Raw genomic sequence first — 141,456 nt, forward strand, 5'->3', positions numbered from 1 at the left:
ACCCCGGTGATGAAGTGGGATTTTCTGAATGTTTTGTATTCATATTGTGAATACCTCAGTTTCCCCTATTTGTTACACGATTATCTAGGTCAGAGGTCCCAACCTGTGGGGTGCACCCCTCAGTTGGCCTGGGGGAACATTCCCCAGGATGCAACTGGGGCCTAGGCCAGCCCCCACAGGGAGAAAGGAGAGGGGGGGAGGACCACTCTCCTCCGCTCCTGGCAGACTGCAAAGAGTCCCAGGCAGACTGCAAAGCGCTACAAAAGGATCTCACAAAACTGGGTGACTGGGCAACAAAATGGCAGATGAAATTTAATGTTGATAAATGCAAAGTAATGCACATTGGAAAACATAATCCCACTATACATATCAAATGATGGGGTCTAAATTAGGTGTTACCACTCAAGAAAGAGATCTTGGAGTCAGTGTGGATAGTTCTCTGAAATCATCCACTCAATGTGCAGCGACAGTCAAAAAAGCAAACAGAATGTTGGGGATCATTAAGAAAGGGATAGATAATAAGACAGAAAATATCATATTGCCTCTATAAATCCATGGTATGCCCACATCTTGAATACTGTGTGCAAATGTGGTCACCCCATCTCAAAAAAGAGATATTAGACTTGGAAAAGGTTCAGAAACAGGCAACAAAAATGATTAGGGGTATGGAACGGCTGCCATATGAGGAGAGATTAATAAAACTGGGACTTTTCAGCTTGAAAAAGAGACGACTAAGGGGGGATTTAGTTGGTGTTGGTCCTGCTTTGAGCAACGGGTTGGACTAGATGACCTCCTGAGGTCTCTTCCAACCCTAATCTTCTGTGCTTCTATGATTCTATGATATGATAGAGGTCTATAAAGTCATGACTGGTGTGGAGAAAGTAAATAAAGAAGTGTTATTTACTCCTTCTCATAACACAAAAACTAGGGGCCACCAAATGAAATTAATAGGCAGCAGGTTTAAAACAAACAAAAGGAAGGTTTTTTTTCATGCAACGCACAGTCAACCTGTGGAACTCCTTGCCAGGGGATGTTGTGAGGGCCAAGACTATAGCGGGGTTCAAAAAAGAACTAGATAAGTTCACGGAGGATAGGTCCATCAATGGCTATTAGCCAGGATGGGCAGGGATGGTGTCCCTAGCCTCTGATTGCCAGAAGCTGGGAATGGGCGACAGGGGATGGATCACTGGATGATGCCCTGTTCTGTTAATTCCCTCTGGGGCACCTGGCACTGGCCACTGTCGGAAGACAGGGCACTGGGCGAGATGGACCTTTGGTCTAACCCAGTCCAGCCGTTCTTATGTTCTGTGAGGATGTAAGCAACCATGTTTCTCCGGTGTACATGATGAAGAAGCAATGACTCCACTGCCCTTGCTGGTTTCTATCATAGAGGGCGAAGCAGAAGGGTAAGAGGCAGGGATGATGCAGAATTAAGAGGGCAACAGACAGCCATCTCATAGCAGGCCCTCTAGATTCACACCAACAATTACCTGCCTTTTCCTGTGTGAAACCCACAGCTGAGGTTCCCATGCTACAAAGCTGCTGCTGACCCTCCCCCAGCTCTCCTGCTGACCTGGAATGCATGAAAGAAAGGACAAGGTCATGCATCCCAACCACAGTTTAGGGGGTCCTCTCAATGCAATCCATTTATGGTTCTAAAAACATGCTTCAAAAAGCTGTTATTGTGTGGCCTAAAAATAGAGTCTAATGTTTGAGGGTTTGAGTCCATGGTAGTTCTGCTTCCTTAGTTTTCACTTTGGCTGAAAACCCTGGGGCAAAGGTTCTGGCTCCGGAGGGCGGGGAAAGCAAAGACTGGCATGTGAGTCCTAGATAGTCCCACTCTAGCCTCTGGGCTTCCGAGCTTGCCAAAGAAAGTGGGTGGATGCCTGGGCTGGAGTGTAGAGCAGTCCCCCTCCTCCTAATCTGTGCCTGCCCCTGTGCTTCAGGGGGCTGGTTAAATAGCACCTTTGGAGCCCTGGTATTTCTCTGCTTTTTGACAGCTGGGGAAAAGCTGCTTGGTGAAAAATCTCCTCCCTCCCCACCAGAATGAGCACCTTGAGTGGGAACGGTAAGAGCCCCCACCTGAGCGTTGGCCCTGCTTTCCTACAACATTCTGATGCTGGCCACAGAACGCCAGGAGACACCCCACATGCTGGTCTGCGGTTGGCCTGCAGTAGGTGTTTGAAGTGTGTTGTATCCTTGGGGGCAACAGTTTTAGAAAGAAATCACTTGAGACACAGAGAGCTGTAAACCAGGAAAGCAGCCATTTATTGCCACACGCTGAACTAACCGAAAACCAGCCAGAACCGGCTGGCCTAGCCCCTAATCATCTAACTCAGTTGCCATAGCAACAACAAGATTCTATTACCACGACCACCTTAATGAGAACATCCCTTAAATAAAGCAAACATTAAACTAGAGAAGGAGGATAGACTGCCTCCGTTCCCAGCTAAACCCTGGGGATTATTTTGCCCTGTAACCGTGGGTTCGCCCTAGCTAAAGATCCAGCCATTGAGGAGGTCTTCTGTCTCTAAGTGGATTACGGTGAACTTCTGGTGGTGTTTCACCCGAAAGTACCTTGGGCGCAGGCCTGACAATGGGCTCAGATTTTGTAGTGCGAACGGGTGAGAATGTGGTATCAGCTCGTTCCAGCCAGGGTTGTATCTCTGCCACAGGCAGTAATGGAGGAGAACAGTCAGGAACAGGTGATTCTTGATTCGGTGTCTCGCCGGAAGTGGTGAAGTCAGACAACTCAACTGAAGATGTGTCCTGAGGACTGGTATGACCTGGCAACAGCTGATCTACATGTCGCCACCAGGTGAGGTCCTCTGCAGTCTGGACAGTGTAGGAAACAGGTCCTGTTTGAGCGATGATCGTGGCAGGGACCCATTTAGCTCCGAAGTATAATTCCGAGCCAAAACCGGCTGTCCCGAGCTTAAGGTTCGGTCTTTTGCTCTGGGTGCATGCCTGATGACTTGATCTTGCTGCTGAAATTGCACAATTTGTCGGGGTTCAGAAGGTTTCAGCAGATCAAAGCAAGCACGCAGCTGTCGTCCCATCATTAGAAAGGCCAGGGATGCCTTGATCGTAGCATGAGGAGTGTTTCTGTAGGAAAGCAAGAAGGTGTCCAGATGCTTTTGAATGGATAATTGTTCCCTTGCTGATTTCAAAGCTTGTTTCACTGTCTGCACAAACCATTCACCTAATCCATTGGTGGATGGATAATATGGCGCTGAAGTAATGTGGTGTATCCCATTTGCCTTCATAAAATTTCGAAACTCCTGAGAGATGAACTGTGGTCCATTGTCGCTCACAAGTTGTTCTGGCAGATCAAAATGACTAAAGAGTCCCCGTAGTTTTTGGATAGTACTCTCTGCAGTAGTGGACTGCATTACAGAGACTTCTGGCCATTTAGAATGGGCGTCTACCACTACCAAAAACAAGCTTCCTTCAAATGGACCAGCGAAGTCAACGTGAATACGTTGCCACGGGTTTTCAGGCCAGTCCCATGGGTGTAGGGGTGCCCACTGGGGTGCATTATTCACACCCTGACATGACATACAAGCTCTTGCCTTCTCTTCAATAGCACTGTCCCATCCAGGCCACCAAAAATAGCTTCGTGCAATTTCCTTCATGCGCACTATTCCACAGTGACCGGAATGTAGCTCTTCTAACATCTGTGATCTCAGTGGTGGTGGGATAATGACACGTCTCTCCCACAACAAACAACCAGACTGGATTGATAACTCCGTCCTCCTGGACATGTAGGTAACAAGGTCAGATGAGACCAGAGAGGTTCATCAAGATGTTCCATATATCACCAGGTCCATAACTTGGGAGAATACTGGGTCAACATGAGTTGCCTTCTTTACCTGAGTAGCAGTGATGGGTGTGTTCTCTACCTGTTCAAAGTAAAAAATTTCCTTTTGGGCAATATCTTGACATTTGACTGGCAAAGGCAGCCTTGAGAGACCATCCGCATTGCCGTGCAGAGTGGATTTCCAATATATGATTTCATATGTGTGCGCTGAAAGTAACAATGCCCAACATTGCATACAACTAGCAGCTAATGGGGGAATGCCTATGTGGGCTCCAAAAATTGAAATCAGAGGTCGATGGTCTTTGAGAAATGTAAACTTCCGTCCGAACAGGTACTAATGAAACTTCCAAATTCCAAAAACGATTCCCAACGCCTCATGTTCGATTTGGCCATAGTTAGTTTCTGCTTTGCTTAAACTGCGTGAAGCAAAAGCAATAGGTCTTTCTTCTCCCGAAGGCATAATGTGTGACATGACTGCTCCCACTCCATAAGGGGTGGCATCGCAGGCCAACTGTAGGGGTAAGGATGGATTAAAGTGCGTCAGAACGTCAGAATTTAGCAATGCACCCTTAGCTTTGTTAAATGCAACATCACAGGCTTCAGTCCACTTTCAGGCTTTGTTCTGCCCAAGGAGTCTGTGGAGTGGTTTTAGCAGTGTGACTAACTGCGAGATGAACTTTCCATAATAGTTCAATAGTCCTAGCCTTAACTTTTTCAGGGGCCTTACAAAGACCCATAGCATCAATGATATGTCCCAAATATTCAACAGAGGCTGGAAGAATTCATACTTGTCTCTGCGGACTTGTAGGCCATACTCTTCCAGTCTTTGTAGGGTAGCCTCTAAATTCTTTAAGTGATCCTCCTCATTCCTTCCAGTGACCAGGATGTTGTCCAGATAGCACTGGACTCCTGACAAGCCACACAAGATCTGGTCCATAGCCCTCTGGAACAGGGCGGGAGCAGACGTTATTCCGAAGGGTAGGCGACAGTATCGATAAAGCCCCTTATGAGTCACAATAGTCAACAGCTCTTGGGACTTTTCATCGACATGCATCTGTAAATACGCTTGACTCAGATCAATCTTACTGAACTTTTGTCCCCCAGCTAGGCCCACAAAGAGGTCATCGATGTGGGGAAGCGGGTATTGCTCTGCACACAACACCAGGTTGACATGACTTTAAAATCACCGCAAATCCGGAGGGAGCCATCTTTCTTCACTATTGGAACGATAGGAGTGGCCCATGGGCTATGGGTAACTGGTATTAGGACTCCATTGATGATCAGGCACTCCAGGTCCACTTCAACCTTCAGCCTGATGGCATATGGCACAGTTTGGGCTTTCAGATATTTTGGTGGACTATCAGGTTTAATGTTCAGTGTCACAGTGATTCCCTTCATACTTCCCAGATCCTCTCCAAAAACAGCCGTATGTTTCCTTAGTACAGTGGTGAGACCAGTTTCTTCTTTAGTCACTTGGTGCACTTCTGCCCAGTTCAGCCGGATCTTCCCAAGCCAAGACCTACCCATTAAGGCTGGGTAATTACCTCTCACCATAAACAGTGGCAATTTAGCAGCCTGTCCATTGAGCTCCACCTTAACATCAGTAGTGCCCAACATGGGCACAGCTTCTCCCGTATACGTCTTCAGAACAGTTTTTGTTGCCTTAAGCAGAAGATGCTGTAGCTTTTCTTTATACACAGTCTTGGAGACCAGTGAGACAGCTGCACCGGTGTCCAGTTCCATGCGTATAGGTTTGCCATCCAACAACGGGGTTCCCCAGTATTCATGTGAGCCCACTGCCAAAGACAAAATGTGCAGCGGCACTTCCTCTTGCGATGAGGTGTCACCTTGGTCATCCTGGGTTTGCTCCTAGGGTATGCAGGGTTCCCCTTTTGGTCGGCCAGACCAGACCTCTTTTTCTTTTGTTTACAGGCACACTCAATGTGTCCCTTTTTGCCACAGTGTCGACACACCCGGTCCTTACACCAGCATTCTGATGCCTGGTGACCTGGCTTACCACAGCGGTTACATTCCTGACTCCCCACAGTTTTGTGGGTAGGTTCTTGTGACACCTTATGCACCCTAGGGGATGCACCAATGGATTGTGCCTCCTTTGTAGCCAGTTCCATGGAGACTGCAATATCAACGGCCTTCTGTAAGGTAAGCTGAGCCTCTGTCAATAGGCGCTTCCATACAGCTTCACTGTACAGGCCACACACTAACCTGTCACGCAGGGCATCATTTAACATCTCCTTAAATTCACAGTGTTCTGCAAGCTTTCTCAAAGTTGCTACAAATTGTACAACTGTTTCATCCTCTTTTTGGTCACTTTTGTGGAACCTATATCTTTCAGCAATTACCAGTGGTTTTGGGGGAAAATGGGACCCCAGGATTTCCACAATGTCACTGTAAGATTTGGTCTCAGGCTTAACAGGGTGTAGTAAGCTGCATGGCAGGGAGTAGGTCTTAGGCCCTACAACACTTAAGAATATTGGCACCTTCTTCTTTTCCGCCATGTCATTTGCCATAACAAAAAGCTCAAAACGCTCGGTATACACATGCCATTGCACTAGAGTCTCCTCAAAGGGTTCCAGCGGCTCCGTAAGCATAGCCATGGTTTTAATTTCAGTTTGCACCATCAGTGCAAACAAGCCAGTTCTCACCCCCTTCCAGCAGCAAAAAAGGAGTTTTAGTTTTTTTTGTTTGGGGGGGGGGGTTGTACCTTGACTTCTACTTTCTTCTGGTGCTGGGGCAGCACAGGAATCCCATCCTCATTGCCACGTGTTGTATCCTTGGGGGCAGCAGGTTTAGGAAGAAATCACTGGAGACCAGAGAGCTGTAAACCTTAAAGGCATCCAATTATTGCCACACACTGAACTAACCAAAAACCAGCTAGGCTATCCCCTAATAATCTAACTCAGTTGCCATAGCAACAACAAGACTCTATTACCATGACAACCAAATACACAACACTCCACTCTCTCAGTATTTGTCTGTAACCAGCCCTGGGTGTTGTGACAAGGGAGAGGAAGACAAGGAAAGTTTTGATGAGCCTAGGCAGCCGTGTGAGCTGATGGCTTTGTCTAACCAGTTGGGGAAGGCAAAGTTAGTGGAAGATGAGCGTCCCTATACCTTCCCTGTTACCTGTGTGGAGGACTGTGATAGTGAAGGAAATGTGCCTGTGTCTGTCAGGGATAATGACTTGCCTATGGTAGGGTTACCATATTTCCTCATTAAAAAAAGAGGACACTTCACGGGGCCCTGGCCCCGCCCCCGGTCCAACTCCGCCTCTTCCCCGCCCCAACTCTGCCCCTTTCCCAAAGTCCCCGCCCCAACTCCGCCCCCTCCCCTGAGTGCCCCACATTCCCCCTCCTCCCTCTCAGCCGCGAAACAGCTGCCCGAGCGCTACCGGCTTCACGGTTTGCCAGGCAGCCCCCAGACCCTGCCCCCGGCCGGGCACTTCCCCAGTGCAGCCGGAGCCCGGGAGGGGAAGCGCCCAGCCGGGGACGCAGGGTCTGGAGGTCTGGGGACTGCCCGGCAAACCATGAAGCCGGTAGCGCTCGGGCAGCTCGGCTCTTCAGCTACACAGAGCTGAGGTGTCTGGGGGGAGCAGCAGCAGCCGCCGTGGGGGAATCCGCCTGCAGCTCGCAGCCTGCGGGAGCCACAAGGTAAGCAGGGGACTGGGGCAGGGATGCCAGCAAAGCTATTTTCCTGGACATGTTCTGCTTTTTGGCAATTCCCCCCGGACGGGGATTTGAGGACCAAAAAGCCGGACATGTCCAGGAAAAACCGGACATATGGTAACCCTACCTAACTGCCCCCCAGGACTCCACCCCCTACCTAAGCCTCCCTGCTCCTTGTCCCCTGACTGCCCCATCCTGAGACCCCCCCCATCCTAACTGGCCACCTAGAATCCTATCCCCTACCTGTCCCCTGACTGCCCCAACCCTTATCCACACCCCCACCCCCAGACAGACACCAGGGACTCCCACTCCCCATCCAACCACTCCCCACCCCCTGACAGCCCCCCCAGAACTCCTGACCCATCTAAACCCCTCTGCTCCCTGTCCCCTGACTGCTCCGATCCCTCTCCCCACTCCTGCCCCCTGACAGCCCCCCACAGAACTCCTGACCCATCTAAACCCCTCTGCTCCCTGTCCCCCAACTGCCCCCTCCTGGGATCCCTCCTGGGACCCCTGCTCCTAACTGCCCTCCAGAACCCCACCCCATACCTAAGCCTCCCTGTGCCTTGTCCCCTAACTGCTTCCTCCTGAGACCCCCCACCCTAACTGCCCCCCTAGGACCCTACCCCGTACCTGTACCCTGACTGCTCAAAACCTTACACCCCCAACCCCCAGATGCCCCCCCAAACTCCCAACCCATCCAACCCTCCCCCTGCTCCCTGTCTCTTGACTGCCCCCTCCAGAACCATCCTGCCCCTTCTCCGACCCCTGGCCCCCTTACCGTGCCGCTCAGAACAGCGTGTCGGGCTCCACGTGCAGCCCAACACGCTGCCGCGCTCCCCCGCGGAGCGCATAGCCCGGTTCCTGCCCTCGCAGAGTGCTGCGAAGCGGCGCGCTGGGCAGGGGGAGGCACTCCAGACTGCCGGAGGCCCGATGCGAACAGCCGGCCGGCTGCGAATGCAGGGGGGAGGAGGGAGAGAGAGGAGGGCAATGATCTCAGCTGCAGGGGAGAGGAGGGGGAAGCGGAGGAGGGGCAAGTGGCACCATCCGGCCGGCTGTCCTGTCAGCTGCGCGCACTCTGTATGGGGGGGGAAATCCGGACATTTACAAATCCCCCCCGGACGCTATTTTTAACTGAAAAAAGCCGGACATGTCCAGGGGAATCCGGACGAATGGTAACCCTAGCCTATGGAGGAAGCTACCTCGGTCTCCAAGCAGTTGTCTGTGAACAGCCCTGTGTGCTGGGACAAGGGAAATGAGACCCCAAGCTGTGTGTCTGTTAAAGGGGAAGGTTTCTCCAGCTTTTCTTTGTCTGTGGAGCAGACAGAAGGGGCCTTTCAGCCTGTGATGGTTGAGGGTAGTGCAGTTGTCTCAGAGTTGGTTCTGGATTCAACTAACACCCAGAAAGGGAATGGTTCTAAATTCTGTCTGCTAGGGAGAGTGACACTGTAACTAGGTTGGATCCAGTTAGTGTCCTAACAAAATCCCAGAGACCAAATGACTGGGACTGTTGCTTTGCCTGTTGCGAGTGTGTTGCTGGGAAAGGTAATTTGATTGTGTTGCTCACTGACAGTGTGGAAACTTGTAACCAGAAGGAAATGATTCCTGAACTTGTGTGTGTGTTGAGACTGACAACTTGTATATTGCCTAGTCAAGGCACTGAGAGAATTTCTCTCCTGTGTGGAGGAGTCTCTGATGTTCAGTGTGGTGTTAGCTCCAACTGAAGCATTTTCCAGGCTAAGGACATCTGAGAGGCTCTTCCCCTGTATGGACTTGCTGATGCTTGATGCCATGTGAGCACCAAATGAAGGTACCCCTTCAAGCTCTTTCTTGTGTGAATTATCTGATGGGGAATAATGTGTGAGCTCAGACTGAATCTTTTCCTGCAAGTTATTGAAGCTTTTCTTGCATTCCAAGTGTTTATGGGTTCTCTCTCTTGTGTGGGTTGTCTGATGTGAAGCAAGGTTTGATTGTCAATGAAACTATTCATAGATACAGTACCATGTGGATTCTAAAATGTTTAGGACGGTATGAGCCGGAACTGAAGCTTTTCCCATCATACAAGCATTTATGGGGTCTCTCTCGTGTGGATTGTCTGATGTATATTAAGATTTGAACTTTCATGTGTTGTCAGATGCTACCGGGGTGGTGCTTCTGCTTTCTCCTGTTGATATCACTCGGCTGCGTGCGTGTGTTCCCTCTGTGTGCTGCCCCAGCTCTGCGCAGATAGCTGACCCAGCAAACCCGACGAGAACCCCCAATGACCACAGAGTCTAGTAAGGTACAAAGGCACCTCGGCCAGGTTTATTGCGACCCTGACACAATTTCAGTTCCCCGTAGATTACTTAGTCTACCGGGCATACTGCTAGAAAGTGCCGCTCGGCAATGGACTCAGCTTAGTCAGTGGCGGGACTTTCCACTGCCCCCTCCGCTGGACCAAGACACCACCCCAGGGATACATTTTTATACACAGGTACAAACAAGTTACACATCACTCCTGACGTATTGAGGTGCAACCCCTTCACGTAGCAAGGTGCAACCTCCCTACGTGGTAAGGTGCCGCCTCGCACCTTTTACCTGTTGGTTCGATCAAAACAACTCTATCCATCATTTTACCCTTTTGCCCCTGTCATTGGGATGGGTTGGCCTGTTCCATGTTATCTGTGGAATGTTCCGGTATAGTGTGTCTTGGTACCATGTTTATACTGTAACTATGCTAAGTGGATATATATTTATGCAACATCAGCCCTTTCCTTGCCAGCTTCTGTGAGCAGGGCCTGCCTCTTGCTCACAGCTTAACTTTGCTTTATGTTAGCAAAGTCTTGACCATTACTTTAGTTCAGGCCCCAGGCCTCATACTGAGCCTTTATCAGGGCCTTCACTTACTACATCATGGAGGCTTTCCCACAGTGCAGGGTGGGCAGAAAAGTTTTGCTACACTGCAACATCGTCAAAGGGCCACAGCGGCCACATTTCAGGTCGGAATCTGGGATAAGGTTGGTTTGACTCAGGTATACATGCTGCAGGGTGGACACCAGAGCCCCAGATTTGAGCCTACGTTAGAAATATCTTAATGTAAAGTTAAGAAACAGTGTAGATGCTCAAGCCCAGGGTTCTCCAACCTGGGCCACCTGACTCCAGATCCAAAAACCCTGGGCTTACATTGCATTGTAGACAATCCCAGAGTGACATAGATGCATATCCTCATTAGTGTTCGATGACACAACCAGTTCAGGAGAAAAAAGATTCCATGACTATCTTCAAAAATCACATCTGGAAAATGAAAGGGAAATCAACAAGGAAACATTTTTATAAGCTTTATTTACATTAAGTAAATGACAGGCTTAAAGGGAACTGGGAGGGAACTTTCATAACCAGACCATGTGGTAAAAACACCCAAAATTTTGAAGTATTGTTCTGAAAGGCATTAAAGTGGAAATATTGCAAATGAACACTGGGGAGGAATTAATGAGCAGAGGTGAAAATGGGCTGGTGCGGGCCGGTATAGTGTACCGGTGAGAACTGGCTGCCGGTACCGGCCCGCACACGGCCGATGTTAAAGCACTGCTGCTTTTGCTCCCCCGCATCGGCTGCCTGGCCATGAAGGGCTGGCTGGGGGAGTCTGATCCCCAGCCCTGCCCCTTCCACCCAAGGTCCCGCCCCTTCCGATGGCCAGAGCCACCCCCCCACCTTGCCCAGGAGGGACCCGGGGTACCAGTAAGTCCCTCTGCTTATTTTCACCCCGTTAATGAGTTACAGTCATACATTCAGAAAGATTTTATAGATCTCCCTCTCGTGTTTTCTTCCCTTCTCCCTTTTATTTTATTTCATCCAGTTTTGCACATCATTTTAGCTAACGCTTGTTTTCCATCCATTTATTTCTCTGTCTGCCCCTAAATCTCTTTTATTCCCTATCACAGATCATTCCAACTCAGGTTCCCAGTTCTCTCCCTGATCTTATCCCTTCCTCTCCCTTTGCCCCAAGCTTCTCCAGTTTCAGGATTGTTTTCTTTCATTCTTTTCACATTAGTTCCCTACCCCTCTCGCCTTGCCCCAGGTTTCTCTATTTATTTTTGTTTTACTTAATTTGCCCCTCCCCTTTGATTTCTTCTCTCCCTTCTGATTAAACCTGCTCTGTAACTGCCTCTCCCCTCCCTGCAGCCAGCTCACCTTCATCCAAATGACATCTCCTCCCATGTCCCTCCCCCCACCACAGCATCCTGTCCCCTGGGGCCTGGAGGGCACACTTGACAGTTCCTGGGACTGGGTCTCTATCTCCCAGGCTCCCTGCTGGGGCAGAGTATTCACCTTCTCCCCAAACCTCCCAAATCATAATTAATTTGGTGTCCTTGTCACCCCCACATCTGCCTGTCCCCCAGTCCCCCTAGTAGTTACAGCCCCAACCCCCACATCACTTCTGTCCCTGACCCTCCAACAGTTCTCATCCTGCAGCCCCCACATGTGCCCCTCAGGGCCCCTATGCTCCTCCTGCAACTCCAGGAGTTATTCACACACACCCCTTCCCATCCCTGGGGCTGCAGGGAGGGCGGGGGGGGGGGAGCGTCATAGAGATTAGATATTGGGGTTGGGTAGACAGGTGTCCTCCAAGGTCATAAAGATGGGCCAGAGGCTAGGTAAATGAGACACCTCCAGTATCCTAGAGACTAGGATGACTGTGATTAGAGACACCCATTTTTTCATGCCCATTGGACTATTCTCACCATGTCTCAGTAGCAGTGTCTGCGCCACAATTCCCAGAGTCCTCCTGTGCCATAGAGGACAGTGACACACAGGCGGCAAAAGCCTGGGGTCGATGAGACTGGAGGAGGTGGAGAAGCCACCCCCTGTTTTCCACACTCTGACAGGTCAGACACCTATCAGGGCCTCCAGGGTCATAGCGGTTGCATGGCAGAAAGCCTGAAGGAAGACAGGAAACTTTCAATGTCACAAAGACAAGGGGGTGTGAGACTAGAGAGGTTGAGTTCAGGGTCTCCAGGGCGATATCCCCCCCATGTCTCAGCAACACTGTCTGAGCCGGGATCCTGTCCAGACCCAGAACCAGGGACGGATTCGCTGCCCGGTGAAAGAGGCTGGCGGGAAAGTGAAGATCGGGGCCTCGTTATCAGCATCAAAAAAAGCCACCTGCCCCCATTCACAGTCCAGAGAAATCCGGATCCTTCTGGGGACCCGGCTCAGGGGCAGGGGGGTCTCAGGGAAGGTGAGAGCCTGGAACTGACGCCCCCACAGCTGCACAGCCCAGATCCCCCCCTCAGGGTTATGACTGATCCAGCCTTTCCTCCTCACAGACTCTCTGGCCACCCCCACAGCCCAGCGTTTCCCATCCCCCACCTCCACCTCCCAGCAATGTCTCCCCGAGGTGAATCCCTCACAGCCCAGCACACAGAGCTCAGTGTCAAATCGCTCAGGATCATCGGGCAGGTACCGCGGGGTGTGTCCCCAGCTCACACTTTTCTGATCCTCAGACACGACGAGCTGGGGATGAGCCGTGTCTGGATCCAGAGTCACCGTCACTGGGGAGAGAGAATCAGAGCGTTAGGGGCAGAGCTCGGCCCGGGGGGGCGGGGGGGCTGGGGGCATTTCTCACACTCCCCAGCAGCCCTGGTCTGCCTGGGACAGGCCTGGATCCCAGGGCGCTGCCTCTGTCCTGGGCACCTGACACTGAGCAGAGACGTCACTGCAGCTCTCAGCCTGGGTAATGGGACCCCCTGTTGCACGTTCGCATTCAGTTACAGAGGCTGCAGGTCCCTGCTCCCCAGCTGGCGTAGCTCAGATGGCAAAGAGTCTGGAGGGGAAAAGGGTCCCAGAGATGAGAGCACCTGGTCTCTGATTTACAGCGCCAGCCTGGGGAGCGGCTTCTCTGCCCCGAGTGCCCTGGCAGCTCCTCCCCCGGCTGCTGGGACCTGCTGTGGGGGCTGCAGAAACTGCCTCTCTCCCCCTTCCTGCTGGAGCGGCTCCCCGGAGGGTTAGAGAGGAGGAACCTGACGTTGCGCAGAGGGGCGTGAGAGGGGGGAGGCACCAGATATGAACCCGGGGGAAGCAGTTCACTGAGCCCAGCCTCCTGTCCCTGGCCTGGGAGAAGAGGAGGGGACAGGGCATTGGGGCAGAACCACTCCAGCCCAGAGAGTGGTCAATGGGGGGTGGCCTTGGGAAGAGAGAAGGGAGGAGGTGGCAGCGTCAGAGGAACACTGCATCTCTAGCGGAGGAAGAACTGGGGAGCTCAGCCTGCCCAGCAGAAGAGAAAGGAGGGATGCTGGTGAAGAGCCATGGGAGAGAGTCCCTTGCTCAGGGAAAAGCAGAGGGGCACATGGACGGGTATGGAAACACCAGGGCATTTGAGTGGCGCTCGGGGCGAGTGTGTCTGGTCATGGACTCAGTGCAAAGGCTGGTGGCAGGATTGTTTGTGTGACTTCAGCGCGGGATCGCCACCACATTTCAAGTTTGTATTTTTATTTCTTGGGGGTGGGGGAGTGTCACATTGGGTGTTGGTTTGGTTTGGTTTGTGTCTTTAGCTACTCATTTATAAAAGTGTTTTCATGCATTTTTTTCTCTGAAGTGAAAGTTAACCTCTCCTGAAATCTCTCACCTGCTCTGTATGAGCCTAGAGATTTCCCTCTTTTTATCTGAATTTCAGAGCACAATCCATGAAGCAGTGAGTCGCTCCAGTGGGAGAGCCCAGCCCTGACCTAAGCAAAGGTTGGATGTTGGAGAAGAGCTATGGGGGAGACCCCCTCTGCCAGGGTAAAGGAGAGGGGTGTATCTGTCCTAAGGGGAGAGTGCTTTCTCCACATTCCTCTTAATTTAATATTGAAAAGGCCTATGAATATCTATGAAAACCCCAGGGTCAGAGTTAAGGGTGTTTGGATGTTGGTCAGTATCTGTTTCTATTCACCGGTGTGGGCATGAACTGAGCACTAAGGTTGGTGTAAGGACTGTTTGTGTGACTTTAGCTTGGGATTTCCTTAGCAGTTAATGTTTGGTTGGTTTGGCTGGAAACTTTAGCTTCAAATTAATGGAAATGTTTTCATGGGAATTTTCTTCTTTTTTAAAGATAACCTGCACCTGCAATCTTACCCTGTCTGTGTGCGCCTGTCTCCGGTTCAGATAGCAGAGTGTCTGGAGATGGAAAGGATAAAAGAGGTGAGATTTCATGCTGTCATATTTATAACATCCCCATTCTTATCTGACATAATTATGTCTTAATAATGAGAGAGAAACAGAGACACACCCATCTCTTTAATAATAACTAATCTGAAACCTTCCGTTTCAGGGGTCAGCAGCCTTTGGCACACAGCCCGTCGGGTTAACTGGCGGGCGGGCTGCGAGAGAGTTTGTTTACATTGAGTGTCCACGGGCACAGCCCCCTGCAGCTCCCAGCTGCTGTGGATTACACACAAGAGGCTCCTGTTCTGGAGGGACTCACCAGGATTTACGCCTTCCCTTTTGGCCCACACCAGCTGCCGTAGGGGGCCAGAGCACAGTGATGGGCTGGGTCCACATTTCAAAAGTGGCCTGAAACGTTGGGTTCTAAACTGCTCTCGAGCCCTGTGCTCGAGTTGTGTAGTTGGGAGAGAGAAACTGAGGTACCCCAAATTTTCCTATATTTTTACCTGAATGATTTTGCCAAAGCTCTCTAAATGAATCAGCGTGAGACATCCTGGGGCCCTGCTACATCTGCTCAATTTGACGACTTTCCATTTTTTATTAAATAGATACATAACCTAATTATTAACCAATTGGCCAGAGTCCAACTCCTCCCACAGTCTCAGAGACACACCATGATTTCCCTCCCAGAGCCCAACTCTCACTACCTTTGAATTCCCTCAGTGTCTCCATTAAAACAATATTTTCTTGGGAGAAATCACTGAGTCTCTTCTCTAGCTCCGGAGAAATCTCCACTGGCTGCTGGAATTTCCTCGCCTCACACCTGGGGAGAGAGAATTTCATTGTTACATTCCAGTCACTAACTCGCCATCATTCCTGGATAGAGGAAGTCGCTGCTCTATAGGGCCTGTGGCACAGACCATGGCCGTGCCACCATCCCCCAAAAGCCCAATTCATGTTCTTCCACTCTGGCCTAGACAGAGCAGATCTGAGGATAAAAGAGGAGTCGAGTTTCCAGGGCGAATTCTCTCCTTGGCCTCCATGTACCAACACTGGTCTGCTCCATGTTTCTTGTGTGCATCATGCTATGAGATCTTTCTTTCAGGTAGTAAACTGAGACCTCGGCTGCACCCAAACCAGCTCATTCCACACAGGTCTCTAAACAGACTTCCAGTGGAAAAGACTCGTGATCCCTGCTGAGCAGGGTTTGATTATTACCAGTACGCCAGGGATGAAAGGCCCGTATTGCATCCAGGGGCAGCTCTATGGTTTTTGCCGCCCCAAGCACAGCAGTCAGGCAGCCTTCAGCGGCATGCCTGCGGGAGGTCCGCCGGTCCCGTGCCTTCGGCGTCCCGACCGCCGAATTGCCGCCGACGCCGCAGGACCGGTGGACCTCCCACAGGCATGCCGCTGAAGGCAGCCTGACTGCCGCCTTCACAGCGACAGGCAGGGCGCCCCCCGCGGCTTGCCGCCCCAGGCACGCGCTTGGGGCGCTGGTTGCATCTCCAGAACCCTGAGGCAGCCAGTCCCCCAGCGTGTCACATCTCCAGGAAGTACTTTAGGTCAGTCTTTCCCACTGAATAGATATTCCAGAGTCTTCTATAAAAGGCTGAGACCCTCAGGATTAAGTTGATCAGAGAAATTTGTATCCAAAAAGTGACCCTGCCCCATACATTTTGCTGTAGAGCCCCGTGGAGATGTGCTGTTAATGTTCTCTCCAAGCTCTTTCACAGCATCGTGAAGTACAGGGGGAGTGAGAAAGAGCCACATACCTGCTCAAGGTGCTTCTGAAGTCCTAGAGAGGAAAGAGACAGAAAAACCACCTTAGTCTCACTTGCCATGATGCCTCCCACTGGGGATCCCAGGAAAGGGATTTTGCAAATATGAGGAAAAGCAGCTTGGCCCGGGGCCCAGGTCATGGGTCTGCTGACTCAATGTCACCTTTATATCTATGAGTGACACTGAGATCTCCAACTGCTGGACCCCAGTGCCCATGATTCAGGAGCTGTCCTGTCCCTGTGATGGGATCTGGGATGTTTCTAACTCAGTCTCACCTGCAGGAATTCACTCGCTGGCTTCTGATACTTCCCCTCCAGCTCACTGATCAGCTCACTGAGACGGGAAATCTCCTCAGAGAGTTTGCTGGCATTGTCATTCTGTATCTTTACAACCTTTCTGTCCAGCTTCTCCAGCTGGGCCAGCAGGAGTCGCTCTTGTTCCTCCAGGAACTGCCGCAGTTGCTGAAATTCAGACATAATCTTCTGCCTCTCGGCTTGTGTCTGGATCTATTAAAAAAAATGGCAGGCCAGGGACATAGAATCTAGGGTCCTTTCATGGAGTGCCAAGTATGCAGGAGACACAATTTCTTTGCAAGCTCTAAGATGTCTGACACTTGACTTTACCCCGTGGTTAACAGGGAGAGAATTTCCTAACACATTCCCACTAGGGTGACCAGATAGCAAGTGTGAAAAATTGGGACGGGGGTGGGGGGTAATTGGAGCCTATACAAGACAAAGCCCCAAATATCAGGACTGTCCATATAAAATCAGGACATCTGTTCACCCTAATTCTCACCGGCCCGAATATCTTTCAATGGGAAGTTTCTATGACTAACATGGGCAGGGCACTGTGTTATCAGAGGTCTATGTTAATCCAGACCCAGAGCAGAGGAGGCAGGACTCAGCACTACATTGACAGAGATGCCAAGGGAGAAAAAAAGAATCGAACAATTAAACAAGGCAAGAAATGCCTACAGACTCAGGCAGATAGTGCAGCCCGAGATATAGGTCAATTCACCTTGGGAGGAGTTTTGTGAAAGCTGCAAGGGCTAGAAATGAACTGGAATGGAAGTTTAGATTCTGCAGAATATGATGTTGTCCTGATCCAGCCAGAGGATTTCGCAGGGCCAGTGTATGTGTGTGCAAACATGAAGCTAACCTAGCAATCCCTGGTCATGGAGAAACACACACAAGTCCACTTTCTCCAAGGCCACAGAGGAATCTGTTTCACAACACCTCCCACTGCAAGTCTCTGCAGGTTAATAACACTGGGCACCTACCAGATATTCCTGGGTTTTCCCCTCTCCAGTCACTTGAAATCCCAGCAGCTTTTCTCTCTCTTCCCGCAGAGTCGATAAATGGGCCTGAATCTTTTCCTGGAGAAACAGAAATGATTTGAGTGAGTTTATTTTGAGGGTTCAGAGTGTGTATGTGGAGAGGGGTTTCTTCCATCGCAACCCAAGACTCTGTAGGTGACTGTCAGCTCTACAGGGTCCATGACATCAGGAACCACAAGGAAATCAAACCTCATTAACAGAGACTAGGACTGTTTTATATTCAGACAGTTTAGACTCATTTGTCCTCTTTCTCCATTGAGTAAAACCAGCAGGAAACTGGAGTCACATGGTGGTGAATCAATAAACCTACACTTGACAAGTTTTCGCTAACACCTTTGGCTGGTGCTTGGCCACATACACAATAACACCATTCAGACTGCAACCCAGTCTGATCCCAATGGTATCTGCGCTGTCTGGGGCCCGCCCCTTCTGTGTTTGGATTCAAGGTGCTGGGGGTCCGCACAGCGTTTGGCTCAGTGACCTCCCCTACTGCTGGTCGGCCTCTGAGTATTACCCCTCATGGAGCAATATGGGAATTCAGAATCCCAGTGGGAAACCTCGGCCTTGAAATGGCCACACTTCATCACGAGCAGGTACTGTCGGGGAGGCAACATGGCCCAGTGGTTGGAGCTTTGGCCTAGGCCTTAGAAGAACCAGTTTCTGTTCCCAGCCTCTCATTTCCTGGGCACGTCAAAGCCCCTCTCTACGGTTCAATTTTCCCCTCCCAACCTTTGTGTCTCTTGTCTATTTAGACCAGGGGTTGGCAACCTTTCAGGAGTGGTGTGCCGAGTCTTCATTTATTCACTCTCATTTAAAGATCTGCGTGCCAGTCATACATTTTAACGTTTTTAGAAGGTCTCTTTCTATAAGTTTATAATATATAACGAAACTTTTGTTGTATGTAAAGTAAATAAGGTTTATAAAATGTTTAAGAAGCTTCATTAAAATTAAATTAAAATGCAGAGCCTCCTGGACCTGTGGCCAGGACCCGGACAGTGTGAGTGCCACTGAAAATCAGCTCGCGTGCCATAGGTTGCCTACTCCTGATTTAGACTGTAAACTCCTCAGGACAGGGATTGTCTCTGTGTTTTGCGGGGGCCCTGCAGAATCCAGGTCAGATCTCATCTGGGATTTGTAGTGGTTACTGGGATGCAAATATTAATAATTATAGTAATGATAATAATAAAAAAATGTAGTAATAGCAACAGCGCGCAACTCCCCCTTCTCCAGCCTGAGGGCAGCACTCTCACATAGTTCAGCCTAACAGAAGTATTGGGAGCATAAGCTTTCGTGGGTAAGAACCTCACTTCTTCAGATGCAAGTAATGGAAATCTCCAGAGGCAGGTATATATCAGTGTGGAGATAACGAGGTTAGTTCAATCAGGGAGGGTGAGGTGCTCTGCTAGCAGTTGAGGTGTGAACACCAAGGGAGGAGAAACTGTTTCTGTAGTTGGATAGCCATTCACAGTCTTTGTTTAATCCTGATCTGATGGTGTCAAATTTGCAAATGAACTGGAGCTCAGCAGTTTCTCTTTGGAGTCTGGTCCTGAAGTTTTTTTGCTGTAAGATGGCTACCTTTACATCTGCTATTGTGTGGCCAGGGGAGGTTGAAGTGTTCTCCTACAGGTTTTTGTATATTGCCATTCCTGATATCTGACTTGTGTCCATTTATCCTCTTGCGTAGTGACTGTCCAGTTTGGCCAATGTACATAGCAGAGGGGCATTGCTGGCATATGATGGCATTTAAATTTATGGAGATATCCCATCTCCTAGAACTGGAAGGGACCTTGAAAGGTCATCGAGTCCAGCCCCCTGCCTTCACTAGCAGGACCAAGTACTGATTTTTGCCCCAGATCCCTAAGTGGCCCCCTCAAGGATTGAACTCACAACCCTGGGTTTAGCAGGCCAATGCTCAAACCACTGAGCTATCCCTCCCCCCGGCATATATAACATTGGTGGACATGCAGGTGAATGAACCGGTGATGTTGTAGCTGATCTGGTTAGGTCCTGTGATGGTGTTGTTGGTGTAGATATGTGGACAGAGTTGGCATCAAGGTTTGTTGCATGGGTTGGTTCCTGAGTTAGAGTTGTTATGGTGCGGTGCGTGGTTGCTGGTGAGAATATGCTTAAGGTTGGCGGGTTGTCTGTGGGCGAGGACTGGCCTGCCTCCCAAGGTCTGTGAAAGTGAGGGATCATTGTTCAGGATGGGTTGTAGATCACTGATGATGCGTTGGAGAAGTTTAAGCTGAGGACTGTAGGTGATGGCCAGTGGTCGAGTTCTGTTGGTTTCTTTTTTGGGCCTGTCTTGTAGCGGGAGGCTTCTGGGTACACGTCTGGCTCTGTTGATTTGTTTCTTTATTTCCTTGTGTGGGTATCATAGTTTTGAGAGTGCTTGGTGAAGATCTTGTAGGTGTTGGTCTCTGTCTGAGGGGTTGGAGCAGATGTGGTTGTACCTCAGTGCTTGGCTGTAGACGATGTATCGTGTGGTGTGTCCGGGGAGGAAGCTGGAGGCATGAAGGTAGGCGTAGCGGTCGGTGGATTTTCGGTATAGGGTGGTGTTAACGTGGCCATCGCTTATTTGTACTGTGGTGTCTAGGAAGTGGACCTCCCGTGTAGATTGGTCCAAGCTGTGCTGTGTCATCATCAGGGATACTGTTCCTGACAGCTTGTATTCCATCTGTGTGTGGGATGTTTGTGTAGAGAGCCTCTACATCCATGGTGGCTAGGATGGTGTTTTCTGGGAGGTCACCAATGCATTGTAGTTTTCTCAGGAAATCAGTGGTGTCACGGAGACAGCTGGGAGTGCTGGTGGCGTAGGGTCTGAGTAGGGAGTCCACATATCCAGACAGTCCCTCAGTGAGAGTGCCAATGCCCGAGATGATGGGGGTCCAGGATTTCCAGGTTTGTGGATCTTGGGTAGTAGATTGAATAACCCCGGTCGGGGCTCTAAGGGTATGTTGATTTGTTCCTGTGTTAGTGTAGGGAGTGTCCTGAGTAGATGGTGCAGTTTCCTAGTGTATTCCTCAGTGGGATCTGAGGAAAGTGGCCTGTAGAATTTGGTATTGGAGAGTTGTCTGGCAGCCTCCTTCTGGTAGTCAGATCTGTTCATCATGACAACAGCACCTCCTTTATCAGCCTCTTTGATGATAATGTCAGGGTGGTTTCTGAGGCTGTGGATGGCATTGAGTTCTGCACGACTTAGGTTATGAGGCAAGCGATGTTGTTTTTCCACAATTTCTACCTGTGCACGTCGGCGGAAGCATTCTATGTATAGGTCCAGCTTCCACCCCGGTCACACCACACGATCCATCATCTACAGCCAAGCGCTGAGGTACAACCGCATCTGCTCCAACCCCTCAGACAGAGACCAACACCTACAAGATCTTCACCAAGCATTCTCAAAACTATGATACCCACACAAGGAAATAAAGAAACAAATCAACAGAACCAGACGTGTACCCAGAAGCCTCCTGCTACAAGACAGGCCCAAAAAAGAAACCAACAGAACTCGACCACTGGCCATCACCTACAGTCCTCAGCTTAAACTTCTCCAACGCATCATCAGTGATCTACAACCCATCCTGAACAATGATCTCTCACTTTCACAGATCTTGGGAGGCAGGCCAGTCCTCGCCCACAGACAACCCGCCAACCTTAAGCATATTCTCACCAGCAACCACGCACCGCACCATAACAACTCTAACTCAGGAACCAACCCATGCAACCAACCTCGATGCCAACTCTGCCCACATATCTACACCAACAACACCATCACAGGACCTAACCAGATCAGCTACAACATCACTGGCTCATTCACCTGCACGTCCACCAATGTTATATATGCCATCATGTGCCAGCAATGCCCCTCTGCTATGTACATTGGCCAAACTGGACAGTCACTACGCAAGAGGATGAATGGACACAAGTCAGATATCAGGAATGGCAATATACAAAAACCTGTAGGAGAACACTTCAACCTCCCTGGCCACACAATAGCAGATGTAAAGGTAGCCATCTTACAGCAAAAAAACTTCAGGACCGGACTCCAAAGAGAAACTGCTGAGCTCCAGTTCATTTGCAAATTTGACACCATCAGATCAGGATTAAACAAAGACTGTGAATGGCTATCCAACTACAGAAGCAGTTTCTCCTCCCTTGGTGTTCACACCTCAACTGCTAGCAGAGCACCTCACTCTCCCTGATTGAACTAACCTTGTTATCTCCATACTGATTTATACCTGCCTCTGGAGATTTCCATTACTTGCATCTGAAGAAGTGTGGTTCTTACCCACGAAAGCTTATGCTCCCAATACTTCTGTTAGCCTTAAAGGTGCCACAGGACCCTCTGTTGCTTTTTACAGATTCAGACTAACACAGCTACCCCTCTGATAGTTCAGCCTGCAGCTCTTGTGATTTAAACCTCACTGATCACTTAGCAGCTTCAGTTGGGCTGTAAGATCCCTGATGACGTATCTCACTAGTGGGAACTAGATTTGAAATGGCTTCAGCTGCCTAGAGAAATGTTTCCCACATCGCTCATCTTTAAAGTGTTCATTTTCACCTCATTAGCCACCTTGCCCTGTACATATCTTTTCATATCATTTTTCATACAGTGAAGGCTTTACAGAGCCTAATGATGCAGTTACATCCACAGCTGTAGGAGGGAGAAATTAAGGGTGTCCCGATGGGTGAGTTATTGACAAAGTTAACCTGTAATTAACATTCAGTTAGAATGAATCAGATAGGACAGTGATTCCCTACCTTGCACACCTGTGCAGCCTCCTCTATGGGAATGACTGTGTGAGCTCGGTGAGCCCGGGATCTGTCACACACCACGCAGATGGGAGTTTGATCCTCCTCGCAGAACAGCTTGAGAGGCTCCTGGTGCTCCCCACACATCCTCTCCCTTCCTGCTCCCTTTGCTGCCTGGAAACTCAGCCCTTTGGCTATTTCTAGGACAGTTGCCAGCTGCCTGTTGGGCCTGAGGTTTCTCTGCTGAACTGTTTCTCTGCACTGGGGGCAGGTGAAATTCGTATTGGATCCTTCCCAGCACTGGGTGATGCAGACTCGGCAGAAGCTGTGCCCACAGCCTATAACCACTGGGTCTTTAAAAAGCTCCCGACAGATGGGACAAGCAGCTTCATTCTGGAGACTTTCCAAGGGGCTCTCTGCAGCCATGGCTCCCTCTGGGCAGTGTAACTGGGTGAGTTTCACTTTCCTGAGCTCAGTGGAAGTGATCCCTCCTACAATAATAACTGGGCGTTTCCCTTCCTGGCACCGACTCCTGCTGCTCGCTCAGCTGGAACCAGCCCCCTGGCAACATTCCAGCCCTGGAGGCTTTTGTGGAAAATGCGCTAATAAGGTTCTGGTCCTGCAGTCAGCCCTCTCTGACTCTTACATTCACAAGCTAAAAAGTTGGTTAAAACAGGAATCAGTGTTCAAAAGGCCTGTTTGCCATTTACACCAAGGCTGCTGGGATTCAGTGTCAAGGGGCCCGGTGTCACCAACTCTCATGATTTTATCACGAGTCTAGGCTATTTAGGGTTGCTTTAACCCCCAGCTCCTGGAAGCATGTGACTACCTGAGACTCTTGCCTGTCAGTTTCTAAAATAAGGAAGTTTCTAGCCCTTATGGCTGAAGCGAAAATGTTGAAATTGTTCCCCAAGCTTCAGATTTATGAGATTTAAAACATAAATCTCAGTGGTTTGAGCATGGGCCGGCTAAACCCAGGATTGTGAGTTCAATCCTTGAGAGGGCCATTTAGGGATCTGGGGCAAAAATCTGTCTGGGGATTGGCCCTGCTTTGAGCAGGGGGGTGGACTAGACGACCTCTTGAGGTCCCTTCCAACCCTGATATTCTATGAAAACAAACAAAACCTACATTTTCCTTTATTCGACTGACATTTTAGTTTTGTTTTTTAGCTTTTGGGTGTCACTCTGGTTTCATTCTCAAGATTTTCTGCTAGACTAGATTATTTTTTAGTGAAAACTGCTCTTCTCATCCAAGCACAGCACGCTGAGAGCTGGGGCTGTTAGAAAAGAATGGAAAGAATTGGGCTAAAATGGTAAGAGCCGGGGACAACGCCAATGTGAGATGTTTGCTGATGTGGAAAGGGCTGCACTGCTGACTATCCAAGGTAGGTAGAAAGCCTCTGTCCTCATAGTATCTGAGCACTTCCTTCCCAACACCTGTATGAGGCAGAGAAGGGCTGTTATCCCCTTTTTTATACAGATGAGGACAGTGAGGCACAGAGTGAATAAGGATTTGCTTAAAGTCCACAGAAAAAGTTTACCAGAGCAAGGAATAGAACCTGGGTTTGCGCTCTTCTCTCACTACCACCTTAACTCCCCCACCCTGACAGTCATCACACTGTCCCTCACAACAATCATTAGGCCAGACATATGCACACTGGGGTAGAAATAGTGGACAAGAATTGATTACATGAAGTAAAAAAACTTCTGATTTTTCAGGCCTGTTCTAAAATACGCAGGATATCTCTGAATGCACAGTCACTGCCTCTACTCAGCAATCTGGAGAATTGATCTGAAATCAACACTAGGAAATTCAACAGAGACAAGTGCAACCTATAACACTTTGGAAGGAAAAATCAAACACACCTTTGTCTGCGTGGGAGCCCCTCGCCTGGAATTAGGTGCTTAGGTCATTTAAAACACTCGACCAGGATGTGGGAGTCCAGGGTTCAAATCCCCCCCCAAAGTTCCCGGTAAACTGCACGGCTCTATCTTTAGCACCACGCAGGCGGTGGTCAGGGAGGGCCTCCCCCTCTCAGTGGGGGCCTCCCCTGGCTCCCTCCTGCGCCGCTTCCCCCCACCCTGCCCTTCCCCAGCCTTACCTGGTGCCAGCCTGGCCCTGCCACGAGGGTGGGCCTGATATTACCGCCAGGGTCGTCCCTAGGGGGAGTGCGGCCCTAGGGCAAACCCCTCCTCCGCCCCAGGCCCCACCCCACCCCTGAGTGACGCCGGGAGCCCGCAGAGCACGACCGGTAGCGCTGCTGCTGTCCCCAGCTGTGCCACCATGGTCCTGCGCTGGGGCCTGGAGCTGGCAGCAGCGTTGCCACACACCGTCCATGTGCAGAAGGAATTTTTTAATGTGCAGCAATATACAGGTGATGTGTCACATCTCACCTCCACATTGGTGCACACAACAAAATTCATTCCGCACATGGACATAAAAAATTAGAGGAAACACTGCTCCTGACTTTCAACCTACTTGAGCCATCTTGAATTCCATACATTGACTGATCAGAATAAATCGCAGATCGAGGGACGTGATCATTCCCCTCTATTCGGGACTGGTGAGGCCACATCTGGACTACTGTGTCTAGTTTTGGGTCTCACACTACAAGAAGGATGTGGAAAAATTGGAAAGAGTCCAGCGGAGGGCAACAAAAATGATTAGGGGGCTGGAGCACATGACTTATGAGGAGAAGCTGAAGGAACTGGGATTGTTTAGTCTGCAGAAGAGAAGAATGAGGGTGGGGGATTTGATAGCTGCTTTCAACTACCTGAAAGGGGGTTCCAAAGAGGATGGATCTAGACTGTTCTCAGTGATACCTGATGACTGAACAAGAAGTAATGGTCTCAAGTTGCAGTGGGGGAGGTTTAGGTTGGATATTAGGAAAAACTTTTTCACTAGGAGGGTGGTGAAGCACTGGAATGGGTTACCTAGGGAGGTGGTGGAATCTCCTTCCTTAGAGGTTTTTAAGGTCAGGCTTGACAAAGCCCTGGCTGGGATGATTTAGTTGGGGTTGGTCCTGCTTTGAGCAGAAGGTTGGACTAGATACCTCCTGAGGTCCCTTCCAACCCTGATATTCTATGATTCGAAGTGCTCTCAAGTGAGCTACAGACCAACAGTGGTTCATAGTAATTATTCAGCAAGTATTTTAGAAGACCTAGAACATTAGAGGAAATCATGACCTGCTAAGAGACAATTAATGGAGAGAAGCAGCAAGATTAATCCCATACATTGGATTGGTTGTGACTTATTTGCCTGATTTGAAAAGAGACCAAAAGGACCTGAGTCTCCTCGCTGGCGATAGCCCCCTGCTCGGCCAATCGGCACTGAGACTCTGAGGGGCGGGAGGCTGAGAGGTCTCACCAGATGTCCCAAAGGACGGCCCAGGTCACCATCAGAGGGGATCACTCTCAGATCCAGCCCCACCTCTTTGTGAGGACCTCCCGCAATGAGAGCAACACCCCCACCCCATCCACACTCCACACACACCCCTTCTTGGTAGAGGGAGGGAAGCCGGGAAAAGGGGGAAAAGAAGCAAGAGAAGAGGAGAAAGGAGGGAGGAAAGAGGAAAAGGGAAACCAAAAAGGATAAATCCCAATGTCCCCAGGGATTCCAAGCATCAAAGTCCTAGTAGGAAATCAAATTTGGCCACCTTAAGCCAGTGTTTTCTGGGCCTAGAATGCTGCCTGCACCAGGGGGATCAGTCTGAACAGGTTCCGAACCTCTCTGAGCCTCTTACCTTGTAAAAGGGAAGTTTGTGCCAGAAAACAATCAGTGGTAGGAAAGGAGAAAACTCCACAGAGGTTCCTCCTCATGCTCACATCCATGAATCCTAATTCTCTCTCAGTCCTCGAGGAGAGACCTTGTGAAGGAGACTTGTGGCAGCAAAGCCGGGGGTGTCTGAGAGACTGGCCTGGCCCTGCACCTCTGTCCTGCCCGGCTGATATCAGGGTCTCTCTGTGAGGTCACCCCCTCCCCACCATCTTTGCCCAATAGGCCGAGTTCCTGCAACAGGCCTTTGTGATGTCAGTGCCACCCCCACCCCTCCCCTCAAAGCTGATGTCCTGCCCCTGGCCAGCCTCGTTGGGTGTTTGAGTTGTTTCCCCTCGATCACCACACTCAATGACTGTTGAGTCTGGGGATGGAGCTGGCTACACAATAAAACATCAGTTTTTCATAAATTAGTAGACAAGGCCAGAAGGGACCATTAGAGCATCTAATCTGACTGCATATCCCAGCCTCCTATGTATCACAATAGCTGCTTTTTGACTAAAGCACCTTCCTGAAAAGCATCTTGTCTTCACTGGAAGACATCAAGAGATGGAGAATCCATCACTTCTCTTGGCAGCTTGTTCCAAGGATGAATCGCCCTCCCTCTTACAAATCTCTGCCTTGTTCTGATGAGAATTTTTCTGATTTCTGCTTCCAGACGTGGTTCTTGCTCTGCCTGTCTTTGCAACACCAAAGAGCCCTTTAAATACTTGGTGTTTTCTCTCGGCGAAGGCACTTGTACATGGCAATCAGCTCACCGCTCAATCTTTTTTAAAAACTAAACAGACTGAGCTTTTCAATGCCTCCTTACAAGACATCTTCTCCAGCCCTCAAATATGGCTCTGTTCTGCACCCTCTCCAGTATTTTTAATGTTATTTTTGAAATCAGTCTCATCACTGCTGAATCACCTCCCTTTCCATCCTCTGTTTATCTATCCATGGATGGTGTCACTGACTCCCAGGACTTGTGCTCTCTCTCAGCCCCGTACAGTTCAGGCGAGGTCAGGGCCGGCTCCAGGCACCAGCCCACCAAGCATGTGCTTGGGGCGGCATCTGGAGGGGGGCGGCGCGGCGCTCCGGCCTGAGAGCGGGGCCGCCCGCGGCGCTCTGGCCGCCGGGATGAGGGGAGCCGCGGTGGGCTCGCCGCCCTCCTCCCGGCGCTCCGGCCACCAGCCCCTCCCCTGCCGCGCTCCCTGTGGGGGCGGTGGGAGGCTTTTTTGCCTGGGGCGGCAAAAAAGCCAGAGCCGGCCCTGGGCGAGGTCACCGCTGGTCCTCTGTAACAACAAACTACTTCTCCCACCAGTGCCACCTCGTTAAACAAACAACACCCAGGGAAACTGAGTCCCACACACTGCATGCAAACCACTGAACAAACAAGAAAATCCCCGCATCATCACAGCTGGCGTTAGCCCTGTTCACCACAGAATCGCACTGGGAGCTCATGTTGAGTGGCTTGCCCAGTACGACACCTAAATCCTTGACAGAGTGTCTGCTTCCCTGAGTACAGTTCCCCACTCTGTGGCCTACCTGCTTTGTTGCTAGCACATGGAGTCCTGCTACCCCCTCCCAGTGCGCCAAGAGGGGACCCGGTGCCTGGAGCCGCTGTGGTTGTGTGAGAGCGTCAGGCTGAGAGACCAAAGGGCACCTTCAATCTGGAACAGAGAGGTCTGGCCTGCAGGTGCAATCGCCCTTGGTTTGGGGCAGTTTTCTGGCAACCCTGCGCAGAAGGGGCTGTGGCTGGCAGCAGCTTGAAGCTCTTCCCCGCGCTGCGCTAGGCACTGTTTGAATAAATGAAACGTACGTGTTACATACAGCCTCTTGGTGCTCGATCAGAAGTTCTCTGTTTGCAGGGTCGGTCCCAGGAGATTAGAGAGATAAAGTGGGGGAGGGGATCTCTTTTATTGTCCAACTTCTGCTGGGGAGAGACAAGCCTTCGAGCTCCACAGAGCTGGTCCTCAGGCCCTTGTCTCTCTCCCCAACAGAAGTTGGTCCAATAAACGATCTGACCTCCCCTGCCTTGACTCTCGGTGTTTTCTGCTCACACGGGCGTGGCTGGGAAGGGCCACAGGGCTCAGCAGGCTCAGGGAGTAACATCAGCACCACTGAAGGTAGGAGTGGTCTGTCCAGCTGCCCCCTCCTCCCTCAGTGTCCGTCTGTGCAGGGAGGTCTGGCAGCCCCTCCTCAGCCACAGTCCGTGTGTGCCCAGCACAGGCTCCCCTGGGCAGGGCCAGTCAGTCTGTGTGTGTCACAGCAGCCCCCTGCTCACTCCCCCATGGAGCCCAGATCGGGGTGAGCTGGGCCTCTGGTTTGTTTGATCCCTGAAGGGGTTTCTGGGCACTAACTGGGACCCCAAGTTTCTCCTCACTTGAGGAAATCCCTGTGAAACTCACCCTTTCCGTGTGTCTTTTTCACGCCCTCTGCCAGAGACGGTCCCCATTCTTGCTCCAGTTCAGCTGGCAGCATGTCTAGCTGGAGGGCAGAGGGAGAGAGCTGAAATTTCAGGCTGTCGTGTTTATGGCGGGATTGCGGCTATTAATTGACAGAACCTGATAATTCTATGGAACAAACGGGAAAAGGACAGAGATACAGAGTCAGGCAGTGAAATGGAGAAAATACAGGAAGAATTTCTACCAAGGGCGAAGTGTAATTAAACAGAACTGAGAATATTCTCTGCACACCTTGTCTAACTCTGGGCCTGATTCTCTTCCATACTGATGACCTTTCCCTGTCTCTGGCCATGTCTGGAGGGCTTTGTGCCCCTGTAGAGCCCCGTCACACTGCCCCGAAGGTAAAGGTGTTATGTAGCCTCAGCCCAAACAAGAATCAGGTCCTGTGTCACTTTCATCCTGGGTTTCAGATGAGTGACCCCTAGAAGTTGGGGGCCCATCAGCGCCTAGACCATGGACCTGCCAGAGAGGCCCCGCCCTTGGGCATCCTCTCCCCCCGAGGTCCCGCCCACCCACTGTTCACTCCCCTCCGCTCCTTCCCCCTAGGCCCCCCCTACCTGCCCCTCACTCCTCTCTGTCTCTTCCCCCAAGACTCCACTCACTCGCTGCTTGCTCCTCTCCGCCCCTTTCCCCTAAGGGGGACTACCAGGGGGCCATGGGGCCAGGCATCCATCACTTTTTCCTGCCTTAGGTGAGCAGGGGGCGGGGGGGTCCTTTACCACTTGTCTAGTGAAAACAGATTGCTGGGCAGATAGGTTTGATTTGAGTTGATTAATTTTCTTCTTTCTCAACTCAGATTTAAGTGGATGGCTAATGTCAAAAGAGCCATGATTAGTTTGGAAATGGCGCTCGACATTATGTTTTTTTGGCACCGCAACAGCACCCCCGCACAATAAGCAAACACATTTCCCTTTATTTTCAATAAAACAATAGGATTCTTCCCACTCTGCATTGAAATAATACGTACATTGTCTTTTATTTGAACCATTCATTTTGGGCAAAATGTTAAAAAAATAATAAAGCGGAAAGCACAAGCAAACAGCAGTATCAGTGCAGCGGAAGAATACTCACAACAGGGCCGGCTGCAGGCACCAGCGGAGCAAGCACGTGCCTGGGGCAGCACATGCTACGGGGCGGCATTCCGGCCATTCTTAGGGCGGCAGAGTCTGAGTGGGTTTTTGTTTGTTTTTGGGCAGCGCGGAGAGAAGCCGGAGAGAAGCCGCAAGGACAGAGAACAGCCTGCAGCCCCGGAGTTCTCTGTCCCCGGCACGTGCGGGGCTGCGGCTTCTCTCCCCTGCTGGGCACTAGGCGGGTGCACATCAATGTCCCGTCGGGTGCCATGGCGCCCGCGGGCACCGCATTGGGGACCCCTGATTTACCACTTTCTCTGGCCTTAGAGGCTTGCTTCCCTTGCAGCTGTGATGGCCCCCAATTCTCTGAAGCTTCACTTCCAGGGCTTGAAAGATGACAATGGGCCCACGGAGGGGTGACCCGCCCCACATCCCGAGCGTTTTCCCCCCTGCATGGGCGGCCTTGTGGGGGATGCTCAGCCTCCCCTGGCCTCTCATACCGACTGCCGCGTTCAGCTCCTTCTGCACCCAGGGTAGGGCTGCGCCGGGGGCGTGGTAGAGGCTTTGCCTGGGACCTCAGGGACACATCATGAGGCTCCCTCCCAGGCATCATTATGAAAGGAGCAGAACAGGAATTACTTGGGGTGGGGAGTGTATTGACCGTGTCTCATGGGTCTGTAGAGATGTACTGCACCAGTGAGCAAGTGTGCCTAAAACACAGGCCTCGCTGTGAGCAGGATTTGAACCTGCACGGGGAAACCCTATTGGATTTCAAGTCCAACACCTTAACCACTCGGCCATCACAGCTGTGAGTGAAGTGACCCCCCCCCCAAGGTAAATAATCACAACGTCCAGGCTTGATGTCATCTGAAATACAGAATTCAAACAGCAAACCTGGCTCCCAAAGCACCTGGGGGAATTTGGGGTTCTCGTTGCTTAGCCATGTGGTTAAGCATCAAACCAACATCCTCCTGTGGGGTCTGTAATTGTTGCTCTCTCCACGGTAAAGACAGGGAAATGAAGGCACGGGGAGGTTAACTGACCTGACCAAGGTCAGACAGTGAGGTAGAATCCAGCTCTGCCCCCCACCAGCTCCCTGCTCTATCCTCCAATATACTGACTTTCTCGCTGTATTAAACTATTTTTATTGGACTCTTTTCTCTATTTATAAACAGGACTAAACCATGACTGGACTGTCCGACAGGAGAATGGGACATGGCTCCCTTCATCTGGACCCTGGATTTCTCATTACTCCTGAGAAACTTCTTAGTGGGAAAATGAACCACATTCAAATGATTAGATTATGACCCGTTTGTCGTCTTTGTTGCCTTGGGAAATCCCCCGAGCCCTTTCCCCTGAGTCAGGATTGATAATTTATTGGTCACTCTGATTTGTTTCACTTTTATGTTAGCATCTGTTGCAACTAAACGGTCAGAGCCCATCACTTCCAAAAGTCCCAGACGTGTGTCTCAGTTTCCCCACCTAGCTCCCTTCTCAGTACCTTTGATTTTCCTCAGAGTCTCCTTCAGAGCACTGGTTTGTTGGCACCAATAACCAAGTCTGATTTCCAGGCCAGGAGACGTGTCCTCCACCTGCTGGAACTTTCCTTTTTCACATCTAGAAAGAAACAGTTTTTTCCCCATTAATCATCATATTTTACTATGAATTTCTTGCCAGTGAGAAATGCTGAATTGAGGGGCCTGGAGAATGAATCTCTGTGTATCCAGCCACAGAATAGCTGCAGCCCCAGCAATGCTTCCCCGAGGTGTCCCATCAATGTGCTTCAGCCCTGATTTACTGAGACCAGCTCTGGGAACAGGACGGGAGCTCAGTCCCCATGGGCAATTCACTCCTCAGCCTCCATGCTTTGACCAGTAGATTCCAATGTTCCTGCTGGTCTGTGTTCTGTGGACATCTGCCCACCTGCCCCTGGACCGAGATCAACTTCCTTCGCACCAGCTCATTCCTCACCGGTCTCTGAATGGTCACCACGTCACACAGACATTTGTTCACTCCTGCCCTGGGCAGAAGAGAACCCAGTGCCCTGGAGGTGACAGGCCCGTCCTGTGTCCCCAGTCAGGGGCATCGTCCCTGCCCGAAGGCGGTGGCTGCTCTGGGGAGCTTACAGTGGCACCGATGCAGCTGCCCTGCTGTTAACTCTCTAGCGTGGCTGCTGGAAGCTGACGGCAGAGAGCTCCCCACCCCCAACGAGAGCCGTAGCCATGTGGGCAGGAGAAGCTCTCCCAGCGACATAGCATTGTCCACACCGGCGCTTAGGTCAGTGTAACTTGTGTCACTCGGGAGGTGGTTTATTCACACCACTGAGCGACATACGTTCTACCGACACAAGGGGGCGTAGACGCAGCCTGAGCAGAGAAGCGATTAAGAAAACATATTTAGTTTTGTAGGAAATGCAGGAACCCCAGGTTTGTAATAAACCAAAGGAGATTCCGACCCCATGCGTCACCTTCCCCACTTTGCAGTTGTGCCCTGGGAGAGTTGTTTTGTCTCAGCCTGTGGCCAGACTAATGACAGGAGCCAGGCACCTGTCTATGGTGCTTCTGACATCCTAGAGGGGAGAAAGGAGAAAAGATGCTCAGTTCCCCATGCCACTCACACAGGGGGAGGGAACTTTTGTGGTAAATGAAATAGTCTCAAGGCTCCAAAGGAGTCAAAGGTGTTAACGTGACCCTGTCACTGTCCAACACAGAACGGGTGATACAAGGCTTGCGGTAGATAGAGACTTCAGCCTGCTTAGTCCCATGGCAAACACACCTCTAAAATCCCTGTTAGTGTTTTACTAAAATACAGAGAAAGAAAGAGAAAGAGTTAAAGCAATGGAAATGTAAAGTATTCCGTAAGACTTTCCTTTTAACAGCATCCCTTGTGCCCGTTCTCTTTAGCGGGAGACAGTTTTTAGAAGGAAAGTTCCTTATGTGACAGTCTCTTGGATGGTTTTTAAGATGGTAGCAGCTGTCCTTCTGGGGAAATGGAAGAGATTAGCTGAGATGGGCTGCAGCTGTCATTGTTGTGGTGTTTCTTGTTAAAGTTCAATCCCGTTTCCCAGGTGGCAAGATAAGACACACACACACAAACGGGGAAAGAAAAGAACAGCAAAGAGAAGATGCAGCTTCTGGCTCTGGTATTGAGTTTCTCTCACTGCCAGAGAAACACAGGCCTAGCACAAGGCCTTGCCAGCCACTCAGAGACCACCCTCGGGCTGCTTGGGGCATGGCATTTAGCTGTCTTTCTGGTCACAGGTTTGCAGCAGTGTTGCAAAATATGCAGTCTTGGCCAGCTAAGTCAGATTTTGATTGAATAGAAGCAGAAGGAGAGGGATAGAAAAAGAAAAATAGGTCAGGAAGGAAATAGACAGGCTGGAAGTGGAGGTGTGTTACTTAAGTCTGGCTACACTAGAAAATTAGGTCGGCATAACTACATCATTCAAGGGTGAAATCCACACCCCTGAGCAGCCTAGTTGAGCCAACAGAAGTCCCTGCCCCCTCCCGGAGACAGTGCTAGGTCAAAGAAAGAATTCTTCCATCACCCAGCTATCACCTGTCGGAGATGGCATCCCGTTAGCATGGGGGTGTCTACATGGACCCACCACAGCTGTGACGCAGTAGTGTTTTAAGTGTAGACAAGCCCTTAGTCACATACCATAACTGCAAAGTTCTTGGATCAGGCTTGTAGCAGTGATGGAATAAACTGTTGGCTTATTAAGTCTCTGGTTGTTTCTGAATCATTGGCAGGTCCTCAGTCCTTTGGTTAGATGCTCCCATTAGTATGAGGTCCTAGTCAAGTGGTTGAGCAGGAAAGAGGCCAAATGGAGATGTGTCTGGGGCCTTTTATAGCTTCTGCCATGCGCACGGAAACCACCATTGTTTCAAACAAAGCCCTCAGCAGAGAGAGTGGAAAATTACAGGTAACGAGATGGTGTTTGGAGTCACATGGGCAAGTCCCACGTCCATGCAGGATTTCACTTAGTCACAGCAGAAGCATGACCTAGACTCCAGGTGGAACGTTCACAGGCAAGTCCATTGAGAGCAGATAGGCGAGTGACGTATCTAACTGAACTATAACCATTTTTGCAACGACTGTCATATAGTTGCAACAAATCGTGTACAAAGATAGTGAAGTGAGGTGTCTATGAAAAGGTTGTAATTTGCTGGTTATGCTTATGCTGTCTGTACGTGTGTATCATTCTTGTATTTGAAGTTATGAATATTGGCTATGTACTTGTATTTCACTGTTTGCTTGTGAGTAGCACCAGTGAAGTATTTGGCCAGCTTATTGAGAAAGGGCTAAACTTCTCACTTCAGAGAAAAAAATGCATGAAAACACTTTTATAAACGAGTAGCTAAAGACACAAACCAAACCAACACCCAATGTGACACTCCCCCACCCCCAAGAAATAAAAATACAAACTTGAAATGTGGTGGCGATCCCGCGCTGAAGTCACACAAACAATCCTGCCACCAGCCTTTGCACTGAGTCCATGACCAGACACACTCGCCCCGAGCGACACTCAAATGCTCTGGTGTTTCCATACCCATCCATGTGCCCTCTGCTTTTCCCTGAGCGAGGGGCTCTCTCCCCTGGCTCTTCACCAGCATCCCTCCTTTCTCTTCTGCTGGGCAGGCTGAGCTCCCCAGTTCTTCCTCCGCTAGAGATGCAGTGTTCCTCTGACGCTGCCACCTCCTCCCTTCTCTCTTCCCAAGGCCACCCCCCATTGACCACTCTCTGGGCTGGAGTGATTCTGCCCCAATGCTCTGTCCCCTCCTCTTCTCCCAGGCCAGGGACAGGAGGCTGGGCTCAGTGTACTGCTTCCCCCGGGTTCATATCTGGTGCCTCCCTCCTCTCACGCCCCTCTGCGCAACGTCAGGTTCCTCCTCTCTAACCCTCCGGGGAGCCGCTCCAGCAGGAAGGGGGAGAGAGGCAGTTTCTGCAGCCCCCACAGCAGGTCCCAGCAGCCGGGGGAGGAGCTGCCAGGGCACTCGGGGCAGAGAAGCCGCTCCCCAGGCTGGCGCTGTAAATCAGAGACCAGGTGCTCTCATCTCTGGGACCCTTTTCCCCTCCAGACTCTTTGCCATCTGAGCTACGCCAGCTGGGGAGCAGGAACCTGCAGCCTCTGTATCTGAATGCGAACGTCCAACAGGGGGTCCCATTACCCAGGCTGAGAGCTGCAGTGACGTCTCTGCTCAGTGTCAGGTGCCCAGGACAGAGGCAGCGCCCTGGGATCCAGGCCTGTCCCAGGCAGACCAGGGCTGCTGGGGAGTGTGAGAAATGCCCCCAGCCCCCCCCGGGCCGAGCTCTGCCCCTAACGCTCTGATTCTCTCTCCCCAGTGACGGTGACTCTGGATCCAGACACGGCTCATCCCCAGCTCGTCGTGTCTGAGGATCAGAAAAGTGTGAGCTGGGGACACACCCCGCGGTACCTGCCCGATGATCCTGAGCGATTTGACACTGAGCTCTGTGTGCTGGGCTGTGAGGGATTCACCTCGGGGAGACATTGCTGGGAGGTGGAGGTGGGGGATGGGAAACGCTGGGCTGTGGGGGTGGCCAGAGAGTCTGTGAGGAGGAAAGGCTGGATCAGTCATAACCCTGAGGGGGGGATCTGGGCTGTGCAGCGGTGGGGGAGTCAGTTCCAGGCTCTCACCTTCCCTGAGACCCCCCTGCCCCTGAGCCGGGTCCCCAGAAGGATCCGGATTTCTCTGGACTGTGAATGGGGGCAGGTGGCTTTTTTTGATGCTGATAACGAGGCCCCGATCTTCACTTTCTCGCCAGCCTCTTTCACCGGGCAGCGAATCCGTCCCTGGTTCTGGGTCTGGACAGGATCCCGGCTCAGACAGTGTTGCTGAGACTTGGGGGGGATATCGCCCTGGAGACCCTGAACTCAACCTCTCTAGTCTCACACCCCCTTGTCTTTGTGACATTGAAAGTTTCCTGTCTTCCTTCAGGCTTTCTGCCATGCAACCGCTATGACCCTGGAGGCCCTGATAGGTGTCTGACCTGTCAGAGTGTGGAAAACAGGGGGTGGCTTCTCCACCTCCTCCAGTCTCATCAACCCCAGGCTTTTGCCGCCTGTGTGTCACTGTCCTCTATGGCACAGGAGGACTCTGGGAATTGTGGCGCAGACACTGCTACTGAGACATGGTGAGAATAGTCCAATGGGCATGAAAAAATGGGTGTCTCTAATCACAGTCATCCTAGTCTCTAGGATACTGGAGGTGTCTCATTTACCTAGACTCTGGCCCATCTTTATGACCTTGGAGGACACCTGTCTACCCAACCCCAATATCTAATCTCTATGACGCTCCCCCCCCCCGCCCTCCCTGCAGCCCCAGGGATGGGAAGGGGTGTGTGTGAATAACTCCTGGAGTTGCAGGAGGAGCATAGGGGCCCTGAGGGGCACATGTGGGGGCTGCAGGATGAGAACTGTTGGAGGGTCAGGGACAGAAGTGATGTGGGGTTGGGGCTGTAACTACTAGGGGGACTGGGGGACAGGCAGATGTGGGGGTGACAAGGACACCAAATTAATTGTGATTTGGGAGGTTTGGGGAGAAGGTGAATACTCTTCCCCAGCAGGGAGCCTGGGAGATAGAGACCCAGTCCCAGGAACTGTCAAGTGTGACCTCCAGGCCCCAGGGGACGGGATGCTGTGGTGGGGGGAGGGACATGGGAGGAGATGTCATTTGGATGAAGGTGAGCTGGCTGCAGGGAGGGGAGAGGCAGTTACAGAGCAGGTTTAATCAGAAGGGAGAGAAGAAATCAAAGGGGGGGTGGGAATAAAGTAAAACAAAAGTAAATAGAGAAACCTGGGGCAAGGCGAGAGGGGTAGGGAACTAATGTGAAAAGAATGAAAGAAAACAATCCTGAAACCGGAGAATCTTGGGGCAAAGGGAGAGGAAGGGATAAGATCAGGGAGAGAACTGGGAACCTGAGTTGGAATAATCTGTGATAGGGAATAAAAGAGATTTAGGAGCAGACAGAGAAATAAATGGATGGAAAACAAGTGTTAGCTAAAATGATGTGCAAAACTGGATGAAATAAAATAAAAGGGAGAAGGGAAGAAAACACGAGAGGGAGATCTATAAAATCTTTCTGAATGTATGACTGTAACTCGTTAACGGGGTGAAAATAAGCAGAGGGACTTACTGGTACCCCGGGTCCCTCCTGGGCAAGGTGGGGGGTGGCTCTGGCCATCGGAAGGGGCGGGGCCTCGGGTGGAAGGGGCAGGGCTGGGGATCAGACTCCCCCAGCCAGCCCTTCATGGCCAGGCAGCCGATGCGGGGGAGCAAAAGCAGCAGTGCTTTAACATCGGCCGTGTGCGGGCCGGTACCGGCAGCCAGTTCTCACTGGTACACTGTACCAGCCCGCACCAGCCCATTTTCACCTCTGCTCATTAATTCCACCCCAATGTTCATTTGCAATATTTCCACTTTAATGCCTTTCAGAACAATACTTCAAATTTTTGGATGTTTTTACCACATGGTCTGGTTATGAAAGTTCAATCCCAGTTCCCTTTAAGCCTGTCATTTACTTAATGTAAATAAAGCTTATAAAAATGTTTCCTTGTTGATTTCCCTTTCATTTTCCAGATGTGATTTTTGAAGATAGCCATGGAATTTTTTTCCCCCCTGAACTGGTTGTGTCACTGAACACTGATGAGGATATGCATCTATGTCACTCTGGGATTGTCTACAATGCAATGTAAGCCCAGGGTTATTGGGTCTGGAGTCAGCTGGCCCATGTTGGAGAACCCTGGGCCTGAGCATCTACACTGTTTCTTAACTTTACATTAAGATATTTCTAAGGCTACGTCTACACTACGGGGGGGGGAAGGGATCGGCGGGTAGAAATCGATCTCTCGGGGATCGATTTATTGTGTCTCGTTGGGACGCGACAATCGATCCCGGAATCGACGCGTGTACTCCACCAGCCCAGGTAGGAGTAAGCGCCGTCGACGGGGGAGCCCCGGCGGTCGATTTGCCACCGTCTTTACAGCAGGGTAAGTCGGATCAGATACGTCAAATTCAGCTACGCTATTCCCGTAGCTGAATTTGCATATCTGAAATCGATCCCCCCCCCCCCCCCCCGTAGTGTAGACGTAGCCTAACATAGGCTGGTGCTCTGACATCCACACTGCAGCATGTAGACCTGAGTCAAACCAACCTTATCCCAGATTCCCTAACACCTGCCTGAACTGTGGCCACTATAGCCCTTTGACCATGTTGCAGTGTAGCAAAACTTTTCTGTCCACCCTGCTTGTTACAGGAAGTTTGACCAGCCCGCCAGCACAGACTATCGAGGAATGAGTTTGGTCTGTGTGTGCCCAGCAACTAGAGCCAGCAACATGGAGATGGCACCTTTTGAAGAAGTCCTCTTGCTTGCGCTTTCACTCTGCATCACAAAAGGGACAGAGCTTCCTTGAAGTGCTGGTGGACATTTCAGAGGAATTTTCTGACCCACCAAAGATACCTGATGGACTGTATGATGGAGCAGGAGGAGGAGTACCCTGGCATGAAGACTCACACTGGCATATGCTGCTCAGTATAACTGGCATAGCTGCTGGTATTCCCTAGGTAGACTGGCATAGGGCCACAAGCACAGACTGGTGAGATCACATCATCCTGCAGACCTGGGATGCCCAGCAGACAGTCCAGAGTTTATGCAGGAAAAAAAGGTACCGCTCCCTTAAAAAACAAACAGTTTGAAAGAAACAGAGAGAAAAGAAAATAACAAGCAGAAATAACAGCATTTAAAATACAAGCTATATTTACAGTCAGGAAATGTGAGAATTACAAACAATTCAATGATAGTGTAATAATCAGAACACAGAGAAGAGAGTGTCCAAAATCTGTGAGAATAGTTTAAGGCCCCAAAATAGCTTTTTTCATGAACAAAGGGATTGATTTAATAAAACATAATCACTTTCCATAACATTTAACAGTTTTATTCCCTCTCTCTTGACTTTTCTTATCCCCTTTCCCTTTCTTTCACTCTCCATTTCCTTCCAGCATCTCCCTCCCCAGAAAAACCTCATGTTCCCCTTTCCAATCTTCAGCTTCTCCTCTCCCTACCATAGGCGCCGACTTCTACTGGCGCCGGTGGGTGCTCGACCCCCCTCAGCCCGGCCTCACCCCTGCCCCGCCCCCTACTCCTCCCATTCCAACTCCTTCCCCAAATCCCCACCCCTGCCCCGCCTCTTCCCCGCCTCCTGGAGCTTGCTACAGCTGTTTGGTAGCGAGAAGTGCTGGGAGGCAGGTGGAGGAGTGGGGACGCGGCACGCTCAGAGGAGGAGGAGGAGGAGGTGGGGCGGGGGATTAGGGGAGCTTGGCTGCCGGCGGGTGCAGAGCACCCACTAATTTTTCCCTGTGGGTGCTCAAGTCCTGCAGCACCCACAGAGTCGGTGCCTATGCGCCCTACAACCCCCCATGTCCTCCGTCTCCCCCATCGCCCTCTCTAGAACCATAGCAGTGTGATTTAAACCATCTGAGCTGTCCCCAGGACAACAACTAGTTCAGGACATTTCTGGTCCACAACCAGAGTGAACCCCAGTGGGGTTCCACCTCCCCATCTCCAGGACTCAAGGGCAGATTTGGAGCAGGACTCCAATCCCCACCCAGAAGAAGGGAAGGATTGTCTCCCCAGTGAAAGGCGCTGACAGGAAAGTAAAGATCAGGGTCTCATTACCAGTATCATAAAATGCCACCCACTCCGCTTCATAGTCCAGATAAACCCCAATCTTCTTAGGTCTCTCACTCAGGGGCATGGGAGTTTCAGGGGAGGTGAGAGCCCGGTATTGATCCCCACATCGCTCGACAGCCCAGATCCCCTGCTCAGGGTTAAATCTGATCCCTCCCTTCCTCCTCATAGACTCTCTGGCGACACCCAGAGCCCAAAATCCCCCGTCTCCCACCTCCACCTCCCAGTAATGTCTCCCCGAGGTGAACCTCTCACAGCCCAGCAGACAGAAAGAATGGAATCTCTCTGGATTGTCCGGCACCTCCTGCCGCGCAATTCCACGCCTCACGCTTTTCCGATCCTCAGACACGATGAGTTGGGCATTTGCTGTGTTTGGATCCAGGGTCACATTCGCTGCAGTGGAAAGAGAGAATCATGATGCTAAAGGCAGAGCCAGAGGTGCAGGAATGCGGGAGTGGCCCTCCCACTCCCCACGGGCCTGGCCCCCTGCCCCTTCTCCTCCCCCCAAAGGCCCGCCTCCTGGCCAGGCCAGAAGCTGGAGCCTGACCTGGGGAACCTGTGCAGCTGTGGGGAGTCGTGGACCCTCCACCTGCCTGGGGTGCGGGGGCCTGAGAGCAGCCCCAGGCCCATGTCCCTGTCCCCCAGATGACCCCCCCATCCAGGGCTGATGGAGGGTCCGTGGCTCTCCACAGCAGCTGCCCGGGTGTCTCTTACTATAGCCTGGTTGCAGCTCTTTGGCCCCCGAGGCCCTGTCCCCAGGCCAGGCTGGACGCTGGATCTGGGTAAGAGCCTTGCGGGCAGCTGTGGGGAGCTGCAGACCCTCCCCTGCCTTGGTGGGACCCAGGGGATGGGGACATGGGCCAGGGCTGCACTCGCCCCTCCCCCATCCCAGGCAGACTGGGTTCCAGCTTCTGGCTTGGCCAAGGGGGTGGGGCCTCTGGAGGACGAAAAGGGGCAGGGGCAGGGCCATGGAGCGGGGTGGGGGCCTCCCCACCTCCTCCCCACCCCAGTTTTAGGAAGAAGAATCCAAGCTCATCTCTGGGGGAAGGTTTGATCTGCCCTAGCTCCTTCCTCCAGGATTTACCCAGCTCTGAATGGGGAGGCGCTCCAAGATCTCTGCCGAGTGCAGGGCAGAGTCACAAACCCGAGCAGGAACAGGTCAGTGACAACAGTGAAAGGTCATCTGAGCCAGGTCTGAGATGCAGCATCTTTCCTCTCCTGCAGACGACTCTCCCCAGAGAGGGACCCAGAGACCCAGGAATGCTGGGAGCCCCAGCAGATTTTATTCCCATTTCTTTTTCATGAACAGAACCCCTGCTGTGCTCCTCCTTCCTAATATTTAAAGTCAGATCACACCATAACATGATTTGATATACCCCTAATTTAAGTTCCATGGGGAATAATCAAGGCCAGATAGAAAGGGATATCAGCCAAGAGGCATCTCTCCAGAGTGAGGCGAGCCACAAAAAAAGGGAATTAGGACAGCCTGAAGAAGCAGAAAGATATTTTAGCACAAAGAGTGGTTAAAGTAGAATGAAACACAATGGGCCGCTCTCACAACTAGAGTTGGTGATATTGTTAGGCCAAAACTTTTGTTGGTGAAAAATGCAGATTCAACAACACAAACATTTTCCAAATCCATGTCAATTTTGCCAAATTGTTTGTTTAAGACAAATAAAAATATTCAAAAAAAATCAGACTATTTTGTTTTGACATTTTAAAAATGAAACATTTTGATTTTTTTGGTTGGGAACAATTTTTCATTTCAAAATTTCCCTTAATTTTATTTTTTAAAAAGCAAAAAAGTTTATAAATGCTCAAAATAAAACATTTTGTTTAAATCTTTTTTTTTAACTTTCTAAAAATTTTCATTTCTGGTCTGACTCAAAACAAATTTGTCTTCATTTTTTTGAAACTGCCAATGAACTGAAATATCAATTTTTCACCCAGGTCTCCTCATGACATTATCTAAGGAGGAAGGAGAAGATCATCTTCTGTTTTCAGCAGAGGAGAGGAAACTTCTCTCCTATCCACCACGCCCCACACACTCTCTCTCCTTTAACCATCCATGCACGTTACTCCAGTTCTCATTTGATGTAAGTCACCACAGTGAAGTGCCAAAGTAGACAAAGCTCACTTCAAAGGTAAAAAGTTGGGGATGCAGCTGTCCTTTGGCTACCCTACATTGCAGTGGCACCTTTCTATGCTCAGCTGCTCTGGGGTCATCTCAGCTGGGAGTTACTTGACTCTTCAAATGCATGGGTTGAATTTGCAAGCCATGTTCCCCTAACAATCATGTTCTGATTATTGTTAGTGATATTCCTGTGTATGCGGTTTGGAGGGAAAGCAGGGCTTATAATGGACGCTCACTTGCAACCTCAACTACAGAGGACATACGTGGCCCACTGCTGATTCAGGTGTCTCCAGCTTGGCATCCAGGTGGAATGAAGAAGGATTGAGACGGTGGTATCACTTTTTCCATTTGAAATTAAATGTAGGCAATCTCCCATCCCAAAGCTAGATCTGACTGAGAATTCTCACCTTGTGTGGGGTCCTGGCATGGCAAAGGATAAGGCCAATGCCCCATTTCAGTGTCATTATAGATAATGCTTGTTGTGCATGAGTCAGAATTTCATGGCTGTCATGAAATCTATGCAGCTATCAAAGTTTTTCATGGGATCAATGTGGACCAGTGAGACTCACTCTATAGCTAAGGCCCCAGCTGGGTTTCCTTTAATAGCCCATTTTTGCCATGGTTACAATCCTTATATTAGCTTCAAAATTGGCCGATGAGGTCTGGCTCTTAATATTCTATAAATAAAGCTAAAAACAAACAATCAACAAAACAGCAGTGAGCAGGACACCCCTATCTGAAGACCAGTGTCCCGCACCAAAATGTAGGGGATTAAAGCTTACATTTGAAAGTCGTTAACATGGTTCATTGTCTTTGGCAATCTAAGCACTAAAACTGGGGGAATCGTTTTTTCCTGAAAAATGTAGATTTGGATTGACTGAAAGATTTCACAAATTTGTGTAAAATTCAGAGAATTCTTTTGGTAGGGAAAAAAACTCTGAAAAAGTTGAAGCACTTCTTTTTCACATTTTTGAAACAAAACAGTTTGACTTTTTGATTCAAAAAGATTTTTCTTTTTGAAATTTGCTTCAATTTTATTTTAAAAGATGTTTTTAAACTTTATAAATTAATCAACCATTTCATTTCTGGTCAGAAGATGTGTTTCATTCAACCTGATTTTTTTCAACTTTTCAGTTTGCCAAATTTCTTAAAAAAAAATCATTTTTGAGCCACCCTGAAATGATTTTTTCATTTTATTTACAGTAGAACCTCAGAGTTACGAACACCCCAGGAAGGGAGGTTTTTCGTAACTCTGAAATGTTCGTAACTCTGAAAAAATGTAATGGTTGTCCTTTCAAAAGTTTACAACTGAACATTGACTTAATACAGCTTTGAAACTTTACTATGCAGAAGAAAAATGCTGCTTTCCCTTTTTTTAGTAGTTTACATTTAACACTGCACTGTACTGTATTCGTTTTTTTATTTAATTTTATTTTATTGCCTGATTGTGTACTTCCAGTTCCAAATGAGGTGTGTGGTTGACTTGTCAGTTCATAACTCTGGTGTTTGTAACTCTGAGGTTCTCCTGTATTTATTTGTTTTCAGTAGAGCCACAAACGGAAGAATTGGCTATTCAGACACCTCCACTAAGCACATCAAATGACTGCTATAGAATCAAACGTTAACAAAAAATGACAAAGTAGTCTTTTCCCCTGAAGACAAAGCTCTCAGTAGAGCCTGATCACTAGGATAAAAAAGAACAATAAAAAAGGACAGACAATTCCTATCAAATCATACATCAGGAATAAGGAGGTCTGTGTGGGGAAGGGGATGTGTTCAGTGCTTAAATTTGTGCGAGGGCATGCCAGCGTTGAGCCCCAGCATCTCTAGGCTTGGCAGTTTGTAGCCCTGGTACCTCTGGGGTTGCTTCATCAATTATGAATGTAAAAAAACTGCTTGAGCCCCGGAACCTCTTTCATTACACATGAAGCACTGGATGTATATCAGAGCAGACCCATAGAGCAGCAGGTGAAACCTGTGTGGGAAGTTTTGTGCATCTTTGTCTTCTCCCAGAACTGTGCAAATAACTGATTTTTAGGTTTACACCAAAAATGAATTTTAAAAAAATAATTTTGGGTCAACCAAAAATCTTAAAATGTGTTTGTTTTGGGTTGAATGACATATATTGTTTGACCCAGTATCCTGTTTTCTGACAATTCCAGGTGCCCCAGAAGGAATGAACAGAACGTGCAATCATCAAGTGATCCATCCCCTGTCGTCCATTCTCAGCTTCTGGCAAAAAATAAACTAATCAATTTGCCCAATGTCACACAGGAGAATTATCTGAACTGAGGCCTTCCGAATTCTAGGCTAACACCCTAGCCACTGGGCTGTCCTTCCCCTATGAATGTGCAAAGAATAACATCAGGACAGCATCCCATTCAAGTACTACCTGAGCATGTATTATCCAGAAAAATATTAATTCACTCCTCTCCGTATTCCCAAAGGAAGATTCCCCAGCTTTACAGGTCACTTGGGGGAACAACCTTCACCATTCACACTTCAACCAGAGAAACTATTGCATTATTTCCTATTTGGGTTGTTTTAAGCTATTTCTACGAAGAAAGGGAGCAAGGATCTCTCAAGGAAGTGAAATTTGGACATTAACTAAATACAAACTTTACTTACTTGGACAAACTAGGGCTTTTCTCCATTCTGAAACCAAGCAAATCAAATAAAGTGAGCACTCATGTGAATAAGTTCATTGTTAAGCTGAATCTGATTAATAAAAAAGGATGCATTACTGAAAAAGAAGGTGGAAAAAAGCTTACCAAGTTCTCTTTGAAGTCCACCTAAATAATAATAATAGTAATAATAATTAAAACATCAGAAATAAAGACATTATGGAAGAGCTTTTCTCCCAAGATTAAATTAAGCCCAACCCCTTCATCAAAACCACCTCATGCCAAGACTTTTTAATCAGTCTTTGGGAAATGATTCCCTTCCAAACCATGGATAAGGCACCTCTGAAATCTTCCAGTATCAATTATTCTAGCCCTAAGTGGGGTTAAAGGCCACATCCTATACACAACCACTACACAGGGTGGGACGGGGTTGTAGGCAGTGAATTTATGTAATGTGATGATCACTGTAGACAAACTCCTTACCGACAGATAGTGTTAAATTGTTGTCTTGTATGTTAACTAGATTGTTGTATCTGATCTGGGACTCTAGTACAAAGTCAAGGCCTGTGTGTGTGTGTGCTGGAGTTGGTACTTGCAGTGTTCCAATACAGGTCTGTGATTCCATAAGGAAGTACTACAATACTCCAGACTAGAGCTTGTCAAAACTCAGAACGTATGTCACACTGTTTCATTAGGTGGCTGAGAATCTGGACCAGCATATATATTCAATATCCTCAGTTTTAATCACTATCTCACAATCTCTCTTGGTGACAAATCATTTGTTGTGTGTATGAATTCAGCCTGCAGTTCCTGTCTGGGGAGAAAAGTAGATGGACAATGTCATGAGAAGATGCAATCCATACAGAAATGAGAAAATATAACTTACTCATTTTTTCATTCAGTTCACCTTAAATAGAAAGAAAAGGAAAAGGCAATTAAAAATTCTCTTAGCATGTATGGAAATGTAAAGATCACTTTTCAGTATAGTCATTCAGCTCACGTACATAGGCCTTGATTTAGTTCGGTGGAAGTAATCACATACTTAAAGTTAACCATATGCAAGTGTGATGGCCACCACCTTGGCTGATGACCAGGGATTTAACTGGGGATCTCCAGAGCTAAAAAAAAAGACCAAATTGCTGTAGATTTAGCAAGGATCTGTAGCAGACTCATATTGTATGTAGAGCAGTACGCAGGCAAGCCTGTAACACATTCACCAGTGGGCTGTATAATGCAGAAGGATCATGGCTATTCATTACTGTTAATGTGTACCTTCCCGGTGGTATTCTAAAGGCCTGAATCTACACTGCAATCAGTGGGACTGAATTCAACAGTTCACTTGCATGGCTCCAAACTCAGGACCAGGAGCTAAGATTACAGGTCAAAAATGCATTATAAACACCCAATCTGACCAACACTCAGGCACATGAATAAAGTTACTCATGCATGTAAATATTTGCAGGCTTGGACTCATAGGCACTGGTGATACAAAGAGTGATGTTCGTACGTAATGTTAAGCATGTGAGTACTCCCACTGACTTCAACAAGACCACCTGTGTGCTGAAAATGAAGCATAAGTTTAAGAATGTGTCGGCTCAGGGCTCCAATATAATTTTTTAAACATTTACAGTTTTGCAGAGCCAGGTGTCTTTAGGTCTGATTATTAATTGTTAGAGCTGGTGGGGAAATAGTTTGTGTTTGTGGGGGGAGGGCATATGACAATTTGGTTGACATTTCCCTCCCCTCACCCCCATTTTGGTCATTGGAAATAAAAATAATGATGATGAAAAATCAAAATTCAGAATACTTTGATTACTATTCCTCAGGGCCCATCTCCCTTTGATTGCACTGGGAGTGGTGTGCATGCAAGAAATGAAAGGTCAGAGCTTAACATTATTATCGAACTCTGGTTTTTTATTCTGACATACCATTTTATAGACAATGATTTATTACAAAGACCCCAATCCTGCAAATGACTGAGCTGCTGCGCCCTCTGAATTGTGGCCAAAGTTCATGCATTTGATTTTCAAATTGACAATATTCCTTTAATTAAAAACAACAACAATTTAACTGTGTACAACTTCAATTGAGAGGTTAGACTGGGAGAAAAATTGAACTTACTAATATTTTCAAGATGTGCCCCTAAAATAAAGCAAACAGAAATAAATACAAACTATTTAAGAGTTTTTTCAATGAACAAAGATTTAAATATTTTTTCTCCATTTTATATTGATTCTTAGTTCTATATAATCATTAATTACATTTCTATCTATATTGTGGATTTTCTGGTTGCAAGTGAAAATAAAAATTCAAAGGTTTACAGTTTTGAACTGTGTCTAGAACTGGGGCCCAGTTCTGCTTCTGTGAGTCTGAGGTGTGCAAAGATTGCAAGAGTGAGCCCTAAAATGGTAACCGCTAACACCCTTGAACAGTTAATATTCATTCGGTTCTATAACTCAGTCTTTAGTCTTTCTACTTTCCTTATCCTTAATATGGATTGGTTTAACTTTCTTCTAAAATGGCACATCTCTCCATTATATCCTTTCCCCTCCTTCTGTCTCCAGTGTTGCCTCTCTCTCTTCCAAGCTGTCGCCACTTCTGCCACCACTGAGAACAGTCGAGCTCCATCCTCTTTGGACCCCCCCTTCAGGTAGTTGAAGGCTATCAAATCCCCCCTCACTCTTCTCTTCTGCAGACTAACTAAGCCCAGTTCCCTCAGCCTCTCCTCATAAGTCATGTGCTCCAGCCCCCTAATAATTTTTCTTGCCCTTCGCTGGACTCTTTCCAATTTGTCCACATCCTTTCTATAGTGGGGCGGGGCAAAACTGGACACAGTACTCCAAATAACAATATCATAGCATCTGGAGGCGAATGCTGATATGGCTGAGGTAGGGGAGACATTTATGATGCAATCTAGAGCCTTCATGTCATGTGAGTTATTCAAAAGAGCCAGGAAGCAGCTGATGTCTTCCCCAGCCTGGGCAAGTCCCTAGCAGGATTTGAACAAGCATGGCCAGCTTCTGCACAACCAGGCTGCAGCCCACCGCAATGGGGCCATGCAACAAATAAGGAGCGGGTGTGGCTAGAAAGCACTGCCTGCTGGTAACATCTGGCTGGTGGACAAGACTTATAGGAGCTGCAGCCAGGTGGTATGGATTCGAATAGCCCATAGGCTGCTGTAATCTAAAGCTGGGTGAATAATAGGGTTTTCAGATCTCAGCAATTCCAAATAATTGGCGGGAAGGGGTGCATTACAGGTTGAACCACAAAGATTTTTTATTTAGTTACTTTCAGTGAAAAAAAAGGTCAGTAAAAAATTAGTTCCAGGTTGACCAAGATATTTTGTTTGATCTGAAAGGAAATGTCTTGTTCTGATTTCAAGCATTTTCTTAAAAAAATAAAATAAAGGAATTTTCAAAACAAAAAGTCACTTTGAATCAAAAATTCAATGTTTCATTTTGAAAATGTGAAAACAAAACATTTCAATTCCTTCAGATTTTTTACACCCAAACAATTTGGCAAATTCAGCATGAATTCTGAAAACATTTTAATGTCACTGAATTTCCTTTTTTTCCCTAAAAAACTAAAATTGGTTGAAAAATTCCACCCCTCGACTCTACTCTACAGTAAGACTGGGGTCTGTGTAGAACTGGCCAGAGAGCCATTATTGATTCCTCTCCAACTTCTCTGCCCAGGCGCTGCTCCAGCATTCTGAGTCAGTACCCTGACTTCTAGTCACTTAAACATTTTCTCACATTGCCTCTTTACATCAAATCATTCACTGTATGTCTAATCTAAAGCTGCAGGAACTTTGAGGGTAGAAAAATAAAATTATGTTATAATGGAAAGTAACACCTTCCAAAAAAACTTTCCACTGGGGGAAATATAACTTACTAATTTCTTCATGGAGTTCACCTAAAAAGAGAGAGAAAGAAATCCACATAAATAATTAGAAGCTTGTAATATTTTATCCGAGTGCATCCAGATTTAGGCCTGATCCTGGAAACACTTATTCAGAATCATGTGTAGTAGTCCCACTGAATTGCGTAAAGTTACTTATTGGCTTAAGCCTTTGCAATATCTGGGTTCAATTGCTATTACATGGGATTTTTCTTTCCTGACTAAAACTTCATGTAGGATGTTTCATTAGAAGAAAAATAGAACTTACTGATATTGTCAAGGTGTTTCCCTAAAATAAAACAAAAACAAATACAAATTATATCATTAATTTATATTTTCATTTAAATTATTTAAGAACTTTCAGTGAATAAAAATTTCAAGGATTTTTTTTTCATTTTTACATGAATTCCCAGTATCAAGATCATCAGTACTAACATTTTCTTTCATGTTGCATTACCCTTATGGATTCACTACACATACAGATCAATCCTTTCAAAGGTTTACAGCTCTGAATTATTTGTAGGATTCAGGCCAATCCTGCTTCACAGACCCTAATCTCCTGTTGGCTTCACTGGCAATCGAGAGTGCAAAGACTGCAGGATCAAATCCTAAAATGCTAATAGTTTGTTGATATGACTTGAGCCTTCAATATTTATTTGCTTCTCTAGCTAGGGAGGTTGTGAAATCTCTATCACTGGAGGTTTTTAAGAACAGGTCAGACAAGCACCTTCAGGGATGGTCTAGGTAAATGCTTCACCCACATGTACCAAGGCAGGATGGGGAGAAGTGGCAGGACTAGAAGACCTCTTGAGGTCCCTTCCAGTTCTGCATTTCTACAATTCTCTGGGTCTTTAATAAAAAGTTCTGCGGCTTTTACTATAAAGATTAAGGGTAGTATTTTCCTAGCTCTGTTCCCACTGAAGTTAGTGGGAGTTTCACCATTGACTTCAGTAAGAGCAAATTTAAGCCAGTCCTGCGTGCTTTTGATAATGCCACTCTAATAGGTTTAGACTGTCTCTTGTATGCCACAACTCTATTACATTATGGCCCCAATTCAGGAAAGCACTTAAGCATGTGTTTCAAGATTAAAGTTAAACACTTGCGTAGGTGCTATGCTGAATTGGAACAATAAAACAGCATCAGAGTTTCTATTGGAAACCTTTATTCTGATCCTTTTCATGTTTCTCCCATTGCCTTTTGGTGACCTTAGTGCATAGTGAACCTTGGGAGGGAGGGGGACTGCACTCGAGAATAGAGTTAAAATTCTTAATATGAGAGGACTATTTACAAAAGGGAATACGAGGAAAAAGCTAACTTACCAATTTCTGCCTGCAATCTCCCTAAGGAAAGAAGAAAAAGCAAAACAGATACAAAGAAGTATAATGCCCTGCTCCTGTCCAGGTGCCTACAGATATGAAAGACAGTTTTGTTTATAAGCACAAAATTATTCATTCTTATTAAACCTCTACCCCGATCTAACACGACCCGATATAACACGAATTCGGATATAACGCGGTAAAGCCGTGCTCCGGGGCAGCGGGGCTGCGCACTCCGGCGGCTCAAAGCAAGTTCGATATAACGCAGTTTCATCTATAATGCGGTAAGATTTTTTGGCTCCCGAGGACAGCATTAGATCAAGGTAGAGATGTATTGTATATGTTTCCCAGTATGCACCCTAGATTACATGTCAGAAATGTGTTAGATGTGCCCAATTTTGCAAATCTTTATGCACGGGAAGAGCATTATTCACATGTGTAATCCTGTGTGGGGTTGAGTTCTTAAAATTATTTTAAAAGCATTACTATTTTGATGGGTAAAATATGTTTTTGTCTACTCACGTGTGATTTTTTCCCATTTTTTTGTGCATCCCAAACTCCTATTAACTACTCTGGGAGTTCTTCACGTGGAAGGAATGAAAAACTAGGCCTTAAAATCACTAATACTTTACTAACAATTTGAGGCTCTGGCTTGTTTTTCTACTTTTCTGGTTAACAGAATTACAGCTGTCACCAGCTGTGTAGCTCAGTGAATAGTTGATTTTTCTGTTCAGAGGCCAAACTGAACATTTCCCCCCCAACTTTTGTTGTTTCAGTTTGTTTTTTTCCTTCACAAAATGAAAAATAATAAAAAAAAAAGTTTGGTTGAAAAAAATGTTTTGAATACCAATTTGAATTGCTATTTTGAAACAAAATATTGATTCAAATTGACACTTTTGAAATGAAATATTGATTTGAATTCACATTTTTGAAACAAACCATTTTACCATTTCTGAATTCTTAAGTGTTTTCAGTTGAAATTATTCAGTGAATTCAACACAAATTTGCAAATAGTTTCAGTGCCCTGAAAACGTATTTCAGTGAATTTACAATCCCCCCCCCCCCCCAAAACAAAACAAAACAAAACAAAAACAAAAAAAACCCAGCCAAGCTGTACACCTTATGGCGAAGATTACAACTTGGGCAACACATTCTAGCATTTTTAAAACAATAATTAATAATGATGTGGCTGAGGCAGGGGACTGGATTTTCTGCTACTTTGTGGGCCCTTTTGATGTCTAGACTAAAAAGCAATTGGATGTCCCAAGCTGAAGGCTTCCCTGGTGTGACGGAGTCCCTAGCAGGCCCAGTGCTGGTGTACTCAACTTCTGAACCAGCCCCTCAGCAGTCTCTAGGGGAGAAGTTGTACCGGGGCTGGAAAATGACCAGAATGACACAGACTATACCTATTCTGGGTCTGCAGGGCTGGTCCCAGAGTCAGGGAGCCATAACCGGTTCTTTTATGTCCTCCTCTGGCCACAGCAAAATAAGAGCCAGCACGTCTATTAGTGATTTATTATTTGCATTGGGTAGTTCAGAGGAACTCCAGTCCTGGGTCAAGACCCCATTGTGCTAGGTGCTGTACAAACACAGAAGAGTTGATCTGAGCTTGGATATTCCAAGCAGCTTAAGTGTGTAAAGGACACTTGTTTCATTGACATTCAGTGGAAAGTGGGTGCCTAATTGCCTTAGGCGCTTTTGAAAATCCCAGACTTTAAATTTATTCACAAAGCCTGGGGTGTCACGTCATTTCCCTACAGGTAAATGAATCCTACAGTACTTACTAGGGCATTGTCTACACTACGCAGCTTTTAGCGACATGACTGTCGACAAAGCCCTGTTGCTAAAAGTCGGGCAGCGTCGCCACTGTTTGTTGGCTCTTTTGCTAACAAAATACTTCCACCACCAATGAGCAGCGTTCACTCTGTTGGCAGCAGAGCGCTCCTGCCAACAACGTGCTGTTCACACTGGCACTTGTAATGGCAAAACTTTTGTCTTTCGGGGGGGAAGGGGATTAACATCTCTGAATGACAAAAGTTTTGTCGTTCAATTGCCAGTGTAGACACAGCCTAGGATGCAACTCCATACAAACTATTGCATTAGAGGAGGTTATAACTTACTAATTTCTTCTTGGAGTTCACCTTGAAAAAAAAGGGAAAGAAATAGATAAGTAAATGAAAGACTATCAAGAGCTTTGTTTCATTGCATATGGACCTCAAGGTCAGCTTTCATTATAAGCACTCTAATTAATCTACTTTGACCCCAATCCCGAATGGGCAGTTTAGTGTAACCCCGCTGAGCACCACTGACTTCAACGGGACAACACCTTGAGAAGAAAGCTCAGTATGTGCATAAGTGTCTGTAGCCTGGGCACCAGAATTACTGTTGATTTCCCGGGGACAATGCACAGCAGTGAAGATAGGTGTCTGCAGGATCAGGGCCTCTGGTCATATTTTCTTTGTAGAACAGTAAGAGCAGATCTACACCACAGACACTGGTTGGCATAGCTATGTCAGCCAGGAGTGTGGGGAGGCAGAGGCGCCAACTTCCCGAGTTCCCTGGGTTGCTCGACCCCTGCTCTGCCCCAGGCTCCACCCCCCCAAATCCCCACTCCTGCCCTGCCTCGTCCCACCCCCACTCCACCCCATCACGTCTCTTCCCACACCATTCCGCCCCCTCCTCCTGCCTCTTCCAGTCCCTGCTCCACCCCACGCCCCAGCACCTCCTGCATGCCACTGAACAGCTGATTGCAGCAAGTGGGAGGCACTGGGGGCAGGGGGCGGGGCTGATCGGCAGAACTGCCGTTTTTTTCCACGGGTGCTCCAGCGGTAAATGACTCCCACATTTGGGGAGGTTAAGCCAGAGTGCTGGAAGCTCCCTAGAAGTGGGAGGGGCCTGGACTGTGGCCACGACCCCTACCCCATCTGAGGCCAGCCTTGCTCAGCCTCCTCCCCCGAGACCCTGCCTATACTCCACCCCCACTCCACCCCAGGCCCTGCTCCTGCTCGGCCCCCTCCCCCAAGAGGCCCCATCACCCACACCTCTCCACTCGAGGGGCCCTGCCACCCGTGCCGCTCTGCCCCCTCACCCAAGGGCCCCCGTCCTGTCACCAGTGCCTCTCTGCCTCTCCGGGGGTGAAGAGTCACAAGAAGGTGGCAGGGGGGAATCAGGAGAAACGGGTGCAGAAGTATGGGGGTGCAGGGGAAGGGACAGAGAAGCATGAGAGGCAGGTAGGGGGTGCAGGGGAAGGGGTGGAGAAGTGTGAGTGGTGGGTGGAGGGGCCATGGGGTAAGAGGCAAGGCAGGAAGAGGAGCAGTGTGGGTAGTGGTGTCATGGGGGAATGCAGAATGCAGGAGGGGGATGTCAGGGTGGAGTGTGGGCAGGGACATGGGCCGAGCACCCTTTCAGGGGCAATGCTCAAAAGGCAGCAAGCCAGCGGGGCAGCTCCAAAGGGGGGTGCCCTGCATCCTGTTTGGGAATAGCCTCCCTTGGCCTATTATATCCACTGCCCTTGTGGGGAGGTGTGATCCCTGACTGACATGGCTGTGCTGTGGAGATCCAGTTATAATGGCAAAACGGTGCTATTACCAGTATCGCTTGTGGGGGTGGCTTTACTATATCAGTACAAAGCGCAGCTTTGTTGGCACAAGCACCATCTGCACTAGGAATGCTTTCCCACTACAATATACTGGTATTCCTATACCAGTAAAGTGCTCCTGCTGTAGACGCAGCCTTAGAATGCAGGTGAAAAGTGCATTATGGTTTCCTTGGCCTGAAAACACTTAGGCATGTAAGGAAAAATTCTCATGAACACAAGTGTCTGAAGGATGGGAGCATTACTTGCAAAGGTTTACAGTTTGGAATGGTGCAATATGTTTAGGCCTGATCACTAATTATTACTAGAGAGGCAGTGTGGCCTAGCAGACACAGCACTGGAACTCAGGTGACATGAGTTCTAATCATGGTTCTGCCACTGGCCTGCTGGGAGACCTGGGCATGTTAGTTGTCCCTTCTCTGCCTCAGTTTCATGATCATGAACTCTAAAGTGCTTTGCGATCTACTGATGAAATCTCTTCACATAAGAGCTAGGTATTATAACTGCTCACTAGTCCTTTGTAAACCTTCATTCTTTGGGAACCTCCTACTCCCTTCAGTTTCATTGGGAGTAGGAGCTATACAGGAATAAGTGAAAGGTCAGTCCTTAAAAGTATTTTAAAATCCCGATTGCATTATGACTTCCCATAACATAGCATGGGGATTACTGTTAAGAAGTTATTGACATTACCTGTGGTTTTCCAGTTGACCTTGTCCCTTAAATTAAAAACTTAGCGGCGCACAACTTCACATATGAGGTGATATTGGGGGAAGGGAATGAAACTTACTGATATTTTCAAGAAGTTTCCCTAAAATAAAACAAATGGATAAATACATTATTTAAGAGTTTTTTCACTGAAAAGAGATATTAAGGAGTTTTTCATTTTATTTTGATTTACAGTTCAAGAAAACCATTAATCAAATTAGAACTTCCACCACTGCAACAAACTACCAAGGGAAGTGATGGATTCTCCATCTCTTGATGTCTTCAGACCAAGACAGGATGTCTTTCTGAAAGATCTGCCGAACACAGAGCATTGGACTCAATACCGGGGTAACTGGATGAAATATTCTGGCTTGTGTTATGCAGGAGGTCAGACTAGATGATCTGATGGTCCCTTCCAGCCTTAAATCTATGAATGAATTACATTTGGATTCATGATACAAGGCGGGTGAGTTAATATCTTTTATTGGATCAACCTCTGTTGGGGAGAGAGACAAGATTTTGAGCCACCCAGACCTCTTCTTCAGGTCTAGGAAAGGTACTCTGAGCTCATAGCTAAAGGCAAGGTGGAACAGATTAGTTAGCATATAGTGTAAGGGACAATTCAAGGTAGTGTCCCATTAACACCTGCAGTCACAGGACAGAAAGAAGGAATTAGTGAGTTACGCATTGTTGTAATAAGCCAAAATCCAGTGTCTCTGTGCAGTCCATGATTTTTAGTATCTAGCAGAGTTATGAAAGTCTTTTGAAAGTATTGTGCAGGTTTAGCTATAGAGTGATTGTTTTGTGAAAAGTGTTCACCCACAGGTGATAGGGTGTTTTTGTCTTTTATCAGTTTTCTGAGAGTTCATCTGAGGGCTTGTCTACACTACACAGCTTTTAGCGTGTCACTAAAAGTCTGGCACTGCGAATGCTGTTTGTCGGCATTTTTGCCAACAAAATACTTCCACCCCCTATGAGTGTCTTTTGGGGGGTGGAGGGGGCTTTTTAAAGCACCTGTGTAGTGTAGACAAAGCCTGAGAACTAGTGATTGTCTGGCTTCACCCACAAAGGGCACAGCTGCAGTAGAGTTCACAGCAGCGCAGCTGCACCGACCCCCACTGTAAGCTCTCTAATGTAGCTGTTGTAAGATGACCGGAGAGACCTCTCCCTTCAGCTTAACTCCACCAGTCCCCGCAAGCAGCAGAATCTATGTTGGCAGGAGAAGCTCTCCCGCTAACGTAGCACTGACTGGCCACACCAGCGCTTATGTCAGTGTAATGTATGTTGCCAACATAAGTTGTAGTGTAGACATAGACATAGCTGATGGGGCATTTAGTGCACATGTTGTTGTGATAGGCCTGTGTAGGATTCATGGATCTTGAAAGTGTTGTGGGGGATTGATCATTGTAGTAATGGAGATATGGCTGCAGGTTTTGCATCTGCTCTGGCAGGGTCTGGTGCTGTTTTGACTTGGGGTGTCCTGGTCTGTGTGGAGCTTTGTTCTGATGATGAGCTTGGAGAGACTGGGGAGGTTGTCTGAAGGACAGAAGAGGGGTTTAGGAAAGATTTCTTTCAGGATGAGGTCCCTCTTCAGTATGGGTTGTAGTTGTTTGATACCCCATCTGGGTTCCAGTGTGGGGTGGTAGGTGTCAACTAGGGTTCTTGTGGATTCACTACGATTAGCTATCAAACAAATGAATACTTTCAGACATTTACCGTTCTGAATGACCTGTAGGATTCACACCAAATCTGCTTTTTCACATACCCTAACCTCCTGTTGGCTTCACTAGCAGTGTACAGTGTGCAAGGACTGCAGGATCAGCTCCTACAATGCTAATCCCGTAGTTGGCTAACATGACTTGAGCCTTTAATATTTATTTGGTTCTGTACCTGAATCGTTAGCTGTTCTTCTGTCTTTACTATAAAGATTATGAGTAGAGTTACTCTCACTCTGCTCCCGCTGAAGTTAGTCAATGGTGAAACTCCCATTCAATAAGAGCAAAGCAATGGTGCTTTTGAAAATAAAAGTAGGACAGGTTTAGATTTTTTTTTCTTGAATGTCACGGGTCTATATTATATCAATGGTGTCAATTCAGAAAAGCATTTAAGCACATGCTTGGGTCTAAGCACATCAGAGTCAATTGGGATACACATGTACTTAACTTCAAAGTATATCGGTGCTTTTTTGAATCAGATGATATCAGTATTTAATATTCATTTGATTCTGTAACTGAATCTTTATCCATTCTGCTCTCATTCCATAAAGATTAATAAGCTTAGCTTTGCGCTTCTGTTGACTTATTGTTGGATAAAGACACCAATCCAGAAGCTCTAATTTTAACTATTATAAAAACCTGACACCATAGAAGCAATGAAAAAGAACATTCAACAGGAAAGGAAGCCAACATGGGCAGCCAGCAGCTACAAAAAGCTCTTTCCACCCCCATCATCCTGGGGACACACCCTCTTTGTAACAGGCCAGACTGCCCCTTTAAGGGCCAGAGGGGCCGGGGATCAGACAGCCCTATTCCTTGGAGAAGCCCAATAGGCAGGGCCTGGGAATTATCAGACCCACTGAGCAGCATCAAATGACTGGGTCTGATGACCAGCTAGAGAATATTGATGAAGGCCCCAGCTCCATTAGGGAGCCTGGGACCAGGAGAATACTGCCCTGTAACTACGCTCTAGACATCAGGCAGGGCAGCAGAGGATTCCGACAGGGTGGAGGCACCCACATGACAGATTTACATCAAGACCAGACAGCCATGGTTGATGGGTCATTAAGGAGAATCAACTCTTCCAGTGGGCATCTCCAGAGGATGCTGCAGAGAGCATATGCACAATGGAGGCCCAGTGACTCAGCGGGGCACGTAAGACATGTGATCCCTGACTCCATGTTTGTGCCAGTAACTTTCCATGCATACAGGTTGAGGGTATAAAAGTGGAGACGGTGACATAATTTCTTTGCCTCTTTCCTGTTCCACATTTCTGGACAACAATTTCTAACAAAGAAGAGCTTTGAACAATGGACTGAGGACCCCAGTATTTGGGATGAACCAGAGACTTATTGTAAGCTAGCAGATTTAACATCACTGCTATTATCCTGACCTACAGACGCTGAAACCAACTGCAATGTATCTGATTCATTTTAATCTCAACTCTCTTCCCTTTCAAAACTATTAATAAACCTTTATTTTTAGTTGCTAAAGGACTAGCTATTAATGTGATTTTGGGGTAAGATCTGGAAGAACCTAATATATGTGATTTCTGGTTATAATCATGCATCACAGAAGTCTGGTTTGTCTGGGTGGTGCATGAGAGGCTAGAGGGCCTGAAGGGGACTGTGTGTGGCTTCATAAAAACTAGTATAGTAATTTGGAAGCACCCATTTGTTACTGGCTTGGTATATTCTTTTCACCATCAATTGGGGGCACATGCCCTGTTTTCTGGAAGTCTGACCTGAGACTGGAGCTCTTGCTGCATCCCATATCAGGCAGTATGACACAAACTATTGCAGACCAAGGAAGGGGGGCAAGTTCCAGAGCTCTCACAGAGAAGGCTCTGCCGGTTGCCTTCTTCCCAATCCTATAGGTGTTTAAATTCCCTAGGCACCCAAGCTTCTGCCTTTGGGCATGCACACAACTGCCTAAGTCCTGGTGGCACAGAGATGCTCAGTTCCTTAGTTCAGACCTAAGGCTTGGGGAGATATTCTGGCTAGGCATTCCCCTGTCTAGCCTGTGGGGCCTGATCCAGTAGGCATGCCCAGATCACACATTACGCACAAAAAAGTTATGAGCCACCAGATCAGGAAGTGTGAGTGAAATTGAGAAAGTGAGTGTGTGTGCATCTGTCCCAGTTGCTAGGGCACTCACCTAGGGTGTGGGAGACCCAAGTTCAAGTCCCTGCTCCTAATCAGGCAGAACAGGGATTTGAAAACAGCTCTCCCACCACCCAGGTGACGGCTTTAACCATTGAGCTCCAAGTGGCTGAAGAAGGTTGAAAGGGAAGAGGGCTGCTGACCAGAAGAGTTGGAGGGAATTTATACCTCCTGCAGCCCCAGAGAAGCCCTCTTTCACCTGGACTGGGCTGGCAGCACCCACCCAATTGGAAAAAAGACAGGGTTTCTTTGTGACGTGATGTGAGCATTATGGATATAGTGAGGTGGGGGGCTCTCTCTCACTGTCTAGAGTTAGGAATTGCAATACTTAAATCTCTTTTAGGACCTAGCCTGTGGTGAGTAGATTAAAACACATCAAAAGGATACAAATGTGCACAGAAGATTATACTAAGAAGAATGTAACTTACGTTTTTCAGCCTGGATCTTCCCTAAGGAAAGAAGATAGATAAAGCAGAGTAGAAAAGAAAGATCACAACACTGAGCTTCTGTTTGAGTGCAAACCGAGTGAAAGGACAGTTTTTATTCTAAGCATTTTAATAATTTACATGGCTATTATGCTTGGCAGAATTCCATTTTTTTAAATCTTGATGGATAATGTTTATTTTAAGCTTTTTATATTTATCTGTCTGAATTCCTACAGTCAAAGGAAATTGGGGTGGGAGTGGTGTCAGACAATAATTTGAGGACACTAGACATGAGATTGAGAAAGGTAAATCTTTATAACCATTAAAACCCAAATTCTCAACCTTGCATGTCCAAATATACAAAGTAAAGACCCTTAAATTAAACCCTAAGTTCTCAAGCAGCATTTTTATTACTTTGCCTACCTGTAAACTTCTATTATCTGTGGAAATCTTATCCACATTTACCACCACTACCAATACAAACCTCATCCTTCCAGCGCAATTATCTCTTTATTAGTAGCCACTTATGATAGTTACACTTTCCCAGTGATTATTTGTCAATGTGCTTTAGATGGATGGCCAATCCTGAAAATATATATGGGAGTGAAGTTACTCATCTGCTTGAGGGCTGACCTATACACAATTGTAGAACTGGATGGGAAACAGTTTTCTTGCCCCTCAAAACGTCTCAAGAACTACGGACTTGTTCAGCAGATTGTGTTTCATGAGACCACTCCCAAATATATTTGAGCAGACTGTATGTCAGTTATTATTCAAAAGCAGCTGGCTAACGCCCCTCCCCCCTTACTGTATTCTTATCATTAAAACTATGAATAACTTAAAAAAAAAGTATTTTCAAGAGCTGAACTTTTCTTCCCAGCTTAAATCAAGACAAAAAGTCCAAAAAAAAAAATCCTCTGAACTTCCACAAACTGAAAAACAAAACTTTATTTCAGTTCATGTCAATCAATGTTCTGTTTCAATAATTTCACCATGACCTGCTGACTCCTGTTAAAAATACAACAGGCTTTGTCTTCATCAGGGATTTTACCTCTGGTTAGCTAACACATATAAGTACCAATGTTAGCTTCTTGTTTTCCTAGTGAAAATGCGCCCTTAGGCATCTCAGAAAATCTCACTCTGGCAACACTGATCCAGCAAGTGTTTATGCACATGCGTAAGTGCACACGTAAGAGTTTGCAGGACAGGGGCATAAGGTATTTAAATGTGTCCTGACTGCAGAGATGCTGACCACATAGCTCAATGGGAGTCTGTCTGGGCGATGGGTGAACATGGAGGCATTTCTCTCTCTATGGATTTAGGTGTCTAACTTCAGGCTGCTATGGGTGCTTCTACATTACACACTCTTCACAGAAGCATGCAGCGTACAAGCACTGCGTGCCCCCCTCGCATGGGGACAAATAGCTGTGTAGATGGTGAGCACTTCTTAAGTGCATAGAGTACAAACATGCCTGAACCCGAGGGCTATGCACTCTACACAGCTCTACACACCCAAACAGTTCTTTCCCCACCTACACTGCTGTTTTTAGCACTGTAGTGTCCTGCTGTCACCCTGCTTCTGGAGCCTTTCCTCACTGCCTCCCCCCTTGCCAGAGCCTTTCACTGACTCATACCACATTGTAGTGTGGGCACTGCCTGCTTTTCACTATGGCCTTGTCTACACTACCATGGTAAATTGACCTAAGTTACGCTACTCCAGCTACATGAATAGCATAGCTGGAGTCCATGTAGCTTAGGTTGACTTACTGAGGTGTCTGCACCGCCCTGCGTCGACGGGAGACGCTCTCCCATCGACTTACATTAATCTTCTCGTTCTGGTGGAGTACTGGAGTCGACCGTAGAACAAATCTGCAGTTGATTTAGTGGGTCTTCACCCGCTAAATCGAGCCCCACTGCATTGACTGCAGCAGCGTCGATCCCTGGTAACTGCAGATATGGCCTACATTTCACTTCAAGTGGTGTGAAGTCTAGACAGCCTATATGTGATTCATCAATCTTTATTTGCTCTGTCCCATCTCTACCCTGTGGCATTGGGATTGTGGTGATAAGGATTTGGTAGGGCTATCGGGCTACATTTTCAGAAAGTGTATCCCCTCTACAAATCAAGCCAGTCCAGGGGATTTCAAGTTTGGCACCCAAAAACTAAGGTATCCAAAGTTACTACTTGTAGTCACATTTGAAAATGTAGGGCAACATTTCCGTTCACTTTAGGCCATGAAATTAGGTCTGCCTGGACTCGCAAACATTTCATTATTTTAAAACAATTATATGAAATAATTAAATTAAAACACTATCAGACACACACAGGTATGATGTAGTGAAAAAGAGGGAATAACTTACCAATTTTTGCATGAAGGTTTCCTAAAACAAAACAAACCAGTGTACGTGAGTATAGATTACTTAGGCTCTTGGGTTTCAGTAAATACATATCTAAAGAAAAGTCTCCATAGCCTCATGATATAGTTTCATTCTGTTTTTATGCTATTAAACATTCTTAATGATTCCACTGTGTCTGTAAAATGGCATAAAGAAGCTACAATAATAGAATAAGAACATTTTACACACATTTTGCATTCACTTTCAGCATCAAGGCAAATCCAATCCGGTGTAAGTCATGTAGTAACCTTGAACATTGAGAATGCTTCATAAATCATTCTAGAGAAAGATGTGCGAGCCTCAAAGAATGAAAACAAATTAATCTCTGGATAACATGATGTGCATTTAGAGCCAGATATTTAAAGGTATTTAGATACCAAACTCCCATTGATTTTCATGGGATTCAGGCACCTAAATACTTCCAAATATCTGACCCTTAGTCTTTCTTTCATAATAACTGCATCGTCTCAGCAGTTCTTCATCTGTTTAACACCTCTTGAACTCCAAAAGGGTTCAGTTTCCTCTTCCTATCTTTGCATTACACCAGTTTACTGATGCAGAAATCAGGGCTGAAAAGTGTATCTATACACAAACTCTACTTATAGTGACTTATAACTTTCTCAAGTTGTCTTTTGTCATGAACTATCTCATGCTTAGTATCCGCCCCCACACAATATTGTGGTTGTAGAAAGTTCAGTGAATACTCCTTCAAATATTTTGTTTTCTATTACGATTTTTTTCACAAAAATAGGTATTTAATCAGTCAAATAGCCCTTGTGTATAATACATCACACACATGGTGTATCAGCATTACCAACTCCAAATTTTCAAATAGCCTGACTCAGGCCTCTACTCATGGGATTGGATTAAAAGTGAGATTTAAATAAATGATGTGTTCTTATTCATCTTCTGGTGTTTGAGCTGCTAGTAACCATGTTAATCTGGGAGGCTGAAGAACCCCTATCGTTAGAGGTTTTTAAAAAATGGTTAGACAAACACGTCAGGGATGCTCTTATTTAATTCTACCACAGAGTGGAGGGATGAACTAGGTGACGTCTCAAAGTCCCTTCCAGTCTTACATTTCTATCATTCTATGGCTTTGACCTTGTCTCCTCAACCATAACTGTTGGTATCAGACTTTTTTTTTTTTTTAAAGGTTGAGATTCTCTCACAAACAAATTTTTCCAATTGCTGCAGCTTTGAGTGGGGGAAATGAGCAAGAGACTTATTCAAAAATAGCGAGAACTGGCAACCCCGTTAGTGTGGTTTTCAGTGATCACTCAGGCCCAGATGCACAATGAGATTTACGTGCCTGAAAGCCCCTCATCCCCCTGGCCATTTTGTGTGGCGTTGGGCCTACTCTGCCTTTGTATTTGCAAGAAACGGCTCAGGTGCCTGAGTGCAGGAGAGGGGATCATAGAGAGACACCTCTCTCCAGCTCAAATTGAGGTGCCAAACTCAGCGATGGGGCAGGACTCAGGCCACACCCCTCTCCTTGGCATCTGCCATTGGCTGGTTTAGATGGCTCCCTGCCTGGCGTTCTGGCTTTTGTGGCTCCCATTCTTAGGTGCCTCTCTCTCCCCAGTCATTGAATAGGGAGCCTAACTCGGGCTTTGTGGATCACAGTGCTGTGCTAGTGATTTCCTGGGTGCCAGAACATTAGCCATTGTGATGCTCAGCATTTTAACACTTCCGCCTATTTGTGAATCCAGGCCTTAGAATCATAGACTCAGAGAATCTCAGGGTTGGAAGGGACCTCAGGAGGTATCTAGTCCAACCCCCTGCTCAAAGCAGGACCAATTCCCAACTAAATCATCCCAGCCAGGGCTTTGTCAAGCCTGGCCTTAAAAACCTCTAAGTAAGGAGATTCCACCACCTCCCTAGGTAACGCATTCCAGTGCTTCACCACCCTCCTAGTCAAAAAGTTTTTTCCTAATATTCAACCTAAACCTCCCCCACTGCAACTTCAGAGCATTATTCCTTGTTCTGTCATCTGGTACCACTGAGAACAGTCTAGTTCCATCCTCTTTGGAACCCCCCTTCAGGCAGTTGAAGGCTGCTATCAAATCCCCCCTCATTTTTCTCTTCTGGAGACTAAACAATCCCAGTTCCCTCAGCCTCTCCTCATAAGTCATGTGCTCCAGCCCCCTAATCATTTTTGTTGCCCTCCGCTGGACTCTTTCCAATTTTTCCACATCCTTCTTGTAGTGTGGGGCCCAAAACTGGACACAGTACTCCAGATGAGGCCTCACCAGTGTCAAATAGAGGGGAACGATCACGTTCCTCGATCTGCTGGCAATGCCCCTACTTATACAGCCCAAAATGCCATTAGCCTTCTTGGCAACAAGGGCACACTGTCGACTCATATCCAGCTTCTCGTCCCCTAGGTCCTTTTCTGCAGAACTGCTGCCTTAGTGCCTCAGGAGAGCAAGAGGGAGGATGGGAGGAATTACAATGTTCAAAATTTGTTCTCCAGTCTGTTCCTGGGGCAGGACCCTTTGTCAGAGCAAACGATAGAGTTACAATCTGTCCTGAATCCTGTAAATCACCAGTAACACTGAGCTATGCAGGGTTCTATGTTAAGTAAACTGTGAAGCATCAGGTATTCTGAGAGCCAGCCAGGAACTGGCAGAGGGGTATGGAAAGGTGAACAAATTGTACTAGAGGCTCTCTTTGGAGGGGAAGGAGGAGGATTTGGGCTAATTTGGACAACAAACGAAGATTGTCCATGTCATTATTAGGGCCAGACCTCAAACAAATTAGTGGCACAATTGACTAATCAATTTCCATGCACAGCTACTGCGATAGCACATGCATAACTGCGCAGACTGTGTTTATCAGGATAACCACATGTTCATATTAAACGCATAACGCTGCACCATGCTTATAGCCCTGATTCTGCAAAACACTTCAGCACATGCTTAATTGTGTGTGTAATCACATCTCTATTCAGCTGAGCCTGGTCCGAGATCATTATTATTTTCCCGTCTCCTTTCCTCATCTGCCTTTACCTCTTAACTTGAAGAGAAAAGCAGCAACGCCTATCAAAACAAAGGAAATAACCAGGAGCACGTACAGAGCCACCATCCAGGGAGACACCCTTGGGAAAAAAGGATCTGAAAAACAAAACCCCAGAGAGGTGTGGTAGTTTTGGAAAATAAAATACTTGTATCTCAGAAAAATACGTCCCAGCAAGATTTATGAGATAAGGGTGTAAATGCTCTTGTTTGAGCAACAAAAAATGCCAGAAACTGATTTTAAACACAGTTTCAGCTACATAATTTTGACAGAGTAGGGAGGGATGAAAGTGCATCAAACAAAGGGAAGCGAGGATCCCATATTTCTAACGTGGAAACCAGCCAGAAGAAAGAGTGGGGGAGGGGAATATGAAAGTGTCACAAAGCAGAATTGAAGGGGGGGGGGTGTTTGTTTGTTTCTCAACATACTTTTAAAATAATCCCTGCATATGGAGAAAAAAATCAACACTCACTGAAGTAATAGCTAAACTTAGGCCATGTACAAGTTAATGATCAGAATGCAATGGCGACTGTAATCATGTGAAACACAGAATACACACATATTAATTTAAAAAAATATTAAAGACAGCAAAGAAATGAATGGAATAGGAGCTATTTCTGTATCCATCGGCCAAACCCAGGTTCCAACTTTGAGGAGAGTGGAAGAAGGGGAGCTGTAGCTTCTTTCATTTCTCCATTAAAGTATTGGTTTAATTAACACACATAGGAAGAGAACTGATATTGGGCTTATCAAATTCACCAACTGCCCCCCCACAATTTTTTAAACTTAAAGTCAATGAAGTTGATAACATTAAAGTTCACACCGATAATTAGACCTGTACAAGTGACAGATTTTTCAGTTTGCTATCAGTTCTGAAAAAATAATAATTTTGGGTCAATCTGAAAATGATTTACAAAAATTCTGATGCGCCAACAAGTAAAAATTTATTTTAATTTTGAATTTTTTTCTTTAAATTGTTGCAATTTTTAAAAATAAAATTGGAGGCAATTCAAAAATGAGTCATTTCAACTTGAAAAATCAAAATATGTTTAAAAAATGTCAAAAAATGGTCTCTTGGGGGTATTTTTTAGATGAACAGTTGAGTGAAACTGATGGGTTTTTGTTTGGGTTTTTTTGGTACTGAATCTGCATTTTTGCTTGGAAAAAAAGTTTCAGACAAAAAAACGCACCCCAACTCCATATGTAACTCCAAAAAGTATATTGAAGTTAGGGTCAGTTTTTCACTTTGGGTTTGATCCTGCCAGGCATGAAGCAGTACGACGCTGAATAGTATGTAAGTCTAACCCCATTGACTTCCTGGACCCAGTTAACCTCTTTGTTTTGTATAAAGAATCCAACCTTAATTACAGTCTTAGCAACATGAGCAAATATTGAGGGTTGAAATAAGTGCCCAGGTTAGGTGTTCAGTGTGTTACATGTCTGTGGAGTGCGCAAGTAGTTCTCAACAGGAATTTGCATAATAACGGGGGGAGATCCATGTGTTGTGTCCAGTGTGTTTATTTATCCGTTGCAGGCAGAAATTCTTTGCAACAATGTCTGTCACTGTCAATAGAATTATGATCCATGAACATAACTTGTGTTTCTTTCTGTCCCTTCCACCCTCTGTGTATGGGCTGGAGACCTACTCTATCATTGGCAGTCACTCTACCAATTTAGGTCAGAGTTCCTCACCATCCAGATACAGACAACATATTGATATGTAACCAATCCACTCTGCACTAGCTGAATGGGCGGCAGATTTCTGTGCACCTCATTCAGTGAACAAGATGCAATGGTTGGAAGTTGAAAGTAGACAAATTCAGACTAGAAATGAGAGACACATTTTTAACAGCGAGGATTATTAACCATTGGCACAATTTAGCAAGGGTGGAGGGTGGATTCTGTATCACTGGAAATCAAGATTGGATGGCTCCCCCCCCCAAAAGATATGCTCTAGTTCAAACAGGAATTAAGCCATGTCCCCCCACTTTTTAACATGGGCTTAGTAGCCTTGGGCAGGCATGGAGTAGCAGTGGCAGGGGCTGTGCTTCATGGTGGGGGAGATGATCCCACGCTGTGAAGTGCAGCCCCTTCTAGCTGCACCAGCCTCTTCCCAGAGAGGGGGCTGAGGTGAGCCTTAGCGCTTCATTGCCATGGGGACCTGCCCCCTGTTCCTCCTGTCCCCCCTGAGGCCCTGCCCCCTGGCCAGGCTGGGCCCTGGTAAGAGCCACCCAGGGAGCCCGGGCCACTATGAGCAGCCCCTCCACCTGCCCTGGGGGCAGGGACATGGGCCAGGAGGTGCTCTCAGGCCCCCCAGCCCCCCTCCCAGGGCAGGTGGAGGGTCCAGGGCTACTCACAGTGGCCCAGGCCCCCCAGGCAGTTCTTACCATGGCCTGGTTACAGCTTCCAGCCTGGCCAGGGGACGGAGCTCCAGGGGGAACAAGAGGAGCAGGGGCAGGCTGCTGGGGGGAAGATGGGGAGCAGGAGTTACACTGTTCTAGAGCCCCCCCAACTTCTATACAGATTCTGGAGCTCCTGTGAGGACCCCAAATTGGCCAGGGCCCCTGGGCACAGGCCCCAAGGGCCTGTGTGTTAATCCACCACTGATTGTAAGACTCCTGGGGCGGGGACTTGCTTTTTCTTCTGTGTTTGTACAGCATCTGGCACATGACTAGGGCTCCCATCACCTCGGAATCTGTAAAACCAGCTGTGACACAGAAACCCATTGGTGCCCTCTGGCAAAGGATTCGCTACTCCGGATCAGCAACTGCTGACAGGCCTGAGAAACTCACTACACCTAACACACCACTTTCACAGTATTTATCCATCAAGAAAATGATGTAAGGGACTGTCATGAATATAGGGGGAAAGGTAGTAACCTTTATGTATGCCAGCCCAGTCAGTTAGCTATAAAATCCTTCTTAGTAGCTGTTCTCTACTTGCTTTACCTGTAAAGAATTAAAAGGTCTCAATGGGATGCAGAGGTAAACTTAAAATGAGTTGGCACCTGATCAGGGGAACCAATAGGGAAGCTGTACCCTTTCAAATTGGAAAAATCTGCTGGGTGCAGGGTCTTTGGTCTCTGGGCAGAAGAGAGAAAACAGAGAGCAAATATGCTGTAAGAAACTTGAGCCAGGTCTGAGAAATCATCTATATCATCCCTAGAAACTATTCATTGGAAACCCCAGATATGTAAGTAGATTAGGAAATGTTAGAAGATGCGATCAGGGATCTTTTTGTTTGTTTTGATTTGTAGATTCCTCTGTGCTAACCCCAGGTGCTTTCATTTTGTTTTGCTTGTAACCTTTAAGACGGACCCAAAGAAAGTCATTTTTGGTGTTTAATCCCTAACATCCTCTTTTTTTTTCAGGTGTGGTTCTCTATTTTGTTCTTATAATAACATTTTCCTTTTTTTTAAAAGAATCATTTGATTCCAAAGTCCTTAGACAAAGGGTTGGTCTGTGCTCACATTGCTAAGGCAACTGGTTGGTATTTTATTCTCAAGCCTCCCCGGAAAGGGGATGAAGAGGCTTGGGGGGCTATTTTGGGGGGATAGGGATTCCAAGTGACCCTTCCCTGAATATTTTGTATAAATCACTTGGCAGCGATACCTATCCAAGGCAGAGGACTCTGTGCCTTGGAGTAGTTTTAACCTAAGTTGGTAGAAGATAAGCTTAGAGGTTCGTTCATGCAGCCCCCACCATCTGGACTCGAAGTGCCAGAGTGGGGAATTTTAGCCTTGAGAGGGACCTAATAAAAGATTTTGTCATACTGCTCTTCCTAATCTTTGTGAGATGTATGTACAGATGATACTTAAGAAGGTGTGTGTATGTATTGAAAATATGATTTAGAAACTGTGTCCCAGGCAGAGCGGACAGACAAGTTTCTTCCAGACAGGAGATAAGATGTACATTCAGCATTGTAAGTCAATACAATGGGAGCCTCAGCTGAATACGGAGTAAACAGGAATATTTGAAGAAACCTTGCAGCCAGCAACTAGGTGAGTCATGTGGATTCTGAGGACAAAAATGATAGATTCTGGGGTCTAAGAGAAAGACAAGTAAGCCATTTTGTTATTCATCACAGCACTTTTTGCATCCATGAATGGTGGATCCTAGCCATGTGGGTTGGTGATTCTGGGAAAGACTGTTTTAGGCGAGAAACTACTTTAGACAAGGATTTTAGTCTCTTCGAGTTAAATTTAGCCTCTAATAAGCATGTTATACTTTTGTTTTATGTGTAACCATGTCTGTTTACATTATCTTTACTCTATCTCTTAAAACGTAATCTTTGTCAATACACGTACGATTGTTTTCACTATAATTAAACCGCAGTACACTGATTTTATAAATGACTTGATCCTGAGCAGTATACTAATCAAGCTGAACCTGGTAGCTACTGGGAGTGTCCAGTGGACAGGGGCTGGACACTACAGGGGGATGCTTCAGAGGAGCTTGGGGCCTGGGATGCCCCTAGTGTTAACCTGCAAGGCAAAGCCAGGGCTGGCAGATTGTTTGGGGGGGGTGACATGCTGGTGGTGCCAGGGAGCTGACACCAGCTTAGCACTCTCTCACTGAAACAGGAGGTAACATGGTGACTCACAGTCTTGGGAACCCCCAAGAAAGTGTCACGTTACTTATGCACCCCGGACAAGAGAAGATGAAGTGTCTGACATTTAACATTTTCAAAGACATTAAATGAAAAGGATGAGCACTCATGAGACCTTTAACAGTAGCTGTCTTTGGTGCAAATACTTTCATATTATTTATCAGTCATAATTTATTTAACCAATTTTTATTTTATGTACTTATTAATTATTGGTGACCACTGTGTGTTGTTTGGATAGTAACTGACCTGCTATATAAACTGTCGACTCCTTTTCTTGGTTGAGGAGGGCATTCCTGATATGACAGGACAGGCTCTGGTTAGAAGTCTCTGTTATAATGATAGAACTCTGTGTCTCAAACAGGCCATTAGCCCCTCGGGGTTTTGTTTCTGACAGTGATGTTAAAGGCTGTCCACTGGGATCTCTCCACAGCACCTCAGGCTCTGGGTACCACCCAGCTGATCGACACACCATTCGAATCCCTCCATCCTGATAACCCTCAACAGAGATGAGAGGAGCAGAGCCCAGACCTGAAGGAAAGCGGGATAAACTGCTTAAATTCTCGATGCTAACTTATATGAATATTCAGTATAAAATAGAAGTACTTAAATCTCTAATAAAATGAATGAATGGATTTCTCCTCTGAATTCCTAGTACTCATCATCCAGGAAACTATGGCCCAGCTCCAGCAAAAAACTTAACCACATTCTTAATTTTCTTTTCAAACATATCTTCCAGTGAGATGCCCCTCATTCCCATTTCACTTCAGTTTGATCTTAAGCCCCATGAACTTTGAGTTCTGTGAAATCCAGGGGCCACCTCTCTGCCCGTGCTTCTTATCACAACACTTCAGATCTCTTGAACTTCAGTTCTGATGTCTTTGCCTGGGTGGTTGAGGAAGGATGTTCTCTGAGAAGGACTCTCAAGTAAGGAACTAACTTAAGAGCACGTTGAAGTGTTTGCTTTGAAACTTTTTCTGGGGAGGGTGTGGGAGGTCCATGAAAACTGGAAAACTCTGAAGGAAAGATGTCACTTAAAATGAAAACTCTTATTTGTGTAGAAATGTTTCTGGGAGCACAGTCCCATTTCTTAGCCAGCTCTAACTACCCCCATTTCCTTGGCCTTGTAGACCCTTAATTTGATGAATTTTGGAGAGTGTTGCAAAGCCCATCTATTCTCTCAACATGATTTTTTATGGGATGTGTTGAATGAGGCTGGGTGGAAGGAAGCGGGAGGGGTTCGATTCATTGTGCTGGGAAGATTTTCTGTTGACAATCACTCAACTTGAAGAGCAAAAAGAGTTTAGGCATCTGCTGACTATTGTGCTGTACTCAGATTACACCCTCCCACCCCACCCCACCCCCACCCCCAATGCAAAACAAACAAGCAAAACAATGTTGAGAGAAGCAGACTGGAGCAAGATGCCTCCTTTTCATTGAATAATTTATTAGCTGTCTTAGTGTTCAACAGTGGTTGGGATTTGAAAGTGGGTGCATGTGGAAAACACTGAAGTAAATCTAATGGGCCAGATGAAGGATCTGAAGGGAGAAGGAATTATTGTGTATGCACCTTCAACAAGGGGGATGGGGGTGGATCCATCTGTTTCAATATGGGTTGGTTCCTTTCCTGTCTCTGGGATTCCTACTATGGGACCAACAGCAGCTTTATCATATATGACTACATGGCCACCTGGGAAGTTGTAACCTTTTAACTCTCAAGAGGTCTGGGGTGAGGAGACGGGGGGACAACCTGAAATGCAGAGAGACACGTGTTGAAGATGTCAAACAATTTTTCAGGGCTGCTGGGAGTCTAAATAATATTGTAACGATAATATAAAAATCGGGGGGGGGGGGGAATGTTATATTAAAAAGACACACCAGCCCAAGCTACTGACCTGCTACTTTCAGTTCCAACAGAGATTCTTCATGAAAAGCACTTGATCGAAAAAAGCACCTGTACTGTCCTTCATCAGAGGGTCTGACATGGCGTATTCTCAAGGCAACGCTTCCATTGGCAATGTCATCTCTCAGAAATTCTGTCCTTCCATGATATTCTGGCATCTGCCTTTCATTCTGATTGTCCCCATCACGATAAAGGTGCACAAGTGAATAGAACTGGGACCGGTACCATCTCACCTCCATGTTCTCAGCGCTTACCCTGGGGCTGAGATGACAGGGTAACACAATGTCCTCACCTGCAGTGGCCGTGACAGGATGCTCAGGTCCAATCACTTTAAATTGAGCTGTGAAATGTAGCAAAGAGACAAAGAAAATAAATATTTAAAAAATGAACTTTTGATTAAAATGTAATCATTACAAGCAATGTGTTATATTTCATTACAGCTGGTCTAATACTACTCACCTCAGCTATGATGAGGAAATAATACATTGTTTTGCTAACATTAAAATAAATTCTTAAAACTGTTGCAGCCATGGACAATCCAGGACCCCCATATTTGGAGCAGAGACATGAAATTTGGCAGGCAGATAGCTCTGGGAATCAGAGAGGTGACTCTTCTTGTTCCTATGAAAATCCACCCATGTTTGGCCAAGTTATCCTTCTCTGAAAACCACCATTTGTGCATGTGCAATAGATATGATTGGTTTATTTCTCGTTTGGGTCTGTGCGTCTGGCGGAGGGAGGTGGGGGGAGGTTGACTGTTAGGATCTCCAAAAATTCCATCTTCTTTGAGCATGCTCCAACCTCACTGTCTTTTCACGGCACGGACTGTGCTCTGACATCAAGGCCCTTCCATCTACTCTGAAAGTGATCCCAGGCTCCACTGTGTGCTATTGGACATGACTGTATCAAGATGCACATGCACAAGGGGTCTGAATTCTAGCATTTCCTAACTTTGGAGTGCTTGACTTTACAACCTTAACATTCTTTTCAGGTAATTTTGTGTATGCAATTGTAGGGGGAGTGGGCAGTGACTGCTCTATTTTGGTTGCTTAACACACTTTGTTCTTCATTTTCTGGATGTCAAACTTCAGAAGTGCTGAGCATTCAGAGCTTCAATGGAAGTGTCTCCTCAGTCATTACAGTAGTAAGGAGTTTAGGCATTAAAAGATGCTGAGTTTCAATCCTGTCTCAGATTGTGAGTCACTGTGGGGTGTTGCACTTTACTTTTCAGTTTCCCCATCTGAAAAATACCTACCCAACTACTTCCCTTGAGTGTTACAGAGATTAATTAGCTGTCCATAGAGTGCTCAGAACATATAAAAACGTGACCTACTCTGAAAGAAATGACACCTCAGCTGTCTCACATTGGGGCCTACATTTAATGGTGACCTTTGCAAATTTTGTCCTTAATCACTCCATGCCTCAGTTTCTCACCCCCAAAATAGTAATAAAGAATAACACAGAACACTCCCGTTTACTCAAATGGCCCGAGGGACATCTGAAACTTTTGAATGAGCAGGTGTTCAGATAAAGGGAAGTGCTATTTTGAACTGTGCTGTTGGGCTCCCTGATGAGAGAGGAGACCTGGCTAGAGATGCCACTGCAGATAGCACTCGTGTAACACGAATGAGACTCACTGCTGTAAATTGTTCTCCTTGTTATCTGAACCCCCAGTGTTTACAGAGGGGGACACACTGTAGATTTTCAGATAAAGGGAATTCAGATAAAGGGCAGTGTCCTCTACTCTGCTATCTCACACCGGAAATGAGAAGATCAAACATTCATGTTTGTGAGGCACTCAGGATACTTCAGTGATGAATGCCCTAGAAAAGTCCACAAGGTCATTCATTTCTTATTCAGTGCAATGAGCACCATCCATCCTGTCCCCTGAATACATGAGGAAGGGGACTGACGGGAAAGTAATATGTGACTGTGTATATACAAGGGAGCTGAATTAATGTTGCACCTGCAATCTTAAATCTGGCATTTCCTAACTTCTGAGTTTTAGACTTTGCACCCTAAATATATATTACACCCCCAAACAAAACAAAACAAAAAACCCTCCTTTTAACAGAACAATAACATTGCAACCCTTACTTCAAAGTGCCAATGACAGAGCTCTCCACTTTTCCCCAGATGTAGCTATCTGAGGATTTATACTGGCACTGATACCACAGCCTCTGTGCACTTTCAGCTGATCATTGATGTGGGGTAACATGCTCCTTTTCACCATAACGCTGGCAGTCTCAGTATCCCTACATGCTGAACCTATCTTGCCTTCCTCCTCGCCTCTGCCCAAAATCCCATTGATCAATGTAGTATTTCAGGCATCCCCTTAGGAATAGAGAAAATGTCTGCATTATTCCATCCTGCTTTAAATTTTGACAAACTCATATCTTTTGTACAGAAATTTGGTAAATCAGGAACAGAGCTGTCAGGATTTGTGGGGTGGGGAAGAGTAACTATTTGTGTAACATTGTTTAACACGCTTGCTAAGAAACCTCAATGCCAGAGGTATGTGGACAGGCTCCAGTGCCTTTAGCTAATGGTTCCAAGGCCATATTGAATAGAAGAGGCGGATGCTTGACACACGCCTCGATTCAGAGTGAATGGCTTGGAGATCAGCCTATTGGTAACATTCAGAGCTATAGATTAGGGGATATGTATAGCCATAGCCAGTAGTGAGCTGGAGCCGGTTCCCACCGGTTCTTGGGAACTGGTTATTAAATTTAGAAGCCCTTTTAGAACCGGTGGTCCCGTTCTAAAAGGGCTTTTAAATTTAACAAAATCTCTGGCAGCTCCCTGCCCTGCCCCCGGCCTCAGCTCACCTAGCTCCGCCTCCTCCCCTCCCCTGCTTCCCACGAGAAGCAGGGCTTCCTGCAGGTGAGCTGGGGCGGGGCGCGAGGCGGGAACCAGGCGCCGTGCGGCCTAGCCCGGCTCCGTCCCGGCCCCAGCCCTGGCCCCGACTCCGACTCTGGCCATGCGGCACTGCCTGGCTCCGGCCCAGGCCCGACCCCGGACCCAACTCTGGCCGCGCGGCGCTGCCCGACCCCGGGCCCCGGCCGCACAGCTCCAGGCCGGGCCCTGACTCCGGCCACGTGGCGCGACTCCGGCCCAGCCCCGGCGGGGGCAAGAGGCCGGGGCTGGAGGAGATTTGATAAGGAGGGGACAGGGTGGGAGGGGTTGGATGGGGCAGAAGTTCTTGGGGGGTGGTCAGGGGATGGGGAAGGGGGGGTTGGGTAGGCGCCGCGTGGGAGTTCTGGGGGTCTGTCGGGGTGGTGGTGGATGGGGTCGGGGCAGTCAGGGGACAGGGAGCAGGGCAAGTTGGATAGGGGGTGAGGTCCTGGGGGGCAGTTAGGGTTGGGGGGTCTCGGGAAGGAGTGGTCAGGGGACAAGGAGTGGGGGGGGTTATGGGTTGCGGTTTCTGAGGGGGGCAGTCGGGGCAGGACATGGGTGGGGGGTGTACTCACCGGGCGGTTCCCTACCGGGTCTTCGGCGGCCAGACACCAGAGCCGTGCCGCCGAAGACCCGGTAGGGAACCGGTTCCTAAGATTTTGGCAGCTCATCACTGGCCATAGCGTGACGGGTTGGATCACAGAACCCCCCTTGGGAGCTGCCACCTGATGTACCAAGACTACTTCTGCCCCTGCTTTCCTGCCCTGGCAGCCCAGGAATCCAGTGCCCTGCCTGGTTTGAGCCAGACCCGCTAGCCTGCTGCAAACCCAGACCCAGGTCTGAATTGTGTCCCCAAACAGCTGCAGGCTTACCTGAAAGCAGCTAACAGAAGTGTTCTTGTCTTTAACACTCAGATGCCCAACTCCCAATGGGGTCTAAACCCAAATAAATCCGTTTTACCCTGTAGAAAGCTTATGCAGGGTAAACTCATAAATTGTTCGCCCGCTGTAACATTGATAGAGAGAGATGCACAGCTGTTTGCCCCCCCGGTATTAATACATACTCTGGGTTAATTAATAAGTAAAAAGTGATTTTATTAAATACAGAAAGTAGGATTTAAGTGGTTCCAAGTAGTAACAGACAGAACAAAGTAAATTACCAAGCAAAATAAAATAAAATACGCAAATCTATGTCTAATCAAACTGAATACAGATAATCTCACCCTCAGAGATGCTTCAGTAAGTTTTTTCTCAGACTGGACACCTTCCAGGCCTGGGCACAATTCTTTCCCCTGGTACAGCTCTTGTTTCAGCTCAGGTGGTAGCTAGGGGATTCTTCATGATGGCTCCTCTCTCCCCTTTGTTCTGTCCCACCCCTTTATATATATCTTTTGCATAAGGCGGGAACCCTTTGTCCCTCTCTGGGATCCCACCCCTCCTTCTCAATGGAAAGACACCAGGTTAAAGATGGATTCCAGTACCAGGTGACATGATCACATGTCACTGTAAGACCCCAAACCCTCATTCCTCCCAGCCTGACTCACAGCCCAGACCTAACTATTCCCCTCGATTTTGGGAAAGGACAAACTGAATCAAGAATGACTGAGTTTAGATGGCGTGGGAAGATTTCTTTTCCAAATACTAGAGCAGTTTGCAGTTATAGTTTGTGTTTGGTTATGTATAAATTTAATTGTATATGTTCCTAAAGGTTGGAATTGACACATATCCATATGCTAAAGATATTATATCTAATCTATCTATCAAAAGAGCAGAAAGCACACTGACGCGGTGGGAATTTCTTACCTGAGTCCACTTTGTGAAGGGACAGAATAATGAAGAACATGATGTAGCCAGGCAGAGAGGAGCATCTTACAGGGCCATGAGGGAAGGAGGAAACCGTCATTTTCCTTATAACTATATCAGGACAGCAAGAGAGAAAAATGAGCATAATGGAGAGATTGTGGCAAGAGAAAAACTAGAGAGTGGAGTATGAAGAATAGATGAATACTTTAGGCAAAAATTCTGTACTTTTTCATGATCTTTTGCTATTTTTTGACCAGTTTACAAGAGCTAATCATTTTTTTCCCAATGAAATCTCAGCAAAAAGTGTATTGACCAACTCTAAAAGGACTTGGCCTCTTAAAGAGTACAGCAGTAAGTAACTGTGATTTGATCACCATTGTAAGATTTTACAAAAAAGCTGTCTATAAACTGACAATCTTATTGCCTCACCTCGTCTTTAAAGCTGTGTAAATAACTGATTCTTCAGTTTGGTGGTAGCTCCAGTAATAATAATAGTCATATTTATTTTATTTTTTTAAAGTTAAAAAAATTCAGGTTGACTCAAAATCTTTTTTTTAAATAAATTTCAGCAAATCAAGAAGTAAATCTGTATAACATTTCACATTTCATTTGACCCAGAATCATATAATAGAATCATAGAAATGTAGGGCTAGATGGCCCCCCAGAAAGCCACGAGTTCATCATTCCAGGCTGAGACAGGATTAAGTATATTTGAAATGAAACATTTAATTTCCTTTGTTTTTTAAAGCTTTGTAATTTAAAAAAATAAAATAAAATTGAAGTAAAATTCTAAATGAAGTCATTTCAAATACAAAATTGAAGCATTTAATTTCAAAAATACTGAAATGAAACTTTTAATTTTTTCTGATTTTTTTTATTTTGTTTTTCTTTTTACCAAAACAATTCAGTGAAATCAACACAAAGTAACTCTGAGCGCTTCCCATCGAGTGTCCCATCACCAGCCAGTTGCAGTTCAGCTACGTGCCATTGTGGGCAATCTCATCATACCATCTCCACCATACATGGAGCAAGCTCAGTCTTGGAGTCAGTTAGGTTTTTTGCCCTCACTACTCCCTTTGGAAGACTGCTCCAGAACTTCATTCCTCTGATGGTTAGAAACGTTCCTCTTATTTTAAACCTAAACTTGTTGATGGTCAATTTACATCCATTTGTTCTTGTGTCCACACTGGCACTTAACTTAAATGACTCCTCTCCCTTCCTGGTATTTATCCCTCTGGTGTATTTAGGGTGACCAGATGTCCTGATATTATCGGGACAGTCCCAATTTTAGGGGACTTGTCCTGCATCCTGACCTTACATTGGTCGGGACGTCTGGTCACCCTGCATGAGGGGGACTGCGGCAAGCCGGCGCCGCCGGCGCCACTCACCTTCCTTCCCTGGGCCCTGGGGCAGCGCGCAGCTGAGCTCCCGGCGTGGCGGTGTCAGCCCACGGGGCCCGCCACCCGGCTGGCAGGAGCCTGCAGAGCACAGCCCTGCCCCTGCCCCGGCACACAGAGAGGCAGCGAGGAGGTCTCGCTCCCCTGCATGCTGCAGCAGGGCGGGGCCTGTAGACTCGGGCAGAGAGACCCCCTGCCCCTGCCCCCCTCGACCCGACCCAACCGTAGGAAGGAGCCAGAGGGACTGGGAGGGACCTGCCTGCTGGATGCTTCCTGGGAGCCGCTCCAGGTAAGCACTGCTGGGCTCACCTGGCCCCCTGGCAGGTCCCTCTGGGGGGGCTCCCCTCAGCCCCACTGCCCTCAACCCCCACCCTGACCCTGTTCCCTCAGCCTCCCCCGCAGTCCCCTCTGTGCCCCCACTCTCAATCCACTGCCCTCAGCCCCCCTGACCCTGTTCCCTCAGCCTCCCCCGCAGTCCCTCCCCTCCCCCCAATCATCTCACCCTGCATGGATGTGGAAATCTGTCCCGGATTCCAGGCTGTCGTTAGCCCCTGGGGCAAAAGATCAACAGAGGTTTCCAAAGGGAAGTTTGCAGCCTTTGACCAGACCCAAACATTTTCACTTAAAAAAATAAATAAATAAATACCCAAACCCATGCTGACACCCATCTGCTCTGTCCAGATTTGCTGTTATCCCTGTTGAGGCCAAAGTGGTTTGAAAAATTAAAAATCCTTGACACCATTGTGTTCCTTCCCCCTGTGTTGCTCGTTAATCTGATGGGCCTGCCGATAATGAATGAAAATGAATGCCCTGGGAGCAATGTGTCAAGCAGACAGTTTGTGAAGTAGGAATGTGAATGCTGAAGCCCTCACAAAATGCAGAGGCTTTTCTTAACCTGAGCACTGAAAAAGAGCCAGATACCCGGCATGGGTCTGAAAGTGACAAGAGCCTAGCGACTGACCAGAGCAGCATCAGGTTTGATGTGTCGAGGAGGGTCTGTGTCATGAAGTCTGCATTTCCACTGAGGACTCTTCCATCGCCAGGGGAGCGCTGGTGCAGGTCTGCCGCCCGGCACAGCAATGCTGAGAGGTGCCAGTGTAGACCCAATCCACTGCCCTCAGTCCTCACCCTGACCCTGTTCCCTCAGCCTCCCCTGCAGTCCCCTCTGTATCTCCCACCCCAAACCCACTGCCCTCGGTCCCCGCCCTGACCCTGTTCCCTCAGCCTCCCCCGCAGTCCCCCCTGTACCTCCCACCCCAAACCCACTGCCCTCAGCCCCCGCCCTGACCCTGTTCCCTCAGCCTCCCCTGCAGTCCCCTCTGTATCTCCCACCCCAAACCCACTGCCCTCAGTCCCCGCCCTGACCCTGTTCCCTCACCCTCCCCCGCAGTCCCCTCTGTATCTCCCACCCCAAACCCACTGCCCTCAGTCCCCACCCTGACCCTGTTCCCTCAGCCTCCCCTGCAGTCCCCTCTGTATCTCCCACCCCAAACCCACTGCCCTCAGCCCCCACCCTGACCCTGTTCCCTCAGCTTCCCCCACAGTCCCCCATGTACCTCCCACCCCGAACCCACTGCCCTCAGTCCCTGCCCTACCCCAAATCTCTTCTTCAGCCTCTCCCGTCATCCCACCCCCTCGCTCCCCCTGCTGTCCCACCCCCTCAACTTCCCCCCATTCCAGTCCTGCTCCCCTCCGTCTCATCCCCTCCAGACCCTGTCCCTCTCCCCAGCCCAGCCCCATTGTCTCCCCCGCCCCGCCCCACTCTACAGAGCTCTCTACCCTGTCCCATTCATGCTCTCCTCAGCCCCTACCCTGCTCCCCCCCCATCCCAGTCCTGTCCCATCCCCTTCAGCCCCCCTGACTCTCCCAGTCCTGTCCCCCTCAGTTCCTCCACCCTGCTTCCCCTGGTCCATCCCCACACACCCACCGACTTCCTCGACTTCCCTCCCCCCCAATCCCACTGCCTGGACCCACCCCCGTGCCACTCAGGACATGCAGGAAAAAGAAGCAATGGGCTTAAATTGTAGCAAGGGAGATTTAAGTTAGACATAAGGAAAAACATCCTAACTGTAGAGGTAGTTAAGCACTGGACAAATTACCTGGAGAGGTTATGGAATAGCAGTCACTGGAGTTTTTTAAGAGGTTAGACAAACACCTGTCAAGGATGGTCTAGTGTTGTTATTACTCAGTCCTGCCTCAGTGCAGGGGTTTGACTAGATGACCAGTTGATGTCCCTTCCAGTCCTACATTTCTGTGATTCACACTGAATTGCCTTGTGCCCATGTCTAGTAGTAGTGGCACACAGTTCTCTGACATGCAGGTTTATAACATTGTAGTTAATATACAGTTTAGAGCATAGCAGTTTTAAAGCTCTGCATGTTCAGACCAACTGAGCTGAAAATTGTGATCTATAGTATTCAAAACTATTAAGATGTGGGCTGAAATAAAATCAGCCTGAATTGCTCAACAATGTCAATGGAATCAGCATTGCGCTGCTCTATATTGTAAAACATTACAGTGAAATCTTGCAAGTATTACATAACACGCTGCCTTGCCCAAGTGGTAACTAAGCAGAACATCTTCCTGTTTCAACATTCTTAACTTGTATCCCAGAGCTCCTAAAAGTTGTTTTTTTTCAAACATTGAATGCTGTTAAGTTATGAGTTTTAACAGGTTTTTCTTCTTTTAAATCACAGCACTGAATGTTATTCTAAAATTGTTTTCCAAATATTCTTAAACTCCCAGTTTATCCCCCGCTGATGTTCATTGTGAAAAGTATTGCAGGTCTAATAATAATATTTGGCACTTTTGTAATTCACTGTCCAACACGTGTTTTGTGCCCTCCTATTCACTACTGAGATACCAACTCCTTGCCTCCAATTGGCCAATGATGCCAGCCTCCGTCACCCACCTGTTACATTTTCACACAAGAACCTTTGCTGCCACACTTAAGAGAAATTCCCATGAATATCCATAAAGCTGCCTCATTGTCCTCTTCTAAATCCCTCCTTAAAATGCTCCTTTTCCATGATGCCTACAAAAAAACTTGACAGCAGTTAAGCTGTTGGCATGCTCACCCAATTGCCAGTCATGCTGACTAACACTGTTTTATTGTTTCCTTGTACTTCCCCATCTAGGGTGACCAGACGTCCCGATATGTGCTTTGTGCCCGTCTCTGGTGGATTTTTAGAGGATAACTGTATAGCTACCAGCTAAGGGAGTTATATCTTGAACTCAAGTAGTAGAAGCTCATGCTTTTAAGTCTGGATGGCTCGGGTTCAATCTTTGGTGACTAGCTATGATGGAGGTTGCTACACTTATCATTCCTTTAATCAGAGGTCCTGAATATGCTTTGTTGTAGGCAGAGCTAGCCTATAGTTAAGCAACCGAAAATTTAGAATGGGAAGTGTTGAAACGTTGGGAAGCCTTATAATTTTGCCAGTCTGGAACGAACATCCCATTTGAGCGATGGGGCCGGGGAGAGGAGAGTGAGATAGGACCAGGAAACTGGGACAAGCAATCCAGAGCGGTAGCGGGGGGGGCAGTTGAAATCAGATGAGGAGTTGGGGTGGGTTAGACAGTAATAGGATAGACATAGACTGGAGGGGACGGGGAAGAAGGGTCTTTGACTACTAGAGACCACTCCATTCAGGAGCCTGGGATAGACCCAGGATTCCTGAGTTTCACAGTTCCTCTTCTGTCAGCAGATATCTGTGAAACCCAGTGGCAAAAAAAGTGTCTCATCCCCCTATAGAGCTGATCTATCACATACAGGATGACAACCTACTGCCACCGCCATCACTTACTCCATTAGCTGAAGTAGCAGAAGTCTGTGCAGTGGATCTAAAGGTTCATCAGCAGGATTGGAGCCATGCGAGTTTCACGATGATTCCACATGTCAGAATTTCTGGGGCAGTTCAGTTTTGATTTTTACAAAAAAAACCTGGGGAAATGCCTACAGAAATAGGGTGACCAGATACCTAAATAGGGGAATCTCAAGCAGGAGCAGAGAGGTTATTTTATCTCTGTATTTGGCACTGGTGCAACCACTGCTGGAATCCTGTGTCCAGTTCTGGGGTGCACAATTTAAGCAGGATATTGATAAATTGGAGAGTGTTCAGAGAAGAGTCACAAGACTGATTTAAAGGATTATAAAACATGCCTTATAATGATCGACTCAAGGACCTCAATCTATTTAGCTTAACAAAAAGAAGGTTAAGAAGTGACTTGGTTATAGACTGTAAGTATCTACATGGGGAACAAAGAGTTAATAATGGGCACTTCAGTCTAGCAGAGAAAGGTAGAGCGTGAGCCAACGGTTGGAAGTTGCAGCTAGACAAATTCAGACTGGATATAAGGCATACCTTTTCAATGGTGAGAGTAATTAACAATTAACAATATACTAAGGGTCATGGTGTTTTTCTAAAAGCTTTCTCTAAAAGCTATCCTCTAGGAATTATTTTGGGAAAGTTCTATGTCTGTGCTATACAGGCGGTCAGACCAGGTGATCACCGGATCCCTTCTGGCTTTATAATCTCAGAACTAGGTACATCAATTCACATGCAAAATTCTCATTGAATTCAATAGGTGTCCTTGCCCTGTGGCTTGTGGTGCAGGCTGCAGCAGGGGCCGTACAAGCCCTCTCGCAGCTTCCTAGAGCCCCCCTCTCATGGCTCTGTGCACCTGTGTCTGTCATTGTCGTCCTCTCCCCTCCCCCATCCCGCTCGCCCAATGTGTCCTGATATTTCACTCTTGCGATCTGGTCACCCTAGGTGTATTTATAGAGAGCAATCCTCTCTCCCCTCAGCCTTCTTTTAGTTAGTTAGGCTGAACAAGCCAAACTCTTTGGGTCTCCTTTCATAAGACAGGTTTTCCATTCCTCGGATCATCCTAGTAGCTCCTCTCTACCTGTTCCAGTTTGAATTCATCCTTCTTAAACATGGGAGACCAGAACTGTACACAGTATTCCAGATGAGGTCGCACTGGTGCCTTGTATAACGGTACTAACACTTCCCTGTCTCTACTGGAAGTACCTCACCGGATGTACCCCAGGATCATGTTAGCGTTTTTCACAGCCGCATCACATTGGTGGCTCATAGTCATCCTGTGATCAACCAATACACCCAGGTCTTTTTCTTCCACTGTTACTTCCAACTGATGTCTCCCCAGCTTATAGGAAAAAATTCTTGTTGTTAGTCCCTAAATGCATGACCTTTCACTTTGCACTATTAAATATCATTCTATTTCTATTATTTCAGTTTACAAAGTTGTCCAGATCATCTTAATTATATTCTGGTCCTCTTCCATATTGGCAATGCCTGCCAACTTGTTTGTATTATCAGCAAATTTTATTAGCACATTCCCACTTTTTGTGCCAAGGTCATTAACGAAAACGTTAAATAAGTTTGGTCCCAATACTGATCCCTGAGGAACTCCATTAGTAACCTCCCTCCAGCCTGACAGTTCACCTTTCAGGATCACCCGTTGTAGTCTCCCCTTTAACCAGTTCCTTATCCATCTTTCAATTTTCAAATTGATCCCCAACTTCTCCAATTTAACTAATAATTTCCCATGTGGAACAGTATCAAATGCCTTACTGAAATTCAGGTAGATTAGATCTATTGCATTTCCTTTGTCTAGAAAATCAGTTATTATCTCAAAGAAGGAGATCAGGTTGGTCTGGTACAATCTACATTTTGTAAAACCATGTTGTATTTTATCCCAATTGCCATTTGCCTCTATGTCCTTAAATACTTCCTCTTTCAACATTTGTTCCAAGACCTTGCCTACAGCTGAGGTCAAACTTACAGGCCTGTAATTTCCTGGATCACTTTTTTCCCCTTTCTAAAAAATAGGAACTATATTAGAAATCCTCCAGCCATTGGGTACAACTCCCTAGTTTGCAAATTCATTAAAAATCCTTGCTATTGGGCTTGCAATTTCATGTGCCAGTTCCTTTAATTCCCTTCACACCCAAGCTAGCTAGATTATAATTAGCTTGGCTATGTCTATGTGAGCTGCAGTCAGACCCTGTGATTGCAGTATAGACATACCCTTTGTCTTCACTATAAAAAGTTTGAGCAATTAAACAATATAACCAAAATTTATTTTTCAATAATAAACTGACATGGAGTTATGTCTCCCTTCTCTTTCTCTCTCCTCTGTCATTTGGGTTTCTTCCATTTGCTGAAGTTTAAGTGCTTTGTATATTCTTACCATGATCCATTTCCTGGGGCCTTTTCTGAAATTTACATTTTCTGTATCTTTCAGTGAGTTTCAAAATTGTTCAGACCTTGATTTGTGAGTGTAACATGATATTTTGCTTCCAGATACTGGAGAACTGGCCATGTTTCTTCTGACATAGCTTGTCTATTTTGTAGTTTGTTAAACATACAAGTCTGACAATTCATGAGCCAGTGTTTGGAATGTGTAAAAACACATTTTCAACAGGGTCATGGGAGTGACTCCTCTAGGGACATTAGCATATTTCAGAATCTTCTCACAGATACAACAGAGGGTCCTGTGGCACCTTTAGACTAACAGAAGTATTGGGAGCATAAGCTTTCGTGGGTAAGAACCTCACTTCTTCAGATGCCATCTCCCAATACTTCTGTTAGTCTTAAAGGTGCCATAGGCCTCTCTGTTGCCTTTTTACAGATTCAGAATAACACGGCTACCCCTCTGATACTTCTCACAAATAGGCAATGCGGTTCTAAATCCACATCTTCCTATTTTCTTAGCAATTTACATCTTCACAGAACTGAAAAAAATCGATTGCTACCATTCCCTGTTGCAGCAGGTGAGTGAATGTTAATAACCCGCTTTTGGCAGGCACAGAAACAAGACACAAAGAACTCGATCCTTCACTGACTCAAGACAGTGGTGAAACCCTCATTGACATCAGTGCAGGCAGGGTCAGGCCCAAGAGCGGGGGCAGGGAGGAGAGTTATTTCTTGAATATTTTTATTTTTTTATTATTTATTATTATAAAGAAATTTATTTCACCATGTGACTCTCCAGCCTATGCAGCTGAAGAGGAGGATTTTGGGGAGGGGGAATCCTCCTCCATCATGGGGCTGGGTCCTAGGAATCCAGCATGGCCTAACTCTCACAGTCAGTTCTCCACCCTAATTTGGGACCGAGGCGCACCCTGTGGTGGAGAGATCCCTCTTTCCCTTCCCCATGCACCCCACGGGGTGCTGAAGCAATGTTGCTCAGGGCTCTGTGCTGACCCTTTACATCACAGATAGCTTTCTCACACAAGAAGGATGTGGCTTCCCCCTAGTGACAACACCTGGTCCCCTGATTACACCTGAATTGTAAAGAGACAGGACCTCCCAGTGGTATAGCCAGGGTCTAAGTGTAGGGGAAGCAAACATAAAAAAGACACCCCCCCTTGGCTCCTCCCATTTCCCTCCCCCAGATTAACCCTGGGGCCCGGCTCAGGACTCCTGTGGGCTTCCCGGGGGTGCGGATACCCCCGTCCCCCTACGGTCCGGGAGAGTATCTCCTGCCCAGCCCACTCTGCAGGTGTCCCCCGCCGGGCTTCGCTGCCCGGCCCCACCCGCAGGGTCCCGTCCCCCCCACCCCGGGCTCCAGGCTCCTGCGCCACGCCAGGGCCCCCCGTCCAGACAGCGCAGCCTGCACCCCTGCCCTGCGGGCCTGGCCCTGGGGAGCCCTTCGCCCGGAGGGGACCCCCCAGTGCAAGGCACCGGACCCCCGCCGCTCACCTTCCGTCCTGCGCCGCAGCCTGTCCCCGGCCGATCCCGGCCCCGCGCTGCGGGTGGATCCCAGCTTCGGCTCCGGCTTGGGCGGGGAGCGCTTGGCCGCTGAGCCCTGAGCCGCCGCTGGAGATGGCTGTGCCTGCAGCGAAGTTGGGGCCGCGTGGGGCGCGATGGCCGAGGAGCCGGCCCCCTCGCTCCTCCATCCGTGCTGCCCCCAGCGCCGGCCCGGCAGGCCCACTTTTGGGAAATGTGCTGAGGGGAAGCGGCTGCTTCCCCGGCACCCCACTAGCTATGCTACTGGGACCACCATTCACTACAGTGGCAGAGCTGAAGCTAATTATCAGATATTCCTGGCCCCTTCTGCCGCTACTTAGAGCTGGAACCTGCTGCTGCCTGAATTACAGCAATAAATACATGTAAATACAGCTAAGATAGGGTTACCATACGTCCGGATTTTCCCGGACATGTCCGGCTTTTGGGGGCTCAAATCCCCGTCCGGGGGGAAATCCCCAAAAGCCGGGCATGTCCGGGAAAATCGGGAGGGAGGGAGGGCTCGGCTGGCGCCTCTTTGGCCGGGGCCGGTGCGGGGCCGGGCCGGGGTCGCGGGGCCGGGGGCATGGTGCCCGGCCGGGCGCGGGGCCGGGCGGGGAGCCGGGGGCGCGGGGCCGGTCCGGGGGCCGGGAGCCGGTCCGGGGTCGCGGGGGGGTGCGCTGGGCCGCTGGGCCGCGGGGCCGGGAGCTGGTCCGGGCCGCCGGGGGGTGCGCGGGGCCGCGGGGCCGGGAGCCGGTCCGGGCCGCCGGGGGTGCGCTGGGCCGTGGGGCCAGGAGCCGGTCCGGGGTAGCGGGGGGTGCGCTGGGCCGCGGGGCCGCAGAGCCGGAAGCCGGTCCGGGGCCGCGGGGCTGGGAGCCGGTCCGGGGTAGCAGGGGGGTGCGCTGGGCCGCGGGGCCGGGCCGCCGGGGGGGTGCACTGGACCGCGGGGCCGGGAGCCGGTCCGGGGTCGCGGGGCCGGGAGCCGGGGGGTGTGCTAGGCCGCCGGGGGCCGGCAGTGCTGGGCGGGCCGGGGGTGGTCGGCCGGGGCCGGCACCCCAGGGCCCGAGCCGACCCAGGCTGGAGCCGCCGGGGGGGGCCAGCCTGGGCCGCGCCTCCTCCCCCCACACCCCCCTTACCTGCTTCAGTCTTCCCGCGAATCAAATGTTCGCGGGAAGCAGGGGAGGGGGCGGAGACTTTGGGGAAGGGGCGGAGTTGGGGCGGGGCCGGGGCCCCGTGGAGTGTCCTCCATTTGGAGGCACAAAATATGGTAACCTTAGCTAAGAGGAGGTGTGTTTGTGTTTCACCTACCTGTTTGAACTGGCAGGAGCTTCTCATCAGAGTCAGTCTGTGGGGAGTTCCCAGCTTCTCCTTCCTCAGAGTCAAGCCAGAAGGTCTTTTTGTTTGTTTGTTTTTTCATTACATATTTCCAGTGTTGTTTCAGGGCATTAAAGTTTTTCCCCAGCTTCTTGATGTTCCTCAGATCTTGCAGACTTTAATTGTGAATGATTTTTAATCAGCATTTCATATGCCTCTCTCTACTGCAGTGACAGGGTGAACGTGAAAGTGAAAGAGCACAGGAGGAATTCAGAAAAGTCACATGGTTTTGTGATATTTAAAAAAAAACCCATCTCTTTTTAAAGAAACACAGAAAATTGTGACAATCCACATGTGGTCTCAGTCCCTGTTCTTGGCTTGGCTACTGTGATGCTGGAAGATCAGGTTCCAACTCATGCCAAAGCCCCAGGCCAGTTCACTTGTGCATTAGTGTAGATCAAAGTGGTTGTAAATTTATTTGGTGTTTAAACTTCATGAAAACTGTGGGATGTTACATGCATTGTTTTCACTGATCTGTATCCTGCTAGACTGTAATAGAAAACATTTACATTGTATATACCCCTGTAACTCAATAACCCGTCAAATGAGAAAGAAATAATCATGGAATGCAAATGAAGCACTTTAGCAGGAAATTGCTAATTCATGCATATTTGAAGGCAAGCGGTCATTGTGTGTGATGATCAGAGATCAAAGACTCGAAATGGGCTCCTCTCTCTCCACCAGTCAAAGGAAAAGCCCATGTGGCGGTGACATTGTCAGCTTGTTTCCTGTGAAAGGAAGCTATAAGTATGTGTAACCCTTCTTCTAGGTGGAGTCGGCAGCAACCAGGGCCGGGTTCAATATCTAGAAGTTCCTTTTCAACAGTACAACACAGAACCAGCTCAAGCCTCCACCCAATAACGTGGAAAAACTACACACCACTCCTGGGTGCCAATACTTCCCCACTCGCAAGCACAGAGTCTAAGGCCTTGGCTACACTTGCAGATGTACACCGCTGTGAGTTAAACCTGACTTTGTGCAGCTGCGTAGGGAAAGCGCTGCAGTCTGTCCACACTGACAGCTGCCAGCGCACTGTCGTGGCCACATTTGTGGCAATTGCAGCGCTATTGGGAGCGGTGCATTATGGGCAGCTATCCCACAGAGCACCTCTTCCCATTCTGGCGCCGTGGGTTGTGGGAAGGGGGCGTGGGTGCGGGGCATTCTGGGTCCTGTCTCAATGCCCCGTGATGCATCGCTTCGCATCCCAGAAATCCCTTTTTTTCCGTCCACCTTTGGCGCCATCTTTCAACCGTTTCTGTGCAGCGCGATCTGTCTGCGGGAAATGGAGCCCGAACTACTGAGGCGTATGCTGACGAGTCTCGCCAGCACATCACATTTGGCTGTCGAACTATTCCTTAAGATCCAAAGTGACAGTGAGAGTGAGGGTGAGGATTCCGACGATGCTATCGAGCCGCGTAACGCGTACAACACGAGATTGCTTGTGGCATTCACGGACATGCTCAGTACCGTGGAATGCCGCTTTTGGGCTCGGGAAACAAGCACCGAGTGGTGGGATCACATCGTCATGGAAGTCTGGGATGACGAGCAGTGGCTGCAGAATTTTCGGATGAGAAAAGCCACTTTCATGGGACTGTGTGAGGAGCTCGCCCCCACCCTGCGGCGCAAGGACACGAGATTGAGAGCTGCCCTGCCAGTGGAGAAGCAGGTGGCTATTGCAATCTGGAAGCTGGCAACTCCAGACAGCTACCGGTCGGTCGCAAACCAGTTTGGAGTGGGAAAGTCGACCGTTGGAATCATGTTGATGCAAGTTTGCAAGGCCATTAATCGCATCTTACTCAGAAGAACCGTGACTCTGGGTAACGTGCAGGAAATAGTGGATGGCTTTGCACAAATGGGGTTCCCTAACTGTGGAGGGGCGATAGATGGGACGCACATTCCTATTCTGGCACCACTCCACCTAGGATCCGAGTATGTTAATCGGAAGGGGTATTTCTCTATGGTTCTCCAGGCGCTTGTGGATCACCGTGGGCGTTTCATTGACATTAACACAGGCTGGCCTGGAAAGGTGCATGACGCACGCATCTTTCGGAACACTTGGCTGTTGAGGAAGATGCAGGCCGGGGACTTTTTTCCCAGAGCGGAAGATCACAGTAGGGGAAGTTGAAATGCCCATTGTGATTCTTGGAGATCCTGCTTACCCGTTAATGCTGTGGCTCATGAAACCCTACACAGGGAGCCTTGACAGCAGCAAGGAACAGTTCAACTACAGGCTGAGCCGGTGCCGAAGGACTGTGGAGTGTGCCTTTGGCCGTTTAAATGCCCGCTGGCGATCTCTGTATGGGAAGCTGGACTTGGCCGAAAGCAGCATCCCCACGGTTATAGCCGCGTGCTGTGCCCTCCATAATATTTGTGAAGGGAAGGGTGAAAGCTTCACTCAGGCATGGACCTCGGAGGTTCAACACCTGGAGGCTGAATTTGCACAGCCAGAGAGCAGGGCTATTACAGGGTCCCAGCGCGGGGCTGCAAGGATTAGGGATGCCTTGAGGGAGCAATTTGAGGCTGAAAACCAGCAGTGATATCTGGTGTCTTGCACAGGAGTGAAGTGCAGTAGTTCCAATCTTTAGGAATCAGTGTCTGCTTAGCAGACAAGCAGACTTGCAGTGCCTGTTTATTTCCTGGGCTAAGGAGTCTTTTACTTTATGCAATAATAAAGAATGTTTTCAAACCCAAAGAATCCATTTATTGAAAAGAAAAAAAATTATTTATTGAAAAGAAACAAGGGGGTGGAGTGGGGAACGGTACAATCACAGATTCGCGTATGTCCTGTCTGGTGTGCTGTGCAGTGAGTGCTGCACTTCAGGGCAGCTATACTGCATGGTGATGGGGGTTGAGTGCAGAGGGTAAGGGTCGTGGTTTTCAGGGCTGGGTGGTGAAGATACTGGTGTTGGAGGCAGCGGGTGGCATGAAGAACACGGAAGTTGGGGAAAGTGGGTTGGAGGTGACAGTGGGGCACAACGGAAAGAGTTTTGGGACAAGGGCTGTGGGGGTGGTGGCGTTTGCGTTTGCGGTACTGTTCCTCTTTCTGCATGGCTACCAGCTCCTGGATAGCGTCTGCTTGGCACACCAGGATGCTTATGAGCCTATCAGTGCTTTGCTGCCGGTGCGCGGTGCTCCTGTCTCAGACTGAGAAAGCGGGACAATCAGCGAATTATCTTAAGTGCCTAAACACAAATGCAAGAAGCCTGGGAAACAAGCAGGGAGAACTGGAAGTCCTGGTATAGTCAAGGAACTATGATGTGATCGGAATAACAGAGACTTGGTGGGATAACTCACATGACTGGAGTACTGTCATGGATGGATATAAACTGTTCAGGAAGGACAGGCAGGGCAGAAAAGGTGGGGGAGTTGCGTTGTATGTAAGAGAGGAGTATGACTGCTCAGAGCTCCGGTATGAAACTGCAGAAAAACCTGAGCGTCTCTGGATTAAGTTGAGAAGTGTGAGCAACCAGGGTGATGTCGTGGTCGGAGTCTGCTATAGACCACCAGACCAGGGGGATGAGGTGGATGAGGCTTTCTCCCGGTAACTAGCAGAAGTTACTAGATCACAGGCGCTAGTTCTCATGGGAGACTTTAATCACCCTGATATCTGCTGGGAGAGCAATACAGCGGTGCACAGACAATACAGGAAGTTTTTGGAAAGTGTAGGGGACAATTTCCTGGTGCAAGTGCTGGAGGAACCAACTAGGGGCAGAGCTTTTCTTGACCTGCTGCTCACAAACCGGGAAGAATTAGTAGGGGAAACAAAAGTGGATGGGAACCTGGGAGGCAGTGACCATGAGATGGTCGAGTTCAGGATCCTGACACAAGGAATAAAGGAGAGCAGGAGAATACGGACCCTGGACTTCAGAAAAGCAGACTTTGACTCCCTCAGGGAACTGATGGGCAGGATCCCCTGGGAGAATAACTTGAGGGGGAAAGGGGTCCAGGAGAGCTGGCTGTATTTTAAAGAATCCTTATTGTGGTTGCAGGAAAAAACCATCCCGATGTGTAGAAAGAATAGTAAATATGGCAGGCGACCAGCTTCGCTTAACAGTGAAATCTTGCTGACCTTAAACGCAAAAAAGAAGCTTACAAGAAGTGGAAGATTGGACAAATGACCAGGAAGGAGTATAAAAATATTGCTCAGGCATGCAGGAGTGAAATCAGGAAGGCCAAATCACACTTGGATTTGCAGCTAGCAAGAGATGTTAAGAGTAACAAGAAGGGTTTCTTCAGGTATGTTAGCAACAAGAAGAAAGTCAAGGAAAGTGTGGGCCCCTTACTGAATGAGGGAGGCAACCTAGTGACAGAGGATGTGGAAAAAGCTAATGTACTCAATGATTTTTTGCCTCGGTCTTCACAAACAAGGTCAGCTCACAGACTGCTGCACTGCAGAGCATGGGGAGAAGGTGATGAACCCTCTGTGGAGAAAGAAGTAGTTAGGGACTATTTAGAAAAACTGGACGAGCACAAGTCCATGGGGCCAGATGCGCTGCATCCGAGGGTGCTAAAGGAGTTGGCGGATGTGATTGCAGAGCCGTTGGCCATTATCTTTGAAAACTCCTGGCGATCGGGGGAGATCCCAGATGACTGGAAAAAGGCTAATGTAGTGCCCATCTTTAAAAAAGGAAAGAAGAAGGATCCGGGGAACTACAGGCCAGTCAGCCTCACTTCAGTCCCTGGAAAAATCATGGAGCAGGTCCTCAAGGAATCAATTCTGAAGCACTTAGAGGAGAGGAAAGTGATCAGGAGCAGTCAGCATGGATTCACCAAGGGCAAGTCATGCCTGACTAACCTAATTGCCTTCTATGAGGAGATAACTGGCTCTGTGGATGAGGGGAAAGCAGTGGATGTGTTATTCCTTGACTTTAGCAAAGCTTTTGATACAGTCTCCCACAGTATTCTTGCCAGCAAGTTAAAGAAGTATGGACTGGATGAATGGACTGTAAGGTGGATAGAAAGCTGGCTAGATCGTCGGGCTCAACGGGTAGTGATCAATGGCTTCATGTCTAGTTGGCAGCCGGTTTCAAGAGGAGTGCCCCAAGGGTCGGTCCTGGGACCGGTTTTGTTCAGTATCTTCATTAATGATCTGGAGGATGGCGTGGACTGCACTCTCAGCAAGTATGCAGATGACACTAAACTGGGAGGAGTGGTAGATACACTGGAGGGTAGGGATAGGATACAGAGGGACCTAGACAAATTAGAGGATTGGGCCAAAAGAAACCTGATGAGGTTCAACAAGGACAAGTGCAGAGCCCTGCACTTAGGACGGAAGAATCCCATTCACTGTTACAGACTAGGGACCGAATGACTAGGAAGCAGTTCTGCAGAAAAGGACCTAGGGGTTACAATGGACGAGAAGGTGGATATGAGTCAGCAGTGTGGCCTTGTTGCCAAGAAGGCTAACGGCATTTGGCTGTATAAGTAGGGGCATTGCCAGCAGATCGAGGGACGTGATCATTCCCATTTATTCGACAGTGGTGAGGCCTCATCTGGAATACTGTGTCCGGTTTTAGGCCCCACACTACAAGAACGATGTGGAAAAATTGGAAAGAGTCCAGCGGAGGGCAACAAAAATGATTAGGGGGCTGGAGCACATGACTTATGAGGAGAGGCTGAGGGAACTGGGATTGTTTAGTCTGCAGAAGAGAAGAATGAGGGGGGATTTGATAGCTGCGTTCAACTACCTGAAAGGGGGTTCCAAAGAGGATGGATCTAGACTGTTCTCAGTGGTACCTAATGACAGAACAAGGAGTAATGGTCTCAAGTTGCAGGCGGAGAGGTTTAGGCTGGATATTAGGAAAAACTTTTTCACTAGGAGGGTGGTGAAGCACTGGAATGGGTTCCCTAGAGAGGTGGTGAAATCTCCTTCCTTGGAGGTTTTTAAGGCCCGGCTTGACAAAGCCCTGGCTGGGATGATTTAGTTGGGAATTGGTCCTGCTTTGAGTAGGGGGTTGGACTAGATACCTCCTGAGGTCCCTTCCAACCCTGATATTCTATGATTCTATGAATCTATGATATGGTGAATCAGATTTTCAATAACCTCTCACTATATTGGAATTGGCTGTCTAGATGGGGGACACACACTGCGATGCTTAAAGGGGATTGTATGTGGCTTCTGCATAACCAGTGTGGTATTACAGAGGTAATTTTGTTATTGACTCGGTGAATCTAATTATAGAAGAATCCACCAGCCTGGGGGATTGTCTGCCCTATTCCTTGCAGTATGCCCTGAGTTATAGCATCCTCAGTGTGGCCCATCTAGGCACCCAGTCACAATCCCTATAGCCTCCCAGCACTGGGCATGTCAGACAGCCCCACAGCCATGGCCCCTGCTCAGGGAGCTGATGCTCTGCGCAGAGCCAGGGCACTGTCCCATGTTTCACTGTTCCCTGGCCCAGGGCTCCCTGGGAAGAGGGTTTTGAGGAGGGACGGGGGGAGGAGTGGAGGTTGGAGGCCACAGGAGTAGGTTCAGGCAGACGAGAAGTGTGTGGCAGTGGGGCGTGTGTGGTTGGGGTGAAGCAAACACATGGAGAGAGGAGGAGAAAAGTTCCTGGGCTCCTTGCCAAAAGCAGGTTCCCTTCACCCAGCGTGGGCCCCTCACACTGTGGGGCTGGGCTCTCAATCCCCAAACTCTGGCCCATAGGTGCCGATTTCTCTGTGACGGTGCCACCCATAAGGCTTTATGGAAATATGCTTATGAATGTATCTATATATAACATAACTAGACTGTGTTTTATGCTACATATGCCATGTAACATATCTCTGTAAAGGTCATTCTCTACTGAATCTATTGATCCAATTTGTATGCATGTATCATTTTTGTATTCGAAGTTATGAATATTGGCTGCCTACTTGTTTGATTCTAAGTAGGCTGTAGTGAAGCAGTTGGTCAGCTTCCTGAGAAAAGACTATTCTCAGTAAGTGCCCCATCAAGAAACACTTAAGCCAACAATGAATTTGGAGACACCAACACACATCTGGGCTTTCCCAGGGATGTGGCTTGGCTGGTAAGGAACTCAGTCATGCATGGACAAGTGACTTATCCAGGTGACTCCAAAACTCCATTTTGTAGCTGGACTTTGGATAGGAGAGAGGAGGGGGTCTCCACCCACAAGAGAAAGTCTATTTAAACCCAGGGGAGACCCCTCCATTTTGTCTTCAAGTGACTAAAGAGAGAGCCTCTCCACCCCCAAAGATACCTGAAAGAAACTGGAACAAAGGACAGTAACTACAGGGGCTGTGAGTGATTGCTGGACCCAGACTAGAAGGAGACTAGTCTATAAAAGGAAGCTTACTGGAACTGGTGAGGCTCTTATCTGTATTCAGTTCCTTACTGTATTAGACATAGACTTGTGTGTTCTATTTTATTTTACTTGGTAATTCACTTTGTTCTGTCTGTTACTAGTTGGAACCACTCAAATCCTACTTTCCGTATTTAATAAAATCACTTTTTTACTTATTAATTAACCCAGAGTATGTATTAATACCTAGGGGGAGGGGGCAAACAGTTGTGCATCTCTCTCTATCAGTGTTATAGAGGGTGAACAATTTATGAGTTAAAACGGATTTATTTGGGTTTAGACCCCATTGGGTGTTGGGCATCTGAGTGTTAAATACAAGAACACTTCTGTTAGCTGCTTTCAGTTAAGTCTGCAGCTTTGGGGGCAAGTAATTCGGACCCTGGGTCTGTGTTGGAGCAGACGGGAGTGTCTGGCTCAGCAAGACAGGGTGCTGGGGTCCCGAGCTGGCAGGGAAAGCAGGGGCAGAGGTAGTTTTGGCACATCAGGTGGCAGCTCCCAAGGGGGGGAGGGGTTCTGTGATCTAACCCATCACATTCTCCTCTAGCCAGGGGGGTGTTCGACCCTGCCTCTGCACTAGGCCCTGCCCCCACTCCACCCCTTCTCCCAAGCCTCTGACCCCACCCTGCCTCTTCCCACCCCTGCTCTGCCCCGCTCCCATTCCACCCCCTTCTCCCAAGCCCCCACCCCCTGACCTGCCTTTTCCCCACCTCTTCCGCCAAGTGCACCCCATCCCCAGTGCTCCCCTCCCTTCCGAAGTGTCCTGAATGCTGTGAAACAGCTGTTCACGGCGGGAGAGGGGGAGGGAGGGAGCTGGCTGCCAGTGGGTGCTAAGCACCCGCTAATTTTTCCCCGTGGGTGCTCCGGCCCTGGAGCACTCATGGAGTCTGTGCCTATGCTCTGGCCTGATCCCCCTTCCCCAGCTGCCCCCATTCCCCATCCATCATGCTGGGACCAGGTTCCAGGCAGACAATAAGGATGGGGCTGGCGGGGAACAGACACCTGCGGAAATCTCCCCGGACAGTAAATGCTCACTGGACCTGTTGTGCTCACTCAGCTCCTGGATTGGCTTTTCTCTGGGAGTCGGATAATGCAGTTAATGGCCCTGGGAATCAACTGAACGCCCTCCCCCGCTGCACAGAGACAGCCCCCGCCCTGGGTGGGTAATGCTGGACGGGGCCCTGTTGGGGCAGACAAAGGTCTCTGTCACTCCGGTCACTGTGTGTAACGGGGGGTGAATTCAGTTCAATGGGAACTCGAGCACATGCCGATGGGCTGTAGGGAATCGGAGGCTGAGATGCTTAGTGCTCCCCCCAGTCAGGGGCAGCAACTTCTTCCCTAACCAACCACCCTCCCTCCTAGTGCCCTGTGTGCTGATCCATCCTCCCGGCGCAGCCGGGCTCTGGGCTGGGGCTGAGCCGCGGGACTCCCCCACCTGCTCATGGCTCTCTCCTTTCAGGTAGGAGCATTTCTCTGACTGTCATTCTCACTCATTGCGCAAAGCATCGGCTCTGAAATGCTTGCAGCATGCGACCCACATGTTCACTTTTAAAAGCCCAGGAGCCTGCATGTCCCTCTGACCCTGCATCCCCACTTCCAAGCAGCCTGCACCCCGCTTTGCCCTGCTCCCTCCACCCCTTCTCTGCTCTCTCCTCTCCCTGCAGCTCACAGGCCTGGGGCTGGGAACTGAGGGAGGGGGGTCAGGCAGGTGATGCCCTTTAGACCATCCCCCTGGGAACAGGCCTGGTGCTGGACTGGGAGGGGCCAGTCTCTGCCGCAGGGTCACTGTACAGGACAGAAATTCCCTCCAGCCTGAGCTGGGACCGGGCAGATTATCAGGGGAGCTGCGTTTGTGCCCCCAGCACTGTAACCAGGATAGAAACAAGGACGGAGCGTCCCGGAGAAGGTGTCAGTGAAAGTGAAGAGATGGGACCTGTCAGTCACATTGTAAAATGAGACCTCGCCCGCCCCATAGTCCAGGAAAACCCCCACCCGGCTGGGCCTGACGCTCACGGGGAGGGGGGTTGGAGGGGAGGTCAGGGCCTTGTATACCCCACCCCTCAGACACAATGTCCAGTATCCATGTTTAGGTGATGCTGTGACCTTCCCCCTCCTACTCACAGATTCCCTACAAACCCCCAGAGCCCATTCAGGCTTGTCTCCCACCTCCACCTCCCAGTAACTCCACCCGCCCGTGAACCCCCCAGCGCCCAGGACACAGGCAGAAGTTTCAAATCTCTCAGGGTTGTCGGGCAGATCCTGGCGTGTGTCTCCGTGTCTCACACGTTTCCGATCCTCAGACAGGACAAGCCAGCGATTTGCTGTGTCTGGATCCAGAGTCACGTCCACTGGGGAGAGAGTCACAGAGTCAGTGCTGGGGGCAGGGGCCGGTCACTGGGATCAAAGGGAAATTAACCCACATCCCCGTTAATCGCTGAGTCTGGGGGTTGTTGCTCTTTAAGGGGAGCGAGGGCTCGTCTGACTCTGAAGAGAGAATTAGAGAAGGATCGGAGAGTGGGGAGAACATGAGGGAGATGGTCAGTGGGGGTGAGCAGGGGTAGGCTGGGGTGGGGAGAGGGTGGGGTGGGGAGAGGAGGGTCACTCAGGTGAGAAGATTAGGGAAGGGGAGGAGCCAATGGTAGTGAGGGGAGGGGCTAGCACAAGCGGGGAGAGGTGGGGGTTGAGGGAAGCGGTGACCCTGGGCACAATAAAGGGCAGGCACCAGAGGAGGGAACAAGGGAGGGGTGAGCACAAGAGAGGGAACGAGGAGGACAGGAGGGATGGGCAGGCATGAGGGGGTCGAGGTAAGGGGTAGGCTCCAGGGGGACTAAGAGGGGTCAAGGAAATGGGCAGGCAGAAGGGGGCAAGGAAAGGGATGGGCCCCTGAGGGGCAGAGGGAATTGGGGGAGGGGCAGGTGCCGGGGCAGGGGGTGCCAGGAGAGTGTGGGAGGAGGCGGATAAGGAGAGGGGGAAAGAGGGAAGCGAAGTGCCAGGTGCCAGGGCAGCAGAGGGAGTAAGGGGACGGAGGAGGGACCAGGGAGTGGGCAGGTACCGTGGGGTCCGAGGGGGTAGTGAGAGGATGACTGTGCATGATGGGTTCAGCAAAAGGCGATGAGGCAGGTGGGCAGCAGCAGGGCAGAGGGGGATGAGGGAAGAGGGAGTCACTGGTGGGGGCAGCGATGGGATGCAAGGAGGGGCGAGTGCCAGGGGAACAGATGGGGGAAAGGGGAGAGGCAGGTGCTCAGCACAAGAGGGCTCGGAGGGGAGGGGAGGGGAGGGGCGGGCCAGTGTTATTTACTCTTCTGCATAACACAAACACTAGCGGTCACCTGATTAAATTAATAGGCAGCAGGTTTAAAACAAAAAACCAAAAGTAAGTACTTCTTCACGCAGCGCAGCCAACCTGTCGAACAGGTTGCATTCAGAGTGTGTATGCTTAAAGGATCCAAGACTAACGACCTTCTCGGTCACAGCATGGCAACTGTGATGGGCCTAGTGAGAAAGGTGGAAGAACCCAATGGAGGATTGGCTGATACTGGACTTTTAAAAGTAAATCCAGTACTAATCAACTTAAGAGATAATACTGAACCATACAGTGTATAAACACCCTTACCTGAGAGACCTTGAAAGAGCTGCAGATTTAACTGAATTCAGAGGGCATCATTACCTGGTTGCTGTGGACTATTTTTCCAGGTCTTTAGAAAGAAGGCACTTGAAAAACATAATGTTCTTGAGAGTCTGAAGTGCACTTTTGCTTATTTTGATATTCCAGAACAACTAGTGACAGAGAATGGATGACTATTCACTGCAGCAGTTATTCTAAACAAAATATTATTTTGATCAGTCCACATAACCCACAAGCAATTGGAAAGCCTTACGGAGCTGTACAGACAGCCAAGAAAATCCTACAACAGGAAGATTCATTCCTTGCTTTTCTGAGCTACCAATAGCAATTACTGGATATAGTCCAGCACAAGTCCTGAGGGGAAGAAAACTCAGAACTAGTGATCCAGTGTGGGGGGTGGGAATCCCTATCTGCAACATGGCCAGACATGAGGAGAGTAGCCAAACTGGATAAAAAGGAAAAATGAACTTATGAACCTTTCTACATCAGACAACACTCAGGGAACTATCAGGTCAAACCCTTGTTGAAAGTGTTTGTGTCACAATGGATGGAGAGCAAGGATGGGAAACTCCAGCTACAGTAAAGAAAAAGAATTCAGTGATTGAGACAGACAGCGGAGAGTTCAGCAGAAACAATCAACATTAACATTTTGTTCCTCAAAAAGAACAATCAACAAAACAAACTCTACAGATGGTGGATGAAGAGCAAGAGGAAGACTCAAGTATTCCAGACCAACCAGCAAGTTGTTGCAACTAATGGACAGCCAAATGACCAAGTTGTCACACATTCAGGTTGTGTAATAAGAAAACCAGTATGATTCAGAGACACTTAACAAACTGATATGTACTGAACTTCAAAGACAGTGTGATATGTAAATATTATAAAGGAGGAAATGTAATAGAATGGTACACGTTATTACACTGTTCAGCCAGTAGGTGGCCCTGTGTGTAGATACGTTATTTAAACGAACCTTAGCCACACCTGGCAAAGCACTAAAGGATCCCGCACTGAACACAGCTGTGAGTATCTGGCTCAGAAGGAAGCTCTGTAACCAGACCATATCTGCTACAGGAGCATGACATGAAAGCAAAGGATTTGACTTACAAAGAATACAAGTTGCTCTGAACTATGACATGCTGAAAACTATCAGGGAGTTTGTCCACTGCAGGAGCTACCTAGATCAGTGCTTCTCAAAGTGGTGGTCCGCGGACCGGCACCGGTCCGCGCGCCATCGGCTGCCGGTCCGCAGCGAGTTTCCCCATAAGAGCGTCCAATAGGATAATAATACGGCACCAGTCCCTGGCACATTGGAAAAAAAATTGCCGGTCCCCCCATCAGATAGCTTGAGAAGCACTGCCCTAGCAGATTGGGGAAAACAACTTCTGGTCCCTTCATACTTCCCTGACAAGAATAAAAATATGGCCAAGGCCCTTGTAGGTTTCCTTGTGGCAACAGGGCAGGAAGTGTGCCCTGGGTGCAGAACATAACCAAGTGTTAGCCATGGTCAAGCCAACGTTTGGGTACAGGTTGGCTTTAGGCCAATGAGGAAGGTATATCATAGGGCCTGGCCCTTTAAGGGGATTCAGGGACCAGCCTACCTGGGGCAGTTTTCTGAAAAGGAGAACCAGCCGACCCAGCCCCACCTGGAAGTAATTCAATCCCTAGGTGGCTGGCTGGCAGCTAAAGAGCCTGATAATGGGTTACCCGGGCTCCACTGAAAGCGAATCATAGAGACTGGAAGCTGCTGAGGAAAGGAGCTCCCGAGAAAGCTCAAAAGAGCAAAAAGCCTTGCACCTGGAAGCTGGGCCCTCAGAGCAGGGTTCTCACAACACACTGTTTTGGTGGCCACACAGACACTTTTCCCTAAAATACTTAATTAGCTTTAGGAGAAACAAATAAATATGCACATGTACATGTCCAAATCATAATTTATGTAGGGTATTTTTTGCGGTGTGAGGGTGGGGTCTCGGGGGGAGGGCGGTGTAAAGAACGGGGGCTCGGGGAGAAGGGGCGGGGTGAGGGATGGGCTGCAGGGAGGAGTGGGGTAAGGGCGGGGGCTCGGGGAGAAGGGGCAGTGTGAGGGACAGGCTGCAGGGAGAAGGGGCAGTGTGTGGGTGGGGACTCGGGGGGAAGGGGCAGTGTGAGGGATGGGCTGTGGGGAGAAGGGGCGGTGTGTGGTCGGGGACTCGGGGGGAAGGGGCGGTGTGAGGGATGGGCTGTGGGGAGAAGGGGCGGTGTGTGGTCGGGGACTCGGGGGGAAGGGGCGGTGTGAGGAACGGTACTCGGGGGGAAGGGGCGAGGTGAGGGCGGGAACTCGGGGGGAAGGGGCAGTGTGAGGGCCAGGTCTCGGGGAGAAGGGGCGGTGTGAGGAACAGGCTCGGGGAGAAAGGGCGGTGTGTGGTCGGGGACTCGGGGGGAAGGGGCGAGGTGACGGCGGGAACTCGGGGGGAAGGGGCAGTGTGAGGGCCAGGTCTCGGGGAGAAGGGGCGGTGTGAGGGCGGGGCCTCGGGGGGAAGAGGCGGTGTGTGGGCGGGGACTCGGGGGGAAGGGGCAGTGTGTGGGCGGGGACTCGGGGGGAAGGGGCGGTGTGTGGGGAGGACTCGGGGGGGAAGGGGCGGTGTGTGGTTGGGGACTGGGGGGGAAGGGGCGCTGTGAGGGTGGGCTGTGGGGAGAAGGGGCGGTGTGAGGGCGGGGCCTCAGGGAGAAGGGGCGGTATGTGGGCGGGGACTCGGGGGGAAGGGGCGGTGTGAGGGACGGGCTGTGGGGAGAAGGGATGGTGTGAGGGCGGGGCCTCGGGGGGAAGGGGCGGTGTGTGGGCGGGGACTCGGGGGGAAGGGGCGGTGTGAGGGCCGGGCTGTGGGGAGAAGGGGTGGTGTGAGGGCGGGGACTCGGGAAGAAGGGGCAGTGTGAGGGCGGGGCCTCGGGGGGAAGGGGCGGTGTGTGGGCGGGGACTCGGGGGGAAGGGGCGGTGTGAGGGACAGGCTGTGGGGAGAAGGGGCGGTGTGAGGGCGGGGCCTCGGGGGGAAGGGGCGGTGTGTGGGTGGGGACTCGGGGGGAAGGGGCAGTGTGTGGGTGGGGACTCGGGGGGAAGGGGCGGTGTGAGGGCCGGGCTGTGGGGAGAAGGGGCGGTGTGAGGGCGGGGCCTCGGGGGGAAGGGGCGGTGTGAGGGCGGGGCCTCGGGGGGAAGGGACGGTGTGTGGGCGGGGACTTGGGGGGAAGGGGCGGTGTGAGGGCCGGGCTGTGGGGAGAAGGGGTGGTGTGAGAGCGGGGCCTCGGGGGGAAGGGGCAGTGTGAGGGCGGGGACTCGGGGGGAAGGGGCAGTGTGAGGGCGGGGACTCGGGGGGAAGGGGCGGTGTGAGGGACGGGCTGTGGGGAGAAGGGGCGGTGTGAGAGCGGGGCCTCGGGGGGAAGGGGCAGTGTGAGGGCGGGGACTCGGGGGGAAGGGGCGGTGTGAGGGCCGGGCTGTGGGGAGAAGGGGTGGTGTGAGAGCGGGGCCTCGGGGGGAAGGGGCGGTGTGTGGGCGGGGACTCGGGGGGAAGGGGCGGTGTGTGGGCGGGGACTCGGGGGGAAGGGGCAGTGTGAGGGCGGGGACTCGGGGGGAAGGGGCGGTGTGAGGGACGGGCTGTGGGGAGAAGGGGCGGTGAGAGGGCGGGGACTCGGGGGGAAGGGGCGGTATGAGGGACGGGCTGTGGGGAGAAGGGACGGTGTGAGGGATGGGCTGTGGGGAGAAGGGGCGGTGTGTGGTCGGGGACTCGGGGGGAAGGGGCAGTATGAGGGACGGGCTGTGGGGAGAAGGGAGGGTGTGAGGGATGGGCTGTGGGGAGAAGGGGCGGTGTGTGGTCGGGGACTCGGGGGGAAGGGGTGGTGTGTGGGCGGGGACTCGGGGGGAAGGGGCGGTGTGTGGGCGGGGACTCGGGGGGAAGGGGCGGTGTGTGGGGAGGACTCGGGGGGGAAGGGGCGGTGTGTGGGCGGGTACTCGGGGGGAAGGGGCGGTGTGTGGGGAGGACTCGGGGGGGAAGGGGCGGTGTGTGGACGGGGACTCGGGGGGAAGGGGCGGTGTGAGGGATGGGCTGTGGGGAGAAGGGGCAGTGTGAGGGCGGGGCCTCGGGGGGAAGGGGCAGTGTGTGGGCGGGGACTCGGGGGGAAGGGGCGGTGTGAGGGCGGGGACTCGGGAGGAAGGGGCAGTGTGTGGGCGGGGACTCGGGGGGAAGGGGCGGTGTGAGGGACGGGCTGTGGGGAGAAGGGGTGGTGTGAGGGCGGGGACTCGGGGGGAAGGGACGGGGTGGAGGCCAAAGGGAGAAGGGTGGCACAGGGTGCAGGGCCAGTGTTTGGACACCGGTGGCTGCCCCGTTTTTAGGGGTCTGCCACCACTCCTGCCCAGAACCCAGCCATGCCCTGGGCCCGGTGGGCAGAGCCTGTGCTGGGATGCGGGACGGCGAGGGGAAAGGCAGCAGGGATGCGCTAGCTCCCGCCAGTCACAGAGAGGACGCTGCTTCCCCTGCAGCAGGGGATTCTGGCTCTCTGGAGCCCTGAGATTTTGGCCCTGGAGCTGGCACCAACTACAATCACTTCAGTCAGGCAGGAGAGACAAACCCAGCCCAGCCCCTTCATCTGCTACGAGGAAGTGGTGCTCATCTCCCTGCTGCGGGTGGGGAGCAGCTCCCCTCGGGGGCATGAGGGGCTGAGCCCGGTAAAAGTGAGGGATTCTTGGGGGAGAGTTGGTGTCCCTGCCACCTCTTTGGGCAGCACTTGTGAAGGGGTGGGGGTGGGGGGTGAAGGGGCCAGGTCCAGCATGAGAGAAGGAGTTTGTGTTTCAATCTCTTTCCCTCAGCAGAGGATCAGGCTCTTGGGGTGAGATTTTCAGAAGTGCTCCACGTTCTCCTGCCTCTATCCCCAGGGCACATACTGGGGGTTTCAGGTCTTTCCAGAGGCAGATTTTGTACCAGTGTCACCATGGCAGTTGGGGGATGGAGTTTGACTGATGTAGCTGAAAAGTAGAACCCCAGTGTGAACACAGGTATACTGGTATACAGGTGCCTCACACCAGTTCAGCCTAGTCCCCATATGCACAACTGTACCAGGGTAAAGTGGGGCAACACTCAAATACAGACAAGTCCCAGGGCATGGATAATCATGGGGCACAGTCTGGCTAGGGCCAAGACCTCTTGGAAATCCCAACCTGAATGTCTAAATACGCTGCACTCCGAGCACATAAGCAGCCACCAGGAGTCATCTCACGGCTGAGCAGCAGGACAGAGTGGTGCAGGCAGACCTTCTGCTCAGAGATCTCGGAGGGGTGGTAGAGCCTTCCCAAAAAAGGCCCCACCCCACCTCTTCCCATAGAGGCCTCAAGGGGAAGAGGAGGGGAAGGGGTTTGCCCTGGTGAAAAGTGGACAAGCCACGCCCATCCACTTTCAAAAAGTGGGAGAGCCATGATGACCCCCTGGTCCCCGCTGTTCCGGCACCACTGACTCGGACGCCTTGTCTTCAGGGCTGTCGCCATGCCAGGCTCCCAGTCACAATGTGGCCCTCACCATTTGTCCCCATCCACAATACAAGTCAATTCTGTTCTCCACCCACACGTAGAGCAAACCCATCCCAGGAGCTTCACTCACCGGTGAATCTCTCCAGCATTCCCCTCATGTCAAGGCAGATTTTATACCCGTTCCTCAGGGCAGGAGAAACGGCTTGTGGTGGCTGGAGCTTCACATGCTCACTCCTGTGAAGAAAACGTCCCCTCATCACTCATCTGCTCTGTACCCACATCACTCATGGGAACAGAAGGAGAAAAGGAAATGGAAACAGACCTGATCAATGTGCTTTTCACATCCTGAAAGGAGACAGAGAGACAGGGAGCTGAGTTAACACTACATGCAAAACATGCAAAACCGAGTGACTTTCCATTCTCTACCACATTGAATCCACCACATTTAGCATGTCAGGGCAGCCGCTTCTGTGCAGGACACTAGGCAGTGAGCACCTGGTTCTGACTCTCAGAGGAGCTGAGTGTCATGTGACCATGGCACAGACTGGGGGGGATGTGACGTTCTGCGAACACTGAACAGGGAGCTTTGTTGGGACAAGGAAAGCAGCAGCATCCCTAACCAGGGCCGGCTCCAGGCACCAGCTTACCAAGCAGATGCTTGGGGCGGCCGCTCTGGACAGGGGCAGCACGTCCAGCTATTCGGCGGCAATTCGGCGGACGGTCCCTCACTCCCGCTCGGAGCGAAGGACCTCCCGCCCAATTGCCGCCGCAGATCGTGATCGCGGCTTCTTTTTTCTTTTTCTTTTTGCGCCGCTTGGGACGGCAAAAATCCTGGAGCCGGCCCTGTCCCTAACGCCCCTCTGTCTGTCCCTCCCCTTCCCTGCAAAGCTGCCACCCAACTGTCCCCAGCCTCCCCCCCTCCTGGTTTCCTGTTGCAGATCTAAGGAGACAGTGCCCGGATCCTCACTCTAGAGGGGCTGGAGCCAGGGGTGCTGGGGGTACTGCTGTACTCCTGGGCTGGAAGTGGTTTCCATTATACACAGGGTTTACAGTTTGGTTCAGTGGCTCTCAATGTCCCCACTATACACATTGTTCCAGCCCCCTGCCTCACTCTGAGCAGCTCAGCGCCCATTGCTTCAGCTGGAGCGTGGGTGCTCAGCCCGTCCTAGATCAATAGAGCCTTGTGTGCATACAAAATCTGTCTGCGCATCGGAGCCGCGATCCAAAACATGGCCAGGGCCGGCTCTAGGCACCAGCAAAACAAGCTGGTGCTTGGGGCGGCACATTTTTAGGGGCGGCATGGCCGGCGCCAGAATGCCGCCCCTACTGCCCCTAAAAAAGTGCCCCGGCCGCCCTAGCTCACCTCCGCTGCTGCTGCCGCTTGAGAGCCTGGGAGGGAGGGGGAGACTCTGAGTGGCCGCGGCGCGGGCGCCGCTTCTCCCCCTTCCCCCTCCCTCCCTCCCTCCCTCCTAGGCTTGAGAGCCTGGGGGGAGGAGGCAGGGCTGGGGATTTGGGGAAGGGGCGGAGTTGAGGCGGGGCCTGGGGTGGGGTAATTAAAAAATGGGGGAGGGGGGGGGACGGCCAAAATTGTTTTTGCTTTGGGCGGCAAAAATCCTAGAGCCGGCCCTGAACGTGGCTCATGTCGGCTCTGACAGGACCTGGGCTTCTGTTTATGTTGGGAAACTGTCAGAGCAGCCCCTGGAAATAGGATTGGTCACAATTCCTGGGATCTGGTCACTGCCCAGAGGGTTTGGTGCTGCAGGATGGATGAGGGGGAGGTTGTTAACAGTCTCACCTGCAGCAGCTCAGCGGCCGGTTGCAGACACTTCTCCTGTAGCTCTGTGATGAGACTGATCAGAGTGGTGCTCTGCTCCGAGAGCTTTGTTATATTGTCCTGTAGTCTCTGCAGTGTCTCCCTCTCCTCCGCCGCCAGTCTCCGCAGGAGCAGCTGCTCTTCCTCACTCAGAACCTGGTGTGGTGCAGTTTCTTAAATTCACGTTGTGATCGACTGTCTCCGATTCTCCACTTTGCCCTTTAGTAAACAATGGAGCGGGAACAAAGTCCCCAGCCAGCGCTGGGCTGAGTCTGCCTCACAGATCAGAGAGCTGGTCATGGGGGTGTACAGATCACGAACCCAGAGGAGACTTTAGAGTAATGGATCATGGTAAAGGATCTGAAAAAATGTCCATCTGGCAAAATGTAACGGGGTCACACTCCCAACCTCTGCCGCAATACGCCCACCCCAACCCCTCTCCTGCACTGTGGGCAGGGGGTCTGAGTGGCAGGATGGGAGGGCTGTGATCTGCTCCTGTCGATCATGGTGACCTTGCTGGCTTGGGGACAAGCAGTGGCCAACCTTGGTGACCCCTTGAACAGTGAAGCAGGGGTGGAAGCATATGGCCTCTCCCCGACCCAGTGTCCCCCAGAAGGAGGATCTGGGACCCCACGGGCTAGGTGGGGGGGATGGATCGGGGGAGGACAGGGGTTAGCACATGCAGATAGTGGTACATGAGTGGGATACTGGCCAACACAAAGAAGTGATGGTACATGGGTGGGGGAAGAGATGCCAGCACATGGGGTAGGGTACAAGGCTGAGGGCAGCACATGGTGGCAGTGTTACATGAGGGAACTGGGCAAGGACAGCCATTTCTTTGCACAGCCAGGAAGCCGGAAATCTCCCTGCTACACAGGCTGAGCGACTAGATTGTTGATCAAAAATCTTCATAGCTCTGATTGTCTGCCCTTTGCTATCAGGCAGGGAAAGACAGCCAATCAGAGGGGATTTCTCTGCAAACTTGGCGTGTTCCCTGCCTACCCTTGAGAAGGGTTTGAACCCCCACAGTCCCTGAGCTGGCTGCTCTGGGGGCAGGTCTGGCTGCATGAGGAGTCAGTGGGTCTGTGTGTACAGGACGGTGTGTGTGTGTGTGGGGGGTGTACAGGACAGTGGGGGGGCGGGGGCTGCAAAGTGAGTGGGGATTGGGTGTATGGGGAGCCCTGGGGTGGGTTTGTGCTGCTGCCCATGGGCCAAGACTTGTCCTCCCAGGGTTGCTGCACTGGGATCCCCACCAGAGACATTTCCCGCCCCTGGTACCATGGCACCAGCCTGGGGAAAACAGCCAGAGCAGGATATAACCTCAGCCTGCAGCGTTATGGCCCCACATCCCTGGGAACGCTTCGGGGGGAAGGGCGCAGGGAAAGATAAACCCAGACACCCACCTGCCACTCTATGGATTTCTTCTCCTCTTCGGATGTCAGTGCCAGGGCCTCCTCCAGCTCCATCAGCAGAGGGCCCAGGGCTGCCTGGAGTTTCACCTGCAGGAGCATTGTGTGCAACCAACAGCCATTGTGAACCCAGGACGGGAGTGAACACTGCAGCCCCCCTGAATCTGGGAGTGGGGAGTGAACCCCATTAGCAGCCTCCTGATCCTTGGCTGTGAGGACTGAAGCCTCAGTTTCCCTGAGCCCAGGAGGGGCAGAGTGAACCCTGCAGCCTCCAAGATCCTGGGAAGGGGCATGAACCCCCCCCCCCCCCAGGATTTTAAGTTCCTCTTCAGATAACTGTGCCCCTATTTTGTTTGTCTATTGCTATCCAAGTCCCTTTGGACCATGGCTGGTTGAGAGCTGTGTGACTAACCTGCAAAGCAGGGGATTCAACTCCCATCAGCCCCCTCCCCTCTTCACACGCCTCTCCCCTTCCGGGTAAGCAGGGGGCCCTGGACCAGGAGGTGGCTGGGCTCTGTTTGGGAAGCCACGGCTGGATGGTGAGCAGGAGCTACAGAGAAGCCAGATGCACAGAGGACGCCCCAGGTTCACGGGGCTGCGTGTGGACTAGGGTGGGAGATCCCGTCAGAACAGTGGGGGGCACGTCCGTGGGGGGCTTTTTGGGGCAGCAGCAGTAGCGGGGCAGGAGCCAATGCAGAAGGGCCCCAATGAGAGACACTAAGTGAATCCCACCAGTTCCTGTTTGCTTGACTAGTGAGGGGCACCGCAGGCACTAGGGCTGAAGAGTTAGATGGCCCCAGGGACCCAAACGGGAACGGCTATTGCTCACCTAGAACTGTAGCTCTGCAAGCCTCTGTACCTGGAGTAATTCCTGCCATGCCTGGCAAACACCCTTCCCCTCGCGTCTGGGGGGTGGCTGGAGCCCACCAGGACTGCTGAAGCACCTACCGTGCTTGCCTCGGAGTCACGGTTCACCGGGCACACTACTGGCACCCTAGGGGTTTGGTGCACTCCAGCACTGATCCCAGCAGCCATCTCTGTGGAGGAGCACAACAGGTCCCTAAAGGAGCTTAATGAACCCCGAGCAGTAGTAATTCCCCACCTTGTAGTCGTGGGCAGCCTCCTCCACAGGGAGCGTAGTGTGATCTCGGTGGTCCCGGGACTCCCTGCAAACCACACAGATGGCTTCTCCATCCTCCTCACAGAAGAGTTTGAGTTTTTCCTGGTGTTGCTCACACAGATTCTCCTTCTGTCCTTTCCCTGGCTTTAACCTCAGTTGTTTGATGTTGTCTACAATATTGGCCAGCTTCCTGTTGGACCGGAATTTCCTTTTCTCAAATGGCATCCGGCACTCAGGACAGGGGAACGTGGTGCCCGATACAGGCTCCCCGTGCTCACTGTACTGGGTGATGCAGGCTCGGCAGAAGTTGTGCCCACAGTCTATGGTCACCGGCTCCGTCAGATACTCCAGGCAGATGGAGCACGTGGCTTCTTCTTGCATTTTCTGTGATGGACTTGCTGAGGCCATTGCAGTTGGACTCTGGGTTTTATTTCTCTGTCTTTTGCTCCGTGTCGGGGAAGGGCCGCTCCTCCCAGTCGGGGCAGAGGAGAGGTGGACTGCAAGAGAATACAAATAAATTGAAGGAACTACCCGGCAGGACAGGGAGAGTGAAGGGAGTCATGGTAAAGGGATGTAGCAGGACGGGAGAGATTGGGAGGGGTATATCACTGATCTTACTGAGGCTGTGATCCCTACGCCTTTTAGCACCCATCAACCCTTAGCCAGGGAGCGGGGCTACTCAGGGAGACCAGGGCTTTAAAAAGCCCGCTTCTAAGCAACCAGAGGAGCTAGCGAACAGGAGCGGCTAACCGGAGTTTTGCGAGGAAGTTTACAGGTGGAGTGTGAGTGGGGGCTAGAACTCAACATCCTTTAAACTTAAAAGCCCCAAACACCCCCTTGATAGAAACAAAACAACAACACAGGACCCAACTGCAGGAGTAAAAAGAAAATGCAGGCAGAAGTCCAGCAACAGAGTGGGGACTATCCAGTTTATTGCACCCAATGCAGCATGTATGATTATCTGCCCTATGGGCAGGTGGCGTATGTGTGCATCCGGTGCAAGGAGCCCCTGGACCTCAGAGACGGTGTACAGGTTTGGAGACCAGGGTGGCGGAGCTGGCGGACCTGAGGGAGACAGAGAGGTACACAGATGAGACTCTCCAGGACACAGTAGAACGGTCCCATCCCTGGTCTGACAGCCTCTGTGCTGTTGAGGAGGATGAAAGTCCCAGGGAAGGAGAACATCCAACTGGAGCAGAGGGGAATGATCCCATACTTGGGACCCTCCCCTCCAGATAATGTTGTGGTTTCCTCTCGCACTGAGGATACCTCTCCGGGGGAGGGAACTCCAGCTATTAGGAAGAGACGGGTATTAGTAATGGGCGATTTGATCATTAGAAACATAGATAGCTGGGTTTGCGATGACCGGGAGAACCATATGGTGACTTGTCTGCCTGGTGCGAAGGTTGCGGATCTCTCAAGACATCTAGATAGACTTATGTGTAGTGCTGGGAAGGAGCCGGTGGTCATGGTACATGTAAGTACCAATGAGATAGGGAAGGATAGGAGAGATGTCCTGGAGGCCAAATTTAGGCTGCTGGTTTGAAGTCCAGGACCTCCATGGTAGCATTCTCTGAGATGCTCCCAGTTCCACGCACAGGACCAGTTAGACAGGCAAAGCTGCAGGATCTCAATGCATGGATGAGATAATGGTGTGGGGAGGAGGGGTTTAGATTTATTAGGAACTCGGGAAACTTTTAGGAAAGGAGGAGCCTATACAGGAAGGATGGGCTCCACCTAAACCAAAATGGAACCAGATTGCTGGCACTTAACATTAAAAAGACTGTAGAGTCTTTAGTTTTTAAACTAAGGGCTGGGGGAAAGCCAAAAGGTGCGGAGGAGCAAGCATGTGGTTCGGACAGAGACATCCCTTGGGGGAGGATATATTAATGGAGAATCTCTATGTCCTAGTGAGAACGGGAGAATGGAAAATGATAAAAACAGGCAGGATCTGATCAGAAACAGTCAAATGAAAAAAAGTCCCATTCAATTACGTTGTGTAATGGCAGACAGCCAAAAGGAGACAAGTTTTTAAAGTGCTTATATACCAAAGCTAAAAGTCTAAATAGTAAAATGGGTGAACTAGAGTGCCTCGTATTAAATGAGAATATTGATATAATAGGCATCACAGAAACTTGGTGGAATGAGGATCATCAATGGGATACAGTAATACCAGGGTACAAAATATATTGGAAGGACAGAACAGGTTGTGCTGGTGGGGGAGTGGCATTATATATGAAAGAAAGCGTAGAAACAAATGAAGTAAAAATCGTAAATGAATCAAATTGTACCATAGAATCGCTATGGATAATAATTCCATGCTCTAATCATACGAATATAGCAGTAGGGATCTATTAACGACCAACTGACCAGGATGGTGATAGTGACTGTGAAATGCTCAGGGACATTAGAGAAGCTATTGAAATAAAAAAAACTCAATAATAATGGGGGATTTCAATGATCCCATATTGACTGGGTACATGTCACCTCAGGATGGGATGCAGAGATAAAGTTTCTTGACCCCTTAAATGACTGCTTCTTGGAGCAGCTGGTCCTGGAACCCACAAGAGGAGAGGCAATTCTTCATTTGGTCTTAAGTGGAGCACAGGATCTGGTCCAAGAGGTGAATATAGCTGGACCCCTTGGTAATAGTGACCATAATATAATTAAATTTTACATCCCTGTGGCAGGAAAACACTACAGCAGCCCAACACTGTAGCATTTAATTTCAGAAAGGGGAACTACACAAAAATGAGGAGGTTAGTTAAACAGAAATTAAAGGGTACAGCGCAAAAGTGAAATCCCTGCAAGCTGCATGAAACTTTTTAGACACCATAATAGAGGCTCAACTTGAATGTGTACCCCAAATTAAAAAACATAGTAAGAGAACCAAAAAAGAGCCACTGTGGCTAAACAACAAAGTAAAAGAAGCAGTGAGAGGGGAAAAGACATCCTTTAAAAAGTAAAAGTGAAATCCTTGTGAGGAAAATAGAAAGGATCACAAACACTGACAAATGAAATGTAAAAATATAATTAGGAAGGCCAAAAAATAATATGAAGAACAGTTAGCCAACAGACTCAAAAAGTAATAGCAATTTTTTTTTTAAGTACATCAAAAGCAGGAAGCCTGTAAACAACCAGTGGGGACGCTGGACGATCGAGATGCTAAAGGAGCACTCAAGGATGGTAAGTCCATTGCGGAGAAACTAAATGAATTTTTTTGCATCAGTCTTCACGGCTGAGGATGTGAGGGAGATTCCCTAACCTGAGCCATTCGTTTTAGGTGACAAATCTGAGGAACTGTCCCAGATTGAGGTGTCATTAGAGGAGGTTTTTGAACAAATTGATAAATTAAACAACAATAAATCACCAGGACCAGATGGTATCACCCAAGAGTTCTGAAGGAACTCAAATGTGAAATTGCAGAACGACTAACTATAGTCTGTAACCTATCAATTAAATCATCTTCTGTACCAGATGATTGGAGGATAGCTAATTTCACACCAATTTTTAAAAAGGGCTCCAGAGGTGATCCCGGCAAATACAGGCCTGTAAACTTGACTTCAGTACTGGGCAAACTGGTTGAAACTATAATAAAGAACAATATTGTCAAACATATAGATGAACTTAATTTGTTGGGGAAGAGTCAACATAGTTTTAGTAAAGGAGAATCATGCTTCACCAATCTACTAGAATTCTTTGAGGGGTTCAACAAGCATGTGGACAAAGAGGATCCAGTGGATCTAGTGGGGGGATGGATAGCTCAGTGGTTTGAGCATTGGCCTGCTAAACCCAGGGTTGTGAGTTTAATCTTTGAGGGGGCCATTTAGGGATCTAGGGCAAAAAATTCTCTGGGGATTGGACCTCCTTTGAGCAGGGGGTTGGACTAGATGACCTCCTGAGGTCCCTTCCAGCCCTGACATTTTCGGGGGGGAGGGGGAGGGATCACTCAGTGGTTTGAGCATTGGACTGCTAAACCCAGCATTGTGAGTTCAGTCCTTGAGGGGGCCACTTAGGCGTCTGGGGAAAAATTGGTACTTGGTCCTGCTAGTGAAGGCAGGGGGCTGGACTCGATGACCTTTTAGGGTCCCTTCCAGTTCTATGAGATAGGTATATCTCCATATATTATTATTATTATTAGTGTACTTAGATTTTCAGAAAGCCTTTGACCAGGTCCCTCACCAAAGACTCTTAAGCAAAGTAAGTTGCCACGGGATAAGAGGGAAGGTCCTCTCATGGATTGGTAACTGGTTAAAAGATAAGAAACAAAGGGTAGGTATAAACGGTCAGTTTTCAGAATGGCAAAAGGTTAATAGTGGTGTCCCCCAGGGGACTGTTCTGGACCCAGTCCTGTTCAACATATTCATAAATGATCTGGAAAAGGGGGTAATCAGTGAGGTGGCAAAATTTGCAGATGATACGAAATTACTAAAGATAAGTTAACAGGAGGACTTGTGGCACCTTAGAGACTAACAAATTTATTAGAGCATAAGCTTTCGTGGACTACAGCCCACTTCTTCGGATGCATATAGAATGGAACATATATTGAGGAGATATATATACACACAGACAGAGAGCATAAACAGGTGGGAGTTGTCTTACCACCTCTGAGAGGCCAATTAATTAAGAGAAAACAAACTTTTGAAGTGATAATCAAGCTAGCTCAGTACAGACAGTTAGATAACAAGTGTGAGAATACTTACAAGGGGAGATAGATTCAATGTTTGTAATGGCTCAGCCATTCCCATTCCTAACACGGCTGCTACTCTGAAACTAAAGATAAGTTAAGACCCAGGCAGACTGCGAAGAGCTACAAAAGGATCTCACAAAACTGGGTGACTGGGCAACAAAATGGCAGATGAAATTTAATGTTGATAAATGCAAAGTAATGCACATTGGAAAAGTTAATCCTAACTACACATATAAAATGATGGGATCTAAATTAGCTGTTACCACTCAAGAAAAAGATCTTGGTGTCACTGTGGATAGTTCTCTGAAAACATCCACTCAATATGCAGCAGTAGTCAAAAAAGCAAACAGAATATTGGGAATAATTAAGAAAGGGATAGATAATAGGATAGAAAATATCATATTGCTCCTATATAAATCCAGGGTACGCCCACATCTTGAATATTGCATACACATGCAGTTGCCCCTTCTCAAAATAGAGATATTAGATTTTGGAAAAGGTTCAGAAAAGGACAACCAAAGTGATGGGTCTGGTGGTGGGGGGCTCTGGTTGGGAGTGTCAGTCTGGGCAATTTGCTCCCCCTCCTGCTCCTTGTTCCTATTGTGGCGGGAGCTGGGATGGGGGAGGGGACCATGGGACTGATCAGATCCCGGCTTTCGAGGTGCAGGGTCCCCCTCTTGGGGCGGCTGCTGCCTCCCCCCTCAGTCCCCAGCAGCCACCTTCACCCCGCCCCGAGCTTTCACTGAAACTCAGACTTGGTCATTAAAAGTAACTCCCTCCAAGGGGGGGGACTTTCTTCCGTGGCTGGAACCAGCCCCTGGGGCAGCCCCAACTCTGCCCACATCAGCTCCCGAGCGCAGACGCCAGGTGAGGGGCCCCGGGGGAAGGGCTGGGGCCGGGCAGGGAAGTGACTCTGCACCAACGGCCCTCCCCGCCCCAGCTCTGCTCCTGGGGGGAGGCTGCGAGTCCCAGGCTCTGCTGCCCCAGCGCCTGCAGGAGCCGAGCCAGCCCTTGAGAGACCGCCCCGGGCCGGGCCAGGGCCCGAGTCTCCCAGCCCGAGGGGAGGAGAGGGGGCAGGAGGGAGACGGGGGAGGGACTGGAAGGTGCAGCAGAATCAGTTAGTGAGGAGGGAGGTTCCCAGATCCCAGATCTGCCCAGCTTCATGGGTGATGCAATGGGGGAGGGGAGGTTTCCAGTCCCTCTGTGCAGATGTCTCAGGCACGAGAAGGTTTGGGGGGCTCCTTCCCCAGAGGGAACCTCGCCTCTGGGACCCCATCTACACAAACCCCTCACCCAGGGGATAAAAACCCTCATGGCCCCAAACAAGCCCTGAGCCTGAGCCACGTGCCCCCAGTTACTGAGGGGCCCGGCCCAGCTGCTGTCCTACCCTGGGCCTCCGGGGCGTGCAGGCAGCAGTGGGATCCCCCATCAGCCCTGGCCCAGCTGCACAGAGACAAATTGCTCTGTGTCCTGAGTAGAGTCAGAGACACGTGGGACCCTGAATCTGTCTCCTGGGGCTCTGTCCCGGCTCAGAGCCTGAATGAAGAGCTGGCGGGGGGGGGGGGCAGTCAGTCCTTACCCTCCGTCTCTGGGCTCGGTGTCTCCGCAGGCTCTGGCTGTCCCTGGGAGCTGCCAGACCCCCTGGCTCTCCCCTGAGCTCAGTGCCTCTCTGCGTGCCCTGGAGTGAGCAACCCGGTGTCAGCTCCGCCCAAAGGTGCCAGTCTCCCTTGGGGCCTGGGGAGAGAACCCCTGCCCCAGCCACAACAGCCCGGCCCGGTCAGGGTGTGTCCTCCCCACCCTGCTCTGCACAGATCAGCGGCTGGGACTTGTCAAGGCAGCTCCATCCAGTTCACTTGGTCGGATTCTCCTGCTCACACCCACGTGAACCAGGAGTAGCAGGTTAAATTTCACTTCCTTATTCCCATGAAAATGCTGCCCTAACAGCAATGCCAACTGCCTCCTGCTGCAGACTGAGTTGAGAAGAGGTCAATCTAGGTCAAATTCCAAAGGAGGAATATAAGCCAATAACACAAGCATGTAGGGACAAAATTAGAAAGGCCGAGGCACAAAACGAGATCAAACCAGCTAGAGACATAAAGGTAACAAGAAAACATTCTACAATAGGCGCTGACTGTGTGGAAGGAGGAAGAATTAGCAGATGCTCCACACCTTCCGGCAGCCAAGCTCCTCTCTCCCCCAGCACGTCTCTCCCACCAGCGGCCCCAGTGACCAATTCCTCCCCCTCCCTCCCAGCACTTCCCGCCACTTCAAAACAGCTGTTTCCCGGCACTCAGGATTCTCCGGGAGGGAGGGGGAAGAGAGGGGATGCGGTGCGTTCGGGGGACAGGTGGGTTGGGGGTGGGAACATGGGGAAGGGGGTGGAATGGGGACGGGGTGGGGGCAGAGCAGGGGCGGGAAGAGACAGGGCAGGGGCAGGGACTCGGGGTAGGGGGTGGGATGGGGCGGGGTAGGGATGGGAAGAGGCAGACCGGGAGCAGGGACTTTTGGAACGGGGGGGAATGAAGCCGGTAGCGCTTGGGCAGCCCTTTTCGCGTGGCTGGGAGGGAGGAGGGGGAGTTAGGGCGGGGACTTTGGGGAAGGGGTGGGGAATGGGCGGAGTTGTGGCGGGGCCGGGGTGGGAAAGGGGCGGGGCCAGGGCCCCGTGGAGTGTCCTCTTTTTTTATTTTTTAAATATGGTAATCCTATCACAGCCCAGAGAACCGGTCTGAGTGGTTTGCGAAGAGTTATAAAGAGGTGAGGAAAAGTTCATGAAAATAAATATTTCCTGTAAGACTTCACAGCTCCAAAATGCTTCACTCATAAGTATTTAGCATTATTACCATACCTGGAGCAGTCAATTAATTAACAACACAGACATTTTGTTTTTAGAAACTTTTTCTATCCATGGACGCCCCCCTATAGAGCGCAAGTGCACAGAGAATAAACAGACCCAAATACAAACAGAGAAAGTTACACACAGGTGTGTCCTCTTTCCGACACTCAGGGAAGCCATTCCAAAGGTCACTCCCCACCTGCAGGATCTCTGGGCCCTGCCTCTGCCACCACAATTTTTTGGTAACCCATCAAATAGTTTCACATTCCAAACTCGCAGGGACGTTCTGCAGCACGGCACCCTGGCAGTGCCACCGGCAGCCAGAAACTGAACTCTTGGCCTGGCCTGGCCCACTGTGGCACTGTCCAGGGGCCGTTAAAATCTGTATCTGGCTGGGGAGGACGCTGTGCAACACAGCCGCAGGCCCCTTGGAAGCCCCCCATAAGAGATGAGCTGGGAGTGCAGCTGGATGCTAGTGGAGCTGGGAGGGAATGTGCTGCAGGCAGAGGGTTTGGGTCCATACTGTTCGCTCTAGGGGCAATTGGCACAGTCCAGTCTCCCACAGCTGGCCCACACTGGGCTCCTGTGACTTAGGGTTGCTCCCCGGCTCCCTTAAATTACACGGGGGACGTTCTGCTCCCCTCCGCCCCAGGGCAGCCTGGAATTCTAGGGGTGCAGAAGTGGTGTCAAGTGACCTTTGCCATCTGTCCCCCAGAGCTGCGAGTTCTGTGCGGCACGTCCCAGAGGCCCAGCACAGCATCACGCCCTGTTTCTAGCCCTTGTGGTTGCAGAGATAACCTTAAAAATGAACGGAGTGTCATTGATACAGTGACAGCCTGAACGATACCACATCTCCATTCCTCACAGCTCGGTGGGGTCGCGATGCCACGGGATTCAGCATGTCTGTCACCGAATTCACAGGGTCGCTGGGGCAGGCTGCCATGTTCTATCTTCTGCCAACAGGAGACAGGAGTGGGGCGAGCCACCCCTCACCTACACAGCCAAGGCCTCAGGCTGAGAAGGAATCTTCCCAATGTGCAATAGTCTGACCAACGCTGAGCAAACCCACCTGGAGGCTTCAGTTCTAACCCAGGGTCACGCACTGTCCGACCTCCTGTCCCTGAGGAGCTGAGAGCGGAGCTAGCAAAGGGCCCGGAAGCTCGCACTCTAGACACGGCTCCCTTGGAACTGAGGCTAGGCCATGGAACTGCAACTGCTTCAGGGGCAGTGATGGACAATCTCCTTCTGTCACTGGACAGGGGGCTAGAAACTCCTGCTGACGTGACACTGTAAACAACCGGCATTCCCACCCTGCTCCAAACAGGGCCGGCCCTGGCCGTGCAGGGTCGGACTCCTCGCTCCAAATGTAGCCTGCACGGGCTGCACGGGGTCGGACGCGCCCCGCTCTGAACGGAGCTGGCACAGGCTGTGCAGGGGCCGCGGTCGGACTCACCCTGCTCCGAATAGAGGCGGCAGGGGCCGCGCGGGGTCGGACTCGCTCCGGCCTGGGACTTTGCTTTATTCACAACGTAACTCAAAATAACGCACCATGAACTGCAGCCCCAGCTCTCCTCCCAGTCTGGCTTTTCCCAGGGCTCCCGGTGTGGTGGCAGCAGAGAATGGGGCAGGCACCGGAGGTAGCTGAGCACAGGACATGCTCACAGAGAGCGCTCATAGAGGGGGAGGTCCCCAGCCTGGGCTCTCACAAATCTGAGCACAGGAAGCTCAGGGGAGGCAGGTCTAAGAACTCTATTCATATCTGTATGTATAATGATCTTTTAATCTATACTCTCTCTTTTATCTTTTCATAAATTGTAGTTTACTTAATAAGAATTGGCTGTAAGCGTGTATTTGGGAAAGATCTGAAATATTCATTGACCCAGTGGATAATGTGTGTGATCCTTTGGGTTGGTAGAACTTTTTACATGATGAATAAGATTTTCAGTAATCCTCATCATATATGACTTGGCTGTCTGGTAGGAGCCCAAGGCTGGATTGTTTTAGGGGAACTGTGTTTCTGGATTCTGGGTAACCAGCAATGTAATGTAGAAGCCATTTTGTTGCTAGAATGGTGAATCTAATTATTAGAAATAACCTCCAGTTTTGGGATTGTCTGCCCCATTTTTTGGAGTTTGCACTGATTAAGCAATCTCAGTGTGGCCCCTTTGGGACCCTGGTCACACCACTTTTGTACCCTTGAGATTACAGGCTGTTTTAGGGGAAGAAGGCGAGAAAACACCCTCCAGTGTAATTTAAGGTAGCCAGGGGAGCTACCCTAAGTCATAGGAGCACAGTGTGTGGGCCAGGCCAAGAGCTCAGATTCTGGATGTCGGTGGCACTGCCAGGGTGAGTTTGCTGCCTGTGAAATCATGGGATTCCCCAGGCCTTGGCCTGCTGCTTCTGTGCAGAACATCCTTGCAAGTCTGGAATGTGAAACTGCTTGGTGGGTTACAAAACAGTTGTGGTGACTGAGGCAGGACACGTAGATCCAGCGGGTGGGGCGTGACCTTTAGAATGACTTCCTTGAGTGTTGGAAAGAGGGCACACCTGAGTGTAACGTTTTCTGTATTTGTGTGTGTTTGCTCCCTGTGTACTTGGGCTGCATGTGTGGGGCAGGGCTCTATAAACAGTTTTTAAAAACAAAATTTCTGTGTAGTTAATTGACTGAATGCTCCAGATAAGGTAATAATGCTAAATACTTATTACTAAAGCAATTTGAAGCTGTAGAGTTTTAGGGAAACATTTATCTGTGTGAAAATCTCACGGTGATGGGTTCCCTCATCAGGGCCCCCTTGGGACTCACTGAATGTGCTGAAGTACCAATGAGCCTAACCCTTCTGCCAGCCTGGGAACCCTTTAACTCTGTCTGCTGAGCCAGACCCTCCAGGCCTCCTCCAGCACAGACACAGAGACTGGGCCACACCCCTCTGCAGAATACAGATACTGAGATCAGCTCAGCTCTGGAAAGGCTCAATTAAAAGGGACTTTTCTCAGCACCCAACTGCTCAGCCCCAATGGGACCCAAACCCGAGATAAATCCGTCTTACACTGTATAAAGTTTTATACTGTATAAGTTCATATTGTTCGCTCTCTTTCTCAAAGTAAAGAGAGATATAAACAGGCTATTTGCCCTCCCCTCCTCCCCCAGGTAACAATTACTTACACTGGGTTTATTAATAAACAAAAGTGACTTTATTAAGTATAAAAGGTAGGATTTAAGTGGTCATTAGAGATAACAGACAGAACAAAGTAAGTTACTAACCAAAATAAAACAAACACGCAAGGCTAAACTTAATACACTAAGAAACTTGTTGCATATAATATATCACCCTCAAAGATGTTCCAATAAGCTTCTTTCACAGACTAGACACAGTTCTAGTCTGGGCACAATCCTTCCCCCTGTTCAATCTCTGTTAGTTCCAGCAGACATCTTGGGTGGTAAGCAAGAGTATCTCCTCCTTGTTTACTTCCCCTGCCTTATATAGATTTTCTCTAAGGCAGGGAAGCTTTGTTTGATTCCCCCACCCCCTTGTGTAAAAGTACCAAATTTAAGAAGGATTCCAGTAACAAGGTGACAAGGTCACATGTCTCTGTAAGACCCCAGTCTCCATACTTCATGGGCTGACCCACAGGTCCGTAGGAAGGCTTACAGGGAAACAAAACCATTCACAGCCCATTGTTTCTTGTTTAACAGTCATCAAGTTCTTGAAGTACCGTTAATGGTCCTCACTTAGCATAACTAAATTATTAACTCAGATTTACACCTCATATTTCTAACTTCAGATATAGGAATGATGTATACATACAAATAGGAAAACCATATTCAGTAGATTACAACTTTTCCAGTGATACCTTACATGGGGCCTTTGGCATAGAGCATATTCCAGTTATGTCATATTCATAAGCATATGTGTGACGGAGCAGGGAGCAGGGCAGATTTGACCTGGGAATGTTGCAGGGGGGTTGGAGTGGGGATGTGGGACTTCCCTTGAAGGAAGCTACCTGAGCTGTAACCTGAGCCAGGAACGGGGGTGGGGAGAATTAACACCTTCTGCCCGGGAGACTGAACAAAGGAGAGGAGCAGCGGGAGGAGTTTGGAGTTTAGTTTTCGGTTGGGGCTGGGTGGTGCAACGCAGGGAACCCCAAGCTGGGGTCTAAGCTCCCTGAACCTCCCAGAGGGACCTAATTGAGGGGGTCTGGTCGTACCTACACGCTCTGCTTGAGACTGTGTTCCTGTCCTTAAATAAACCTTCTGCTTTACTGGTTGGCTGAGAGTCGCAGTGAATCTCGGGAAGAGGGGTGCAGGGCCCTAACTCCCCCACAATCCGCAACAACTGGTGGCAGCGGCGGGATCTACTGCACCCCGTGGACGGCGCTTCCTGCAGTAAGTGACTGGGGAGCAGTAAAACGAAGGGGGATTGACGGGGACCAGGCGTGCTGAAGAGTGAGAGAGAGACGGTTATTACCCCTGGGAGTGTGTGACCAGCGAGAAGGACTTTTGCAGTAACAGGGTCCCCCGGGGGGATCGCAGCGAGTGGTCCCAGGGGCGGAGGAGTCTGCAGCTCGACCCTGGCAGAGAGGTGGTGACCTCGAGAAGGGCTGGCACACTAGGGGGCCCCCTGGGAACTGTGGGGAGCTGTGAGCACACAGGCCGGTGAGTGGCCAGCAGGAAGATGTATGCCAAGCGGCTTAAGAGCGACCTGGTGGAGCTGTGCAAGCAGAGGCGGCTGCGCATTGGGAGGCTCACCAAAGAACAGCTCATTGCCCAGCTGGAGGCGGAAGATCGCGCGAATGAACTGATCCCTGTGTCTCAGGGAAGCAGCCTGGCAAATGCAGCGCAGGCACCAGTGTCTGTCCCAGCTGGGAGTGGTCAGCCGGCTGCTGAGGGCTTCCCGAGACCCCTCCTTCCTATGCCTAGGGGAAGGGTGGGGAGGAGCCCAGCAAATACCGAAGGCGCCGTGACCCCCCCGGCCAGCAGGGGGTCCCCCCGGCGAAGCCCGCCGGCCAGCAGAGGATCCTCCCGGCAACGTTCGGCATCCGGGGAGCGGAATTGGCTGGAATGGGAGAAAGAGCTAAAACTGAGAGAGCTGGAGGATCGTGAACAACAGAGACAGCATGAAGAGAGACAGCGTCAGCATGAACGGGAGGAGAAAGAGAGACAGCATCAGCATAAAGAGAGACAGAGACAGCATGAACGGGAGGAGAATGAGAGACAGCATCAGCGTGAACAGGAGGAGAAAGAGAGACAGCATCAGCGTGAACGGGAGGAGAAAGAGAGACAGAGACAGGAGAATGAGAGACAGCGTCAGCATGACCTGGAACTGGCGAGATTGAAGGGCAGCGAACCCCCGGCTGCGGTGAGTGAGGGGGGACCCAGGACTGCACGGAGCTTTGATAAGTGCATCATGGCCCCATACAAGGAGGGGGAGGACATGGATGACTTCCTGGAGGCCTTTGAGACGGCCTGCGAGCTGCACCGGGTGGATCCCGCGGACAGACTCCGGGTCCTTACCCCCTTACTGGACCCCAAATCCGTGGCATTGTACCGCCAACTGGGAGAGGCAGGGAAAGGGGACTACGAACTATTCAAAAAGGCCCTGCTACGAGAGTTTGGGCTGACTCCTGAGATGTACCGGGAAAGGTTCCGGAGTCAAGATAAAACCCCTGAGATCTCCTATTTGCAACTAGCCGTCCGCATGGAAAGATACGCCAGCAAGTGGGCTGGTGGGGCCCAGACGAAGGAGGACCTGATTAAACTGCTGGTACTGGAGCAACTGTATGGGCGGTGCCCATCCGACCTGAGGCTGTGGTTGGTGGACAGAAAGCCAGAGAACCCGCGACACGCCGGGCAGCTGGCTGATGAGTTTGTAAAGAGCCGGACAGGGGGTGGCAGGGAGGAGCCCCAAAGGAACAGGCCCGCCGCGATGCAGAGAGAGAGTCACCCTGGGACCTCCCAAAGGGGGAATATGGGGAATCCCCTCCCACGGGGAAGGCCCAGCATCAGGGACAACCGACCGGCTCGAGGGGACCCACGGGACCTGAGCTGCTATTACTGCGGCCGAAGAGGCCACGTTCGGGCCCAGTGCCCCAAGCTCAAGGACAGACTGAGCAGACCGAACCCGCACCGGGTTAACTTGGTAGAGGCCCAGACGGACGAGGGGCAGGCTTCCCACGCAAGAGGGGCTGGCAGCTTATCAACTGCTCAAGAGAGAGAAGGGCCCCCGGCCAGCTTCTCTGGAGGGCCAGATGCTCCGGATTCAAAGTTCTCCGTTTACAGGGTTGGCGCGGGGCTGTCCCTGCGGAGCGAGTGCCTTGTTCCCCTGGAGGTGGATGGGAAGAAAGTTTATGGATACTGGGACACGGGCGCAGAGGTGACACTGGCCCGGCCCGAGGTGGTGGCCCCAGATCGGGTGGTGCCCAACACCTTCCTGACCCTGACCGGGGTGGGCGGGACCCCATTTAAGGTTCCCGTAGCGAGGGTACACCTGAAATGGGGGGCCAAGGAGGGCCCCAAGGACGTGGGAGTGCACCACCATTTGCCCACTGAGGTGTTGATGGGGGGGGACCTAGAGGACTGGCCAAGCAGCCCCCAGACCGCCTTAGTCGTGACCCGTAGCCAGAGCCGGCGAGGGGCACTACGCCCTGACCTTGGGAAGGATGTCCCACCGGAGGCACCGAACCCTTCCCGGGTGGGGAGGGAACACCCAAGGACAGGCCGCGGGGTGGCTGGGGCTTCTGACCCAGCCGACGAGAGGGAGCAGGTCCCCATCCCTTCCTCAGCCGCCGAGTTCCAGGCCGAGTTGCAGAAGGACCCCTCCCTGCGGAAGCTAAGGGGCCTGGCTGACCTCAGTGTGGGACAGACCATGAGGAGAGGATGCAAGGAGAGGTTCCTGTGGGAGAAGGGGTTCCTGTACCGAGAGTGGGCTCCCCCGGGGGAAGTGGAGTCGTGGGGGATCAGGAGGCAGCTGGTGGTTCCCCAGAAGTTTCGCCACAAGCTACTGTACCTGGCCCATGACATCCCTCTCGCAGGGCACCAGGGGATCCGGCGCACCAGGCAGAGGCTGCTACAGAACTTTTACTGGCCCGGGGTCTTCACCAACGTCCGGCAGTACTGCCGATCCTGTGACCCCTGCCAGAGGGTGGGGAAGGCCCGGGACAAGGGGAAGGCAGCATTGAGACCTTTGCCCATCATAGAGGAGCCTTTCCAGAAGGTGGCCATGGACATAGTGGGACCTCTCAGCAAGACGACCCGGTCTGGGAAGAAATACATCCTGGTGGTGGTAGATTTCGCCACCCGCTACCCCGAGGCAGTGCCCTTATCGTCCATTGAAGCAGACACTGTGGCGGATGCGCTGCTGACCATTTTCAGCCGAGTGGGGTTCCCCAAGGAAGTCTTGACGGACCAAGGGTCCAACTTCATGTCGGCCCTACTCCGGTGCTTGTGGGAGAGATGTGGGGTCCGGCACAACTGGGCCTCAGCATATCACCCCCAATCCAACGGGCTGGTGGAGAGGTTCAATGGGACGCTAAAAATGATGCTGAAAACATTTATGAATCAGCACCCGCAGGACTGGGACAAGTACTTACCTCACCTGCTGTTTGCGTACAGGGAGGTACCCCAGGAGTCTACCGGGTTTTCGCCTTTCGAACTGCTATATGGAAGGCGGGTAAGGGGGCCCCTGGACCTGATGAGAGACGAATGGGAGGGGAAGGCCACTCCTGACGGAGAGTCGGTGGTGGAGTATGTCCTGACCTTCCGGGAACGACTTGCCGAGCTCATGGGCCTGGCCAGGGAGAATCTGGCCAGAGCCCAGAGGAAGCAGAAGGTCTGGTATGACCGCACAGCACGGGCCCGCGCCTTCGCCACTGGGGATCAGGTGATGGTCCTCATACCCGTGAGGAAAAACAAACTCCAGGCCGCCTGGGAAGGGCCCTTCAAGGTTGTCAAGCAACTAAACGAGGTAAACTATGTGGTGGAGCTGTCGAACCGGGCACACCACCACCGGGTGTACCATGTGAATATGATGAAGCCATATTATGACAGGGGGAATATGGTATTGGCCGTGTGTGGACAGTGGGAGGGGCAGGGAGATGACCCTTTAGTAGATCTATTCCCTGGGACAAGAGTTGGCTTCCCCCTGGAAGCAGTTCCCCTCTCTGATCGGCTAACCCCTGCCCAGCGAGCTGAGATCGGAGGGGTGCTGCATCTGTACCAGCAGCTGTTTTCCAACCAGCCTGGACGCACTAATCTGACTGTCCACCGGGTGCAGACAGGATCGCACCCGCCTATAAAATGCTCCCCCTTCCGAGCCACAGGGAAAACTGCTCAGGACCTGGAAAGAGAGGTCAATGACATGCTGGCTTTGGGGGTGATCCAGCCGTCTTCCAGCCCTTGGGCCTCGCCGGTGGTGCTGGTCCCCAAAAAGGACGGGTCGATCCGGTTCTGTGTGGACTATCGGAAGCTCAACGCCATCACTGTAGCCGATGCCTACCCCATGCCCAGGCCGGACGAGCTCCTAGACAAGCTGGGAGGTGCTCGGTACCTTACCACCATGGATCTTACAAAGGGCTATTGGCAAGTGCCGCTGGATGCAGATGCCAGGCTGAAATCGGCCTTTGTCACCCCTCTGGGGCTCTATGAGTTCCTGACCCTGCCCTTCGGCCTCAAGGGAGCGCCGGCCACCTTCCAGCGCCTGGTGGATCAGCTACTGAGGGGGATGGAGAGTTTTGCCGTGGCGTATATCGATGACATCTGTGTCTTTAGCCAGACCTGGGAGGACCACATATCCCAGGTTAGACAAGTGCTGGACCGACTCCAGAAGGCTGGGCTGACCGTAAAACCGGAGAAGTGCAAGGTGGGGATGGCTGAGGTATCCTACCTAGGCCACCGGGTGGGAAGCGGCTGCCTAAAGCCGGAACCAGCCAAAGTGGAGGTGATCAGAGACTGGCCCGCTCCTCAAACCAAAAAGCAGGTCCAAGCCTTTATTGGGATGGCAGGATACTATCGGAGGTTCATGCCCCACTTTAGCGCCATAGCCGCCCCCATCACTGAGCTGTGCAAGAAGGGGAAGCCAGACAAAGTGGTCTGGACCGAGGAGTGCCAGGAGGCTCTCCGGGCGCTGAAGGAGGCTCTGGTCAGTGGCCCAGTTCTGGCAAACCCAGACTTTGACAAGCCCTTTATGGTGTTCACCGACGCCTCAGACACAGGACTGGGGGCGGTGTTAATGCAGGAGGATGAAAAGGGGGAGAGACACCCCATCGTGTACCTGAGCAAGAAGTTACTACCCCGGGAGCAGAACTACGCGGCCATCGAGAAGGAATGCCTGGCCATGGTGTGGGCCCTCAAGAAACTAGAGCCATATCTCTTTGGGCGTCACTTCACCGTGCACACCGACCACTCTCCCCTGACCTGGCTGCACCAGATGAAAGGAGCCAACGCCAAGCTCCTGAGATGGAGCCTGCTCCTGCAGGATTATGACATGGACGTGGTCCATGTGAAGGGACGTGACAACCTGATAGCGGACGCATTGTCCCGGAGAGGGAGCCCTGAACTTCCCCAGGTCACTGGTCAGAGTGACCCCGCTCAGTTCAGTCTCGAAGGGGGGAGAGATGTGACGGAGCAGGGAGCAGGGCAGATTTGACCTGGGAATGTTGCAGGGGGGTTGGAGTGGGGATGTGGGACTTCCCTTGAAGGAAGCTACCTGAGCTGTAACCTGAGCCAGGAACGGGGGTGGGGAGAATTAACACCTTCTGCCCGGGAGACTGAACAAAGGAGAGGAGCAGCGGGAGGAGTTTGGAGTTTAGTTTTCGGTTGGGGCTGGGTGGTGCAACGCAGGGAACCCCAAGCTGGGGTCTAAGCTCCCTGAACCTCCCAGAGGGACCTAATTGAGGGGGTCTGGTCGTACCTACACGCTCTGCTTGAGACTGTGTTCCTGTCCTTAAATAAACCTTCTGCTTTACTGGTTGGCTGAGAGTCGCAGTGAATCTCGGGAAGAGGGGTGCAGGGCCCTAACTCCCCCACAATCCGCAACAATATGTCAGATTCCTGGTTCTGTCAATGGAACTCAGAGTGACATGGGAACAGAGAAAACTGTCATCATGGACTCAAAGGGCAGCAGTGGGATTGTTGTCAGAAAACTCTTTCCTGCGTGCAACTGTGTACATGTCAAGGCAGTGAAGACTGGGGTAACCCAAGCACTCTCCACAGAGCCCGTAATGAATAAGATGATGTTGATGGTGAATAGAAATGTCACCAGTGCTATTACATTTCAGTGATACCCATGCAAATGTATTATTCAATTTGGTTTTACCTTTTAGTTGTTGGGCCTTTAAGGTCACAAAGAAATCCAATCTTATGTCGTGAACTAATACATAGAGTCATTATACTAACAGAAAAAATGCAAATATTTCAAAGTGGTCATTTTAAAGTGTTGATGGTGTCATAGTTTATCTCCATTTCTATGGTAACAGTGACATTTCACAGCTCCGTATCATAACTCATCTTAAAGTAGACCTAATAGACTTTCAAATGATGTATGATGTGCGTGTGTGTACAGAGATTACGTTAAATCCATCAGATCAGTGTTGTCTACCACTCACCTATATATTTCCACTGAGGTTAATGGATTTTTGACTGCATGAATTGTAGCATTAGTGCCAGATTTAGACACCTGAGCACTATGTGCTAGTGCTTAGAGATGAAAACTCGGGGAAGTTTCTCTTTATTGCCACCTTACACAGAGGTTGATGTTAACTCCTCATGAATCTCAATCTGTTCTGACCTGCAGTGACACAGTGTGTGAAAAAAAAATCAGTTAAGGAGAGTTTTTTTTAATTTATTGCTGCCAAGTCTGAAGTTTAGAACAATTCCTGCTTCCAGAGATGGGAGGGACAGAGACTTTCAACACAAACTTGTGGTTCTAGGGTTTGAGGAACAATAATTTACAAAGAATTCTTTGAAACCATGTTTCTGGAATGGGTTCCCTAGGGAGGTGGGAGAATCTCCTTCCTTAGAGGTTTTTAAGGGCAGGCTTGACAAAGCCCTGGCTGGGATGATTTAATTGGGGATTGGTCCTGCTTTGAGCAGGGGGTTGGACTAGATGACCTCCTGAGGTCCCTTCCAACCCTGATATTCTATGATTCTATGATTCAAAGCTGGTGTCTGAACTTAGTTACCAACATTCTTATTTAGGTACCTAAATAAGTGGTCTGGCTTTCGATGGTACTGAGCACTTGTACCTACCATTTCAGTTAGTTGAATCAGTAGTTGCTCGGTATCCTGAAAATCAGGGCACTTATTTAGGTAGGCAGGTCTCACATTTAACATATACGAGTGGTTCTCAAACTTATTTAATCGTGCTCCCCCTTCTTTGTGTCTTTAGTCGTTTATGCCCCTCCCTTCAAACCGCTCCCGCCACACCAGTACATATGCCACCATCCAATGCTGAAGGCAGAGCAAGGAGTTGCAGTTGCTGGCTGGGCACCTGGATCTGAAAGCAGCGCCGAAGTAAGGCTGGTATGGCTCTCCTAAAGTTTCTTATGCCCCGTCTTGAATACATTCTGTGCCCCCCCGGAGGGGTGCATCCTCCCAGTTTGAGAACCTCTGTATTTGCTCAGTACCCTGGAAATCATGGCACTTATTTAGGTAGGCAGTTCTCACATTTACTGTAAAATACACAACATCCGCCCTCCTATGAGAGACTGGACTGCACATGCACCATCCACACAGAGCAACTGAGCATGGTCCAGCCCGAGAATGAAGGTGCTGAGTAGGAGGTAACCTACAAGTGCACCTCCTGTGGTGCCAGGCACTTGAACTGAGGGCAGGGACACTGTCTCTCCTGTGCTCACAGTGCTCTGGTTGCTGGTGCCGATGAAAACCTTTCTATTTCTTTCCCCATTTATTATTTTTTAAAACCTGGGAAATTACATGGAAAACAACACCGTTAAAAGAATGTTCAGGTTGCAAAGTCAGGAAATGCCAATGCTACGGTTGACTGTGAAACCTTCATTCAGCCCTCTTGTGTGTATGTATTACAATAGAGTCTTTCATAACATGGTCACATGCTCGTTTTCCACTGAGCGTCAGATTAAACCTAGCTGTAAGATACAGCTAGACACCCCCACCTGCAACAAAGGTGTGTATGAGCCAAATCTGTTGGCAAAGGGCTCCAGAGGGTGACGGAGAAGCAAGACAGACAGACAGAGGGTGCATCTACACAGCTGCCATGGCAGCGCTTTAACGTGGCTGTGCAGTTGTGGCTCCAGCACTGGGAGAGAGCTCTCCCAGCTCTGTAAAAACCCACCCCCACGAGGGGAGTAGCTCCCAGCAATGGGAACGCGGCTCCCAGCGTTATAGCACTATCTACACTGCCCCTTTACAGCGCTGAAGCCTGCATTGCTCAGGGGGTGTTTTCTCACACCCTTGAGCGAGGAAAGTTTCATTGCTGTAAGTGGCAGTGTAGACAAGGCCACAGTCTTCCAAGCCGCTGGCAGCACAGCCATGGAAAAAGCCTGCAGAGAGGTTTTGGGTGCTCGCAGAAGAATGGTTTGGGTCTTGTGAGCAAGAAACCTGTTGTTGGTTCCTTCCATGTTCAGAGAAACCCAATTTTGTCCATTCCTTGTAAGTAAACAAGATTGCACCAAAGATACCACATTCCACCTTCAATTTCTTCTCCCACCTGGAAAAACCCACAGGGCCCCAAACTCTGAGTAGCTGCTCAGATCAGGAGCAGAAAGCTGAGGCAGAAGGTGCGGTATAAACAGAATGGATTGTTGTTATAGTGATCAGTAGAGAGGCGGAAAAGCAGGTTTCAGGGCTGACACACCCCAGGTTGGCTCACGTGGAGCCAGGTTGGCTCACTGAGATTGCTGGCACCAGACCTGCCAGCTCGGTGCTCACCGCAGGTGTATGCCTGTTGAAGAGAATTTTGATCTCTGTGCAGCAATGGTCACCCTAGCAGCAATCAGTGTGTGCCAGTGAGTCTGTGACTGCAATTTTCCAACCACTTCCTTACTTCCATTTCAGCAGCAGGTGGAAGCAGCAGGAAGCCCTTCAATGAATCGATAAAGCAGGAAGAATCCAGTCTCAAGCCCCTGGCTCCAGCACTCCCTGAGTGGAATGGATGAGACAGCCTCAGCAAGGGAAATGGACACTTGTGATACCAACTCTTCCTCAAATGGCTGTGGCTGGGAGCGCCCTGCGGAGCCAGAAACAGCTGGAAACGGTCTCTCCGGGATTCAGCAGGTAGGGGAGCTCCAGCTAAACGGCTCTGGCTGTTACTGGCAAAAGGCCATGGGGTACACGGGCACCTCTTTACTCTGAATGGAAACAAGGCTGCGGAAGTGGCCCTGCAAATTCAGAGATCTCACTGCTCCTTTGAAAACAGATTGAGATGCTGACACAGGGCTGGTCTCCCTTCCACTCAGCTGCTTTCCTTAATGTGAGATGCGATGGGCAGGTAATGACCCGATGTCATTTTCCTTAGGTGATGCTATGATGGCGTGTGTGTGTGTGTGTATGTGTGTGTTTCTTCCCTTCCCTTGGTTACTAAGGGCCAGATGCACAAAAGGAATCAGGCAGCTAAGTCGGAGGTTCAGGCACCTGGCTAAGTCCCAGTTTTAGGCTCCCCAGTGGTGCACAAAATTCCAGCTGAAAATGTAGGAGTCTAAACTCACTCCGCACCTAAGCTCTTAACTGTTTCTGTCTCTGGGCACATGCCCTGCTGCCATATTGTAGGCGTCTGGTGCCTATCTCCCACCTGAGCCCCAGAGCAAGTCACAAACCGGGTGAAGAAAAGGCCTTCAGCACAGGGGCAGCGGAGCCTTCCCCAAAATGGGGGGCCAGGAGCTGCTGCTCCATCCATGGCCCGGCCCCTGCCCCTCCTCTTACCCTCGAGGCCCCACCCCACAGCCACGCTGGAAGCCGGAGAAGGGCCGGGGAGCCACAGACCCTCCACGTGCCCAGGCTGGGAGGGCCTGAGAACAGCCCCCAGCCCATATCCTCATCCTCTATCCCCCTGCCCAGGGCAGGCGGAGGGTCTGGATCTCCCCACAGCTGTCTGCATGGCTCTTCCCCCGACCTGGTTCCAGCCAGGCAGCTGGTGACTCAGGAGGGGGCTCGAACCATGGGGCTATGCTGATGTGAGGCGTCCTCCATCTCTCCAGTTAAAGCTCCACTGGAGACACAGGACTAGACGCTGGTCAGTGCTGTAACCACCTGGCGACTGGGTCCTACTCCGCTCTCAGGCTCTGGCCAAACCACTCTTTGAAGGAGAGGGAGAGAGCACAAGAAAACACACGGATGAGACTGACTCATAGACTGGTGGTTAGCGTACCCACCCACAAGGTGGGAGACCAGGGTCCAGTCCCCCTGCTCCAATTAGCTTTAATTATTTATCCAGAAGGCAACAGCTTAAATAGAACAGACTGACAGGGCCTCCCATCACAGTATCCACAGCTCAGTGCTCAGAGCACTCTCCTAAAAAGAGCTGAGCCGGGTCCAAATCCCTTCTCACCTTCGGGCAGAGAGGGAGCTGTAACCTGGGTCTCTCACATCCCAGGTGAGTGCTCTAACCACTGGGCTAAGAAGGTGCAAGGGAAGTGTCCTGTCCCCTGGCTTCTAGCAAAACCAGCATTGGCAGCTATCTCCAGCAGCCTAGTCCATCAGCGGTAGGGCTTAGGAGACACCCAATATGTCTCCCATTGTCTAGCATAGGCAGCTCCACGCCTAGCTCTTGTGAGTCCCATTCTAAGGTTATGTTTACACTTCACTTTTGTCAGTAAAACTTTCGTGCGGGTCAAGAGTTTGGAAAAAAACCACCCTCAGCCCTCTGGGGCTGGGGGCATTCAGGCAGCCTGGGGGTGGGGGGAAGAGTTGGCGGCCGTGGGGGGTGGGGCTCTGGGCTATGGTGGGAGGGGAGGAGCCTCAGGCAGAGGGGTGGGCCGGGCCAGGGGCTAGCCTCCCCAAGCCCAGGTTTCACCCACCACCCATGCTGTCACACACTTGTCTGGACTTCCTGTGGGATCGAATAATGGGGTCTCAGGATTCCTGGCAGGGTTGAGCAAATATCAACCCACAGTCCCCAGTCAGGGTAGAACAAGCAGTCTGTAGCCTCCGAGCCTCCTGACTGTGGCTGACAATAACTGTTAGGGTTCCTGACCTTCTGGGCAGGGCAGAACAAACAGTAGCCAAACCTAGTGGCAAGTGGGGGAGTGGTAAGGTAACCTGGGCCATCCTGTTCCACTGGGTTCTGACCCAGGGCCCGATGAAGCCAGGGAATTCCACATTAAGGGATTAACGATCAGCTTCTACTGCATTCCCTGGGTCACTGCCTACCACAAGGTGCTTCTCATACATCTCTCAGCTAGCAGCAGCTCAGCATCCCTGTCAATCTCTGCAGTTGCCTGGTTGCTCACAATGTATCCTGGGTCTATGGTTCCCACTGCTTGGGGAGTCTCCGGCATCTCTGCAGGAGCTTGCAACACACATCCTTCCTTCCTCTCTCCATCTGTCCCTTCCACCTGGAGCGTGTGCAGCAAGAGTGAGGGGGTGTGGCCTTCTTAGGCCCACAGTGATTGGCCTGTCCCTGTTGGCCTAATGAGGGGTTGGTACACCCCTTCACACAGATCCTAAAAAATACCAGGAACTAAAATTGAAACTTCTCCTTATGGAGGAAGCCGTCCAACATGCGACTGACCTGGTCCCAAGTCTCCTTGGCTATATGATCCATCGCCCCAGCCTTCTACCTCCAAAGAGGGTGAACGTAGGAAAAAGTCTCCAAAAAGAGACCTACGAGCCCTCCCAGTGAGTCCCCAGCCAGCCAGAGGTGATTCCCAGCATATTCAGTCACTTCGGCACCCGCGGCTCCTAAGCCCGGTACCCGCAGAGTGCATGGGTCCTGCGGTGCAGACACAGCTAGTAAGCCTAAGGAACCTACGGGCATAGGCACCGAAGCCGTGTTACTGGCTATGGGACCGGAGCATAGACCACACCGTCTCTGGGAATCTCACTCTAGAATTGGTTAAATGTTGCAGAGCTGAGGGGGCACTGCGGTGTGGTGACCTTGATCAGAATTCAACCCTGACATTGCACCAACACTGGAGATGTTGGGTGCGTCACTGACATGTAAAAATCACTGGGGCCAGGGACTGATTCTGATTTGCTCTTAGGGAGATCCTCAGAGAGCCCTCTCCGATAGGCAGCACGTGAACTGCCCGTTATGGGAGGCTAGCCCCGGGCCCCTCCCATTCTACCCGAGTCCCCGCCCCCCGCCCTGCCAGTGCACCCCCACCATAGCCACTGGCCCCTTAGTCCCAAGCCACCCCAGCCACCCCCAGGCCCGGAGTGCTGGGCAGGCAGCGCAGCTCCAGCCCCCACTAGCCCCAGAGCACCACCCCGAGTCCTGGCCACAGGCCAACGTGTGCACCCAGCCCAGCTGCCCTGAGTCCCAGCCACATGCTGGCTACCCCAGCCCAAGTCCCAGCGGAAAAGAGGGAGCTGGAAGCAGGGAGGTGTGGGCTGGGGGCAAAGCATGGGCAGGGCAGGCTGGGCTGTTTGGGGAGGCACAGCCTCCCCTGGCCTGTGATACCTGCTGCCCATGCCCTCACCCAGGACAGGTGTGGCTGGGACGTGGCGCTGCTTTCTCCCATAGCAATAAGCGGCCATTCCTACCACACTCAGAGGCCTTGCCTGCACTCACTTGTTCTCCTTTATACCTCCTTTCTTATTTACTTATTCATTCATTAGTATTATGGTAACACCTAAATGGCCCAACCAAGATGGGGTCCCCATTGTGCTGTGCCCTGGACACACCAGTAGTGAGGAACCGTCCTTGCCCTGGAGAGTTCACAGATTTAAAAATTTTATTAAGATGATGTTTACAAAAAAAAAGTGAACAGTACAGAGTTTAAGCGTAGAAGTTTCTGGTTATCAGGGAATAACGTGCAGATTATCAAGGGGTGCGAAGTTCAGTTTAAGATTGGATGGCGTAAGGAATACATAATCTGCAATATCCCCAATTGGGAGTAAAAGGTTAACAGGTCAAAGTACAAACGTTGAGATATGAGGGTATGATGTTCATATGATGGCTATGGTCAGGTGTGGAGTATAATGAGTGGATATGATGAGGAGGATGGATTGACCCTCATTTGGTGAGATTTAGCGTTCAGTGAGTTTATGATTCCAGTTCATATGGTCCAACGGACAAAGTCTCTTGGTCCCTTTCTCGTAATCGATGCACAATGTCGCTCCGGCCCATGCCTCCCGGTCCTGTCGGTGACCGGTGACGTGTTCGGTGTAGATGTCCTATTACAATCTAAACTACACCAGACAGCTCCACAGGTGCAGCCATGGTGTGAGTGTGGTATGGACCGCCTGCTGGCACAGTGACATCTGACCCTGCTCAGAGCCAGGGCAGACAAGGGCTGTGGGGGAAATCCCTTCCCTTCTGGTATACGTTGGGCAGCAGTGGGGTTTGTTTCCTCCTCCCCACTGCCCCGTGGTGCTGTCACTGCATCCCACTCACTCACTCCCTATCTGGTTTGTTATTTCTCCTGTTCCCCAGACCCAGCTACGATGACGGGGAAGGTTCCCTTGTTCTCCCCCGGCTCCACAGTGAGCTCCGCTCTGCCCAGCTACGTCGCTCTCTGCCTCGCTCTACAGGTTCACAGGCTGGAGTCAGGTAAGAGCTCCGGCCTCCTCGCTGGGTTTGCTGCTGTTCTATTGCTGGTCATTATCGTCTATCTCGCATCACTGCCATGTCTCGTAAACCACGTCTGCTTTTTGCAGGGCCAGCCCTAGACCACATGGTGCCCTAGGCGAGGAGCGTTTCTTTGTTGCCCCGCCCCATCTATTTGTTAAACTTTTGAATACCTTTTCTTTTATTGCATTTGTAGCCCATTTCATTACTTTGATACACAATTTGCATGCATGAGTTATCCCTTTCATATAAGACAATAAATGTGCATGCTAGGATCTGTACATCTGTATTTATTCATGCCATATAAAAGCAATAAAATTCTTTCCTCTAAGCTTAAAGAAAATTTTTAATTTTAGGAATAACTAGAATGTACTAACATCAATACTTGAAACTTTTCACTTCAAACATTCTGTTTTCCCTTTTGTCATTAACAAGAACAGGACCCCGAGCCTAGCACCCCCCGAACCTGGCGCCCACCAATCCTGGCACCCCAGGTGGTTGCCTGGGTTGCCTGCCCCTAAATCCAGCCCTGGTCTTTTGCTCTTTACACAACGACCATAAATCACCAGAGCACATCTGGGTCCTAGTGACAATGTTTATCTATATGCAATCTAGTCAGGCCTAGCTATACACACACACACGTTGCTGCTCTGACTGGAGGCTTCTAAGACATAGAAAGTGATGAGCACCATTACTGGGCTCACACACTATTTAAAGGGACACTACACAATTCTGTTACACTACACTGCTGGACCATGTAAGTCATAGATCAGACTCTTCAGCCACAAACAAATCATGACTTCCCAACTCTCCAGTTGTGTAATGAAAACCCACAAATCATTCACATTGCCCTAGGCACAGCCACGTAGGGGTGAGAGCGAAACCTTATCTCACAATGAGGATGTGAGGATATTTTCTGCTGGCTTCTTCATTCTGTGCCCTCAGTGAAAGTCTTATTGTATCCCACGGCACTCCCGGGGCTGCCCCCACGGCTACTCAGGCATTTTCGTTCCCTCCTGCTGTGGTTTCCATCCTGCTAATTTAACCAGCTCTCTCTGTCTCTCTGGATGCTGAGTCTCTGCCCAGAGACCCCCCCCCCTTTCTGTTCAGTTCCACAATGGCCTGTTCTCTGCCCCCTGCACTTTTCTATCTGCCTCCTTCTCCCTCTTCATTATCTGACCTCTGACTTTACCTGCACAGTGGCAATGATCTCTTTTCACATCCTGCCAGCCCTTCCACCAGCCTTCCACCAGTCAGGGAGGGCACTGCACTAGAGCAGCATGAAAAGTCCTTGGTGTGTCAGAGAACCAGCCCCCCCCCCCATTATCCATTATATCCAAGGTGCTTGTGAGAAGTGCTCAGCCCCTATTCAGAGATAATAGGGACAGTGTATAACATTCAACTGTGAACTCTGGGTGACAGATATTGCAACCACATGCCGTATTTGAGGACTATCAAATTAATGTCATGAATATTCTGTCTATTTTGCACCCTCTCTGTAGATAGTATCTGTGAGGAGTTCGGTCACAGAGATCCCCTTGAGACTGTCACTTGATGCGCTGGGGTACCACTGAGAACAACCCTCCTGCCAGAACGGGCGCCCCTCCGCTTTTGTCTTGCTGAGCCAGACACTCCAGTTTAGCTCCAGGCCAGACCTAGAGGTTGGGCCACACCCCTCTGCAGTTCACAGAAACTGAGATTCACTCAGCCCAGGGGCTTCTCAGTTAACAGGGACTTTCCCAGTGTTCAGCCTTTCTGGGAGCCTGAACCCCAAATAAATCTGTTTTACTCTGGATAGAGCTTATACAGGGTAAACTCATAAAATGTCCGCCCTCTATAGCACTGCTAGAGAGAGATGCACAGCTGTTTGCCCCCCAGGTAACAATTACTACACTGGGTTTATTAATAAACAAAAGCGATTTTATTAAGTATAAGAAGTAGGATTTAAGTGGTTTTAAGTAATAACAGACAGAACAAAGTAAATCATAAAGCAAAATAAACCAAAACACGCAAGGCTGAACTTGTTACACTAAGAAATCGGTTACAAATGATAACTTCTCACCCTAGATGTTATTTCAAATAAAATCCTTCCCAGGTCAGTTGCCTTTTCTGACCTGGGTCCAGCCTGTTCTCTCCCACCCCTGTCGTTACAGTTCTTTTGTTTCCAGATGCTTTCAGGTATCTCCTTGGGGTGGGGAAGCATCTCTTAAGCCAGCTGAAGACCCTCATTGTTTACTTCCCCCACTTTATATAGAATTTCCCTAAGGTGGGAAACCTTTGTTTGGAATCCCACCCCCCACCCCCTCTGGAAAAATACCAGCTCCAAGATGGATTTCAGTATCAGGTGACGTGGCGACATGTCTGTGTAAGACCCCAGTCTCCATTCTTCCTAGGTTGGCCCACCCGTACACAGGAAAGCTTTAAGGTAAACAAAGCCATTTACAGCCAATTGTTCTGTCAATGGGAGCCATCAAGTTCCTGATGCCCTATTGACGGCCCTCACCTGGTATGACTACATCAGTAATACACGTTCATATCTTATATTTCTAACATCAGATGTAAGAATGATACATGCACACAAATAGGAAAATCAAATTCAACACATTATAACTTTTTCAATGATATGTTACAAGAGACCTTTTGCATAAAGCACAATCTAGCTATGGCATTTTCGGATTCATAAGCCTATTTTCATAAAGCACATGGCGTGCAATATCACAGTATCTATCCGTTCTAGATGTATCTTTGTGGGATCCAGATAGTAATCAACTCCATGGGGGACGGTTATCCCATCTCCTGCAGGATATACAAATGATGGGGGGGTAATTTCTTTTGAGACAGGCAACAGCTCCACAGAAGTACCACCCCAGGTGGTTAAACTAGTTCAGAGCAGGTCCCAGAAACCAAAGAGAATGAAGATTTTTGGTATGAAAGCTGATGTAAACTAACCAGAAGCCTGGGATCTTGGGCTACAAACTCAGAGAAACCCTTAGAAAAAGGTTTAACAGAGAGTCTGTCCCCATGTGCCAGATGAGAATCCTTTGCAATAATTGTAACATGTTCAGATGTTTGATTAGTTTGTAGTAACATTTCTCTCTCAGGCTTTTGTTCATAAATGTTCCCTGCTTTGGAAAACCTGTTTGGTTTCTGGTAGCTGCTGGCACACACTGTTCATAGCCCTGGGATAGAAAGTGAAGTGCAGGTGCTGGACTTTTGTCAGACCTGGTGGGAAAACCACAGTGAATTGCAAAGAAGCTGCAAGCCTAAAACCCCAGTGTGGAGGGAGAGGGAGGTGGGTCCCTGCCAAGATAGAGGAGATGGCTGGAGGCCTGAGACCTAAGGGACAACCCTTAAGCAGACCCCAGAGGGAGTCAAAGATGCAGCTACCCAAGCATGTGAGACTCTGCACTCATAGACATGCCTAGGGCACTGCATGGAGACGGGGTGTTCACTTTTAATTCAAGACGCTCTTTTATTTTGTCTTACTGCTAAATGAATGCCACCCCCAGCTCCCTGTCAATTTAATTTCTATTTTCATTACATATTTCTCAGCACAGTTCACAGTAACTGGACCTGACCATCCAATCGCCGCCTCCCTAGGTGGGGAGGCCGTCCTGCCCTGCCACCTCTCCCCCAGGATGGATGCTCAGAGCATGGAGGTGAGATGGTTCCGATCCCAGTACTCTGCAGTTGTGCACCTGTACCATGATGGGCAGGATCACTATGGAGAGCAGATGCCAGAATATCAAGGAAGAACTGAGCTCTTAAAAGACCACATCACTGATGGGAGTGTTTCCCTGAGAATACACGATATCCAACCCTCCGACGATGGACAATACAAGTGTTTTTTTCAGTCCAATGTGTCTTATGAAGAAGCTTTATTGGAACTACAGGTGGCAGGTCAGTAACTTATTGTGATACTTGGCCAACAGGGTAATAAGTGGAGTCAAATGGTTCATTATGAGATGACACCTGATTTTTCTCATGATAGTGGGACAGCAGCTCTGCTCTGGTTAAGGTTTATTCTAGTTTACTGTTTTTGCTAAGGGCTCTAAAATCCACACAGAGTCTCAGGCCTGGTCTACACTAGGCGTTTATGTCGAAGTTAGCGCCGTTACATCGAATTAACCCTGCACCCGTCCACACTGCGATGCTATTTAGTTCGACATAGAGGTCTCTTTAATTCGACTTCTGTACTCCTCCCCGACGAGGGGAGTAGCGCTAAATTCGACATGGCCATGTCGAATTAGGCTAGGTGTGGATGGAAATCGACGCTAATAGCTCCGGGAGCTATCCCACAGTGCACCACTCTGTTGACGCTCTGGACAGCAGTGCGAGCTCGGATGCTCTGACCAGCCACACAGGAAAAGCCCCGGGAAAATTTGAATTTGAATTCCTTTTCCTGTCTGGCCAGTTTGAATCTCATTTCCTGTCTGGACATCGTGGCGAGCTCAGCAGCACTGGCAACGATGCAGAGCTCTCCAGCAGTGATGGCCGTGCAGTCTGGGAATAGAAAGAGAGCCCCAGCATGGACTGATCGTGAAGTCTTGGATCTCATCGCTGTGTGGGGCGATGAGTCCGTGCTTTCCGAGCTGCGATCCAAAAGAAGGAATGCAAAGATCTACGAGAAGATCTCTAAAGACATGGCAGAGAGAGGATACAGCCGGGATGCAACGCAGTGCCGCGTGAAAATCAAGGAGCTGAGACAAGGCTACCAGAAGACCAAAGAGGCAAACGGACGCTCCGGATCCCATCCCCAGACATCCCGTTTCTACGAGGCACTGCATTCCATCCTCGGTGCGGCCGCCACCACTACCCCACCAGTGACCGTGGACTCTGAGGATGGGATACTGTCCACGGCCGGTTCCTCGGACATGTTAGGGGACGGGGAAGATGAGGAAGGAGATGAGGAGGGCGAGGCAGTCGGCAGCTCTCACAACGCTGATTTCCCCGACAGCCAGGATCTCTTCATCACCCTTACAGAGATCCCCTACGAAGCGTCCCCAGCTGTTACCCCGGACACAGAATCTGGTGAAGGATCAGCCAGTAAGTGTTGTAAACATCTAAACATTTATTTTTAACAAAACAGGAATATTAACAATTAAAAGAATGGGTTGTTCATGATTAGTGTGCCCTAGGCACTTAACGGTTTAGTAATGGGCAGTGCAAGTTTTGAAAAGAAATCTAGCAATGTCCGGTTTTCAGTGATTGTCCTGCACAAGCCGCTCTACTGTTTATTCCCTGCTACTGCAGCTACAGTAAAATGCGGTCTATGTGTCCGGGGATAGAGCAGTAATCCTCCTGGGACATCTCGATGAAGCTCTCCTGGAGGTAATTTGAAAGCCGTTGCATGAGGTTCTTGGGGAGAGCGGCCTTATTGGGTCCTCCGAAGTACGACACGTTGCCGCGCCACGAGATTATCAAGTACTCGGGGATCTTTGCTCTGCACAGCAGGGCGGCATACGGCCCTGGTCTTTGGAGGCTTTCCCGGAGCATTCTCTCTTTGTCGCTCTCGGAGATCCTCATCAGGGTGATGTCGGCCATGGTGACCTGCTTTTAATTAGGTAGGGGAATGTTAGTGTTGGGACTGCTTTCCCGTTCCTTTACAGAACTGTAACCGCTGGTTTGCAGCCACGCGGTGGAGGCGGGAGAGGGGCAGCCGAAAGGGATCGTTCCCGGGGACAGCCGCGAGGGGGTGGGACAGGGGCAGAGTTCCCGCTTGCCGGATTGCTGGCAGCAGGGACTGACATTGCTTTAAATGTGAAATGAGGCCAGTGGTAATATAAAAGTTTTAAACTGCCACAAGTGTACGGCTTACCATGTCTGCCTGCAACAGAAATTCCGTTGTGCTGCCTCGCTTCTCAAATGTGCTGTTCAAGACCCCAGGCACTGAATGCGAAGGCCGAGAATTCGACCTTGTGCTGAGTGCGCATGTGAAAGGTGCTGTGCATGGTCTTGTTCACAGAGAAAGACTATGTTCTTTGTTCACAACTACATTTATCTTTCTGAGGAATTCACTCCCTTTTTCCCATTTCCACAGCCCCGTCTGCGACTGTCTCACAACCTAGCCTGGAATCACACTCCCAGAGGCTAGCGCGGATTAGGCATAGGAAGAAGAGGACACGGGAGGACATGTTCTCTGAGCTTATGGCCTGTTCCCAAGCCCAGGCAGCACAGCAGACCCAGTGGGGGGAGAACTTGACCCGAATGCACCAAGCCAACATGGATCGGGAGGAGAGGTGGCGGCAGGAAGACCAGCAGGCGACTCAAACGCTGCTTGGACTACTGAGGGAGCAAACGGACACGCTCCGGCGCCTTGTGGATGTTCTGCAGGAACGGAGGCAGGAGGACAGAGCCCCGCTGCAGTCCATCTCTAACCGCCCTCCCCCGCCACCAAGTCCCATACCCACCTCACCCAAAGTGCAAAGAAGGAGAGGCGGCAGAGTCCCTGCTAAGTCTCACTCCACTCCTGCAGAGAGCTCTAGTAGCAGAAGGCTCTCATTTCCCAAAATTTGAAAAGTTCTTTCCTTCCCGCCTGACACAAGCCCACGTCCAAGTTTCACCTCCCAATGCCATGTGTAGTTGATAATAAAAAATTCGTTTCTGTTAACTACTGTTTCAATCATGTTCTTTTGGAGGAGGAGGGGAAAGGGGGTTGGTAATTGGACAGGACAGTCTCCTTTGGCAGGGTACATAGTCGGGGGCAGGCACAGCAGCAGGGCACATACACAGTGCAGTGATGCAGTGACTAGTTACCCCGGTTAGTCTGGGAGGTTGTTTTGATGTAATGTTGGGGGGGGGTGGGTTGCTCTGTGACTTTGTGGCGGGGGAGGGCAGTTACAGATCTTAAGCGCCGGTCCTTAGGCAGGATCACAGAGCCACACAGCATGGGATCTGTAACCGTCCTCCCCCTGCCACAAAGTCACATAGACCCCCCATACACACAGTCCCGATCAGGAGGGGTGACAGGCTCCGTTGAAACAAGCATCCCACCGCAGCGGAGCCTGTCAATCCTTGAGTTTAGAAGCTGCATTCGCGTCACAACACTACACCCGCTCCGCACCACAGTCTGCGTCCCAGTTTTAAAAAATTCCCGCGAAAACAGTATTAAAGAAAACGGTGTGCTTTAACAAAGTAGAACTATTTTTATTTCGACACGTGTGTTGGAGGGGGGGTGAAGGGGGTATGTAACTGGATAGGATAGTCAACATTAACTGGGTAAAGAAACGGGGGCAGGTTTAGCTTCTCAGTACACAAACTTTAAAGTCACAGGTTACCCTGCTCACTCAGGAACTTTGCTTTCAAAGCCTCCCGGATGCACAGCGCTTCCCGCTGGTCTCTTCTAATCGCCCGGCTGTCTGGCTGTGAGTAATCACCAGCCAGGCTATTTTCCTCAACTTCCCACCCCGCCATAAAGGTCTCCCCCTTGCTCTCACAGAGATTGTGGAGCACACAGCAAGCTGCTATAACAATGGGGATATTGGTTTCGCTGAGATCACAGCGAGTCAGTAAGCTTCTCCATCTCCCCTTGAGACGGCCAAAAGCGCACTCCACCACCATTCTGCACTTGCTCAGCCGGTAGTTGAAGAGTTCTTTTTCAGTGTCCAGGGCGCCAGTATAGGGCTTCATGAGCCAGGGCATTAGCGGGTAGGCTGGGTCCCCGAGGATGACTATAGGCATCTCCACATCCCCAACAGTTATTTTGTGGTCCGGGAAGTAAATACCTTGTTGCAGCCGTCTAAACAGACCAGAGTTCCTGAAAACACGAGCGTCATGAACCTTGCCCGGCCATCCGACGTAGATGTTGGTAAAACGTCCCCTGTGGTCCACCAGTGCTTGCAGCACCATAGAAAAGTAGCCCTTTCGGTTAATGTACTGGGTGGCCTGGTGGTCCGGTGCCAGGATAGGGATGTGAGTTCCATCTATGGCCCCACCGCAGTTTGGGAATCCCATCGCTGCGAAGCCATCTATGATCGCCTCCACGTTTCCCAGGGTCACTACCTTTGGCAGCAGTACATCAACGATTGCCTTCGCTACTTGCATCACAACAACCCCCACGGTAGATTTGCCCACCCCAAACTGGTTTGCGACTGACCGGTAGCTGTCTGGCGTTGCAAGCTTCCAGAGGGCTATGGCCAGTCGCTTCTGTACACTCAGTGCAGCTCGCAACCGGGTGTCACTGCGCTTCAGGGCAGGGGACAGCAACTCACAAAGTTCCAGGAAAGTTCCCTTCCGCATGCGAAAGTTTCGCAGCCACTGGGATTCATCCCAGACCTGCAGCACTATGCGGTCCCACCACTCAGTGCTTGTTTCCCGTGCCCAGAATCGCCGTTCCACGGCATCAACATGACCCATTGCCACTGTGATGTCCTCGGCGCTGGGTCCCCTGCTTTCTGACAGGTCTGTGCTACTCTCAGACTTCAGGACATCACCGCGGTGCCGTAGCCTCCTCGCCTGACTTTTCTGCATCTGCTTCAGGGAAACCTTTATGATAAGCTGCGAGGCGTTGAGAGCGGCCACAACTGCAGCGATGGTCGCAGCGGGCTCCATGCTCGGAGTACAGTGGCGTCCGCGCTGTCAATGACTGGAAAAGCGCGCGAACTGATTTCCCGCCGGCGCTTTCAGGGAGGGAGGGCGGGAGTGATGGACGGATGACGACAGTTTCCCAAAAGCACCCTGGACTCATTTTGTTACTCAGAAGGCATTGCCGGCTACACCCAGAATTCCAATGGGCAGAGGGGACTGCGGGAACTGTGGGATAGCTGACCACAGTGCACCGCTTCGAATGTCGACGCTATCACCGTTAGTGTGGACGCACAAAGTCAAATTACTGTCCTTAGTGTGGACACACACGTTCGACTTTGCAATATCGATTACAAAAATTCGATGCAAGTAAAATCGAACTACTCTCGTAGTGTAGACAAGGCCTCAGATGGTCTTGAAGAGTGTTGTGACTCTTTGGAGTCTGGGGTAGCATTAATGGGTTAAATTTATGGGGTTAATAAAATACACAAACACCCCTAAAAAGTCAGGTGATATGCATATGTTGTGGTTATTACAACTCTTTGTGCACACCTGGGGCTAAACAATAGCTGATCCTCCTCACACTAACGTCACCAGTTGTGATTGATTTTGGCCTCATGTCTGGCACCCACAGGGGAACGGTGGTTGATGCACAGGGTCCTGTAGCCCAGCGCCCGGTCTAAGAGTGGGAGAGCTGAGGAATTCCCCCCACCAGGATGGGTAAAGGCAGGCGGCCTGACCCCTGAAGGTGCTGCCAGAGAGAACGGCAAGGGGACCTCTGTAACATGAGGCTTAGGGCAGGTGTAGCGAACACCAGACTGCTGACAATCCCCATGGCACAAAAACACCTCTGTGCACTTCTACTGACACCCTACAGACCTCAGCGCTGAAATGAGGCATACATGATCCCTCAAGATACACACACCTCTCCTCATATTGCAGTGACAGCTCAGCCAGCCTGCTCTAATTAATTCTTCTACCCACAGGAGCTGACTCCATGGGAGCTCCAGAGCTGGAGCACCCACAGAAAAAAATTAGGGGGTGCTTAGCACCCACCGGCAGCCAAGCTCCCCTCCCCCTGCCCCAATGCCTTCTGCCTGCCGGTGGCCCCGCTGATCAACTCCTCCCCCTCCCTCCCAGCGCCTCCCGTGAAGGTGGCACTGGGAGGGAGTGGGGAGGGTGCGCTATCAGGGGAGAGGGCAGTGTTGTATCCTTGGGAGCAACAGTTTTAGGAAGAAATCACTTGAGACACAGAGAGCTGTAAACCTTAAAATCAGCCATTTATTGCCACATGCTGAACTAAGCAAACCAGCCAAAACTGGCTGGGCTATCCCCTAATAATCTAGCTCAGTTGCCATAGCAACAACAAGGTGCTCTTACCATGACAACCAAATACACAACATATTCCTGCCCCCTTAATGACAACAACCCCTAAATAAAACAAACACTAGACTAGAGAAGGAGGGTAGACTGCCTCCATTCCCGGCAAAACCCCAGGGATTATTTTGCCCTGTAACCATGCCCTAGCTAAAGATCCAGCCAACGAGGAGGCCTTCTGTCTCCAGGTGGATTACGGCGAACTTCTGGTGTTGTTGCACCTGAAAGTGTCTTGGGCGCGGGCCTGACAATGGGCTCCGGGTTCGTAGGGCGAAGGGTGAGGATGGGGTATCAGCTCGTGCTGGGCAGAGGGGTATCTCAGCCGTTGGCAGTAATGGAGGGGGACAGTCAGGACCAGGTGACTGTTG

The 141,456-nt window shown here is 49.8% G+C and overlaps 6 protein-coding genes and 1 non-coding gene across 12 annotated transcripts in view; 3 read left to right on the plus strand and 4 right to left on the minus strand.

Annotated features, from left to right (window-relative positions):
- Positions 1 to 12,230: 12,230 nt before the first annotated feature.
- On the minus strand, positions 12,231 to 22,992 carry LOC101943454 (zinc finger protein RFP-like). Of its 3 annotated transcripts, none has more exons than XM_065561229.1 (8): positions 22,502 to 22,992; positions 17,684 to 17,779; positions 16,680 to 16,910; positions 16,398 to 16,420; positions 15,333 to 15,448; positions 14,596 to 14,637; positions 12,970 to 13,034; positions 12,231 to 12,420 (listed from the first exon to the last, which is right to left on the minus strand). In XM_065561229.1, exons 1-8 carry the CDS (start codon positions 22,916 to 22,918, stop codon positions 12,370 to 12,372), a joined length of 1,041 nt encoding a protein of 346 aa, XP_065417301.1. In that variant the 5' UTR covers positions 22,919 to 22,992; the 3' UTR covers positions 12,231 to 12,369. The 3 variants fall into 3 exon arrangements, with proteins under 3 accessions (XP_065417301.1, XP_065417302.1, XP_042717738.2); XM_065561230.1 differs by having other exon boundaries at positions 12,248 to 12,420; positions 12,947 to 13,034; XM_042861804.2 differs by having other exon boundaries at positions 12,277 to 13,034.
- A 7,517-nt stretch (positions 22,993 to 30,509) lies between these two features.
- TRNAS-UGA (transfer RNA serine (anticodon UGA)) lies at positions 30,510 to 30,591 on the minus strand. Its single transcript has one exon. It is a non-coding gene; the product is annotated as a tRNA-Ser (tRNA).
- A 4,517-nt stretch (positions 30,592 to 35,108) lies between these two features.
- On the plus strand, positions 35,109 to 37,613 carry LOC112060998 (butyrophilin subfamily 1 member A1-like; the record flags this gene model as incomplete). Its single annotated transcript, XM_065561257.1, has 1 exon — positions 35,109 to 37,613. A coding segment is annotated over one exon (537 nt), but the record flags the coding sequence as incomplete, so codon positions are not given.
- A 927-nt stretch (positions 37,614 to 38,540) lies between these two features.
- Positions 38,541 to 85,430, minus strand: LOC101943734 (butyrophilin subfamily 2 member A2-like). Of its 4 annotated transcripts, XM_042861802.2 has the most exons (18): positions 85,148 to 85,430; positions 83,816 to 83,948; positions 74,689 to 74,799; positions 69,984 to 70,331; positions 68,338 to 68,619; positions 63,477 to 63,581; positions 60,430 to 60,450; positions 58,072 to 58,092; positions 53,849 to 53,869; positions 51,587 to 51,607; positions 49,470 to 49,490; positions 48,419 to 48,439; positions 48,145 to 48,165; positions 46,372 to 46,392; positions 45,137 to 45,157; positions 44,398 to 44,418; positions 44,255 to 44,281; positions 38,541 to 39,885 (listed from the first exon to the last, which is right to left on the minus strand). In XM_042861802.2, exons 1-18 carry the CDS (start codon positions 85,172 to 85,174, stop codon positions 39,374 to 39,376), a joined length of 1,755 nt encoding a protein of 584 aa, XP_042717736.2. In that variant the 5' UTR covers positions 85,175 to 85,430; the 3' UTR covers positions 38,541 to 39,373. The 4 variants fall into 4 exon arrangements, with proteins under 4 accessions (XP_042717736.2, XP_042717737.2, XP_008175163.2 ...); XM_042861803.2 differs by lacking the exon at positions 63,477 to 63,581; XM_008176941.4 differs by lacking the exon at positions 83,816 to 83,948 and having other exon boundaries at positions 85,148 to 85,429.
- A 2,485-nt stretch (positions 85,431 to 87,915) lies between these two features.
- On the minus strand, positions 87,916 to 112,490 carry LOC101945267 (E3 ubiquitin-protein ligase TRIM39-like). Its single transcript, XM_024113359.3, is given in 7 exon segments — positions 87,916 to 94,862; positions 101,755 to 101,858; positions 101,947 to 101,969; positions 103,420 to 103,656; positions 104,841 to 104,936; positions 105,949 to 106,463; positions 112,236 to 112,490. Coding segments are annotated over 6 exon segments (1,452 nt in total). The 5' UTR covers positions 106,375 to 106,463; positions 112,236 to 112,490; the 3' UTR covers positions 87,916 to 94,296.
- Positions 112,491 to 126,356: 13,866 nt separating this feature from the next.
- LOC101945537 (butyrophilin subfamily 1 member A1-like) overlaps positions 126,357 to 141,456 on the plus strand; it is a 32,122-nt gene continuing 17,022 nt past the window's right edge. The window contains exons 1-3 of the mRNA XM_008176946.4: positions 126,357 to 126,735; positions 131,054 to 131,170; positions 134,741 to 135,088. Of these exons, the coding sequence (XP_008175168.2) occupies positions 131,065 to 131,170; positions 134,741 to 135,088 (454 nt within the window). The 5' untranslated portion in view covers positions 126,357 to 126,735; positions 131,054 to 131,064. The remainder of the gene's footprint in view (positions 126,736 to 131,053; positions 131,171 to 134,740; positions 135,089 to 141,456) is intronic.
- LOC135974197 (uncharacterized) lies at positions 135,237 to 137,798 on the plus strand. Its single transcript, XM_065561243.1, has 2 exons — positions 135,237 to 136,234; positions 137,229 to 137,798. The coding sequence occupies exons 1-2, from the start codon at positions 135,658 to 135,660 to the stop codon at positions 137,702 to 137,704; spliced, it is 1,053 nt and encodes a 350-aa protein (XP_065417315.1). The 5' UTR covers positions 135,237 to 135,657; the 3' UTR covers positions 137,705 to 137,798.

Source organism: Chrysemys picta, chromosome 11, assembly GCF_011386835.1.
Source record: "Chrysemys picta bellii isolate R12L10 chromosome 11, ASM1138683v2, whole genome shotgun sequence".
NCBI classification, from domain to species: Eukaryota; Metazoa; Chordata; order Testudines; family Emydidae; genus Chrysemys; species Chrysemys picta.

Bases quoted from the DNA above. Each gene is read 5' to 3' on its own strand.
- LOC135974197 (XM_065561243.1), top strand. From the start codon at position 135,658: ATGCAGAGCTCTCCAGCAGTGATGGCCGTGCAGTCTGGGAATAGAAAG. The intron at 136,235-137,228 runs GTAAGTGTTGTA...CCATTTCCACAG, and splicing joins ATCTGGTGAAGGATCAGCCA to CCCCGTCTGCGACTGTCTCA.
- LOC101943454 (XM_042861804.2), bottom strand. From the start codon at position 22,918: ATGGCTGCAGAGAGCCCCTTGGAAAGTCTCCAGAATGAAGCTGCTTGT. The intron at 15,449-16,397 runs GTATGTGGCTCT...CTCTCTCCCCAG, and splicing joins TTCAGAAGCACCTTGAGCAG to GTGTGAGGCGAGGAAATTCC. The intron at 13,035-14,595 runs GTAAGATTGCAG...CTCTCTCCCCAG, and splicing joins GACAGGCGCACACAGACAGG to TGACGGTGACTCTGGATCCA.
- LOC101943734 (XM_042861802.2), bottom strand. From the start codon at position 85,174: ATGAGAAGCTCCTGCCAGTTCAAACAG. The intron at 74,800-83,815 runs GTGAGCGGCGGG...GTCCTGATATAG, and splicing joins GCTGCGGCGCAGGACGGAAG to TTATAAGGAAAATGACGGTT. The intron at 44,282-44,397 runs GTAAGCTTTTTT...GCTTGGTTTCAG, and splicing joins TGGACTTCAAAGAGAACTTG to AATGGAGAAAAGCCCTAGTT.